A 144179-nucleotide genomic window follows, 5' to 3' on the forward strand; every position below is an offset into this window, starting at 1 on the left:
GGAAGAAGTGAGTGGGCCACTGGAAGACAGGGTGATGTCAGAAGTGGGAAGGAACTTGGGCCTCAAATGATGCTTATATGGAGCAACTGCTTTCTTTCGAGGATTTTGCCAAGGGCTCACGCCCAGAGGGAGGGAGAAGAATTTTGTTCTTCCACACTCTAGCCAGCAAGCCAGCCTTTCACAGCCACCTGGGGCTCTTGAGATGTGTGGCCAAGTGCTCTTTCTTAGGGTCAGTGCCTGTGGCTAGAGTCCAAACACCTCTGCCAAGACTGAAATGTCAGGCCAAAGTCTTTAATAGACCGCAGACCAAAAGGTGTTACCTTGCAGAGCAGCTGAACAGATGAATGCAAGGCTTTGCCTTGCTGTGAAGATTAACAAGGTTGGAAGGGAAGAAATCTCTTCTGCTATTCCAGAAGGAGTTCAAACTGGAAAAATGTGAAGTGATTCACTTTGGAGGTTTGAATTTGAAGGAAGAATAAAGGGTTAAAGGTAAGATCTTTAGCTGTGTGGAGGAACAGAGTGATCTTGGGTCCACGTCTATAGATTACTGTACAAGTTGATAGGACGGCTGAAAAGGCATATGATGGGTTGGCCTTCATTGGCCGAGGGACTGAGTTCAAGACTCGTGAGGTAATGTTGGAAGGCCTCGATAGAGTGGATGTGGAGAGGACGTTTCTATGGTAACTGTGTTGTTCTGCTGAACATTGTGGGCATGCTATGTTGGCGCCAGAATGTGTGACAACACTTGCACCTGCAGCCGGCACATCTTACGGTTGTATTGGTTGTTAACACAATGCACTTCACTGTATGTTTCCATTAGATCGGAGGACATAAGAGCAGAATTAGGCCATTTGGCCCATTTCAACATGGCTGACCCCTCAGCCCCAATCCCCTGCCTTCTCCCTGTATCCCCTCATGCCCTGACTAATCAACAATCTATCAACCTCTGCCATAAATATACCCAATGACTTGGCCTCCATGGCTGCCTGGAGCACCAAATTCCACACTCTGGCTAAAGAAATTCCTCCTTGTCGCTGTTCTAAAAGGACACCCCTCTATTCTGAGGCTGTGTGCTCTGGCCTTAGACTCCCCCACCCTGGGAAACATCCTCTCCACATCAACTCTGTCCAGGCCTTTCAACATTTGATAGGTTTCAATGAGGTCACCCCTCATTCCACTAAATTCCAGTGAACAGAGGCCCACAGCCTTCAGTTGCTGCTCCTATAGTAACCATTTCATTCCCAAAATCTTTCTCGTGAACCTCCTCCGAACCCTTTGGCAACGACTACCACAGATTCATCGCTCCCTGGCTGAAGTAATTCTTCCTTATCTCAGGTACCTGAGCAGCAGAGCAGACTTGATGGATCAAATGGCCGACGTCTTTCATTCCCAGGATCATTCTTGTGAAACCTCTGGACCCTCTCCAGGTCAGCACATCCTTCCTTGGGTATCGGGCCCAAAATGGCCAAAGAGGCAGCAGAGGAGAAGCCACAAAGAGAAAGATCTGAGGAACTCTTTGGTTAGGGAGGAGGATGAATGGGGCGGGATCACAAGCGGCAGATTTGGTTGGGGGTCTGAGGTGTCATCGGTGGAGGGTGAGGGGTCGCGTGTGATAGCTGGTGGTGTGGGTGAGAACCTACATCATGTTGCCCTACTGCCTTGAGCATATTGTAATAGGTCTGACTGGGTCTGCACGGTGCTGTGCTGGGGTTATGGGATCTGCTGGTGTTAAATCTGCTTTGTTGGTAATGATGAGGTCTGATGGGACTATTAGAGCTCTGCTGGGGATAATTGTGTTCTGTTGGGATTGATTGAGCTCCATAGATGATGCTGTTGGGGTTGATGATGCTCTTGTGCTCTTGCTGGGGTTAATAATACTCTGCTGGGGTTGATGGTGCTCTGTTGGGATTAATGGGATCTGTTGTGGTTGATGAGATCTCCTGGGTTGGCAGATCTCTGCTGATATTGATGGGATATGCTGGGGTTAATGGTGCTCTGCTGGGATGATGGTGCTCTGCTGGGATGATGGTGCTCTGCTGGGGTTGATGAGAAATGCTGGAGTTGATGGGGCTCTGCTGGGGTTTTTTTGTGCTCAGCTTGGATTAATGGACCTCTACTGGGATTAGTGGTGATCTGCTGGGGTTGGGGGGATCTGATAGGGTTGATGGAATATGTTGCTATTGATAGTTCTCTGCTCAGTTGAATAGTGCTCTGCTGGAGTTGATGGGACCTGCTGGATTCGATGGTATCTGCTGGGTAGTGAGTATTTTAAATTATCTTCTGCTCAATAAAAACAGATGAAAAAGCGAGATATAAAGTTTCAGCAGCATAAAAACTGTCATCACTGGGAGCCTCACTTTCCTCCAGTAAGGCTTTACTGAACTGTGCAAATGTTCTGAGCATATATACAGTATATAGCCAGAGTGCCTAAGACTTTTGCTCAGTACTGTAGTAAGTTTATATATCGCACTGTACTGCTGCAAAAAAAACCACCTTTCATGCCATGTGTGAGTGATGATAAACCTGATTCTGACATGGCTCTCTATTGTGGACTGAGAGTGGGAAGGGAGCAGGGAGAGGGGAATCATGGTTGGGAAAAGGGGGAGGGAGTGGGAAGCACCGGAGAGACATTCGGTAATGATCAATAAGCCAATTGTTTGGAATCAAATGAGCTTGTCTGGTGTCTCTGGGCTGGGTGTGTCTGTACCCTTGCCACCTCCTGCCCCGCAACTCCTTCTCTGCCACCTGTCCCCATACCCCTCCCATAGCGCCCCACCCTCACCATTCCCAACATCCTTTGCTCCCGCCAGATTTACAAACTCGCTCTCCGTTCCACGTTGACAGGCACAGACATATATTTATGTCAGATATTAAATCCTTACTAAAAATAAAGGGCTTCGGATTACTTTCCCCGACTGGGTATGAGGACTAATTTTCACTTAGTCCAGTGGTTTAACGGGAATGAGCCCTAGAGCAGTGGTAACTTTGTTTCACGGTTTCTGGCAAGGATTCCTCATTTCCATTCCCAATGTACGGAATCTCCCTCCGCCTGGAAGAGAGCTCTCCACCATTCACATCCCGCCCACAGCCCAGTACATTCCAAATTTAAGTTCCTATTGAAACATAGAAACATAGAAAATAGGTGCAGGAGTAGGCCATTCGGCCCTTCGAGCCTGCACCGCCATTTATTATGATCATGGCTGATCATCCAACTCAGAACCCCGCCCCAGCCTTCCCTCCATACCCCCTGATCCCCGTAGCCACAAGGGCCATATCTAACTCCCTCTTAAATATAGCCAATGAACTGGCCTCAACTGTTTCCTGTGGCAGAGAATTCCACAGATTCACCACTCTCTGTGTGAAGAAGTTTTTCCGAATCTCGGTCCTAAAAGGCTTCCCCTTTATCCTCAAACTGTGACCCCTCGTTCTGGACTTCCCCAACATTGGGAACAATCTTCATGCATCTAGCCTGTCCAATCCCTTTAGGATTTTATACGTTTCAATCAGATCCCCCCTCAATCTTCTAAATTCCAACGAGTACAAGCCCAGTTCATCCAGTCTTTCTTCAGGAATCAATCTGGTGAACTTTCTTTGTACTCCCTCTATGGCAAGGATGTCTTTCCTCAGATTAGGGGACCAAAACTGCACACAATACTCCAGGCTGAGTAATCGATTTCATGAACATCACTGAAGGATTTAACCCGTCATGTATTCATGATTTAACCCATCGTGTATTCATGTTTCCTTGTTGGCTTCTCCCCTCCTCTCATCCATAAAACCACAAGACCTAGTAGCAGAATCAGGCCATTCAGCCCATCGCGAATGCTCTGTCATTCCATCATGACTGACTTATTATCCCTCTCAACCCCATTCCTCTGCCTTATCCCTGTTACCGTTGACACCCTTACCCGTGGCACGGCATAGTAGCATAGTAGTTGACACAATGATTTACAGTACAGGAGACACGGGTTCAATACCCGCCGTTGCCTGTAAGGAGTTTGTACGTTCTCCCCGTGACCATGTGGTTTTCCTCTGGGTGCTCCCGTTTCCTCCCAAGGTCCAAAGATGCACTGGTTGGTTGGTGAATTGGTCATTGTAAATTGTCCTGTGATCAGGCTAGGGTTAAATCAGGGGATTACTGGGCGGTGTGGCTCGAAGGGCTGGCAGGGCCTGTTCTGCACTGTATCTCAATAAATAAATAAATAAGATTAAGAACCTATCAAACTCTTCTTTAAACATACAGAATGTCTTGGCCTCCACAGCCATCTGAGGCAATGAATTGCACAGATTCACCACCCTCTGATGAAAGAAATTCCTCCTCATCTCTGTCCTAATGGGACGTTCCTCTACTCTGAGACTGTCCCTCTGGTCCTATGTCCATCCACTTCACGGTTCCATGTGTCGTGCGTTCAGAGATGCTCTTCTGCACACCACTGTTGTAACAAGTGGTTATTTGAGTTACTGTCACCTTCCTGTCAGCTTGACCCAGTTTGGCCATTCTCCTCTGACCTCTCTCATTACCAAGGCAGTTTATGCCCACATAACTGCCGCTCACCGGATTTTTGTGTTTCTCGCACCATTCTCTGTAAACTCTAGAGACCGTTGTATGTGAAAATTCCGGGAATTTTCTGAGATGCTCAAACCACCCCGTCTGGCACCAACAATCATTCTACGGTCAACGTCACCTTGATCACATTTCTTCCCCCCTTCTGATGTTTGGTCTGAACACCAAGTGAACCTCTTGACCATGTCTGCATGCTTTTATGCATTGAGTTGCTGCCACATGATTGGCTGATTAGATATCTGCATTAACAGACAGGTGTACCTAATAAAGTGGCTACTGAGTGTGTGCGTCACCACATACTACCTTGAGGTGTGATTTCTTGCAAGTATTTACAAGAAAATAAAGAAATACAATAGAATTTATGTAAAACTGTGTGTCTCGCCACAGTTCAAGCAAGAGTCCTGAGGGAACCTACCAGGTTGGAAAACACGAGTAGAAGAAGAGAGGTTATGCTTGTGGGTTACCAGTACTAAACGGCAGCTTATTTTCAAGTGATTTATTGGAGCATTGTACAAAATCTGTGACATTCTTCAGGTACTATCTTTACAACTTGTAAAACACAAACTGAATTTGTTAATATTTATAACATACATCAAACTTTACTGTCTATTAAAATTACATTTTCAAATATAGATATTGCTGTATGAAACTGACAAATTAGCAATAATTAACCATTCTCAGAATTACAAGAATAAATTTTGTTCCCACAAGTTTTCAATAATTTGTCATTCAAGCCCAGAGCTACGAGTATGTGGGTTAGTTGTACTCAGAGACAAAGAACACTTCAAAGAGACGTAGAACACTTCAGCACAGAAACAGACACGTCGGCCCATCCAGCCCACGCTGGACTGTTAACCCACCTACTCCCGTTGACCTGCACTGACACCATAGCCCTACTCACTCAAAATTCTCTCAAATATTGAAATCAAACCCACATCCACCACTTGCGCCAGCTGCTCGTTCCACACTCTCACCACCCTCTGAGTGAAACAGTTCCCCCTCGGGTCCTCTGAGACACTTCACCTTGCACCTTTAACCTATGACCTCCAGATCTGGTCTCACCCCAACCTTAGCATGGAAAAAGGCCTATTTGCATTTACCCAATCTATACCTTTCGTAAATGTGTATACTTCTGTCAAATCTCCACACATCCTCCTACGCTCCAGGGAATAAAGTCCGAATTGAAAATTATGGCGAGGTTCAGGAAAAAATGGAAAACAGAACAAGGCAATAAGTTTTGAGGCTTTGTTACTTGAGGCAGAGTAGAGCATATTTGGAGTACTGGTCATCCCACTATAGGAAGGGTGTGGAGACCTCGGAGAGTGTGCTAACGAGGTTTACCAGGATGTTGCCTGGATTAGACAGTTAAAGCTACAAGGAGAGGGTAGACAGACTCTGAACTGAGGAATGGTCTGCGAGATTAAAGACAATCTCTTTGTTATTTCCATCTGCCTGTCACCCCTCCTCACTTGGGTCAACCTATTGCTTGCTGGTTCTTGCTCCACTCCTTCCCCTCACCTCTCGACAATTTTAAAAGATTAGCTTTATTTGTTACATGTACGTACATCGAAACAGCGAAGTGCTTCACATCATAAGCATGGGAAAGTCTGCAGAGGATGGAAATCCAGAGCAGCACAGACAAAATGCTGGAAGAACACAGCAGGTCAGGCAGCATCTACGGAAACGAAGAGATCGTCAATGTTTCGGGCCAAGGCCCTGCTTCAGGAATGGAAAGGAAGGGAGAAGATGCCCCAGTAAAAATGTAGGGAGAGGAGAAGGCGGCTGGCTGGAAGGCGACAGGTGAAGCCAGGTGGGTGGGAAAGGTAAAGGGCTGGAGAAGAAGGAATCTGATAGGAGAGGAGAGTGGATCACTGGAGAAAGGGAAGGAGGAGGTGATAGGCGAGTGAGAAGTGGTAGGAGGCCAGAGTGAGGAGTAGGAGAGGGGAGGGAGAGAGAAATTGCCTGAGGCTGTGCCAGAGGGCAACACACAAGTCCATGCTTCCGGTGCCAAAATATCATATTCACAACTTATTAAACCTAGCCCTTCCTTCTTCGGAATGTAGGAAGAAACTGTAGCACCTGGAAGAGACCTGCGGAGTCGCGGGGAAAACATACAAAGCCCTTACAGACATGTTGGGAATTGAACAGCAAACCCCCTGGGTAGAATTTTAAATAGAGCAGGCATATTTCCCCTGATGAAAATATCAAATACTAGAGGTAATAGCTTATGTGGAAGGGGAAAAGTTTAAGGAAGATGTGTGGGACACGTTTTCTTTTAGAGAGTGTTGGCTGCTTCAAATCCAGGAGGGATTGTTGGAATTGGTTGTTTTTATGCTTTAGTAAGGTGTAAGTTGAATTAATGATTTGTTAGCAATTCTAGTTTACTCGAAGTTCTTAACTTGTATATTTTCACAATATGTAGTTTTGCCTCCCTCTACTGGTGGCAAAGCAGTACAGCAGTCACATAACAATTTATCACCTTTTCATTTTCCATTGGCCAAGTGTTAGCATACAACTGACTGTGTATCTTTTAATTGGCCCTTTGTTCATCTCAGGAATTTGCCGTAGCTCAGTATACAAGTGGCAGTCTGCAAAAATTGGCATCTTATCTTTGTCTTTGCCTTAGGCTTTGTCTCTTCAGTCTCATGTTCTGTTCCTGGTTTTTGTTTAAACTATAAAATAGGTGACCGTGAAGCAACAAGTTTTCACTCATTCTTGAACTCTTAAAAGAACCTGGAACCCGGGGACGAAAAATTACCAGAACCCACAGGCGGTAGCAGGGTACGGTGAGACAGTTATAAGGCTTTTTGACTGGCACATCGGGTGGCATAGTGCCTCACAGTACCAGCAACCCGAATTCAATTCCCACCGCTGCCTGTAAGCAGTTTGTACGTTCTCCCCGTGACCGCATGGGTTTCCTTCGGGTGCTCCGGTTTCCTCCCACAGTCCAAAGACCTACTGGTTGGTAGGTTAATTGTAAATTGTCCTGTGATTAGGATATGATTAGATCAGGGCGTTGCTGGGCAGCATGGCTCGAGGGGCAAAAGAGCCTATTCTGCACTGAGCCTCAACAAAAATGAAATGTGCAGGGAATGGAGGGATAGGGATCTTCTGCAAGCAAAGGGGTTTAGTTTAATTAGAAGTTGTAGACCTTTCCTGTGTTGTACTGATCTGCATTCTATCGTCACCCCAGCAGTGATCTCATCATCACTGAGACCAGAGCAATGGGCCCGTAACCTGGTTACCACACTGGGACCAGACCATACCTCTCTGAGGCCTTATCTACACTGCACCCTCGAGAGTGGTAACGCTCTCAACCATCGCACGGACTGATGAAAAGTTCAGATTCAGATTTATAGCTTGCGCGTACAGTGAAGCGCGCCTTTTGTGTTAATGACCAGCACACCTAAGGATGCGTTTGGGGCAGCCCGTAAGCACCGCCACACATTCAAACGCCGGCGTCGCTGGCCCACAATACTCGGCAGAACAACAGCACCAAAACCAAATGAGACGACAACCGCAAAACAAGACATTTCCCCCCCTCCCACACCCCCCCCTCCACCCACCCATTCACTCAAACTGGCAGGCCTTCAGCTCCAGGACAAGCCGTATCTGGGCCCCTAGTCCTTTGCCCCCGAATCTCAGACTTGCAGGCATCAAGCCCCCAACTTTGGACTTCACCCCAGGACTTATCAATCACAAGTTTGACCTCTGGGTCTCGACTTCTGGACTCGCACGGACCACCGACCCCATTGACCTGGGTGGGTCACACCCTCGTGAGTCCGGGCTACACCCAGGACTCGACACTTGGGCCCTGCGGCCTGAGACCAACTTTCACTGACCTGGTCTCCTCAGCGCTGGCCAACTCAACCTCCGGGTTCGCTGATGTTCGGCCGCAGAGCACCCCATCCTGACCTCCAATTCCTGCCTAGAATCATTATTTATTGCCCTTGACCGTTATCGAACCCCATCCCTGTTCCTAAAATCCTAACCCCAAAACCATTTGAGTTCAAACTTGAGAGAGGGGCTAGTTAACAAGCTTCACACACAGTCGCCCCTCTCGTGGCTCACTGAACTATTTAATTAAGGTTGCACAGTTGACTGTGTGATCAGGAATACGAGGGAGCTCTGACAGGGTTGACAGCATCTGCTGGGGTTGATGGGATCTGCTGGGGTTGATGAGGTGACACTTTCCTCCGGAAGTCCCAACATCCGTTGGCACGTTTCTGGTTTGTGGGAGATGGTGGGAAGTTGACTTTTGTGATTCCATTGGTCTTGGAAGGAAGCAATAATCTCCGATTTGTTGGAAGTGAATGGGTTTGGCTCCTTGCTGGTAAAGAATGACCTCTGGGGTCTCACTGTTCTCCGTGTCGGTGAGAGGGGGCTGCCCTTGCTCCTTGCCCAGCAGCTTCTGACAGTCCATTTGGTGCTTGGGCAAGGAATGTCCTTCTGGAGAGTGGCTGATATCCATAGTTTGAGTCGAAGGGTGGTACCCCAGCCCCAGGTGAGAATCAGCCAGGAGGCTTTGGACTTTGAGCTCGGTGGCTGTGGGGAGTGTGGGGGCCATTTTCACGTGACTCTCTTCCCCCGGAGGACTCAGCACGTAGCCACTACAAGTTGCTGGCCAGGGTGCGGCCGTGGGATGGTCCTGTGAGGCCAGGCTTGCGTCCTGGGTGCTTTTACCCTCCCACGTTGAATCCTTGCACTCTGGCCCATGACTGGACGAGGTGACCTGCAGGCTGGCCGCGCCTGAAACTGGCCGGGAGACGCCCGTGCCTTTCACCTGAAGGTCACTGGCGGCAGCGTCCAGCACAGGCGCGCGGGCAGAGTCGGCGGGCGAGGAAAACGTGACGTAGCTGGAACCGGAGTCGTGCGGCGGCTGGACTGGTTTCTCACCGGACAGTGCCCCCGCGTCCGTGTGGAGATAATAACCTGGCGCCTTTGACACCGCGGGAGGATTCAGGACGTAAGCATTGGAAGGCACAGACGGGGTCGGCTTGGCACCACTCTGATCTGTTGCTGCTGCCCCTTCCGAGGGGAGCTTCACGTAGCCGGGAGCGTCCGGCCCTCGCCTGAAATAGTTCGCATTTTTGCTGGTCGCTGTCTTTATTTCCGTAAGAACGGTCAGGAAGGAAGAAATATCTTGACAATTGAACAAATAGGGGCCATTGTAGTTTGCTGGCTCACTCTGTGACACCTGGGGCTCAGGGTAGTCTGCTCCAGTAGTCAAAGATGTTCCCGTCTCTGGTGATAAACCCCGGTACCCTTCCTCTTGCTTGCCGCTCCGGCTTATCACGGGGGAAGAAGAATGGTCCTGTTTCTCCTCCTTCGCGGGGTATTCAGCTTTTATCCTGCAGAACAATAGGGTAGAAAACTTAGTAAATCTTTGCCACAAGTTGCCAATAATTCTGATATCTACAATTTTGTCTCTCCTGCTCGGTAACGTTATTGCAGATTGTTGGTGAGGACGCATTGTGTTCAGATTTGATCTCTCTGCTGTAGGGAAGATGCCACCAAGCTGGAACAAGAGTTCAGAGGAGATTTTTACAAGGATGTTGTCAGGCCCAGGGGGACTGAGTTATGGACAAAGGCTGAGCATATTTGGACTTTTTGTGCTGGAGCCTGGGAGAATAAGGGTGATCTAATGGAGGTATAATAAGACCACAAAGGGGGCAAAGCTAGGCTGAACGCACACAGTCTTTTTCTCAGGGTTGGAGAATCAAGAACTAGACTCTGTGGCCACTTTATTGGTTACACCGGTACACCAGCTCGTTAATGCAAATATTTAATCAGCCAATCATGTGGCAGCAACTCAATGCATAAAAACATGCAGGCTTGGTCAAGAGGTTCAGTTGTTGTTCAAATCAAGCATCAGAATGGGGAAGAAATATGACTTTGACTGTGGGATGATTGTTGGTGCCAGATGAGGTGGTTTGAGTATCTCAGAAACTGCTGATCTCCTGGGATTTTCACACACAACAGTCTCTAGAGTTCACAGAGAATGGTGCGAGAAACAAAAATAACAGCCAGTGAGCGGCAGTTCTGTGGGTGAAAATGCCTTGTTAATGAGAGAGGTCAGAGGAGAATGGCCAGAGTGGTTCAAGCTGACAGGAAGGTGACAGTAACTCAAATAACCACACGTTACAACAGTGGTGGGCAGAAGAGCATCTCTGAATGCACAACACATCAAACCTTGAAGTGGATGGGCTACAGCAGCAGAAGACCAGGAACATACACTCAGTGGCCACTTTATTAGGCCCAGGACGTACCTTTGAGTGTAGGCTGAGGACGGGGGTGGGGGGGGGGTCGGGTGGCAAATTTAATAGAAACCTGAGGGACACTTTTATCTCCTAGGGAGTGGTCATTACATGGAATGAACTTCCAGAAGTGTTTGAGACAGGTACATTAACACCATTTAAAAGGTACTTGGACAGGTCCCAGTCCTCCAGACTCAAGGGGTTCAACTCAGGGTTAGCAACCCTGACTGGCCAAACAAAACTGTTGCTGAAACAGCGATGAAGAACTTTTCTCCATCTGGCTGCACTGAAGGGTGGAGGAAACATGGCAGACCAAAGACAACTTGGCGCCGTACAGTAGAGACAGAAATGAGGACCCTGAGCCACACCCGGGACATGATAGAGGAGGTGGCCAAGGACAGACAGAGATGGACGACCTTCATTGCTGCCCTAAACGACAGTGGGGTAAGGGACAGACCACTGGCCAGGTACATAGACAGGAAAGGTAGAGAGCTCAGGTTCCCAATCCTTTACTTAATGCTATTGGCCCAGGGTACAAAAAAGTTTGGGAACCCCTGGAAGTACATTTTTCGAAAATTTTCCCTTTAGTGGAGCTCTGGTACAAAGTTTAAAACAACATGGCGGGCGTTGTCTGCCCGCTACACGGAACCTGGAGTGAATCAGGGACCTACCTTGGGATAACCTGAGTAGAGACAGTGGTCGATTCCGCGGCCACCAGTTTGCAGATGCTGCCTTCTTCCAAAGTCACCGGCTCTATGGCTGCCGGAGGTCTCAATGGGCTTGGCTGAAAGGGAAAGGATTAGACAGATGTTATCAGGCTGGTTAAAGTTGTCTTACCTGGAGGAGGTAGTGGGGATAAGCTCCCACTACCTATTAAATGCTCCCAATCGTGTGTATCTCAAACAGCCTCTGACAACCGAGTCCAGCTCCTGGCCTTCACGTGTGGCTTAGAACTGTTTCTACTGACAGGAGAAGGGGCAAAGACGGGTTACTGGTGCCTCAAAGCCAGTCACTTCGGGCAGATAGGGCTCGTCAGCCGTGGTTGGCAGCTCGTCTGGCAGAAGGAAAACGCTGATCTCAAGCCTCCTTTCCTTTGCGCCTATACCCACTCATGGGGACGGCTTTGGGAGTAAACATCAAGGAAAAATACAGAGCTAGAATCGCTAAGGCAGCCTTATGTTGAATTCAGTGCTGACCAGTAACTCCTGCAACACTGCTGGTGCCAAACTGTATCGGTCTCTGCCGTTCCTTTGGGTTCATCAGATACGTGGAGATGGGGAGCTTGCTGCATGGGCGCCAGCTTGCTCTCCGTATCGTACCGCGCTTGCTTGTGTTTCATCTGGACAGCTAGGATGCAACATCCACGGTCAACCACGGCCAATGGAGGGCCACTAACAGGCTGCACTGAGGCACAGCTGCGTGTTCCAAGAAGTGTGGGGTGGGCCGGGCAGGCGACCTCCTGATCAGTATGTTCCTGAACCTGGACACCTTCAAAGTTCAAAGTAAATTTATTATTAAAGTACATGTGTGTGTCACCATATCCTGCTCTGAGATTCATTTTCTTGCAGGCATTCACAGTATAACAGAGAGATACAATAGCATCAATGAAAGACTACACACAAATGAAGGCCGACAAGCAAATAATATGAAATAGAATACAAAAAAGACCAATGGTGGAAGCACAAGACAAACAAATAACTAATACTGAGAACGTGAGTTGTAAAGTCCTTGAAAGTGAATCTATAGGTAGCGGAATCAGTTCAGTGTTGAGATGAGTGAGTGAAGTTATCCACACCGGTTCAGGAGCCTGATGGTTGAGGGGTGGTGACTGTTCCTGAATCTGGTGGTGGTGCGGGGTCCTTGATGATGGACGCTGCTTTCCTGCGACAGCGCTCCACGCAGATGTGCTCAACTGGCGGGGAAGCCTTTGCCGCGATGGAGTGAGCTGTGTCCACCACTCTTTGTTGGCTTGCCCGCTCACGGGTACGGACAGTGGGCAGTTGGGGGCTCTGCCTGAGCCAGCTGCTTGTCTCTCTCTCCTGGGCATCCATCCATGCTGGCCTGTCCCCGGAGAGGGAGCACACATTGTCCATGGGTACGAAGGGGGCCTTCTGATGGTTGCTACAGGTGTACAAATGTATTCAAGGCTGAGTGTTTTATAGTTCGTAAGTCGTGTGAATTGTGTAGTATTTATTTATCTTACTTTCAGATACAGAACAGGCCCTTTGGCTCTTCGACTCACGCCGCTAGTAACTCACTGATTTAACTCTAACCTAACCACAGGACAATTTAACAATGACCAAATTACCTACTAACTGGTACATCTCATGACTAAACACAAAATAATCTGCAGATGCTGTTGTCAAAGGAACACTCACAATGCGCTGGAGGAACTCAGCAGGTCAGTCAGCATCAGTTGAAAAGATTAGTCGACGTTTCGGGCCGAAACCCTTCGTCAGGACTGAAGGAAGAACTTTGGGGAGGGTTTGAAGAATGCTGGTAGTTGAAAAAAACGGTGATTTGAAAGACAAAGGGATGGGGGAGGGGAAGCATGGAGGTGATTGGCAGGAGAACAATGCGCAGTAGTAGGAGGCGGAACTATGAAGGAGGTGATGTGAAATAGGGATAGAGGAAGGGAGGGGGAGGGAATTACTGGAAGTATTATCTTATGACTGTGGGAGGAAACTGGAGAACCCGGAGGAAACCTGTGCATTCCGCGGGGGGGGGGGAGGGGGGCGGACATACAGACTCCTTGCAGAGGATAACAGATTTGAATTCTGAACCCCTGACACCCCAAGCTTCAGTAGCATCGCAGTAGCATACCACTGTCATAATATGATGCTGAAATCACTAAATAAACTTCCTTTGGAAGGAGAAAAGGACTGTGGGCTCCGGGTGTTCGTGGGCTGACAAGTCACCAGGTGAGTAACCTCTCTGAGATTCCACTCTGTCACTGATAAAGCAGTGGGTGCCCGTACTCAGGTCCAAAACAGTTGGCCTCAGTCACTTCGTCATTAGACGTAGGCGAGAGAGAGGAAACGGGAGCAGATTATTGACTACAGCAGGAGGAAAACGGAGGTTCACGAGCCGTCCTAATCAGGGGATCAGAGGTGGAGAAGGTTACTGACTTCGTGTGTGTTATCACTCGGAGGACATGCCCTGGGCCCAGCACATACGGAGAAAGTGCTGCAGCACCTCTACTCCCTCAGAAGTTTGCAGAGATTCAGCACGACGTTTAAAACTTTGACAAACTTTTACAGGTGTGTAGTGGAGAGCCTATTGACAGGCTGCATCACGGCCTGAATGGAAATGCCTTTGAACAGAAAATCCTACAAAAAGTAGTGGATACGGCCCGGTCAATCACGGACGAAGCCATCCCCACCACTGAACACATCCACGTGGAGGTGGAGTGTTGTTTTAGGAAAGTAACTTCCATCCCCTCTGTCCGCCACAACAGACAGGATCTCCCGGTAGCCACCCACTTCAACTCTGCTTCCCACTCCCATTCAGATATGTCCATACATGGCCTCCTCTACTGCCACGATGAGGCTAAACTCAGGTTGGAGGAGCAACACCTCATATACCGTCTAGGTAGTCTCCAGCCCCTTGGTATGAACATAGAGTTCTCCAACTTCCAGTAATTCCCTTCCCTTCCTTCCCCCTATCCCTATGTCACTCTGCCCCCTCCCCCAGCTGCCTATCACCTTCCTCATGGTTCCGCCTCCTTCTACTACCCATTGTGTTTTCCCCTATTCCTCCTTCACCTTTCCTGCCTATCCCCTCCCTGCCTCCCCTACCCCACCCCTTTATCTTTCCCCTTACTGGTTTTTCACCTGGAACCTACCAGCCTTCTCCTTCCCACCCTCCCGCATCTTCTTTATAGGGCCTCTGCCCCTTCCCTCTTCAGTCCTGACGAAGGGTTCCGGCCCGAAACGTCGACTGATCGTTTCCACGGATGCTGCCCGACCTGCTGAGTTCCCCCAGCGTGTTGTGAGTGTTGCTTCCATCATCAGGGACCCTCCCTCCCCCACCACCACCCAGGACATGCTCTCTTCTCACTGATGCCATCAGGAAGAAGGTAACGGAGCCTCAGGACCCACACCGCCAGGCTCAGGAACAGTTATTATCCCTCAACAATCAGGCTCCTGAACCAACGGGGATAACTTCACTCAACTTCACTCAACCATCAACACAGCCTCTGGACTCACTTTCAAGGTCACTTCATCTCAAGTTCTCGATATTTATTGCTAATTTATTATTATTAATTCTTACTTTTTCTTTAGTATTTGCACAGTGTGTTGTCTTTTGTGCATTGGTTGTTTGTCTGTCCTGTAGGGTGCTGTCTTTCACTGATACTATTGCATTTCTTTGTTCTACTGTGAATGCCAGCAAGAAAATGAATCTCAGAGTGACATTTAATTTGAACCTTGAACTTTGAGTATGTCCTTGTGGCTCTTTGAGCCACACCACTCCAACAACCCCACAATGCCGATTAACCCAAGCCTAATACAGAGGAGATGTCGGGGTAAGTTTTTTTATGCAGAGCGTGGTGAGTGCGTGGAATGGGCTGCCGGCAACGGTGGTGGAGGTGGATACGATGGAGTCTTTTAAGAGACTCCTGGATAGGTACACGGAGCTTAGTAAAATAGAGGGCTACGGGTAACCCTAGGTAATTTCTAAGTAAGTACATGTTCAGCACAGCATTGTGGGCCGAAGGGCCTGTATTGTGCTGTAGGTTTTTTTCTATGTTTGTATGTTTCTATGTTTCTAATCACGGGGCAATTTACAAAGAACAATTAATCTACCCGGTGTGTCTAATTTACAAAGAACAATTAATCTGCCTGGTGTGTCTTTGGACTGTGGGAGGAACCCTGAGCACTTGGGGAAATCCCATACATTTCGAAGGGAGGATGTACGGAGACTCCCTACAGAGGGTGCGGGATTGAACTCTGATCCCCAGTGCCCCGAGCTGTAACAGTGTTGCGCCAATCACTACGCCACTGTGGCGCCTATTTATATACCGTGTATGCAACTGTATATCACATATACCATTCTGGTCACTGCTTTATAGGGAGGCTGTCGAGGATTTGGAGAGGGTGCAGAAGAGGTTTACCAGGAAGTTGCCTGGTTTAGAGAGTATGCGTTATCATGAAACGTTGGACAAACTGGGGGTTGTTTCTCTGGAGCACCGGAGGCTGAGGGGAGATCTGATAGAGGTTTATAAGATTATGAGAGGCAAAGTTAGAGTAGACAGGGAGTATCTCTTTCCCAGGTTGGGAAAACCAGAGGGCATGCTTTGATGGTGAGAGGGGGTAATTTTAAAGGAGATGTGAGAGGCAGGTTTTCTTACAGAGGGTGGCTGGAATACGCTGCCTGGAATGTGGTAGAGGCAGAAACGTTTGGGACTTTAAGCGACGTGGACTTTCCCTTGGCAGCCTGGAGTCCCCACGCTGGATAAACCATGGGGTCCCCTGGTGCTTTGCAAGACTTTTACCTGTGTTCCCAAGTGGAAGAGTTTACTCTTGGCAGGGTCCGGAATGCTTTCCAACCACAACCTCTTCTTCCTGCCGCAAAGAGAACAAAATAAAAACCATGATAAGAAGCTGGCGTTTGCAAGATCCATCACTGCAGTCCAAGGAGTTACTGACATCATCACAGACATGGGCTGCTTGGTGCACCTACTCTGTCCTGCTGCTTATAGTCCTAGTGAGCATCTTCCGTGCTTTGATTGTGTTGTAAGGACTTACTTTTATTCTCTCTCTTCACTTTTGGTACTATTTATGTATTTTATCTTCTGTGTGATGTCTACACCTATAAAGAGTCACAGACACAGGCCCTTTGGCCCATCTAGTCTGTGCCGAACTGTTATTCTGCCCAGTCCCTGCTCCTAGACCATTGCCTCCATACCCCTTCTATACATAGAACATAGAACAGTACAGCACAGTACAGGCCCTTCGGCCCACAATGTTGTGCCGACCCTCAGACCCTGCCTCCCATATAACCCCCCACCTTAAATTCCTCCATATACCTGTCTAGTAGTCTCTTAAACTTCACTAGTGTATCTGCCTCCACCACTGACTCAGGCAGTGCATTCCACGCACCAACCACTCTCTGAGTAAAAAACCTTCCTCTAATATCCCCCTTGAAATTCCCACCCCCTCCCTTAAAGCCATGTCCTCTTGTATTGAGCAGTGGTGCCCTGGGAAAGAGGCGCTGCCTATCCACTCTATCTATTCCTCTTATTATCTTGTACACCTCTATCATGTCTCCTCTCATCCTCCTCCTCTCCAAAGAGTAAAGCCCTAGCTCCCTTAATCTCTGATCATAATCCATACTCTCTAAACCAGGCAGCATCCTGACATGATGTCATTATGTTGCCTATCGTATGATGTAGGTGATCATGCTCTTTCCATAACCATGATCGTTCTTGGCAAATTTTCCTACAGAAGTAGTTTGCCATTGCCTTCTTCTGGATGTTGTCTTTACAAGACGGGTGACCCCAGCCATTAGTAACACTCTTCAGAGATTGTCTGCCTGGCATCAGTGGTCGCATAACCAGGACTTGTGATGTGCACCAGCTGCCCATACGACCATCCTCCACCTGTTCCCATGGTTTCACGTGACCCTGAATGGGGGCGGGGGGTTAAGCAGGTGCTACACCTTGTCCAAGGGTGACCTGCAGGCTAGCAGAGGGAAGGAGCACCTCACACCTCCTCCGGTAGAGACACATCTCCATCCCACCACTCTCCCATACATGTACTTATCCAAATTCTTTCAAACGTTGCAGTCAAACCCACACCCTCCAGCTGTTCCACACTAACATCAGCCTCTGAGTGAAGACACCGCCCTAAAATATTTCACCTTCCACCCTTAATCTATGACCTCTAATTCTAGTCTCACCCACCCTCAGTGGAAAAAGCCAGTTTGCATTTACCCTGTTTATAACCCTCATTTTATTGTGTGCCTCTATCAAATCTCCCCTCATTCTCCTACGCTCCAGGGAATAAAGTTCTAACCTACTCAGTCTTTCCCTATAGCTCAAGTCCTGGCAGCATCCTTGTAAATTTTCTCTGTACTCTTTCAATCTTACTGATATCTCCCCTGTAGGTAGGTGACCAAAATTGTTCAAAATGTACCAGATTTAGCTTCACCAATGTCTTATACGCTACCTTGCGAAAGTCTTGAGCACATATACATAGCTCGGGTGCCTAAGACTTTTTGCACGGTACTGTATTTGTCGACGTGGAGCAGAGAGCGAGTTTGTGAATCTGGCTGGAGCGAAAGATGTTGGGAATGGCAAGGGTAGAGTGTCGCAGAAGGGGTGTGGGGCAGGTGGCAGAGTGGGGGTGCCGGGGGCAGTGGAGGTGGCAGTGTGGCACAGTTGCAAACACACCCAGCCCCGAGACACCAGGCAAGGTCATTTTAATTCTAATGTTTTTCTGGCATTCACTCTTTGGGGTTTTTCCCTCTCTGTTTGGTGGATGTCTGCAAAGAGTAAGAATTTCAGGTTGTATACTGTATATACTCTCTGATATTAAATTGAACCCTTGAACCATTGAATTGGTTTATTGATCATTACAGAATGCCTCTTGGTGCTTCCCGCTCCCTCCCCTCTCCCTTCCCCTTTTCCCAATCATGATTTCCCCCTTCCCACTGCCAGTCCACACTAGAGACCCAGATCAGAATCAGGTTTATCATCACTCACATACGTCATGAAATTTGGTTTTTTTTTTGTGGCAGCAGTACAGTGCAATACATAAAATTACTACAGTACCGTGCAGAAGTCTTAGGCACCCTAGCTATAGATATGTGCCTAAGACTAATACACATTACTGTATAATTCCAACATAACATCTCAACTCCTGTACTCAATGTCCATCATTTATGAAGGCCAACATGTCAAGAGTTCTCTGTCTACTTGTGAAGTCTGTGAAATGCCTGTGATTGTACCTCTGCCTCACCATTACTGTCCGTACGACAACCAACTTCACTTGAATTGGTGACATTACCTTTTCACCTGCAGGAAGACGACGGGAGCAATGATGAAGAAAAGTGCTATCAGGCTGCAGGCCACAATAATGGGGATTTCCTTATCTAAGGAAACAAGGAACACATTGTTCACCACCGTGACGTTGTTAAGTAATACACAATCTGTACTGGCCAGGTGACGATAAACACAATCGTGTGGAAAAACAACGAACAATGTTTTTAATCAGGAAAACTCAGCAATGCCTCTACTTTCTGAGGGGGCTGAGAAGCTGGACTATGCACATTTATACTCACATCATTCTAAAGATGCGCTGAAGAGAACATCCTGCATCGTACTGGGAACTGCATCTACAACTCTACAACAGGTACTCAAAACTGCCCAACGTATCACCGACATCAGTCTACCCACTATCATGGACATAAATACAGAAAGCTGCTGGGAAAGGGACAGTAACATCATGAAGGATCCCACCCACCCTGCTCATGGATTGTTTGTCCCACTCCTGTCAGGGAGGAGGCTACGTAGCCTCCACGCCAGGACCACCAGACTCAAAAACAGTTACTTTCCCCAAGCAGTGAGGCTGATCAACACCTCCACCCACTAACCCACCCCTCCACACCCACCCCCACCACTACCCATTTCCTGTCAGTCACCCTATGTGCAGACACACTTGTGTCTAGTGTCACTTTATGGACATACAATCGATCAATGTGTATAATCCAGACATCCCACCTCTCCCGGAAGTTCCGGGAGTCTCCTGCATATTAATAGTGGCTCCCTGATGCCCGCAAGTTATATACAATATCACGGAAATCAATTTTTTGAGAGAGAGAGAGAGAGAGAGAGACAGACAGAGAGAGAGAGAGAGAGAGAGAGAGAGTCTGCCATGGCAGAATGTTCCAAAAAAAAGAAAATATAAAACGTACGTCACCCCAGACTACACTAAAGTGTACCCCTGCCTAATAGGGGTCAAAAATAATGACAGTGTTGCGCACTGCACTGTTTGCAACAGTGACTTTTCTATTGCCCGTGGTAAGTTAAGACTGTAAAAGACATGTTGAGGTGAGTTTAACAGTCATTCGTTCATTAGCATAGCTAACGTTATTTAAACTAGCTGGCTGGCTGCTCAGGAGCTACTCTATTGCAGACATCCCACCTCTCCCGGAAATTGATGCTGCTACCTCCCTGAAATGAGTTTTTGCAGGGTGGCATGTCTGATAACCTAATTCGGCGGTCCCCAACCACCGGGCTGCGAGGAAACGATAGGAGTCAGCTGCGCCTTTCCTCGTTCCCCGTCACGCAGTGTTGAGCCATTACGCACACAAGATCTTTACCCGAGTGTCATCCATGTCATCGCGGGAAGGAGATCAACTCCTCGAGCTTGTGACAACGGGCTGAAAAGTATGTTTGATATAACATCTCTGCCGGCATTCCGGATCAAAGTCAAGGCTAAATATCCTGAGATAGCCACGAAAGCACTGAAAACGTTGCTTCCATTTCCAACATATCTCGGCAATGAATGTAACGAAAACTAAATTGCGGAACAGACTGGACATAAGGAACCCCCTTCGAGTATCGCTGTCTCCCATCACCCCTCGACGGCACCTTGTTGCAGGAAAACAAGCCCAGGGCTCCCACTGATTCAGCGATATTGGTGTGTTGCAATGATTTTATATGTTAATACAGGGAAAATATGTGCTGTGTGTTTAATATCCAAACATTACTTAAAATGTTATGATGCTATTGACTTATAAGTGACGTATATAACCATATAACAATTACAGCACGGAAACAGACCATCTCGGCCCTTCTAGTTATACTCTATTCTTGGCTGGTGCAACTGTAACGAAACCCAATTTCCCTCGGGATCAATAAAGTATGACTATAGTCCGTGCCCAACGCTACTTCCACCTAGTCCCACTGACCTGCACTCAGCCCATAAACCTCCATCCCTTTCCTGTCCATATACCTATCCAATTTTTCTTCAAATGATAACATCGAACCTGCTTCTGCCACTTCTACTGGAAGTTCGTTCAACACTTACTTCCAGCTCCCTGGTCTTCCCCTGATAATTGACTTATCACTATATTCATGCGAGGAAAATATGCGCTGCGTGTTTAATGTTAAATTCGTTAGATAAACCCTTTTAGAAACGAAATTGAGTGTATTAGCCGTTTATCACCTATATTCCACTCGTGATTAACACCCTCCCCCCGAACAGAATCGCCAAAAACGATTTATAGACAAAAATCAGCACGTACACGCATAGCGTTACGCATGCGCACTGGTGCCCGCGCAAGGCTTCATGGCCATTGTAGTCTTATTCCGGGTAACCACAACTTATTGGACTGAAACAACAGGAATTCTGCAGATGCTGGAAATTCAAGCAACACACATCAAAGTTGCTGGTGAACGTAGCAGGCCAAGCAGCATCTCTAGGAAGAGGTGCAGTCGACGTATTTGACTGAGCCGCATCCTTCATCCTGACGAAGGGTTTCAGCCTGAAACGTCGACTGTACCTCTTCCTAGAGACGCTGCCTGGCCTGCTGCGTTCACCAGTGTTGCTTGAATTTCCAGCATCTGCAGAATTCCTGTTGTTTACGTATTTGACTGCTTCTCTTGTCCGTTAGCAACCCTACGCGCCCCCCCCCCCCACCGGGGTCAGCCAGTCCGCAAGAATATTGTCAATATTAAACCGGTCCGCAATGCAAAAAAGGTTGGGGACCCCTGACCTAATTTATGCATTTATATTTATTCTGTTTTTTATTATTGTGTTCTTTATCTTTTCTGTGTTTTTATGTGCAGCATCAGATCTGGAGTAACAATTATTTTATTCTCCTTCACAGTTGCGTACGGGAGATGGAGAGGAGAAGATGGCGGCGCGACGCAGCTCACAGCGGCCTCTTCGGTGGTGATGTCTGTTATCTGTCAAGTAGGGGACCGTGCACAATTCTGATTTGATGGAGACGGACGTGAGAGTACGGAGGAACATCTGGAAAACTTCTGGAATGCCCGCTTTGCTGCCGCTGCTACTGTGTGGTAACCGGAATCTCCGGAGCTGAAGACCCCGAAATCCTCGGCTTTGCGTGTTTCAGCGGCCGGGGCGAGGTCGAAGGTGCTCGGCAGAGGATGGCGCTCGGGAGGCTGTATCGGAGAGGCTGGTCGGAAGCTTGGAGTTTTCGGACGGATGGTCTCAGGGTCGGCTGCTTCCAAGGCATCGGCAAGTTGACGGGGAGTTTCTCCCTTTTGCCGCCTGCTATCGGGGACTCGGGAGTCAATCAACTTGGGGACTTTTGAGACTTTTTCTACAGTGCCCGTAGTTTGTTCTTCATCAAATTATGGTATTGCTTTGCACTGCTGTAACTATATGTTATAATTATGTGGTTCTGTCAGTGTTAGTCTTTGGTCTGTCCTGTTTTCTGTGATATCACTCTGGGGAAACATTGTATCATTTCTTAATGCATGTATGCATTTCTAAATGACAATAAAAAGAGGACTGAGTGTTCTCATAATCTAATCTAAAAAAAAGACATTAAACAGTCTTGTATCTTACTATTTATATGAACCCAGATCTGTAGGGCTGTTCATGGAGTTTGCCTGCCTGTAAAAAGCACTCTGTTTAAAGCTCTATCACTGGAAGAACATGCCAAGTGTGAAGAGGGAATGATCCGAAGTCTCTGCAGAAATGCCACATCCCTACTGATTCCTGGGATCCCTCACCCCATGGCCAGGCAGAGTGGGGAAGGAGACTTAGGATGGATATTCCAGCATCAAGGTCACGAGCCAGTAAGCTGCAGGACCCACCTAGGCAGTGGAATGAGTCCACCCTGTCCGAGACCACTCAGCCCATCACGCATAGCATGTCCCCTCGCTCCGTGGAAGACTCTGTGGTCCCCGTACTGTCCCCATCAACCACTTCGTAATCTGGAGACTTGGCATGGAAGCAAGTCATTCTCAGTGGCAAGGGGCAGCAGAAGGAGAAGATTGGCAACGAACATAGCCCAAGGTTGTCTATCCTACACCCTGTTATACCCTTCCCTGTCAGAACCTTATTGCATTATTAGACCATACGACACAGGAGCAGAATTAAACCATTCGACCCATTGAATCTGCTCTGCCATTCCATCATGCCTGATTTATTTTCCCTCTCAACCCCATTCTCTTGCCTTCTCCTCATAATCTTTGACGCCCTGGCTAATCAAGAACCTATCAACCTCCGCTTTAAATGTACTCAATGACTTGGGCTCCACAGCTGCCCGTGGCAATGAATTCCACAGATTCACCACCCTCTAGTTAAAGAAATTCCTCCTCATCTCTTTTCCAAAGGAACATCCTTCTATTCTGAGGCTGAACCTTCTGGTCCCAGACTCCCCCACTATAGGCAACATCCTCTTCACGTCCATTCTGTCTAGGCCTTTCAATATTCTGAAAAGACTTTGAAAGTCACTGTAGCCTGGGGAGGACTTTCGGGTCATCAAGGGAATGGCGGCGTAAGGAAAAGGTCTCTCGACAAAAAAGAAGGTAAACTGCCCCAAAATCGAATTTAGACAAATACTTAATATTGCATAACTATATTAATAAAAGGGGCAAGGATGATGTCTAAGAACAAGAATAAAAAGTCCGCTCTGAAGGCTGATAAACATAAAGAGATGCAGCAAGGCGAAGGGCCTAGCTCCCCCACGGCAAGCCAGGACGGAGATAATGAGGGGGAATCGGTGACTTTGTCTTTGATTCTCGGAGAGATTCGCGAGTTCCGACAAGATAACAGCAAACAGCTGGAAGATATTAAAGGAGAAATAGTAAAAACTAACTCGCGGATAGATGAAGCCGAAGTGAGGATTGTTGGAATTGAAGAGAAGCTACAAAATGCCGAGGAAGTGATAGCAGAAATGCTGAAGCTACAAGACCAACTCCAGTGGAAACTAATAGATCAAGAAGGCCGCTCGAGAAGGGAAAATGTGAGGATCTACGGAGTTCCCGAAGGAACCGAAGGTAAACCCGGATTGATGATTCCCTTCGTGGAGAAGCTGCTTAGAGAGAACCTTGATATACCGGCCGCAAAAGACCTACAGATAGAAAGGGCTCACCGTGCGTTGGCACCACAGTCTCCGGCAGGCACCCAGCCCAGATCGATTCTGATCAGATTTCTCAGTTACAGAACGAAGGAAGAGGTGCTTAAAAGAGCATGGCAAAAGAAAGGTTTCATGTGGAACAACTGCAAAATCAGTTTAGACCACAACTACGCACCGGGGATTCTTGCCGGACGGAAAGAATATACGGAAACACGGAGAGTCCTGAAGGAAAACAACATCAGATTCCAGACCCTGTATCGAGCTCGGCTGAGAGTCTTTTACTACGAAGGGACAAAAACTTACGCTACGGTGGAGGAGGCAACGTCGGACCTGGCGGACCGGGGACTACCTATTAAAGTTATCACCCAACCGGAGTCGCTACTGGAGAGGATTCGGCAGAAGTCGTGGCAGTTAGTGGGGCGAGGACGCTCCACTCGAACCAGTGTGTCAAACTACAAGGAAAAGCTGCAAATATTCAGACGCGAATGTACAGAGAATACGGATTAATTAAGAGAAATGACTGAAAAGAGTAAATCGGACTTAAAAGTAAAATGAAAACTGGTAACTGAAAATAATCTAGGCGGAATAACTTGAATGATAGCAATATGGTCGAGACATAAATAGGAGAAAATTCTCTATGATTACTCAAACTGCTGAGGGCCCTCTAACACAGGGTGAAGATAGAGGTTATCCCTCTGAACTGAGGCGGGTCGGTGCTCAGGCCTCACTGTGGGAAGTCGGGGAAAATTTTCAAATGTTATACGTTCAGAAATGTCTAGGGTGTGGTTATATGTCTTGGTTTACTGTTGAGAAGGGATTGCTTACTGTTTGGTTAGAAAAGGAGAGTGCTTTTTTTCTACTAGAGAAAAATGCAAACTGAATTGGTAAAAATAATTTCCAATAATGTTAATGGGGTTTTGAATCCAATTAAAAGAAATAAGATTATGTCTAAATTGAAAAAAGAGAGGGCACAAATAGCTTTCCTCCAGGAAACACATATGAGCCAATCTGAACATGGAAAATTAAAAAGAATGGGCTTTAAGCATGTATTTTATTCATCATATAAATTGAGTCACAAAAGAGGGGTAGCTACTTTAATATCAAGTACTCTTAATTATGAACATATTTCAGAGACTAGAGACAAAGAAGGACGGTTTGTAAAAATCACAGGAAGAATAGAAGGTACAGAAATAACATTGCTGAATGTTTATGCTCCTCCAGGTAGTGAATGGTCATTTTATAGACACATTTTTGACCTAATGGTCAGTTCTCGAGGGGTAGTAATTTGTGGAGGGGATTTTAATATTAGATTAAATCCTATATTAGATTCTTCAAGAATAGTTACTCAGAATAAACCTCTGACTCGGAAAGTGAATTCATTGATGGAGGAGTTGGGAATTATAGATGTCTGGAGGGAATTACACCCTACTAGTAAAGATTATACATATTACTCTTTCCCTCATTCAGCCTATTCAAGGATAGACTATTTCTTTATCTTTAATACAGATAGACTCAGGATAAAAAACTGTAATATTGCAACAATTGATCTGTCGGATCATAGCCCAGTCTCTATGTCTCTAAACCTGGAAAGGAAAATGAGGAAAACACTATGGAGGCTAAACTCACATATACTTAATAACCCAAAAGTAATGGAGAGATTAAGGGGAGAAATCAAAGAATATCTAGACCTTAATGACACGGGAGAAACATCACCAGTGATTTTATGGGATACATTGAAAGCTGTATTGAGAGGGAAAATTATTTCCATTACTACTCACATGAAAAAAATCAATGCACAAAAATTAGCAGACCTTCAAGGAAAATTAAAACAACTTCAAGTTGGAGATAGCAACAAAAGTAATTCAAATCGAAAACAGGAAATTAGGAAATTGCAAAGTGAAATTGATGATATTTATACGTTGGAAACTCAAAGAAATTTTCTTTACCTGAGACAAAAGAATTATGAAGTAGGAGGTAAATCAGCTAGATTATTAGCATATAAATTACGAAAACAACAAGCAGACAATACAATTCATAAAATAAAGAATCCAAAGACAAAGCTTGTGGAGAGTACAATAGGGAAAATTCAAGAGGGTTTTGAAACGTATTATCGAGAGCTGTACTCCCAACCCCGGGCCCCCAGTGAGCCCTATATAGACAGTGTATTGAATTTTTTAGATCTACCTAAACTTACAGATTTACAAAATGAAAGTTTATTAGAACCAGTAACTGTCAAAGAACTGAACGTGGCCATCTCTAGGTTAAAGGCTGGAAAGTCCCCGGGTTCTGATGGGTTTACCTCAGAGTGGTACAAGTCCCTGAAGACACAGTTAGCCCCATTACTACTTAACACCTTTAATTGGATCTTGCAGAGAGGAGAAACTCCACCTTCCTGGAGAGAAGCGATTATTTCAGTTATTCCTAAAGAGGGTAAAGATAAACTAGAATGTGGCAATTATCGGCCAATTAGTGTTCTTAATTTAGATTACAAACTATTTACATCTATATTAGCGCGCAGATTGGAAAAGCTTTTACCTGGCCTAATCCATTTAGACCAGACTGGATTTATTCAACAAAGACAAACACAGGACAACATAAGGAGAACTCTGCACATATTAGAACAGGTTAATAAGAACGAGACAGAGACAATGGTAGTAGGATTGGACGCTGAGAAAGCTTTTGATTCGCTTAGTTGGGCATTCCTATACAGAGTGTTAGGAAGATTCGGCTTTCAAGAAAGGTTTATTAAAGTAATTCAGACTCTGTATGACAGCCCAACAGCCCAAATTAAGATAAATGGGGACCTCTCTGACTCCTTCATTTTAGAGAGAGGCACTAGACAGGGATGCCCAATTTCTCCTCTCCTTTTTGCACTATATATTGAACCACTTGCCCAACTAATAAGACAGAGCGAAATTGTAAAAGGTATCAAGGTGGCAGGGATTGAACAGAAAGTGGCGTTATTTGCAGATGATGTTTTGGTCTATCTGAGTGAACCAGAAAAATCATTTATAGGATTGTTTACACTGTTGGATGACTTTGGAAAATATCAGGTTATAAAATAAATGTAAAGAAAACGCAGGTTATGTCCCTAAATTATACACCATCCAAAAAATTGCAGGATACATACGATCTTAAGTGGGAAGCTAAATCATTAAAATATTTAGGAATAACCCTGCCGAAGGATCTTTCAACACTGTCACAGGTAAATTATGGGCCATTAATCTCAGAGATAAAAGCAGATATGCATAGATGGAATCTTATCCCCTTTTTAAGTTTAAATTCAAGGATAAATACTATAAAAATGAATATTCTTCCTCGGTTATTATATCTTTTCCGTACTTTACCAGTGGAGGTGGATGATAATCAATTCAGGGAATGGGACAAATGGATTTCCCGCTTCATTTGGCAAGGAAGGAAACCTAGAATTCGATATAACACCTTACAGTTAGGGAAAGAAAGAGGAGGTATGGTTCTTCCTTGCCTGAGAAATTATTTTTATGCCTCATAGATAACCCCTCTGTTATATTGGTGTAATAGGGAATATAAGGCTAGATGGAAGGAAATAGAATTTGGATTAGTTGACAGTTTTCCTCTTCAGGCCTCAATAGCTGACAAAGGATTGATGGCCCAGTTGGAAAAATTTAATAATGCTTGGATAAATCTTACATTAAAAGTATGGCAGAAGGTGGTTAATTCATGTGGAATTAATAACATGCTAAAACTCTTTAGATGGTGTGCATATGATACCGAATTCTTTCCCAACAGAGGAGATAAAAGATTTGAGCTATGGATAAAGAAAGGTCTTACAACCTACCTCTCATTTATAGATAAAAGAGTATTACAAAGTTTCCAAATCCTGCAGGACAAACATGGCCTAGAACATAATGACTTTTTTAGGTACCTTCAAATACGAAACTATGTTAACCAGAGTTGTAGATATACAGACCTATCAACAGTAGAATTAAGAATTTTTCAAGATTCTGAATTTGGCTTGCAGTTTAATACCTAGTAAATCAGTTTCTCGCCTATATAATGCACTCTCCCATGCTAAAAATGTAAATACACTGTATATTAAAGAGAAGTGGGAGAAAGAAGCGGGGTTGGTACTTTCAGAGGAGGCTTGGGGGGAAATCTGCAGCTTTCAATGGTCCTCGACTAATTCTTTGACTTGGAGAGAACATTGTTGGAAAAACATTATAAGATACTTCAAGACCCCATATCAGGAAAAATATAAAGATACAAATGTGATGTGTTGGAGAAGGTGCGGCTCCAAGGAGGCAAATCATTTTCATATTTTCTGGGATTGCCCTAAATTAAGTCTATTTTGGGAAGGTATTCATAGAACATTAGTTAAGGTACTTAGGTCCCAGATACCTCTGAACTTTGAGACGCTCTATTTGGGGCATGTATTGTTCCTTGAACAGAAGGAAGATATAAAGTTGCTGCAGGCCCTCTTAGCGGCAAGTAAGAAATCAATCACTAGAAAATGGCTAAATCCAATACCACCTACATTAGAAGATTGGTACGAAATTATCTTGGAAATATTTAAAATGGAAAAGTTGACCTACTCCCTGAGAACTCAAAAAGAAACATTTTATCAAATCTGGAATAAATGGATTGAATATATAACCCCAATGCGAGCAGACTTTAGATGACTCTCCTAATGATTTATATTGCTCTTCTCATCAACACAGTAATATTGCTAACGTAAGCACCCCTAGTCTAAATGTTTGTTGTTTTTTTTGGAAAATAGAGAATTATCACAAGTAAAGGGAAAGATTTGGGAAAGGGATTAAAAAAAAATGAAAAAATTAAGTAAATAAGTACATAGGGATTGGATAATTATGTCTGCGGGCAGGAACAAGCACGAACAAATTGGGATATAAACACCTACAATGGTTGGTATATAGGCTTGTATGCAACATTTTGGACCAGTGGAAATGGTCCAGAAGGGTTGTATGGAAACTATTATTACCATTTTTCTTAACAACTAATTTCATTACTTAGCCTAATAGGTTAGATTTACTACAGTACATAATTATCTATTTAAATGTTTATTTTGCATTTATATCATCTCAATGTGTACTTAAGAATGTATAAATAATTGTAGTTTTATACATATAAAAAAATGGAAAAGGTTATATGTGTGAAAAAAGTACATGATAATTGTGAACTCCTTATCCAAATAAAAATAATATTAAAAAAAAAAGAAAGTTACTGTAGCCTCCTGGTAAGCCCCAGGCTCGCTTTCGTCTAGGGGGATCAGCCTTCGGCCCCGCCAAACTGGGTAATCAAGTTTGTGTGGATGCTGTGTGATGTACCCCACACCGCCAATTAACAGACAGCACACAATGTACGATTTACAGATTACACTTTATAGATCTTACTGGAACTATGTAATTAACAGAGATACTATATAAAAGGAAAGTAAAAGGCGCCCAACTTATCAAAGTTCAACCACTTCATGCACAACCGTTGGAGCTCACGGACTCCCTTTTGCTGATCCTCCTTCGCTAGTCACCCCCAGGGCCCCCGCCCCGAGCCCAGGCCCAGCGGGTCCGGCCACCGTCTCCTCAAAGCCACGTCTTCTCTCTTCATCCTCCTCGTACCTTCTCCCCCCGAGCCCACGAAAACTAACAGCTTTCACACAGACGGAAAGAGTAGCATCTACCCCAATTGGTTAGCAAATGAATACAATGCCCGTTATCAGTAATTATAACCCAAACTGGCTGCTACTGTTAACTCAGCAGTTAACATTACAGAGAAGCCATTTTATTAGCCTTAGCAGTAACATAAAAGAAGAAACCCCTTACATTACCAACTAACAAAGGTAAGGGTATTTAGATTGCCACTGTAATTTTTAGAAGAAATGGAGTGCTACAGCAAGGAAACAGGCCCCTTGGCCTATCCGGTCCAAGTCATTCTGATCTTCTACCTAGTCCCATCACCTTACACAAAGGTCATATCCCTCTGGACCCACGTATCCATCTAAACTTTGACGCACCTGGGCCAGTGCTGAGCTGCACAGTCGAACTCCAATCACTCCAGGGTCCCTCGTAGCAGTCACCTTCATTTGGGTTGCAGTACACCTTTGCTCGCATTCGAACTACGTACCCGCTGGACGGTTCCAGGGAGTGTTTTGGCAGGATGAATGACCCAGTGTGCTGGGGAATCTTCCTCACCTTGGAATCCTAGAAGAGGGAAATCCAATGACGTTAACCTTCACCGTGGTAGAAACAGCCCGTATAGACACATTTCATCCAAATAAATCCTCAAATCTCTGTTAGCGATCGTAACCTTCTCTTCCCTCCACTTCTTTGTCAAGGAAGACAAAACGATGAGGCAGATCAATAGGGTGAATGCATGCAGGGATTTTCCCCTCAGCTTGGCTGAATTTGGAACCAGAGGTCACAGGTTAAGGGTGAAAGGTGAAGTATTTAAAGGAACCTTTTTCTTTCAGAGGGCGGTGTGAGTGTGAGATGAGCTGCCAGCAGATGGATGTTCAGTAATAATACTTAAGAGAAGGTTGGATAGGTACATTGATGAGATGCCAATGGAGGACAGGAAGATGGGACTCAGCAGAAAGCTAGACTGACACAGGCCGGATGGGCTAAAGGGTCTCTCTTCTCTTGATCACCCAGCCTCTCCTACATCCACAAAAGTCCCCCCCTCCCCCATCACTTAGTTTCTTCCTCCTTCTCCACCCACTCCATCTGCTTGTCACCTGCACACTCTCCCCACTGGGTCCTCTCCCTTAACTATTCTCCCCTCCCCTATTTGGCTCCATTCTCCACCTGACTATCCCGTCAGATTCCACCATCTTCAGCCCTTTTTGTCAGCTCCCAGCCTCAGTCATTGTTCCCACACTCCCAAGCATCCATCCAAGGACCCACACCCTCCAGCCCATGCTCACTTCTCCCTGCTGCCATCAGGAAGGAGGCACGGGGGCCTCGGGTCCCTCATTGGCAGTTATTACCCTTCAACCATCAGGCTTTTGAACCAATGTGGAGAACTTCACTCAAACTCAACACTGAACTGTCTCCACAATCCATGGAGAGGTAATGGCAAGCAGGCAGAAGAATGGGGTTGAGGGGGGGATGGCTCTGATCCTCCTCCTGTCAATAGAGATGGTACTGCAGGGCTTAGTAGCTAAGACACACGTGAAGGCCAGGAGGTAGACTTGGCCGTCAGAGGTTATTTGAGCTCCATGCCATTGGGAACATCTAATAAGTAGTGGGAGCTTGTCCCCATTACCATCCCCTGGCTATAACAACTTTAAGGAGCCAAATAAATAAATAAACTTCACAGTTTCACCACCTTCCAGCTAAAGAAATTCCTCCTCATCTCTGTTCTAAAAGAACATCCTTCTATACTGAGGCTGCACCCCCAGGTCCTGGACTTCCCCAACAGTAGGAAACATCCTCTCCGTATCCACTCAGGCACACATGATTTCCACTACCATATGCATAAATCCACAGAGCTGCTTGCGCACGCGCACTTGCACTTGCTGATAGAGACGGGGGTGGTGGGGCACATCTGGTTTGCAGAGTGACTGGCGTCTGGTTTTAACATACCTCCCAAGATGCATCCTCCTTCTTGTAGTTGATCTCGTAGTTTAACTTGTACAGATTGGTGGTGGTGTTCCATTCCAGCTGAAATCTCCCGTCAGCCAACTCCTTTGACTTCAAATTGAAAGGGGCGATTGGTTTAACTAATAAACAAAGGATCATAAGTAAGGATTTAATCGATCCACCTATCTCCCTATCTCCTTCTTCCTTTCTTTTGATTTAGCACGGAATCGGCCCTTCACACCGCCCAACGATCCCCACAATTCAACCCTGACCAATTAATGTACCAACTGGTACGCCTTGGACTGTGGGAGGAGACTGGAGCACCCGGAGGAAACCCGGTGTCAGTTGCTGGTTGGCATGGCTCGAAGGGTCAGAAAGTCCTATTCTGTGCTGTATCACACAATAAATAAATAAACTAAAGGAAGGGTTAGGCCACCCAGCCCATCAGGCCTACCCCACCATTCAATATGATCATGGCTGACCAAAGTTCAAAGTTCAAAGTAAATTTATTATCAAAGTACATATATGTCACCTTGAGATTCATTTTCTTGCAGGAAAATAAAAAAAAATATAGAATTTTATGACTGAAGATTGAATAGGTTAAGATTTATTCCCTGGAATGTAGAAGACAGCGAGGAGATTTGATAGTGGTATACAAAATTATGAGTATAGACAGGGTAACTGCAAGAAGGTTTTTCCACTGAGGTTGGGTGGGATGACAACCAGAGGTCATGGGTTAAGGGTGAAAGGTGAAAAGTTTAAGGGGAACACGAGGGGAAACTTCACTCAGAGGCTCGTGTGGGCATGGAACGAGTTGCCAGCACAAGTGGTGGATGCGAGCTCGATTTCAATGTTTAAGAGAAGCTTGGGTAGGTACAAGGACAGTAGGGGTATGGAGGGCTATGGTCCCAGGGCAGGTCAATGTGAGTAGGCAGCTTAAAAGGTTCAGCATGGTCTAGATGGGCCAAAGGGCCTGTTTCTGTGCTGTACTTTTCTATTTCTCTCTGAGTCTACGGAGCATCCCCACTGCAACAACGTGGGAGTTGATAAATCTCTGTATTCCTTGTTCTGACCAGGAACATCTCCAGTGACTGCAAAGATAAAGATTGGCTTTATGTGTCACACGTACATTGAAAAGTACAGAGCATCAACAACCCAACACAGCCCGAGGATGAGCTGGGGGCAGCCCGCAAGGGTCTCCATGCTTCTGGCAACAATATAGCTTTCCCACAACTCACTAACACTAACCTGTCCCTTGGAATGTGCAAGGAAACCGGAGTGCCCGGAAAAATCCCGGACAGTCACAGGGAGAACGCACAGTACAAACCCCTTACAGATAGTGATGGGAATTGCGCCCCAATCTTACAGCCGGCGCATACAGCATTACGCTAAGCGTTACGTCACCCTGACAGCTTGTGAGTGAACTCACTGTTTTTATAAGGCTTGTATCTCATCGATTGCTCTTTGAGCTTCAGGAACACCTCGTATTTCTCCAAGCCCTCCTGGTTAGGCACAGCTATGTTACAACGATGAACCGTGAGGTGTGGGTAAGTGCGGACTATCTCGGATGGCTGGCATTCCTGCGTCCTGGGAAGGAAGAAAGGTTCTAATTAATGAGAAGCTCTGTGTTGTCCTTGTACACAACATGACCAAGCGGCTAAACCTTGCTGAGTTTGACATGACCAGGACAATGGATTACCAAAGTACATGAGATGACACCCTGAGATTCATTTTCTTCTGGGCATTCTCAATAAATCCATAGAATAATAACCATAAATTGGGCGTTCAGTCAATGATAAACAAATAAGCAATACACATCGAGAACATGAGATGAAAGTGAGTCCCTTGGCTGTGCGAACAGTTCAGTGATGGGGCAAGTGAAGTTGAGTGAAGTTATCCCCTCTGGTTTGAGAGCCTGATGATTGAGGGGTGATAGCTGTTCTTGAACCTGGTGGTGTGAGTCCTGAGGTTCCTGTACCACCTTCCTGATGGCAGCAGTGAGAGGAGAGCACGACCTGGATGGTGGGGATTCCTGACGATGGATACTGCTTTCCTGCGACAGTGTTTCATGTAGATGTGCTCAACGGTGGGAGGGCTCTACCCGTGATGAGCTGGGCCCCGTCCACTACTTTTTGTACAATTTTCCATTCAAGGGCATTGGTGTTTCCATAGCAGGCTGTGATGCAGCCAGTCAGTTTACTCTCCACTGCACAACTATGGAAGTTTGTTAAAGTTTTAAATGTCATGCTGGATCTTCGCAAACTCCTAAGGAAGTAGAAGTGCTACTGTACTTCCTTCGTAATTGCACTTACAGACTATGCCAGGACCGGTCCTGTGAAATAATAACAAGGAGAAGTTTAAAGTTGCTGAGCCTCTCCACCTCTGATTCCCTGAAGAGGAGTGGCTCACGGACCTCCGCCTTCCTTCTCCTGAAGTCCATCAGCTCCTTGGTCTTGCTGACATTGGGCAGGAGGTGGTTGTTGTGGCAGTGCTCGGCCGGATTTCCCACCTCCCTCCTGTATGCTGATTCGTCACCACCTTTGATCCGGCCAACGACGGTGGTGTGGTCAGCAAACCTGAACATGGCACTGGAGCTGTGCTTAGCCGCGCAGCGTGAAGTGAGCAGAGCCGTAGCAGAGCTAAGCACACAGCCTTGTGGTGCACCAGATCCCCCGTCTTTCTACGTGTGATGATTCAAGTGCTTGTATATGGTAAATGTTGTGGGCGCACCTGCCGCCACCCTCTCAGGCAGTACTACGATATCCCGAGGAACTTCACAGAAACATCAAACAGTATCAAAGAAAGGCTACAGACCGGTGTAGATGACCGAAAGGCAGCTTTTGAGGATCTTCTAAAAAAGAAGATAGGAGAGAGGAACTGGTGATGTTTAGAGATTGAATTCCAGGGCTGTGAGCCCGGGCGGCTGAAGGCAAGGCTACCAGAAGAAGGAATTAAATGCTGGAATATTCAGGAGGCCAGATTCGAAGGCATGCTCCGATTTCCTCCCACATCCCAAAGATGCACCGGTTTGTATGTAAATCTGTCCCGTGGATGTAATCGGGTGGCGCAGGCTCGTTGGGCCAGAAGGGCCCCTTACCGTGCTGTATCTCTATAAAAAACAAAATTAAATGAAATCATAGAGTCTTTCAGTGCAGGAACTGTCCCTTCAGCCGAACTGCTCCTTGCTGACCCAGATGGCCTTCCAAGCTGGTCCCACTTGCCTGTGTTTGGCCAATTCCCTTCCCATGGAGCTATGGTCTTTTGGTGGAAGCAGATAGTAAGAGGTATTTAGGCAGGGGATGGGGAGATTGGGATCGTATGCAGACACATGGGATTGGAATCAGGATCAGCAAGACATGACGGGCTGAACGGCCTGTTCTTGTGTTCTGCAATTCGGGATCCTTTACTCCCGGTTGAAGAAAGGTCAGTGAGCCCCCTGTTGGGTAAAGGTAACACCAACATCAGCCTGGAAAAATCCAACAAAACTGGGAAGAGGCAGCTGATGCCCCTGGAGGAAACCCTGTTCAAGAGGGAGCTGAGCTACATGAGGGCGACGTCCGCTGGGCCACAGAGAACAAGCGGCGGCTGCGAAAGGGGAGACTGAGCAATCACAATCACCAATCACAGCCGCCACTTACTCTAGCTCGCACTGCATCAGAACACGTGGAACCCAGGTTGGCCTCTACGGCCACCAATAGACAGCCCCTTATGAGAACATCACCCTCGACTCGAGTGATTTCATTACCACTACATTCCAAGCATCTCAACCAGCACTGGATACAGTCATACCTCTGGAACTTTTTCAAGAGCAGGGAGGCAATGGTTGATGGGGAAAGGCGAGCTGAATCACCTGCCCCCACTCTGGATGGTCTCTGATCTTGTATGATGAAGGACGTTTGGGGAGGGGGGTGGGGGTCGTGACCAAATTCGGAGCCAATGTACTTACTCGTTGGCCTTTCCGTAGTGGAGACTGAAGGCGAAATATTTACTGGACTCCTTCAACACCTCCCAAGTGCATTCAATCTGCTGGATCCCGTCGTAGGAACACTGCAGATTTCGTGGCATTATCTTGGCTTCCTCTGTGGAAGGGAGAGGGCAGGTTGTTAGCATCAGATCGCGGGGCAAAGTCTCATTTTGAAACCTGCTCACTGAGGTGGCTTTCCGTCTCCGCAGCGCAGATTTAACCTTCGGCCAGCAGGGGGCAGAGCAGGCCCTCTCTCCCTCACATTGTTTCCCAGCTAAAGATTCACTTTATTTGTCACACGTACGTCGAAACATTGAAACATACACTGAAGTGCATCACTTGCGTGAGCGACCAACACAGCTGAAGGATGTGCTGGGGTAGCCTGCAAGCGTCGCCAGGCTTCCGACACCAACATAGCATGTCCACAATTTACTAACCCGAACCCGTAAACCTTTGGAATGTGGGAGGAAACCAGAGGACTCAGAAGAAACCCCAGCGGTCACTGAGAGAACGTAGAAACTCCTTACAGTCAGAGGTGGGATTTGAACCCTGATCTGCCGATCTCAGGTGACATAGTGTGTTAACGCTAACCGCTAAGCTATTGTGCCCTAGTCCGCTATAGCTTTCAGATTACAGGGCAGATGGGATTGATGAAAAAGCATTGATGGGATGGGCCCACCGGCCTCCTATCATGTTGTAAGAGAATATGAAATTCCCCTTGAATCAGGGGATCCTAACCTGGGATCCACGAACCCCTCAGTTAATGGAAGGGGTCATGGCATGAACAAGACTGGGACCTCCTGCGTTAAATGGACCTTCACATATTATTTATTTACTTGGAGATACAATGCAGCACAGCCCATTCCAGTCCTTTGAGCCATGTTGTTCAGCAATCCCCTCGAAACCCCCATTTAACCCTAACCTAATCACAGGACAATTTACAACCACCAATTGACCTACCTGCTACCTTTTTTAAGACCATAAGATAAAGAAGAAGAATTAGGCTATTTGACCCATCGTGTCTGCTCCACCATTTCCCTCTCAGCCCCAATCTCCTGCCTTCCCCCCCAATATACCTTCATGCCCCAACTAATCAATAATCTATCAACCTCTGCCTTAAATATACATAAAGACTTTGCCTCCACAGCCACCTGTGGCAATGAATTCCACTGATTCACCACTCTCTGGCTAAAAAAATTCCTCCTCATCTTCATTCTAAATGGATGCCCCTCTATTCTAAGGCTGTGGCCTCAAGTCTTAGACTCGCCACCACAGGAAACATCCTCTCCACATCCACTTTCACTATTCGATAGGTTTCAATAAGATCCCCCTTCATTCTTCTGAATTCCAGTGAGTAGAGGCCCAGAGCCATCAGACACTCGTCATGCGATATGCCTTTCGATCCCGGAATCATTTTCGTAAACCTCCTTTGAACCCTCTTCAATGTAAACATATCCTTTCTTAGATTAGGGGCCCAAAACTGCACACAATATTCCAAGTGAGGCCTCACTTTTGAAGAATGGGAGAAAGACCCACCCATTCCTCAGGGAGTATGTTCAGAAGATGCTAGGGTTGAACTCTGAACCCCAACGCCCTGAGCTGTAACAGCGTCACGCTAACCACAACACTACCGTGACGTCCTATAGGAGCAAGTTCCGCAACCTCACCAAACTCAAGGATGTGAACGGTCAGTGGCCCAGGATAACCTGAGGCCAGAGCAGGGCTGAAACGAAGGAGGGATCTCACCTGGCTTAGGGATATTTGTCAGCCACTTGATGGTGAATACCTGTTGGGGTCTGAGATGCTGGATCTAGGCTCAAGAGATAAACTGCTCAGAAATGACACTGTGATGTGAAAAACAAAAAGCATCCAGTGCTCGGCAGCTCTGCGGGTGAAAACGCCTCATTAATGAGAGAGGTCAGAGGAGAATGGCCAGAGTGGTTCAAACTGACAGGAAGGTGACAGTCACTCAAATAACCACGTGTTACAACAGTGGTGTGCAGAAGAGCATCTCTGAATGTGCTACAGCAGCAGGGACAGTGACAGACTTTTACCAGAAAGGAGATGGGACGGAGAACTTGGAACCCTGACATGAATGTCCAAAAGTTTATTTATGAGATACAGCACCGAATAGACCCTTCCAGCTCTTCAAACCAGGCCGCCCAGCAACCCCGACTTAACCCAAGCCTAATCACGGGACAATTTCTGATGACCAATTAACCTACCAGCTGGTACGCCTTTGGACTGTGGGAGGAAACCGGAGCACCCGGAGGAAACCCACAGGGAGAACACACAAACTCCTTACAGGCAGCAGCAGGACATGAAGCGTCACCCACGTCGCCTGTACTGTAAAGTGTTGTGCTAACTACTACGCTACCGTGCCACCCCCTGTGTGTTGCAGATCAAACAACAACCTGCTGGGGAACTCAGCAGGTCAGGGTGCATTGATGGGGAGGGGAAAGCTATTGTGGAGGAAAGCTATCCTTCGTAATGTCCTGGTGCAGGGTTTCAACCCAGAGCACAACTTGTCTCTCCACAGGTGCTGCTTGACCTCCTGAGTTCCTCCAGCAGATCCTGGTTCCAGCATCTGCTGTCTCCTGCATTGACATCCTCTACAAACAGAAGTCACAGCCTCAAAAGCGGGGCTGGATAATTGAAATAGATTGGTTTCGACCATCCTCAAACACAGATAACTTCTCACCTCAAAGCTGACCGACTCCACAACCTATAGACACTCAAAAACTCATGTTCTCAGGATTATATATTTACTAAAGTGCTGACCATTTAATTGAACAGTGAAATAACCACAAAGGGGCCAGATTCTAGAAATAATTGCATTTAAACACACTCAGTGGCCACTTTATTGGGTACACCTGTACACCTGCTCGCTAATACAAGTATCTAATCAGCCAATCACGTGGGAGCAATTCAATGAATAAAAGCATGCAGACATGGCCAAAAGGTTCAGTTGTTGTTCAGACCAAACATCAGAATGGGGAAGAATTGTGATCTAAGTGACCTTGACTGTGGAATAATTGTTGGTGCCAGATGGGGTGGTGTGAGTATCTCAGAAAATGCCGATCTCCTGGGACTTTCACACACAACAGTCTCTAGAGTTTACAGAGAATGGTGTGAAAAACAAATAAAAAATCCAGAAAGTGGCAGTTCTATGCAAGAAAACACCTTGTTAATGACAGAGGTCAGAGGTGAAAGGTCAGACTGGTTCAAGCTGACGGGAAGGCGACAGTAACTCAAATAACCACGTGTTACAACAGTAGTGTGCAGAAGAGCATCTCTGAATGCACACCATGTCGAACCTTGAAGTGGATGGGCTACAGCAGTCTGAACACCAGGCACATATACTCTGTGTCCACTTTATTAGGTACAGCCAGCGTTCAATAAAGTGGCCACGGAGTGTATATTAAACTCTTTCGAAGAAGTCGAGGGTGAAGTCTGGAAGACCAACATCTATTACCCATCCTCAATGCCCTTCAGGAGGTGAGGCCAAGCCACTGGTGTGACCTCCAGGAACTTGTTCCAGTCACGGGAATGGACCAGCAAATCCTTTCCAGGTCAGACTGTTGCTCAGATTTTGATTGGCTGCTCAAATAGCGCTTTGTGGAGTTTGGTACTAAGTTTGGTCTGTTAATCTTGAACTTCCCCCTCCCCCCCACTTTCCTTCCTTTCGCTCTTTTCCTCCTGTCTTTTCTCATTCCTCATTCTTGTTACCCTTTTCCTCCCTCCTCATGATCTACCATCACCTCCACCTGGTTCCCCTCCTCCTTCCCTTTCTTCCATGGTCCACTCTCCTTCCCCCATTAGATGCCTTCTTCTCCTTCAGCCCTTGCCCTCTTCCACCTATCACCTCCCAGTTTCTCACTTCATCCCCCTCCGCACCCACCCGCCTTCCCCCTCACCTCTCTCTTGCCAGGAATGACTTCCTATGACGCTCTGTGCTGCATCTCGGTGGAATGAGTCTCTGGCTGAATGTACTCCTGTGCCCAACCAGCACATTATGTAGTGGATGGGAGACATTGTCCAAGATGACATGCAACTTAGACAGCATCCTCTTTTCAGACACCACCATCAGAGAGTCCAGTTCCATCCCCACAACATCACTGGCCTTACGAATATGCATGGCTCAAGATTTCCACCATCTGCAGAACGTTTGTGTCAAGCGTCTTGCTATATTTGCCCGTTCTGGTTAACGCTATGCCCTTTCCCCACAGACCTTTCTCCAGACTTCCCCTGGTAGTCACCTGCTTGAGGCTCCACCTCAGTTCTCATCACATCCCATTGGACAGGCGAGCTCCACACACTCCAGCGGCCTCCATAGTTGGAGTCTAGCTGCCTCACCCGTACGCGAGCAATGTAGGTATCGTCAGAGATCAGGGCTGTGCTCTTGATTTCAAGTTGACTGTTGTCCCCTGCGATGGTTTCGCTCACTGAATTCTGCAGAAGGCAAAAGGGAGAGGTCATTCATTTTCTTTTTGGGGATTGTCACGAGAAAGACAGACATTTCCCAAATCTTCTAGCTTAGATCTTCACACCTCCAGAGATAAGATCGCTACCTAGTTTAGAGCGATCTGAAGGTCAATTCCTCAGTTCTGGTGGCATTCACTTCCCTGAACCCACTTCATCTTCATCCAACCTGAGCTAGCGTTGTACCACTGATGTCACTGTGAGGTCCCTTACCTGGTCCCCAACATCCAACCTGCTTGGCCAGACCAATTTGTTCATCTCCAGCACATTCACACAGTCCTTACCTCCCAGGACTCCCAAGTCCGCTTGTAGCTGACTTCATACTGTAACATTCCCAAGCGTATACTGGAGGAATCCCCAGCATAAATTGTTTCCCAGGACAGTAGGTAGTCCCCTGACAGCGTGTCAGCAACAGTCAGATTGTACGGAGGTTGCAGCTTGACTGAAGGTTGAAAGAGTCAAAAATATTAGTCCTGGAGGACGAGCCTTGACTGTTGTTTTACAAAGTTCAAATCTAAAAGTAAATTAATATCAAAGTACATCTACAGTATTGTGGTAAACCACATATTTATGTTGTAACTGGGTTACCTGTCTGGACACACCCCTCTGCTGACTGCCCCTGTGGCTCCTCCCACAGAGTCCTGTATAAAGGTGTTTGCCTTGCCCCTCCCCCTCAGTCCGGGGGCAGACACTCACTGTGGAGGTCGTATTGTACAGCGAATAAAAGCATTTCAGTATTTTACCAAACCTCAGTCTTTTGGAGTAATTGAAGGTGCTTCAAGTATGTCATCATATACTTGCCTGAGATTCCTTTTCTTGCATGCATTCACATTAGAACAACAAAAAACTACACACAGTCTGACAAACAACCAATGTGTAAAAGAACACTAACTGTGCAAATACAAAGTAATAACCACGTGGCCGAGTGGTTAAGACGTTGGACTAGTGATTTGAAGGTCGTGAGTTCGAGCCTTGGCTGAGGGAACGTGTTGTGTCCTTGAGCAAGGCACTTAACCACACATGGCTCTGCGACGACACCGGTGCCAAGCTGTATCGGCCCTTGCCCTTCCCTTGGACAACATTGGTGTCGTGGAGAGGGGTGACTTGCAGCATGGGCAACTGCTGGTCTTCCATACAACCTTGCCCAGGCCTGCGCCCTGGAGAGTGAAGACTTTCCCAGGCGCAGATCCATGGTCTCGCAAGACTAACGGATGCCTTTATTTATTTAATCATGTATACTATTATTTGGGTGGCACAGTAGCATGGTGGTTAGCACAATGCTATAAAGCACCTAAACACGAGAAAATCTACAGATGCTGGAATTTCAAGCAACGCATATAAAAATTGCTGGTGAGCACAGCAGGCCAGGCAGCATCTATAGGAAGCGGTACAGTCGACGTTTCGGGCCGAGACCCTTCGTCAGGACTAACTGAAGGAAGAGCTAGTAAGAGATTTGAAAGTGGGACGGGGAGGGGGAGATCCAAAATGATAGGAGAAGACAGGAGGGGGAGGGATGGAGCCAAGAGCTGGACAGGTGATTGGCAAAAGGGATACGAGAGGATCATGGGACAAGAGGCCCGGGGAGAAAGAAAAGGGGGAGGGGGGAAGCCCAGAGGATGGGCAAGGGGTATAGTGAGAGGGACAGAGGGAGAAAAAGGAGAGAGAGAAAAAAAATTAACAATGATAAGGAATAAATAAATAACGGATGGGGTATGAAGGGGAGGTGGGACATTAACAGAAGTTAGAGAAGTCGATGCTCATGCCAACAGGTTGGAGGCTACCCAGACGACTTCTGCCACCTTCAACGGGATCCCACCACTAAGCATATCCTTCCCTCCTCCCCTCTCTCTGCTTTCCACAGCGATCGCTCCTTATGCGACTCCCTTGTCCATTCATCCCCTCATCCTTTCCCACTGATCTCCCTCCCAGCACTTATCCTTGTAAGTGGAACAAATGCTACACATACCCTTACACTTCCTCCCTTACCACCATTCAGGGCCCCAGACAGTCCTTCCAGGTGAGGCATCACTTCACCTGTGAGTCGGCTGGGGTGATATACTGCGTCCAGTGCTCCCAATGTGGCCTTCTATATATTGGCGAGACCTGACACAGACTGGGAGATCGTTTTGCTGAACACCTACGCTCTGTCCGCCAGAGAAAGCAGGATCTCCCAGTGGCCACACATTTTAATTCCACATCCCATTCCCATTCTGACATGTCTATCCACGGCCTCCTCTACTGTAAAGATGAAGCCACACTCAGGTTGGAGGAACAACATCTTATATTCCGTCTGGGTAGCCTCCAACCTGATGGCATGAACATTGACTTCTCGAACTTCCGCTAATGCCCCACCTCCCCCTCGTACCCCATCCGTTATTTATTTATATACACACATTCTTTCTCTCTCTCTCCTTTTTCTCCCTCTGTCCCTCTGACTATACCCCTTGCCCATCCTCTGGGCTTCCCCCCTCCCCCTTTCTTTCTCCCTGGGCCTCCTGTCCCATGATCCTCTCATATCCCTTTTGCCAATCACCCGTCCAGCTCTTGGCTCCATCCCTCCCCCTCCTGTCTTCTCCTATCACTTCTGATCTCTCCCTCCCCCTCCCACTTTCAAATCTCTTCTTTCAGTTAGTCCTGACGAAGGGTCTCGGCCCAAAACGTCGACTGTACCTCTTCCTATAGATGCTGCCTGGCCTGCTGCGTTCACCAGCAATTTTTATGTGTGCTGCTTTAAAGTACCGGTGACCCAGGTTCAATTCCCACCACTGCCTGTGAGGAGTTTGTACGTTCTCCATGTGACCGTGTGGGTTTCCTCAAGGTGCTCCAGTTTCCTCCCACAGTCCAAAGGCGTACCAGTCAGTAGGTTAATTGGTCATTGTAAATTGACCTGTGATTAGGTTAGGGGCAAATCGGGGGATTGCTGGGCAGGGTAAACGAAGGGCTGGAAAGTCTGTATCTCAATAAACAAATAAATCAATTTCTGGACAAATAAGTAAATAGATAGATAAGTGAATGAATAAATAGATAAATAACACCGGTTAATGTGGCACTATTACAGCTTGGGGCGTTAGAGTTCAGAGTTCAATTCCAGCTCCTCTGCAAGGAGTCTGTTTACATCCTCCCTGTGCAATGCATGGGTGTTCCTCGGGTGCTCTGCTTTCCTCCCACAGTCCAAAGACGTACTGGGCAGGCGAGCTGGACATTGTAAATTATTCCGCGACCAGGTTAGGGTTAAACTGGGGCTGGGCTGGGCTGGCTCGAAAGGCCGGAAGGGTCACAAAATAAATAAATAATCCCAAGCACACGAATTGCAGAATCGTTGAACGTGGGTCTGAAGGTTGGAATCGAGTGACAAGGATAAACCGAAACAAAACAAACACTCTCAAGACCAACTTACTGTTTTCCATCAATTGGAAGGATTTTTTGAGGTCTACAGGTTTCTTCGGTTTAAAAGTGAAAATATATTCAATTCCGATACCAAAATACTTTTCCTTTATGCTGCAGTGGCCCACAGTGCCAGAGATTCCCCTGGATGTCTCCGTCTTGTTGCACAAAAACAGGCTGAAAGGAGAAGAGAAAAATAAGGTGTTTTACTAGAAGTATTTCAACCCACTTCATGACAACAAATTCAACATAACCCAGTTACCTGGGGATACGAATTGACAATAAACTGGACTGGTCAAAGAACACTGAGGCTGTCTACAAAAAGGGTCAGAGCCGTCTCTATTTCCTGAGGAGACTGAGGTCCTTTAACATCTACCGGACGATGCTGAGGATGTTCTACGAGTCTGTGGTGGCCAGTGCGATCATGTTTGCTGTTGTGTGCTGGGGCAGCAGGCTGAGGGTAGCAGACACCAACAGAATCAACAAACTCATTCGTAAGGCCAGTGATGTTGTGGGGATGGAACAGGACTCTCTCACGGTGGTGTCTGAAAAGAGGATGCTGTCTAAGTTGCATGCCATCTTGGACAATGTCTCCCATCCACTACATAATGTACTGGGTGGGCACAGGAGTACATTCAGCCAGAGACTCATTCCACCGAGATGCAGCACAGAGCGTCATAGGAAGTCATTCCTGCCTGTGGCCATCAAACCTTACAACTCCTCACTTGGAGGGTCAGACACCCTGAGCCAATAGACTGGTCCTGGACTTATTTCCTGGCATAATTTACATATTACTATTTAACTATTTATGGTGCAACTGTAATGAAAACCAATTTCCCCTGGGATCAATAAAGTATGACTATGACTATGACTATGACTATGACTATGGTTATGGTACAGAGCATCTCCAGTGGCTTTACCCTGAGGGTGCAGTTTCCAATCAGGACACCAGAGGGAGGGAGAGAGCAGTCAAGCCATGTAGAGGGAGGGAGAGGACGCCTTGGGGCATAGAGGAAGAGAGAGAACAGCCTTGGAGCAAAGAGGGAGGGAGGGAAGGGTCTAGGAGCATAGAGAGAGTGTGAGATGGGTCTAAAAGTGCAGAGGGGGAGAAGGAAGGGACTAGGAGTGTAGAGGGAGAGAGTGAAAGTCTAGTAGTGTAGAGGTAGAGTGAGACAGGTCTAGGAGTGCAGAGGGGGAGAGGGAAGGGACTAGGAGTGTAGAGGAAGAAAGAGGTCTAGGAGTGTAGATGGAGAGAGGGAAGGGTCTAGAGTGCTGAGGGAGAGAGAGAGAGGGTCGAGGAATGTAGAGGAATGAAGAGAAGGGTCTATGAGTGTACAGGGACACTGAGAAGTACCTGGTGAGATCTGTAGGATCAGGATTGCAGAGGGAAGGGCAGAGGGGTCTGGGAGGGAGGGGTCGGAGAGTGTTGGGTGGGTGTTCCATGGTATGTGAGCTATTGATTCCCGAGTGGATGAAGTGACCCTCCTATGCTGCGAGTCAGCAGGCTGCCAACACTGAGCAGGACCTGAGGGGCAGGGGAAGAGGGTGAGCACGAGTAAAGAGTGAAAGAGTGACGGAATCCCCCACCCGAGGGAGTGCGGGGACCAAGTGGGGAAGGTAAGGTGAGGTAGAACGAGTAAGGTTAGAGATAGAGACTGAGTGTGTGTGTGATGTGTGTATGTGTGTGTGTGGAGTGTGTGTGTGTGTATGTGTGTGTGTAGAGTGTGAGTGTGTGTGTGTGTGTGATGTGTGTGTTTGTGTGTGTGTGTGTGGAGTGTGTGTGTGTGTGTGTGTGTGTGTAGAGTGTGAGTGTGTGTGTGTGTGTGATGTGTGTGTTTGTGTGTGTGTGTGTGGAGTGTGTGTGTGTGTGTGTGTGTGTGTGTGTGTGAGTGTGTGTGTGTGTAGAGTGTGAGTGTGTGTGTGTGTGTGTGATGTGTGTGTGATGTGTGTGTGTGTGTGTGGAGTGTGTGTGTGTGTATGTGTGTGTGTAGAGTGTGAGTGTGTGTGTGTGTGTGTGTGTTGTGTGTGTGTGTGTGTGTGTGTGTGTGTGTGGAGTGTGTGTGGAGTGTGTGTGTGTGTGTGTGTGTGTGCGTGTGCGTGCGATGCCTGTGTGTGTCTGACTGTATGAGTGTGTGTGTCTGAACACCTTTGAAGATGGCTGCCAGTGACCAGTGGATTTCCATAGGGGTCAGTGTTGGGACCACAAATTTTCCCTTTATACATTAATGATGTGGAAGGCTTTGTCGCCAAGTCTGCAGACAATACGCAGATAGGTAGAGGAACGTAGTGGTGCAGACACTCAGCACAAGACAGGCAACAACACAGTAATTCATCTTGAAGCATACGAACCAGGGCTTGCACAGAATTGAAAGTCTCTGATAGTATAGGTCCATTGGGATGGAATGGTTTGCTGTTGTGTCTTCCATCCACTGGCAGTCGATCTTGTTCATATAGTCGGTGTAACACTTTAAGCTGTTTATGTTTTGTCCTAGGGTGACAGGGAAAAGTAGGGATCAAAAATAGGCACTGCAAAACTCTTCAAATGCCATAAGACATAGGAGCAGAATTAATCCATTTGGACCATCGAACCTGCTCTACTATTCGATCAGGGCTGATTTATTTTCCCCTCTCAAACCCGTTCTCCTGCCTCCTCTCCATAACCTGTGACACCCTTTCTAATCAAGAACCTATCAACCACTTTGAATGTACCCAATGACTCATCCTTCACAGCTGTCTGTGACAATGAACTGCACAGAATCACCACCCTCTGGCTAAAGAAATTTCTCCTCATCTCCGACCTAAAGTGATGTCTCCTTTTCTAAGGCTGTCCCCTCTGGTCCTAGATTCCCCCACTATAGGAAACGTCCTCTCCACACCCACTCTATCTGTGCCCTCTGGTCCTAGACTCCCCCACTATAGGAAACATCCTCTCCACACCCACTCTATCTGTGCCCTCTGGTCCTAGACTCCCTCATCATAGGAAACATCTCTCCACACCCACTCTGTCAAGGCCTTTCACCGTTCAATAGGTTTCAATGAGATCCCGCCTCATTCTTCTAAACTGCAGTGAGTACAGGCCCAGAGCCATCAAATGCCCCTCGTACATTAACCCTTCCATTCCGGGGATCATTCTTGTGAACCTCTTCTGGATCCTCTCCAATGCCAGCACATCCTTTCTTAGATAAGGAGCCAAAACTGCTCACAATACTCCAAGAGAAAAGATTCTGGAATCTGGGGACAACCGATGCTGCCTGACCTACTAAGTCCCTCCAGCATTTTGTGTGTGTTCCTTTCAATATTCGAAAGGTTTCAAAGAGAGTACCTTCCACACCTCCTCCACCATTTCTGAATATTTGCTTGCCTTTCTTGTCTGATTAGATGATTTAAAGGGAAAGTAATTTAGTTTGGAAGCTCATTTTCAGCTATGCTTTGGACAGTTTCACTTTGCCTCTGTTCCGCTGAGGACAGTGTAAACCCCTAGTGGGAGACACTGTAGATTCTGATTTCAAAAATAAACTTAACTTACAACAAAATTTATATACAAAAAGGAACAACAGACTGTAAAAGTCTTTACATTTTTAGTGTCAGTTGGTCAATATACTGTATTCAATAATGGTAGTCAAAAGGGATTTCCCGATGGCCAAACTTTTTAATTTCCATTCCCATTCCCATTCCCCTTCCAACAGGTTGATCCATGGCCTCCTCTATAAGCAACACTGGGCAGCCTCCGGCCTGATGCCAGTTCAAAGCATCACCAAGAGAGGGAGCTCTGCATTGGCCTGATCTTCCTGAGGAGGACCTGAATTTGTACAGCACAATCAGATACCTGGAAAAAAAACAGTGACAGAGTTCTAAAGTGTAGACGATGTCATCATATTGTCATGTCACCCTTACTTCCTTAGGAGTCTGTGGAGATTTGGCATGTCATCTAAAACTTTGACAAACTTCTATAGATGTGCAGTGGAAAGTGTATTGACTGGCTGCATCGCGGCCTGGTATGGAAACAGCAATGCCCTTGAATGGAGAATCCTACAAAAGGTAGTGGATTCATCCCAGTACGTCATGGGTAAAACCCACCCAACCATTGAACACATCTACATGAAACACTATCGTAGGAAAGCAGCGTACATCATTAGGGACCACATCACCCAGGCCATGATCTCTTCTCGCTGCTGCCATCACGTAGAAGGTACAAGAGCCTCAGGACTCACACCACCAGGTTCAAGAACAGTTATTACCCCTTAACCATCAGGCTGTTGAACAAAAGGGAATAACTACACTCACTTGCCCCATCATTGAAATGTTCCCACAACCAGTGATCTTACTTTAAGGGCTCTTTATCTCATTATCTCATGTTCTTGTTATTTATTTACACTTGCATTTACACACTTTGTTGTCTTCTGCACTCTGGTTGATCTTTCATTGATCCTGTTATTCTATAGTCTTGCTGAGTGTGCCCACAGGAAAATGAATCTCAGGGTTGTATATGGTGATCTATATGTACTTTGATAATAAAATTTACTTCGAACTTTGAACTTTGACTCTGCAATAGCCAAGCAAGATCCCACACACACAATGGAATGCTGTTTGAGGGATGTTGATTCAGAAATTACAACTCCAGTCATCTTCAAACTCACCTGGGAATGCAGACACCTCGCGACTGCATCTTGTCAGATGCAAATTATTTTATTTAGAGATACAGCACAGTACCAAGCTCTTTTGGCCCAATGAACTTGCGGTGCCCAATTACGCCCATGTGAACAATTAACCTACTAACCCATACATCTTGGGATGTGGGAAGAAACTGGAGCTCCCGGAGGAAGTACAGGTACTCACGGGCTGAACGTACAAACTCCTTACAGAACTGAACTGCGATCACTGGCATTAGGGCATTTTCTGGAATTGGGGTATAAAGCAAATACTGCCTTTAGACCTGGATGTGGATTGTAGATTGAATTTGAAGTGTAGCCCCGAACAATAGTTTCTTGGAGTTGTGGACATAAGTTAACTGAAAACTGGACAATGCTGATTAATATTCACTTTGGGTGTCCGTAGTGTAGGTGTGAAGAAGGAGGTGTGAAAATTGTATGTAATTCAAAGGAAGCATTGTAGATACGTTGTAACTATAGAATAGTCCTTGGAGCCTTAGCATATAAAATGTCATGTAATATTGGGTCAAAGAGGCCTCTTCCTCCGATAGTGTCTCATTTTGTTGAATGAAACACTCCTGGATCCACTAGCTTCAGTGTCCCTCTGGTGACTTTGCTCAAGCTACAACAGCAGGCACTGTAAAGCGTTATACTCTCCACTACGCTGTCCAGCAGAGCTGTGACAAGTCTGCGCTCTGCAAGTTAACACTATGTGGATTCTTGGAGATATCCATGAAAGGAGAGGAGTTGCTTACCCTCGGTCACCTTTTGGCCAAGGACAAAGACCAGTGAGAATAGTGTCCACACAAAGATGGGTCGTCCTCTACCGAACATCTTGAAAATCCTTGTTACTTCCTTTTCTCTAATGTTTCTTCTGAGGGAACCGCAGCTTCGTCTCTGTGTCACTGGCGGCAAAGAGCAGAAAGTTCCATTAGCTCAACAACAAACTGAGTGATTCTATATAACTGTGACTCAAAAGACAGCAAACAGTGGAAATCTGAAATAACAAAGGGCAAACGCTGGAAACACTCATCAGGTTAGGCAGCATCTGTGGAGGGAGAAACTTAATGCTTCATAGAGACACATGTGGATGCTAGAATCTACAGCAACACACAAAATACTGGAGGAATTCAGCTGGTCAGGCAGCATCTGTGGAGGGAAATGGGCAGTCGATGTCCTAATGAAGGTTTTCAACCTGAAACGGAGACAAAGGGCTTCCAGTCTAAAATATTAACCATGTCTCTCTCTCCACAGATGCTGCCTGACCCCGGCTGAGTGCTTTCAGTGTTTTCCCTTTCAGTCTGTGTATGAGCATGTGTGTGAGAGAGACAGAGGAATGGAGAGAGACCAGCAGAGATGGAGTAGGAGTAGAAGTGAGAAAGACTGGAGGAGAGAGATGTGAGTGTGTGTGTGAGAGAGAGGGAGAATGTGAGAGTGAGTGTGTGAGTGAGAGTGAGAAGGGAAGACAGAGAGAGGGAATGTGGGAGTGTGTGTGAGAGAGTAAATGTGAGTGTGTAAGAGGGGGAATGTGAAAGTGAGTATGTGTAAGAGAGAGAGAGGGAAGAGAGAGAGAGTGGGAATATGACAGTGTGTGTCTGAGGGAGAGACAGGGCATGTGAGAGTGAGTGTGTGAGAGAGAGAGAGACAGAGAGAGAGAGACAGAGATGAAGTAAAGGTGAAAAGACTGAAGGAGAAAGAGGTCTGTGTATGTGTGTGTGTGTGTACATGTGTGTGTACGTGTGTGTAAATGTGTGTGTAGTGTGTGTGTACATGCATGTATGTGTATCAGTGTGTAAGTGTGTGTGTGTACGTGTGTACACATGTGTGTGTACATGTGTGTATGTGTGTGTGTACGTGTGTGTGTGTGCGTGTGTGTGTATGAGAGAGCGGGCGGGAGGGAGTGAGTGAGTGAGTGTGTATACATGAATCAACAGTACATGAATGTGTTTAGGCATGTGTAAGGGAGCACACATTATATGAGTCTGCTGTGGAAAGCGTGGACCCCCGGCCTCATGTCCAACTACGGTATATTTCAGTATGCTTACTCATTCTTTGCATAGTCATTTATTTACATATTGTATGTTCCTATCCTTGTGGACAAGAAGGGAATTATCTGGATACGAATGCGGATAAAACTGGGGCTTACGATTACAGCAATCAACGGAATAAAGATATTGAAAACTGTCAAACAAAGAGCTGTGTTTGTACTGTCAGGAGAGCAATAGGCATTGTTCAAATTGGCGCTGTTATATTTATAGTTCTGAGAGCAGATTGAGCAGCAGATAAGTTTCTGTGGGCAGGGACGATATCCAGGCAAAGGCAAAGAACCGGACAGAGAGAGAGTTGAAGAGTCACAGTGGTTCTATTTCTTCAGTATCTTAAAATCTCTGTGAGGCTGTAAGTTTCCTGATAGTGGGTAAAGTTACAAGAAAGATAAGATGCGGTTTCACAACTGTAAAGCTCCCTCCTTGTTCCTTTACAACCAGACTCAAGAAACAGCCTGAGGAAATGGGCCAGGCACTTCTGCCCTTCAAGTCTCTCCTATCACTGGTGAAGCACAAAGGCAACAATTGCGTCATGACAGCCTCCAAGCAGGTTACGCTCAATTTGATCCCTTTAACCATTCGATCCTTGAACCGTCTGCTACAAGATTCAAGACTGTTTAATGTCATTTCCAGTACACAAGAGTAAAGGAGATCAAAATTATTGCTACTCCGGATCCGATGCAGCACAAAAAAATGATAAACAACACAATATATACATAAGATAGATTAAGCAGTAATGTGCAAAAGTTTAGGCGCACACTCACACACACACGCACACGCACACACACGCACACACACACTCACAAACACGCACACGCACACACACACACACACACGCACACACACGCACACACACACTCACACACACTCACGCACACGCACACGCGCACACACACTCACACGCGCACGCACACACACACGCACACACACACGCACACACACACACACACGCACACACACACACGCACACACGCACACACACACACGCGCACACACACACGCACGCACACACACGCACGCACACACACACACACACACACACTCATATATAGCTAGGGTGCCCAAGTTATTTGTACAGTACTGTATCTATACACTGATCATATATCTTTACAGTGTATATACCGTACATTCCTTTCAGATTTTATATACATACAAAAGACACAACGCTAAATTGAAATCAATTGAACTGAAACAAAAAAACTGAACACTCCCAGACTGTTTCAAGGACTCTGTGGTTTGATGTTGTAAATTCTGTGTGTTTTCTCACTCATTTTTTTTGCCCATTTGCACAATTTGTTCACTTTTTTGCACATTGGATGTACGATGTTTTCTTTGAACAGGTCCCACGGTGTTTCACTGTTTCGTGGCTGTCTGTGGGAAGGTGAATCTCAGGGTTTTATACTGCACACGTATTTTGATAATAAATGTACTTTGAATCTTTGAATCAAAGATTCCGTGGCCTTCTTCTCTGGGCCAGAAGTAGTACCCATCCTTTCTCTCATCGTCGGTCTCCGGACAATGGCTGGGTGCCACCGTAGTGTAGTCCCAGGTCATCTCTGCCCACGAGCTGAGACTGGAGTCAAAGATTTCCTGGGACTTAGGTGGACTGGCATTTATAGGATTCCCTGTGAATGCGGAGCAGTGTATATCGGCCAGAGGGGGGAGACGGAGGAAACCTGCATCAAGGAGCACAGGAGATCTATGTGTTTGTGTCACCCCGAGAAATCGGCTGTAGCAGGACACTGCGTTCGTGATGGCTATAAGATTAACTTCAACAGCACAGAACTACTGTGTCACACAAATGGCTTTTGGGACCGCCTAGTAAAGGAAGCCGTTCAAATAAAACTGGAGGAAAAGAATTTTAACAAGACGAAAGGTCTCACTCTAATTAAGAATTGGAATTTGACAATAGACAATAGACAATAGGTGCAGGAGTAGGCCATTTGGCTCTTCGAGCCAGCACCGCCATTCACTGTGATCATGGCTGATCATCCACAATCAGTATCCAGTTCCTGCCTTATCCCCATAGCTTTTGATTCCGCTATCTTTAAGAGCTCTATCCATCTCTTTCTTGAAAGCATCCAGAAACTTGGCCTCCACAGCCTTCTGGGGCAGAGCATTCCATATATCCACCACTCTCTGGGTGAAAAAGTTTTTCATCAACTCTGTTCTAAATGGCCTACCCCTAATTCTTAAACTGTGACCTCTGGTTCTGGACTCACCCATCAGCAGGAACATCCTTCCTGCCTCCAGCGTGTCCAATCCCTTAATAATCTTATATGTTTCAATAAGATCCCCTCTCAGCCTTCTAAATTCCAGAGTATACAAGCCCAGTCGCTCCAATCTTTCGACATATGACAGTCCCACCATCCTGGGAATTAACCTTGTGAACCTACGTTGCACTCTCTCAATAGCAAGAATGTCCTTCGTCAAATTTGGAGAGCAAAACTGCACACAGTACTCCAGGTGTGATCTCACCAGGGCCCTGTACAACTGCAGAAGGACCTCTTTGCTCTTATACTAAATTCCCCTTGTTATGAAGGCCAGCATGTCATTAGCTTTCTTCACTGCCTGCTGTACTTGCATGCTTGCTTTCAGTGACTGATGAACAAGAACACCTAGATCTCGTTGTACTTACTCTTTTCTTAACTTGACTCCATTTAGATAATAATCTGCCTTCCTGTTCTTACCACCTAAGTGGATAACCTCACATTTATCCACATTAAACTGCATCTGCCCACTCACCCAGCCTGTCCAAGTCACCCTGCATCCTCATAACATCCTCCTCACATTTGATTGTAAACAAATTGGGACAGCGGAAACCTGATTGGACGAGAGCTAACCTGTCGGGAAGAATCGATTACAGGACTAGACATGCCAGGCACATTATCCTTGAAGAAAATGTTAGAGATTGTCATCAAAATGTTGGTTGTAATCGATACCTGAACTGCTGGAAGCCCAAGAGTTTATTCATCATATACACTGGAAAGCACTAGATCTCTTTTTTTACTTCAAAGCAATTTCGGCTATTTTGCTCTTAAACCTAATCTGTCATTCGATACCTTTATATGATAAAGATCTAGACCTGAAATTCACAATCATATGGCTTCCTCAAGCACCTTTGTTCTGCCTTTCACTAAAGGTGGGATTTCCTGGTGGCCAGCCAGCTTAATTCCACTCCCCATTCCAATTCCGACAGGTTGATCCATGGCCTCCTTTGTGATCATAATGAGATATCTCTCAGGTTGGAGGAGCAGCACCTCACATTCTGTCTGGGTAGCTTCTAACCTGATGGCATAAATATCAATTTCTCTATCTTCTGGTCATTTACCCCGCTTCCCCTTTCTCCCTTTTTCCCAATCTGGCTCCCCTCTTGCCCCCTCTCTTCTCCTTCTGGAGTGACTCCTCCTTCTCTTTCTCCCATGATTCACTGCCCTCTCCTCGATCAGATTCCTTTTCCTCCAATCCTTTACCCCTTCCACCAATCACCTCCCAGCTTCGTACTTCATCCCCCCTCTCACACCCACCCACCTTCCCCCTCACCTGCCACTCCCCCTACTTCTGACTTCTTCCCCCTTTCTTTCCAGTCTTTATAAAATGCCTCAGCCCCAAAGCATCTTACTCCCCTCCACTGATGCTGCCTGATCTGCTGATTTCCTCCAGCATTTTGTGTGTGTTACTCATCGCCAACCTTGTCAACTGGAGTGTGAGGGAGAGGGTTTAGAGAGGGCCCAGAGAAGGTTCACGAGAATGATCCTGGGAGTGAAAGGGTTAATGTATGAGGGGCATTTGATGGTGCTGGGCCTGTACTCACTGGAGTTTAGAAGAATGAGGGGAGATCTCAGTGAAACCTATTGAATATTGAAAGATCTGGATAGAGTGGATGTGGAGAGGATGTTTCCTCTCGTGGGGGAGTCCAAGACCAGAGAGCACAGGCTCAGAATAGGGAGATATTCTTTTAGAACAGAGATGAGGGGGAATTTCTTTAGCCAGAGGATGGTGAACCTGTGGAATTTATTGCCACAGACAGCTGTGGAGGGCAAGTCACTGGGTATATTTGAAGCAGAAGTTGATAGGTTCTAGATTAGTCAGGGTGCTACAGGTTACAGGGAGAAGCCAGGAGAATGGGGTTGAGAGGGATAATAAATTTGCTATGATGGAACCGTGGAACAGACTTGATGGGCTGAATGGCCTAATTCTGCTCCTATATCTGAGGGTCTGTGAAGATTTTTGCTGTGATACCTGTTTCTCCCCATCACCCTAGGGCCAAATGTAAACAGCTTGAGGTGTTACAATATGCCGACTATATCTCCAAGATCGACTGCCAGTGGATTGAAGATACGACAGCAAACTGTTACCTCCCAATGGATCTGCACTATCAGAAACTAGTAAGAGCATCAAACAAGAGAAGGAGCCGAGGGGGATAATAAATCAGCCAGGATAGAACTGTAAAGCAGACTGGAAGGGAATTCTGTTCTTTTGGTCTTATAGTTTGCAGTGGAAGGTGATGTCCAGTACAAAAGTGGGACAAGTGAAGCCTCTTTGAACTCCAGCCTACAAGTAGGCTACAATTGGATTTCTTGAGGATGCAGTGTCCTTTCGATGGTTAAAAGGTTAAATGTCATGCAAAATAGGGGTAAGCAGTGTGAATACTGTAAACTGAATCATCAGTATCACAAGATCCTCCCACCACTACCTCATCTGTTGGCCCAGTCAGTTTCATTTTAGAATTAATACATTGTCCAGAAGAGGCTTTCTTTTTTTTACCCAAGAGCTTTCATAATCAGAGAATACAAAGAAGAAAACTTTTCCACTTCTCTACTACAAACTTTTTTTTCCCCACAGAAATCAGGTTATTTTAGATCTTATTTTTCCAGTTAAGAGTTCGATGTATTATTGCATCATATGTCACAGAAAGGCAGAGAAATGCTAAAGAGGAACTCAGAAGTTGCTTGGAAATGATTTTGTGCTGATTTGTGCTGGAAGGGCCAGAAAGCAGTCTGAGTAAAGTTGGAGGTGGACTCAGATGCCCGCACACCAGCTGTAGCAGGGTTTGCAGGCCATTACGTCCACAGAAGGCATGCCAGTGGCTATAGTTCATCAGGAGCTTGAGGAGATTTGGTACGCCACCAGAGACTCTAGTGAAATTCTGCCCATGTAGCATGGAGAGCAGTCTGACTCGCTACATCACCATCCCGTACGGAGGGGCCACTGCACAGGATCGGAAAAAGCTGCAGAGGACTGTAAACTCAGACAGCTCCATCACGGGTATTAGGCTCTCCAGCATCAAGAACATTTTCAAGAGGTGGGGGCTCAAGCAGGTGGCACCCTTGTGTTACGAGAATACACATAAAATTAAGATGTTTGCTGGCCTGGGCTAGCATCAGTGGCATCAGCAGTTGGTCTGCCACCTGCCCTCAGGGGAAGGAGAGATAAGGAACAATGGAGCAGCGTCTGGAGATGTGTAATGAAGGGATGTGGGAGGAAGAGCTGTCTGGAGCGGCTCCCCCCTTTGAACCCTGAACTGTTTGAAGTGATGGACAGGCGATACCCCAGCAGGGGGATAAAAAGGGACAGGTTCGCTAAGGCAGACACACACGCCACCCGAGGTAACGAGACCCTGGAAGCGGTACGCTTCTCACGAGTGGGTGAGAAGTCCCAGACAACGCACAGGGTGGAAAGGTACGATCAGCGGGAACCCGGTGTGTGTCCGCCCTTGCCTGGGTGCCGGGTTCACTGCAGAGGATCGACCGCATCTGGAGGAGGGGTCACAGTCGGTGACCTCAGGTGACATCACCAAGGACCCGCCCAAAAAGCTGTTTGTGAGCCATCTCGCTGGTCTGTGAGTGAAGCTGTGCTGAATGATCAGTTGTTCCTATTCTGTCTCTCTTCCCCCACCTTGTCCATCGCCATGGCAACGATTACTGCGAACTGAACTACTAACTGGACTGAACTTTGAGTCATTTTGAAATTGGTCATTTACCCCTAGACAACGATAGAGCTTGATTGATGCTGTTATCTTAATTCTGTGCACATGTGTGGTTATCATTGTTGAATTGTTGCATTTATTATCCTTTCGATTACTGTGTTGCTTGTTTCTTTAATAAAACTTTCTTAGTTCTAGTACTCCAGACTCCAACTGAGTGATCCATTTCTGCTGGTTTGGCAACCCAGTTACGGGGTACGTAACACTTGCCATCTGGCACATGCCCCTTTCTCATCACTGCCATCAGGGAGGAGGTAAAGGAGACAGAAGACAAACACTCAACGTTTTAGGAACAGTTTCTTCCCTTCTGCCATCAGATATCCGAATGAACAATAAACCCACGAACACTACCACACCAATTTGTTCTCTTTTTGTATTGTTTTTAAAAATGTTTCTCATTGTAACTTCAATGAGATTCTTTTTCTTTGCAAACATCCATGAGAACACAGGCGTGCCCCAGGAATGAGTGACATTTAAATGTTAAAACTTCAAAGGACTCCATCCCCAGCTCCCGCCTCCCACATGCAAGCAGCAACAAGGCAATGACCCACCCTCCCAACCCCCCACCAGTAAAAAAAGCATCAACACTCCCCGCCGAGCATTCAAGCGTGCAACTAAACATCACTAAAGGCACAGATTTGCAGTACCCCAAAGACTACTTGTTCACCCGGTAATTCAACATTCCACAGGCTCTCCCTCTTCCTAATAAGGAAAGAAGAGCTGTTGCTGTTTCACTTATAATTACAAATGCCTATGACTTATAATTAGGTGCCTGTACTGCTGCCATGGAGCAACAAAATTTAACAACATTCGGTAGTGAGAATAAATCTGATTCTGGTTCTGAAGGGGTGCAGACATGATGAGGTAGTTTCATCAACATCCTCTTCCCAAATACTGCCACTCCAATCTCTGTTATCCCCCTCTTCAGTCCAATCTGGAACATTGCCCAATCTTACACTTCAACCACCAATCAGGGAAGTGGATGGCACTGCCTTGCATGTAGAAACTTCCCTGGTCTCTACCCTAATCCTCTTCTCTGTCTTGTTTCCATGGTTACTTACTCTTCAATCGCCACTGGTTGGAAGAACCTTGCTTTCATCAAACCTGCTCCATCCCAAAGCAGGTTATAATCTTCAGATGAAGGGTCTCGGCTTGAAATGTTGACTGTTCGTTCCCATCCATAGGTGCTGCCTGACCTGCTGAGCTCCTCCAGCACATTGTGTGTATTGCTCTAGATTCCCAGCACCTGCAGTGCCTCTTGTGTCTATAAGGCTCCGGTTCAATTCTGTCCTCACCAAACCTCTCTTTGGATACACTCTTACTGGATATCACCTTCTCTTTGATCCCTGATGCTCTCCACTCACAGGCCAAAGATCTTAACACTTTATTAATAACGATTGACACTAACAATGCTAACAATGGAGAGGCGAGCAAAGAGTGTTCGAGGAAAGCAGAGGCAGAGGTGAGACATGGTCATAGCAAGTGGAGATGAGCGATGGCGGAGGCTCAGGGAAGGCCTAGAGTGAGAAGCTGGCTCAGGTGGTGATGGAGGCTCAGGGAAGGCCTGGTTGTGGGAAGCCAAGACAAGTGGTGATGGAGGCTCAGGGAAGGCCTGGTTGTGGGAAGCTGAGATAAGCTGTGGCAGAGGAACAGGGAAGGACTGATTGTGGGAAGCAGAGTCGGGGCATCCCTGAAAATGAGGGAAGTCCTGATGTCTGATCAATTTAAGCACTGGGCTGAACTGGAAAGGTTGGACACGGACCGAATCATGGTGGTGTGGTCCAGGCCCCAGAATGGTCTGACAGCGTGGAACGACCCGATGTCTGGACGATTCAAGTGCTGGGCCGGATTAAAAAGGCCGGGGCGTTGGGACCAGAGGCAAGGCGAGGGCCGGTTCTGCTCACTGATCCGTGACGTTTACTCAGCTCTACGCTGAAATGCAGTGCCGGCTGCAGTGATGCCCAGCTTTATGTCTGTGTCTCACAACGTTTACTGGGCTTTGCAATGAACTGATGCTGCTGCAGTGACGTCTGGCTTCCTGTCTTTCATAAAAATTCCGAAGCTATTTGCTTACTTTTATTATTTGCATGATCTCTCTCTCTCTCTCTCTCTCTCTCTCTCTCTCTCTCTCCCTCTCCCTCTCCCTCTCCCTCTCTGTGCATTGGGTGTTCAATGGTCTTTTTTTAATGGACTCTTTTCGGCTCTCTTTGTTTTGTGGCTGCCTTACTGTAAGGGGACGAATCTCAAGGTTGTATAATGCATACATACCTTGGTAACAAATGCACTTTGAACTTTGAACTTCGTAGCAGCAGCAGAAGAACCAGAAAGACAGCTGATGGGCCCGTGAGAGAGAGAATAAGTTACAGGGTCACGGCGAACTAGAATGGGAGAAGAGGACTAATGGGGTTTTGCCTGTGGAGAGCTAGTACAGACACAATGGACAGAATGTCCTCTTTCTGTGTCATAATAAATGAGTAGATAATCGTGGAGAATCTGTGCTCTGTCTTCTCTAAAGAGGGGCAGTGGTAGAGACAGATACCAGAGGGATATTTAAGAAACTCTTAGTTAGGGCACACGGATGCTAGAAAAATGGAGGGCTATGGAGCAGGGAAGGGTTAGATTGATCTTAGAGAAGGCGAAAGGGTCAGCACAACAATGTGGGCTGAAGGGCCTGTAGTGTGCTGTAATGTTCTATGTTCTATGTGGCTTCAAGTCCACAGTGATTGATCCAGGGACTTTACCTACTGAGGACCACAGGAAGGTACACAGCATCCATGGAGGGGAATAAACAGTCAATATTTCAGGCCGAGACCCTTCACGAGGACTGGAAACGAGGGGCAAAAGCTGGAATAAGACCGTGGAGAGAGGGATATGAGTACAAGCTGGCAGGTGATAGGTGACGCCAGGTGAGGGGGAAGGTGGGTATCTGGGGCAGGGGGGAATGAGGTCAGAGGTAAAGGGCTGAAAAAGAAGGAATCTGATTGGAGAAGACAGCAGACTATGGCAGAAACAGAAGGCAGAAGGGAACCAGATGGAGATGATGGGCAGGTGAGAAGAAGAGGAGGTCTGAAAGGATAGACAGAGTGATAATAAACGAAAAGAAAGTGGAGGGGGCTGGGAGGAGGGGAAGATATTACCGGAAGTTAGAGAAGCTGATGTTCATGCATTCAGATTGGAGATTACCCAGACGGGATATGAAGTGGGGCTCCTCCAACCTGAGTATGGCCTCATCACGGCAGTAAAGGAGGCCATGGACCGACATGTCCGAATGGGAATGGGAAGTCGAATGCAAATGGATAAACACCAGGAGTTTCTGCCTTTTGCACAGACAGAGTAAAAGTGCTCCACAAAGTGGTCCCCCAACCAGCACCAGGTCTCACCAATGTAGAGGAAGTCCCAACAGGAGCATCAGATACAGTAGATGGTCCCGTCAGCCTCGCAGTGGAAGCATGACCTTACCTAGAAGGAGTACTCGAGGCCCTGAATGGTGGTGAGGGAGTGGTTGGAGGGGCAGGTGTATTTGCAGGGATAAGTACCAGAGTGCTCCTTAACCAGCTGATCACCCACAAAGTCAATGGGTTTGACAGAAAGTGATCACATATAGAGCAACACTCACAGAATACTGGAGGAACTCAGCAGGTCAGGCAGCGTCTATGGAGAGAAATAAGCAGACAACATTTCGGGCTGAGACCCTTCATCAGGACTGGAAAGGAGGAGAGAAGAATCTAGCATAACAGTAATTTGGCATATTATCTTGGTCCAAAACCGATCTGGAAAATTTACAAAGAACTGAAATGATAAATTTCAGAAAACATTATGCGCACTCAACCACGTTGAACACTACCTAGGACAGAAGGGGGAAGACGAATAACAGACATTAAAAATTTACACAACAGTCAGATAAGACTTCCAAGGATATAGTTTCATCAGTGAAAACAGGAATCAGCATATCACGCGAGAACATGCAATTCTGATAAGAAATACCCATCACTAAACTCAAATGAAAGTACAACCCAGAGAAATGAAGTAATTATCACTACTGCTGAAGGAAGAGTAATCCAATAGAAGAGTGTGACCCTTCGTGGAAGACATACCCACAACCTGAGCAGACTAGGTGTCGACAAGAAAGTGTCAGACGCCTGACTCAGAGTTGGAGACCTCTTCCCAGAAACAGAGGGTTCCTTGTGGCAATACAGGACCAGGTGGCTAACACGCACACAAAAATCAAAAATACACAATAAAAGACCAACAAATTCAAGGTGATAAATGCAGAAAATGCCAGAGAAACCAGAAACAATCCAACACATTACAGGATCCTGTAGCAGCTTCACTCAATCTGATTACGTACACAGGCACAATCAAGTGGCAAGCATCGTTCAGCAAAATCTCGGTTAAATACAAGCTCATAAAAGACTCCATACCTTACTATAAATACAAGCCTGATCCAGTTTTAGAGTCAGAGTTCCACAAATTATATTACGACTGATCCTTCATTGCAGATCAGACAATCCATAATAACCATCTGGATATAATAATACAGGATAAACAAGCAAGAACAACAGATATAGCCATTCCAAACCCACGTAACATACAGAATTCACTGATTGAAAGACATCAGAAATGTGCTGAATTAAAAGAGGAAATTGAAAGACTATGGAACATGAACAGGGTGTACATTGTCCCAATAGTAATATCTACAACTGGTATCATCCCGAAGTCACAACACAATAGCCTTAAGTAATTAGATAGATGGCTAGACAGATGCTTTATTGATACCACAGGAAATTACAGTGTCACAGTAGTATTACAAGTTCAAAGGTATATTTAATGTCAGAGAAATGTATACAATATACATGCTGAAATTTTTTTTTCTTCGCAACCATCCACGAAAACAGAGGAGTACCCCAAAGAATGAATGACAGTTAAATGTTAGAACCCCAAAGACACCCCCCAGCTCCCCCTCCCACACGTAAGCAGCAGCAAAGCAACGACCCCCACCCTCCCCACCAGCAAAAAAAAGCATCGGCACCCTCTACCGAGCACTCAAGCGTGCAGCAAAGCACCAATAATGTGCACAGTGCACAGATATACAAATATACAAATATTAAAAGAGAAGTAAGAAAGAATAAAAAAGAAGTTACTTCAAACAAACAAACAGGAAGGAGTCATCACTTCCCAGCTATAGGTTGACTCATTATAGAGCCTGATGGCCGAGGGTAAGAATGACCTCATATAACGCTCTTTGGACCAGCGCAGTTGTCTTAAGTCTATTACTAAAAATGCTCCTCTGTTCAGTCAAGCTGGCATGCAGAGGTTGAGAAACATTGTCCAGAATTGCCGGGGTTTTCCGCAGGGTCCTTTGTACTACCACGATCTCCAGTGTGTCCAGATTGGCTCCTATAACAGAGCCAGGCTTTCTAATCAGTTTATTGTGCCTGTTGGCATCACCCATGTTGATGCCATTGCCCCAGCACACCACCGCAAAAACAGACTGAAGGAACATGTGAAGGAGAGGCCTGAATGATCTAAAGGATCTCAGTCTCCTCAGGAAGTAGAGGCAACTTTGGCCCTTCTTGTACACAGCCTCTGTGTTGGTCATCCAGGTGCACCCCCAGGCACTTGTAGGTCCTCACCATGTCCACCTCCTCACCATCAATAGTAACAGGGACCCATGCAGGCTGAGTCGTCCTAAAGTCCATCACCAACTCCTTTGTCTTACTGATGCTGAGCTGCAGATGATTCAGCTTGCACCATTTGACAAAGTCCTCCACCAGGGTCCTGTAATCATCCTCCCGTCCTCCCTTTATCCCTCCAACTACTGCTGAGTCATCAGAGAATTTCTGCATATGACCTGACTCAGTGATGTACCTAAAGTAAAGAGGAGGGGAGCCAATATAGTCCCCTGTGGGGCCTCAGTGCTGCTTATAACCATGTCTGACACACAGCTCTGAAACTTCTCAAACTGTGGTCTGCCACTCAGGTAGTCCATTATCCAGGATACAATGGAGGTGCCAACCTTTGATAAATCAAAAACCATGATGCTCAAGGTGCTGCCCTGCTTATGCAAATGGGAGTAGGCTCTGCTCAGCGGGCAGATGACAGCGTCGTCGACTCCCATGTGCTTCTGGTGGACAAACTGCAAGGGGTCGGAGGCGAGCCAGGATCAGCCTCTCTAGAACTTCGTGACGTGTGAGGTCAGGGCCATTGGATGGCAGTCAATCAAGACTTTCAGTTGGCCCTCCTTTGGTGCAGGGGCCACACACAATGTTTTCCACGCAGTCCAGACCATTTCCAGATTGAAAACGTGCTGGAGAACTCCACACAGCTTGCTCAGAACACTTCTCAGGACCTTGGGGTTCACAGCACCCGGTCCCAATGCTTTGCCATGTCTGAGTTTCCTCAGAGCCCTTCTCACCGGCTCAGTAGTGAAGGTGAGTCCATGATGACGGGGGAGTTGGTGGAAGGTGGGGCTGGGGGAGATGAAGGTCAGGATGATAGCAAGTTGGTGTGTGGAGGTGTGGATGGCAGGTGCAGGGCAAGGAGGGGAGGTAGACAGTTGTAGTCTGTGTTGTTCATCCACGTGTTGAATTGGAGGGGGAGGAGGAGGGAGGGGAGGTGTTGGTGCTGAGGGAGCATTGGGTGCCTCGGCACCTGGACTGGTGTGCTGAGGGGATTGTGAACAGGCGGGCAATTGTCAAACCTATTGAGGAATTGTTTTAACTCATTAGCCCATTCACAGCTGAATTCCAAGGCTCTACAGCGAGGCTGATTGAAGCCAGTTATGCTCTTCATGTCTCTCCACACCTCCCGTAGGTTAATTTGCCCAAGCTGTTTCTCCAGCTCTCTCCTGTATTCCTCTTTAGTCACACAATTAGGCCTACACAGTAATATCTATGTAAATCTCCAAAAAGGTGAGAAGAGAAGAGGCAAGAGGGAATCCAGATTTGGGAATGGGAGAAGACGGAAAGAGGTGGAAGAGCAACTACTCTAAGTTAGAGAAATTGATGTTCATGCCACCAGGTTGGAGGATACCAAGATGGAGTCTGAAGTGTTGTTCCTTTAACATGAGAGAGGCATCATCATGGCAGCAGAGGAGACCATGGATCGCCATGTCAGAATGGGAATGGGAATTGGAATTAAAATGGTTGGTCACCAGGAAATCCTTCTTGTTTCGAGCTGGAAGAAAGTTATGAATGTGAAGGTTGGGTGTGGGCCTTGGATAGGTGAAAGATGGATGGAATATCCCCTTGTAGATTGTTTCCTAACTTGTCGACTTTCATGATTAACGGGCTGAGAGTTCTTTGTCATTGACTTAGCTCAGTAAGCATGCTCCAGGCAGCTGGAAACCTGATGGTTTTACTGAACAATTTTATGTTGGAGCATCTTCGGAGATCCTCTGGGGGTTTGCTGTTGTGGTGTTTGCCGAACTTGGCAATGAGCTTACAGACATTTCATCACCAGTCGAGGTGGCGTCCTCGTTGTGCAGCTGTTGGTGTTTCTCTCTGGGAGTGCTCGTGTTTATATAGACCCCTGTTTGCTTGCCTCGCTCCTGATGGCTAGCCCTTCAGTTGACCTTTGAATTCTATTGGTTCGTATTATTTCATCATGTCTGTTTATGGAGTTATCAGAAGAGGGGCACACCTGTAAAAATTCATGTACCTGCCTCGTGTTTGCCTGCGCCAAAACCTCCGTGGTGTCCTTCTTGGCCTTCTCGTACTGAGATCACGTTTCCATACCACCAGTTTGTGGTTCCGTAAACGAGATCCTCTACAGTCTTTCAATGGATCAGTTCTCATCACCTCTGTTGCATCAAGGTGTAGAATTGTTATTGTTCTTGTAGTTTAATGTTCCTCTGTTTGCTTAAATCACCCATGTACATATAACTGTTCCACAAATTTTCCGGTAATTATGGTACAGTTGCTTCTGTACTTTTCTAGAAACTTCTTAGTTTTCAGTAGGAGGTGCCTCATTACTTGAATCTGGCGATTTTGTTGGTTAATTGTTACCATTGGAATTTCTGTTATCCCAAGTCAGGTATGTGACGACCATGACTACTTTTTAGTCTGCTCTCCCGTGATTTCTCGGTACTCAGTGTCAAGGAAGATTAAAATCATGGAGGACAAGAGCAGGTAGGTGTTCAGCGCCGTCTACCAGCCTCTCACATGCTGCTGCCAGATGAAAGGTGTCTGTTGGCGATGGTCCCTCCCTCTCGCTCTCTCTCTTACGGGCTGCTCCCGGAGGAGGGTCCCAAGCCAAGTTTGTCTTTATTAAGAAAAAAACGTTACAGCCATATACAACCCCCCACCACCCCATGATTCTCTGCATATTCCGGTCTCTCCACTTGAACTGGAAAACTGTGGAGGTTCTGATGCAGGCACACATGAAGCACGAAAAGTTTTAGAAGCGTGGTTCTGTTCCAATAACTCTGTAGGCAAACAGATCGAAAGAGACGCCACCGACAAACACCTAAGAGCCAAAGAAACATGAGCCAGTAGAATTCAAAGGTCAACAGAAGGGTGGCCAGTCAGGACCTAGGCAAGGGAACAGAGGCCTATGTAAATGCGAGCAATCCCAGAGAGAAACACAAATATCTGCGCACTGAGGATGTCACCTCGACTGGTGATGAGATGTCTGCAATCTAATTGCCAAGTTCAGTGAACGCCACAATGTCAAATGCCTTAACCCAAGCTACCAATACTCACCATCATCCCTGTCTGCCTTGCAACTAAATTCCCACAGCCGCCTTGGAAAAGAATTCCCCATATTCACAATCCTCTGGGGAAGACATTTCTTGAACAGATGACCTTCAGACTTGGCGACTGCGGCCCAGATTCCGTGAATACAAAAGCACACAAGTACGTCAAAATCACAGTCAAAATAAATTCGTTATCAAATTACGTATATGTCACTATATACTACCCTCAGATTCATTTTCTTGTGGGTATTTTTCCCTGTATTCCTTCATGTCTTGACCAATCAAGAATCTATCAATCTCTGCCTTCAATACATATAAAGTGTAAAGATTTGGCCTCCACAGCTGCCTTTGGTAAAGGATTCCACAAATACATCACTCTCTGGCTAAAGAAATTCCTCCTCATCTCCATTCTAAAAGGACACTTCTTTATTCTGAGGCTGTGTCCTCTGGTCTTGGACTCTCCCACCATTGGAAACATCCTCTCCACATCCACTTTACGAAAGCCTTTCACCATTCAGTAGGTTTCAATGACGTCACCCCTCATTCTTCTGAATTCCAGTGAATACAGGCCCAGAGCCATCAAATGCTCTTCATATGACAAGCCATTCAATCCTGGAACTATTTTCATGAAGCTCCTTTCAACTCTGTCCAGTTTCAGCACATCCTTTCCAAGATAAAGGGCCCAAAATTGCTCACAATATTCCAAGTGAGGGCTCACTAGTGCTTTATAAAGCCTCAACATTACATCCTTGCTTTTATATTCTAGTCCTCTTGAAATGAATGATAACATTGCTTTTGCCTTCCTCACCACAGACTCAACTTGCAAAGTCCCTTTGTACCTCAATATACTATATTCTCTCCATTTAGAAAATAGTTAGCCCTTTTATTTCTTCTACCAAAGTGCATGACCACATACTTCCTGACACTGTATTCCATCTGCCATTTCTTTGCCCATTCTCTTTGTCCTTTGATAGCCTCTCTATTTCCTCAAAACTATCTGCCCCTCCACCTATCTTTATATTGTCTGTAAACTTTGCAACAAAGCCATCAATTCCATCATCCAAATCATTGACATATAATGTAAAAAGAATTAGTCCCAACACAGACACCCTGTGGAACACCACTAGTCACCAGCAGCCAAACAGAAAAGGCTCCTTTTATTCCCAATCTTTGCCTCCTGTCAATCAGCCACTGCTTTATCCATGCTAGAGTCTTTCCTGTAATAACATAAGCTCATAGCTTGTTAAGCAGCCTCATGTGAGGAACCTTGTCAAAGGCCTTCTGAAAATCCAAATACACAACATCAACCAATTCTCCTTTGTCCATCCTGCTTGTTATTTCTTCAAAGAATTCCAACAGATTTGTCAGACAAGACTTTCTCTTGAGGAAACCATGCTGACTGTGGCTTATTTTATCATGTACCTCCAAATACCCCGAGACACCATCCTTAATATCTTCCTAACCACGGAGGTCAGACTAACTGGCCTATACTTTCCTTTCATCTGCCTTTCTCCCTTCTTGAAGAGCGGTGTAACATTTGAACTTGTACTATATAACTTACGAGAAACGATGAAACAAAGACTGATAACAACCAGAGTTCAAGTTAGATGCCAAGTTTAACGTTCAAAGTAAATTTATTCTCAAAGTACATATATGATACCATATTCAATTCTGAGATTCGTTTTCTGGCAAGCATTCAAAGTTCAAAGTACATTCTATTATCAAAGTATGCATACTTCGTACAACCTTCAGATTTGTCTCCTTGTAGGCAGCCACAAAACAGAGAAACACAAAAGAACCTGCTAAAAACAATAGGAGACTGCCAAACGCCTAGTGTGCAGAGAGAGAGAAAAGAAGAAACAAATCATGCAAACAATAAAAGCAAGAAAACGGCATTCAGAACTGACGTTCAGAAAGCCAGGCATCACTGCAACCAATCCAGACCATCCCTGGCCATTCACAGTAGAACAAAGAAATACAATACAATCAATAAAAAATTCACACGAAGACTGGCAAGCAACCAATATGTAAAAGAAGATAAAGGTGTACAAATATATTAAAAAATAATACTGCTTGTCATATTTTTCAACTTCAAGACATTAAATTAATTGAAAGAAAACATGAGAGTTTGAAATACGGGTGTAACTTCGAGTTTACCTTAAGTGAGGCACGCACGTGTCACATGATAGAGTGATGGCGTAGGCAACTTATGTATTTTTACATATAACTAATCATGAATTATTTAAATAAATAGGAAAGCTTAATCAAACTATATATATATTTGAGTTATCTTGTACAAGATAACTCAAATATTACTTAAGTATCCTGCTGCTGCTTGTAAGGAGTTTGTACGTTCTCCCCGTGACTGCGTGGGTTTCCTCCGGGTTTGGGTTTGGGTATTTGATCCTCCACAATATTCCACATGGGTATTTAAACTGGAGGAGGCAGCGTTTTTTTTACGATGTCGAGTTGCGAGCTCGACATCAACCCGGCGCGGATGGAGAGCGCGCTCGGGAGTGGTCTGTCACTGGATCGAACTCGGGAACGTCCGTTCTCGAGCCCAGCGCTGATCTCACTGCGCCACCAGCTGACCTAGTTCCCTGGTTCTCTAGAAACCAGGGTTCTCTGATTTCCCCCCAGAGTCCAAAGACATACTGGTTGGAAGGCTAATTGGTCACTGTAAATTGTCCCATGACTAGGCTGGGATTAAGTTGGGAGATTGCTAAACAGAGTGGCTGGAAGGGCCGGAAGCACCTACTCTGCACTGTAGATCAATAAAAAGTAAAAATTAGAGCAGGGATGGCCAACCTGTGGCACATTGCACCCCAGTGACAAAAATAAAAAAGTAAGCCTACTCATGCAAAAAGTATTAACCAAAAACCGATTCGTAGAAAAAAAATCTATAACAGGAATTCAAGTAGCTTAGAGCTAGAAATGGGGTTTACTGAGAATAAGTCTAAAACTTAGCAATTATTTTTAGCGATTTTATTATTTTGTGCACATCTTTTGGTGAATGTTATCTTCTTTCACATTAATCTGTTTTCAATTTTAAAAAATGTTTAATGAGTCAAACCAGGAAAGAAGAACTCTTCTTCAGTCATTCTATAACTGTTCAATACACACTTGATATTTGTTTGATCCTGAGGCGCCAGGCGTCTGCACCAGCGGTGCGTCGCAGGTTTTTGCCAGCCAGTTTACAACTGACACTAATGCACTACGGAGTCGTGCTTTGTTCGCCCTTTGTGAACATTTGCAGTTTTGCACTTTTTCAAAGATTAAGCCTTGTTTTTACATTCAGTGACCCATCACAGTGCAAAAGAAAGGCAGAAAGTGATAGTAAGCATGAATTCAATGAACAGAGGGAAAATGAGCTCTTATTTATAGCGGATCCGGCAGGAAAACAGTTGTGCATTGTCGGTGAAAACACTTTCTCACATAATAGAAGACATGATCTTAATAGAACACAACATCAGACTGAAATAGAAGGAAAACTGAAGCTAGTGCTTGGGTCTGAGTTACGGCAAGAATATGTGATTAAGAAAAAGGAAGAAATCAAAAGAAGACAAAATATATTTGTTAAAAGTCTCATTAAGGTAAGTAATGTTTATCTTGTTTTTATATTAAATCAATATATCATGTAAAAATGCTAGATATGTCTATATTAACATATTTTTACAAGAATTGAACGGGGGTACAAGAGTTGTATGACGCATCTGAACTCGTGCGTGTAAAAATTGACGCACGGAATGTAAAAGGTTGGCCGCCCCTGAATTAGAGTATTGAAGTGCACAACTCTACTGAGAACACAAGCTGTAGAGTCTTTGAAAGTGAGCCTATAGGTTCTGTACAGTGATCAGCTCAGTGCAGAGACGAGTGAAAGACTGACAAGCAACCAATGTGAAGAAGAAGGCAAAATATGCAATTCTTTTTTAGAAATACCAAGAATAAGGGTTGTAGAGTGTTTGAAAGGCGTGGAGTTAGCTCAGCACTGAGGCGAGATATTATCAGCAACCAATTTATTTCAGTATTTCTACCCTGCTCTTGCTGGCTGACCCCTGATTCAGACTGTGAACTCTGTTTCTAGAAGATGTTAACACAAGGGACAGCAGATGTTGGAACCTGGAACACCAAATAATCTGCTGGAGGAGCCCAGGGGGTCGAACAGCATCTGTGAGGGGGTGAGGAAGGAATTAATTCTGTCCTGATGCAGGGCTTTGAATGCAACTGGCAACCATTCCTTTCCTCTTCATAGGACCCAGCACATACAGTAAATGTAATCACAAAGAAAGCTCAACCATGCCTTTACTTCCTTAGGAGTCTGCGGAGCTTCCGTACGATAACCACAACCTTGACAAACTTCTATAGATGTGTGGTGGAGAGTGTATTGACTGGCTGCATCACAGCCTGGTATGGAAACACCAATGCCTTCGAACGGAAAATCCTACAAAAGGCAGTGGATTTGGCCCAGTACATCACAGGTAAAGCCCACCCAACCATTGGGCACATCTACATGAAACGCTGTCGTAGGAAAGCAGCATCCATCATCAGAGATTCTCACCACCCAGGCCATGCTCTTTTCTCACTGCTGCCATGAAGTAGAAGGTACAAGAGTCTCAGGACTCACACCACCAAGTTCAAGAACAGTTACTACCCCTCAGCCACCAGGCTCTTGAACAAAAGGGGATAACTTCACTCAACTACTGAGACGTTCCCACAACCGATGATCTCACTTGAAGAATTTATTATTTGTTATTTCATGTTCTCGTTATTTATTGCTATTTACTTATAGTTTCATTTCAACAGTTTTCTGTCTTGTATGCACTTGATCTTTCATTGATCTTGTTTACAGATACTATTCTATAGATTTGCTGAGTATTCCCGCAGGAAAAAGAATCTCAGAGTTGTATGTGGTGACATATATGTACCCTGATGATAAATTTTACTTTGAAACTTTAAAACTTTGAGGTGCTGCTTGACCCATTGATACCCTTCCAGTCCTGTAATTTGTTGATTTGATTTCCTTGACACACCAGCCAAGGGAAACATTCTTCTAGTATGTATGAAATATACATATTTCACAACACAGGAAGGATTACAACATATTACTGTTCCAGAGAGTTTCCACCAGTCTCATTCCCTCACTTATTTTCCTTTAATCATTGTTGAGACTGTGAACAAAGTCACTGGAGAGACACTGGTTTATACAAGTCTTTATTTGGCCAAGCAAGCAGGAAACATATGGGAGACACTCTTGGAAGAAGAGGCCTGCCTAACCCAGTAATACATGACATTTCTATATGCTAAAGGTCAAAGGTCCTTAGCAGGACAATCTATAGTTACAGTGTATCTACAATGCTTCCTTTGAATTACATAGAGTTTTCACACACCTCCTTCTTTGCTCACACACTCCTGACACCCAAAATGAAAGTCAATTCCCACTGATTCTGGGCTGCATTCATGCATATGCAGATATCTCAGGTCAATGAGTGTTTGTTTGTTTGCAATTGGCCCCAAAATGCAGCTCCAGGAACACCATTGTTCTGGGTGTATATTTATTTATTTACTGAGGTACAGTGCAGACTGGGCTGTTCCAGCCATTTGATTCACTCCGCCCAGCAATCCCCCGATTTAATCTGAGCCTGATCACAGGACAATTTACAATGACCAACTAACCTACCAATCGGCGTGTCTTTGGACTGTGTGAGGAAACTGGAGCACCCACAGGAAACCCACGCAGTCATGGGGAGATCGTACCAACTCCTCACAGGCAGTGGCAGGAATTGAATCCCGGTCACGGGTACTGTAAAGCAGGTGGCCTAACCACTACACCTCTGTGCCACCTCAAACTCGATCTACAATCCACATTCAGGTATGAAGACTGGTTGCTGTTGAAATTAGTATTTGCTATGTACCATAACTTCAGAATATGCCCTAACAACAGGAATTCCATATTTATTTAGCCAGTTCGATATAAATCCCTCAGTTCCCATGGCAGAATCTGGATCACTAATCCAATAACATACCCACAGCACCATTGACCTGCGTCTAGCGAGTATGTCACTGGATTAATCCGAACCTACTCAGCCCCAAGCCATCAGGATTTCCGATCAGCCCTATCAATCGCTACTCACATCGCAGTCACAGACAATCCAGGGTAATTCCACACTTCCCCATTCACAGGAGCTGACATTCACATGTTGGCAGGCAACCATCAGCTGCAGGGGAACTCGCTGTGACGAGACAGGACACGATTCCTCGCAGCAAGGATCTCCAGCAGAGCTGGCACTTTCCCCCCTGACAGAATCACTCTGATAAATTCATTGATGTCAACGTTTCTTTAGAGCTCTCTTCCTCTTTCCCCGTTGCATTCTCCGTCTGTTCTGACTTCTCTCTGGCTCTCTCTGTGCCTTTTCTCGTGTTTAACAAGTCCTGCTATTGTGATTTCCTGGAAAGACCCAATGCACTTTTTGCCAACGTCACTAAATACACCCTGAGTCATAACTTCTCTGCAAGAGAAGCTCTGGGTATGGGAGGGACAAGAAAACAAGAATTACAACTCTCTCCCACTTGTAAACGGGGACACTTCAAGCCAGCTCTCCCTCCTCTCTCTCTCGCTCTCTCTCTCCTCTCTCTCTCTCCAGCTCTCTCTCTGTTTCTTTCTCTCTCTGTCTCTGTCTCTCTGACTCTGCCTCTCTTTCTCTCTCCCCCTCTGACTAGTTCTCTCTCCCCTCTCTCTCTTTTTCCTCTCTCCCTTTCTCTGTCTGTCTCTCTGACTATCTCTCTTTCTGTCTCTCTCTCTGACTCTCTCCCTTTCTCTCTCTAGCTCTCTCTTCCTCTTTCTCTCTGACTCTCTCTCCCTCTGTCTCTGTCTCCCTGACTTTCCTGTTCTCTCTTTCTCCATCTCTATCTCTCTCTCCTTCTCTCTCTCTGTCTTCCTCTAGCTCTCTCTTTCTCACTGTCTGTTTCTCTGACTTTCTCTCTCTCACACACATATTCTCTCCCTCTCCCTATTTTCTCTCTCCCCCCTCTCTCCATTGCCTTATCTATCTGTCCGACTGTTCCCCGCCTCTCTGTTTACCTTCTTTTGCCGTTAACAGTTCCTGCTGCAGTAAGCATAACCCCAGGTTTTCTTCAATGGCACCTACGCCCAACCTCTCTTCCTCCCTCATTGATCTCCCCTGCCTTCAATATTCCCGGTCTTCTCAGAGGGCCACCCTCATTCAACCATTAAAGCAAGGGGTAGAAGCGAATTGCGATCACAAATTGTGACCATCTAACCTGGCCCACACCGTGGTGGAGAGCTGGGCTCCTGTGGTCTCCAGAACATTGTTTCACCCTTGCACTCGGCTTCCCACCAACTGGGATCCAAGAACTTTACACCTTGTGGCAACATTGCTGGAACAAACGTGGTGCTCGCAAATGACTCTGGCATTTCATAAGTCTACAACTTTTAATAAACATCCCCCTTAATATTCCTCCCCTTTCGGGAGGAATTTCTTTAGCCAGAGGGTGGTGAATCTGTGGAATTCATTGCCACAGACACCTGTGGATGATAAGTCATTGGGTATATTTAAAGTGGAGGTTGATAGGGTCTTGATTAGTAAGGATGTCAAAGATTACAGGGAGAAGGCAGGAAAGTGGGGTTGAGAGGGATAATAATTTGGCTATGTTGTCCTAATTCTGCTCCAATGTCTTATAGTCTTTTGGTCTACCACCTCAGCCATTTAGTGTCCCGACAAAGGCGCAACAGAACATTCCTCGAGGTATTCTGGTTTCTTCCCACATTCTAAAGATGTAGAGGCTGGGTGAGTGAGCTGTGGGCACGCTATCTTGCTGCCAGAAGCGAGCTCCCCCAGCACATCCTCAGACAGTGTTGGCTGTTGATGTAAACAGTGCATTTCACTTTGTGTAATTACTGGAAAATTCACTGAACAATGACATGCATACTCAGAGGCCACGGCCACTTCAGTAAGTACACCTGCTCGTTAATGTAAATCTCCGTCCAGCCAATCATGTGGCAGCAGCTCAACGCATAAAAGCATGCAGACATGGTCAAGACACTCAGATCAAATATCAGAGTGGGGAAGAAATGTGATCCAAGTGACTTTGACGGGCTGGTTTGAGTATCTCAGAAACTGCTGATTTCCTGGGATTTTCACGCACAACAGTCTCCAGAGTTTACAGAGAATAGCGTGAGAAACAAATAAAAATCCAGTGAACTGCACTTCTGTGGGTGAAAATGCCTTGTTAGTGAGAGAGTTCAGAGATGAATGGCCAGATTGATTCAAGCTGACAGGAAAGTGACTGTAACTCAAATAAACACACGTTACAACAGTTAGGTGTAGAAGAGCATTCCTGAACGTAAAGCACATCGGATATTGAAGCATGGGCTACAGTCGGAGCAGACCACAAACATACACTCAGTACTGTATTAGAAGGTACCTAATAAAGTGGCCACTCAGTGCATATACAGCGCCTATAAAAGGTATTCACACCCTTGGAAGTTTTCATGTTTTGTTGTTTTACAACATTGAATCACAGTGGGTTTAATTTGTTTTTTTTTTGACACTGCTCAACAGAAAAGACTTTTTCATGTCGTAGTGAAAACAGACCTCTACAAATAGTTCTAAATTAATTACAAATATAAAACACAAAATAATTGATGACAAAAGCATTCATCACCTCTAATATGACTGGTGCAGCCAATTGGCTTCAGGAGTCACATAATTAGTTAAATGGAGATCACCGTGTGCAGTTAAGGGGCTTTCAATTGATTGGAGTAAAAGTACACCCGGAAGGTGCAACAGCTGGCAGGTCAGTATCCCGGCAAAAACTACACCATGAAGACAAAAGAACACTCCAAGCAACTCCTTGAAAAGGTTATTGAAAAGCACAAGTCAGGAGATGGATACAAGAAAATTTCCAAGTCACTGACTATCCCTTGGAGTACAGTTGAGTTAATCATCAAGAAATGGAAAGAATATGGCGCAGCTGTAAATCTGCCTAGAACAGGCAGTCTACAAAAACTGAGTGACCGTGCAAGAAGGGGACTAGTGAGGGAAGCCACAAAGAGACCTATGACAACTCTGGAGGAGTTACAAGCTTCAGTGGTTGAGATGGGAGAGGCTGCGCATACAATTGTTGCCCGAGTGTTTCACCTGTCACAGCTTTTTGGAAGAGTGGCAAAGAGAAAGCCACTGTGGAAAAAAACTCATGAAATCTCAGCTAGAGTTTGCCACAGAGCATGTGGGAGACTCTGAAGTCAGCTGGAAGAAGGTTCTATGGTCTGATGAAATCAAAGTTGAGCTTTTTGGCCGTCAGACTAAACACTATGTTTGGCATGAGCCAAACACCACACAAAAACACACCATCCCTACCATGAAGCATGGTGGTAGCTGTTGTGGGGATGATTCACTGCAGCAGGCCCTGGAAGGCTTGTGCAGGTGGAGAGTAAAATGAATGCAGCAAAATACAGGGAAATCCGGGAGGAAAACCTGATGCAGTCTGCAAGAGAACTGCGACTTGGGAGAAGATTTGTTTTCCAGCAAGACAATGACACTACACATAAAGCCAAAGCTACACAGGAATGGTTTAAAAACTTCAAAGTTAATATCCTGGAGTGGCCACGTCAGAGTCCAGGCCTCAATCCAACTGATAATTTGTGACTGGACTTGAAAAGGGCTGTTCACTCACTATCCCCATGCAATCTGATAGAGCTTGAACAGTTTTGTAAAGAAAAATGGGGAAAAATTGCAGTGTCCAGATGTGCAAAGCTGATAGCTGTCCACGCAGACGCAAGGCTGTAATTGCTGCCAAAGGTGTATCTACTAAATACTGACTTGAAGCAGGTGGGTACTTATACAATAAAATATTTTGTGTTTTATATTTGTAATTAATTTAGATCACTGTATAAAGATTTGTTTTCACTTTGACACAAACGAGTCTTTTTCTGTTGATCAGTGTCCAAAAAAAAGTCAAATTAAATCCACTGCGATTCAACGCTGTAAAACAATAAAACATGAAAACTTCCAAGCGGAGTGAATGCCTTTTATAGGCATTGCGTGTCATTATATAAAAATACAAGCAAGCGTACAAAAATAAAAGCACAAGAAAAGTCATGATTCTACAACCCAATCCAACAATGATTTCCCTGAGGGCATTTGTGAGGGCGAGGCAGAGGGATCTCTTTGAGCTGTGACTTTCCCAGTGGACCTCTTGTCCTGCTGGAGCTGGATTACTGGGTCACTGTGGTGCTTCCTAAGTAGAGAGCAGCCCTATGCTGCAGGGTGCATCAAGGCAAGAAATGCAATGCCTGGTGTACCAGGTAAGATCTGAGGATCTTACCTGGTCTCTGAACTCCTCCATCCTGATCAAAAAGGCACAACAGCGCCTTCATTTCCTGCAGAGAATGAAGAAAGCTCACCTCTGTCCCAGGATACTGACGGACTTTTACCACTGTACCATTGAGAGCATACTCACCAACTGCATCTCAGTGTGGTATGGCAATTGTCCCATATCAGACCGCAAAGCACTCCAGCGTGTGGTGAAAACTGCCCAGCGGATTATCGGCACCCAGTTGCCCACTATTGAGAACATCTACCATAAACGCTGCCTGGGCAGGGCGAAAAGCATTATCAAGGATGCATCTCATCCTAACCATGGACTTTTTACTCTCCTCCCATCCGGTAGGCGCTACAGGAGCCTCCGCTCCCGCACCAGCAGGCACAGGAAGAGCTTCTTCCCTGAGGCTGTGACCCTGCTGAACCTCTCATCACAGCGCTAAGCAGTATTGCACCCATATTGTACTGTCTCAGTACTTTTATATTTGTGTGCTGTAGCATTTACTTTACTCACAGTTATTTTGTAGATAACACTATTCTTTGCATTTCTGGTCAGATGCTAAATGCATTTCATTGGCTTTGTATCTGTACTCAGCACAATGACAATAAAGTTGAATCTAATCTAATCTAATCTAATTACCGAGGCTTTATAAGGCACTGGTCGGGCAGCAGTTGGAGTTTTGAGCTCCTTATCTAAGAAAGGATACGCTATCATTGGAAATGGTCCAGAGGAGGTTCACAAGAAAGATCCCAGGAAAGACATGGTTAAGGTATGAGGAGCATTTGATGGCTCCTGGTCTCTACCCTCTGGTGTTTAGAAGATTGAGGGGTATCTCATTGAAACCTAAACATTGAAAGGGCTAGACAAAGTAGATGTGGAGAGGAAGTTTCCTCTAGTGTGAGAGTCGAGGAACAAAGAGCACAGCCTCAGAATAGAAGGACGTCCCTTTAGAACAGAGATGAGGAGGAATTTCTTTAGCCAGTGGGTGGTGAATCTGTGGAATTCATTGCCACAGAATGCTGTGGAGGCCAAGTCACTGGTTGTATTTAAAGCGCAGGTTGAAAGGTTCTTAATTAGTAAGTGTGTCAAATGTTACACGGAGAAGTCAGGAGAACGTGGTTGAGAGGGATTATAAATCTGTTGTTATGGAATGGCAGAGCAGACTTGATGGGCTAAATGGCCTAATTCTGCTCCTACATCTGATGATCTTATAGTCTTTCAGCTCTGTGGCTCCCAGGCAGATCCACTTTTCCCATGAGTTTAGCTCCAAGCTTCTGGAGCTGCGCTGCAGTTGAATTTAACCTTCTGAGGAAGATCTAAACAGCCCTCAAACAATGGGAAGGTGTGGCTGAGTACAGGTCTCCAAGATGATAAGAGGCATACATAGAATGCACAGTCCAGGACAGGTATTACCTCAGGGCAGAAATGCCTAGTTTGAGGCACCACAATTTTTCAAGTGAATAAAGGGAGGATGTCAAAGGTAGTTTTTTTGACACAGAGAGTGGAGGGTAGCTGAACGCACTGCCAGGGGTGGTGGTAGAGGCAGAGACATTAAGGACATTTGAGAGACTGATTGGCACTTGAATGAAAGAAAAATGGAAGGCTATGTGCAAGGGAAGGGTTAGATTGACCTTGGAGTAGGTTCAAAGGTTGGCACAGCATCCCGGGCCCCGAACAGCCCGTACTGTGCCCTAGTGTTCTATATTTTATATGGAAGGGTTATCTTGATCTTGATGTAGGTTTAAGGTTGGCACAGTATTGTGCTGCAGTGTTTCATGCTCTCCACCACTCCATCCAGCACACTCCTTTCCAACCTCACAGGAACACAATAAGCTCCTCAAACTCAAGTAGCGTCCATCATCAGGAAACCCTTCCATCATCATCCATCATCAGGAACACCCACCATCATCATCAAACATCCGGAAACCCCTCCATCATTATCAGTCATCAGGAAGCCCATCCACCATCAGGAAACCCTTCCATCATCATCATCTATCATCAGGAAACCCTTCCATCATCATCATATATCATCAGGAAACCCCTCCATCATCATCAATCATCAGGAAACCCTTCCATCATCTTCTATCATCAGGAAACCCCACCATCATTATCCATCATCAGGAAACCCCTCCATCATCAATCATCATCATCAAACCCCTCCATCATCATCCATCATTAAGGACCCCTCACCAGCCAGGGCAATCTCGTTGCTGTCATCAGGGAGAAGGTGCAGGAGCTCCAGGACCCACACCACCAGATTCAGTAACAGTTATTAACCCTCAACCATCATATCTTCGAACCAGAGAAGATAATTTCACTCACCCCATCACTGAACTGTTCCCACAACCTATGGACTCACTTTCAAAGACTCTTCATCTCATGTTCTCGAAATGTGTTGCATTTTGCACATGGGTCGTTTGTCTGCCCTGTTGGGGCAGTCTTTCACTGATTCTATTGTGCTTTTTTTTCCAGGACTGTAAAGGACGGAGTCCTCCAACCAGATCTCCTCAGATGTCACATTCTATGTGCTCCTTAGCCTGCCAGTTGTAAATCCTGTTCCCGTCAATCTTCTCTCAACCAACCCCCTTGTTTGCAAACCCACATTTTAATCTCTCTGGGTAGTGGTTAGCACAATGCTTTACAGTACCAGCAACCCAGGTCCAGTTCCCACTGCTGCCCGTAACGAGTTAGTATGTTCTCCCCGTGACAGTGTGGGTTTCCTCCCACAGTTCAAAGGTGTACTGGTTGATAGATTAATTCAACATTGTAAATGAGGCCAGGGTTAAATCGGGGATTGCTAGGTGGTGTGGCTCGAAGGACCAGGCATGCCAGTGTGGACAGATAATCAACATGGTGCCCAAGGACTGGGTGGAATTGTTAATTTGGGAAAGTATTAGAGCCATTGCCTGCCTTTATTGTTGAAAATTTTGGTTGTTAATAAGTTTTAACTCTTGACCAAGGGTTGAGAGTAAACGCATGATTTACTGTAAACATCTTTCATTTGTAAATGAACAGAGAGTCAACGAAAAATTTTATTGTTAATAACTGTATTGAATAAGGACTTACAGTCAACGAATGGTTTTCTTTTCTTGTATGTAATTATTTTTATTTTGTAATATTTCTGAATAAAGTATTTTTGGAAAAAAAAGGACCAGGCATGCCTAATCCACGCTGTATCCCAATAAATAAAACAAGCTTCTCCAAAGTTCCTTACTGAATTGGTGGGAAGGGATTCTGCAGATGCTGGAAATGTGGAGTTAACTCACTCACACAGAATGCTGCAGGAACTCAGCATCTCTGGAGATGAGTAAAGAGTGACGTTTCAGCCCAAGGCCCTTCGCCAGGACGGGAAAGGAAGGAGGGTGTGCGGGGGAGAGGAGCACCAGCGGGCAGGTGACAGGTGAGACCGGGCAGGAAGAGGGTGGAGTATTTGCGGCCACGTAACTGGCTGAAGATAAGAACGGCCAGACTGGTTCAAGCTGACAGGAAGGTGACAGTAACTCAGATAACCTCGTGTTACAACAGCGGTGGGCAGAAGAACATCTCTGAACAAACAACACGTTGAACATAGAAGTGAATTTATAGGCTACGCGGCAGAAGACCGCTAGCATACACTCAGTGGCCACTTTATTAAGTACAAGAGAAATCTACCAATTTACTGCGTGCGTACACACGCAACTTAAAGTGATGGTTAAAGCCACACTGCTAACTTCTCATTTTAACAGTTAACTGGAAACTCTTTTACGCACATCTCTACTTCAGACGCGGAAATCACCCCGATTGAGTAAAGCAAGTGCTTTAATGTTAAACGAGCGAGAGCTTACCAAGTCTTCAGCGTGCATTTCCCAGTGAGACAGCCAACTCTGACGCGGGCGTTTGGCGTCCTTGTTCCCTGCCTTTGCCAGCTTCCAGGTCGGCGTGGACGCGGCCCTCGCTGCCGAGTAGAAAAGGGAGGTTTTAACCCCCACCTCGCCGGGCTGATGAGAATTTCCTGCATTCACACGGCAGCTGTAACATTCTCTTCAGCAGGGTCGGCAGGAGCAAGCATTGCCGATCTACACGTCTCGCCTCGACTGGGACTTTTTTCTCGCTCTGTGAGAAGTTGGGAATTTCCAAGGAAAGTGAATCAGTTTCGTCCGAATGCAGCAATCACAACAGGGTAGTCGGGCCCGAGAGAGAACTCCCAGGAGAGGAAACACTAGAGACAGATTAGGAAAACATGCAGTACCTCCCAACACGCTGACACAGATTCAGTCTCTATTCACGTGTACATACAGTAACAGGTTTTTTTTCGCGCTGCATCGGATCGGGAGTTACAATCACATCGTTCTCCTTTACTCGCGTGTACTGGACATGGCTTTACACAGTCCTGACTCTTGAATCTTGTAATGCGTCGTTTGCGTTAACAACCAACCCGATTTACGGTTGTGCTGAGGGGCAGCCCGCAAGCGTCTCCACACAGCCCCGTGTAAACATCGCGTGTCCCCCCACATGCTCAGCAGGACGACACGGACAGCTACAACAATACCGACAAAACACCCCCCCCCACCCCTTTTCCACCCTCACACAGGCTCCTACCCATAAGACCATAAGATATAGGAACAGAATTAGGCCATTTGGCCCATCAAATCAACTCTGCTATTTTACCATGGTTGATCCATTTCCCTCTCAGCCCCAATCTCCTGCCTTCACCCTGTATCCCTTCATGCCCTGACTAATCACAAACCTATAGTCATATACATACCCGGGGAAATTAGTTTTCATTACAGTTGCACCATAAATAATATAGTAATAAAACCATAAATAGTTAAATAGTGATATGTAAATTATGCCAGGAAATTATGAAATAAGTCCAGGACCAGCCTATTGGCTCAGGGTGTCTGACCCTCCAAGGGAGGAGTTGTAAAGTTTGATGGCCACGGGCAGGAATGACTTCCTATGACGCTCTGTGCTGCATCTCGGAGGAATGAGTCTCTGGCTGAATGTACTCCTGTGCCCACCCAGTCCATTATGTAGTGGATGGGAGACATTGACCAAGATGGCATGCAACTTAGACAGCATCCTCTTTTCAGACACCACCGTCAGAGAGTCCAGTTCCATCCCCACAACATCACTGGCCTTACGAATGAGTTTGTTGATTCTGTTGGTGTCTGCTACCCTCAGCCTGCTGCCTCAGCACACAACAGCAAACATGATAGCACTGGCCACCACAGACTCGTACAACATCCTCAGCACCGTCCAGCAGATGTTAAAGGACCTCAGTCTCCTCAGGAAACAGAGACGGCTCTGACCCTTCTTGTAGACAGCCTCAGTGTTCTTTGACCAGTCCAGTTTATTGTCAATTCGTATCCCCAGGTACTTGTAAACCTCCACCATGTCCACACTGACCCCCTGGATGGAATCAGGGGTCACCGGTGCCTTAGCTCTCCTCAGGTCTACCACCAGCTCCTTAGTCTTTTTCACATCAACCTCTGCCTTAAATATATCCATGACCTGGCCTCCACAGCACAGATTCACCAGCCTCTGGCTATAGAAATTCCCCCTCATCTCCGTTCTAAATGGACTTCCCTCTATTCTGAAGCCATGTCTTCTGGTCTTAGACTTCCCGCACCATAGGAAACATCCTCTCCAAGTCCACTCCATCGAGGTCTTTCAACATCCAGTAGGTTTAAATGAGGTCACCCCTCATTCTTCTGAATTCCAGACAGCAGAGGCCCAGAGCCAACAAAAGTTCCTCATATGACAAGCCTTTCAATTTCAGAATCACTTTTGTGAACCTCCTTTGTACTCTCTCCAATGTCAGCACATCCCTTCTCAGATAGCGGGCCTAAGTCTGCTCACAATACTTCAAGTGAAGCCTCACCGGTATTTCATAAAGCCTCAACATTATATCTTTGCTTTTATATTCTACCCCAGTATGGGCCTCAGAAGAGCTGCCATCTCACAGATGCAAGGGCCAAAGGCTTGATCCTGACTTCTGGTGCTTTCTGTGTGGAGTTTGCAGGCTCTCTCTGTGACCACAGGACCAACTTTTATCCCACATCCCAAAGACATGTGGACTGGTTAGTTGGTTGGTTGTCCGCTGTAAATTGCCTCTAGTATGGAGGTGAGAGGTTGAATCAGGAGAGGGGATGGATGCTGATGGGAATGTACAGACAATAAAATGGGACTAGTGTTGATTTGAAGTAAGTGGGGGCTTGCTGAAAGATGCGGACTTACTGGGTTGAGATGTTGTGACTTCCTGTTCTATTCCCAGCTCCAGTTTCCTGGTCAGCTGTATTCGTCATCTCATTGGATAAACTATCGGATACCACTGGATTCTGGAACACCCACTCCCAGCTCTCCCTGTCCCTCCGAACGAGCCTTATCATTGCTAATATATATTGTGAAACCCATTGTTTTGTTGCTGCAGTATGGGGTGATATATAAAATACTATAAATTACAGCAATATATATATATAAATGGATTAAGTAAGTGGAGCAAAAAGACAGCAAAAATAGTGAGGTAGTGTCCATACATTCATGGACCATTCAGAAATCTGATGGTGGAGGGGAAGAAGAATTGAGTGTACGTCTTCAGGCTCCTGTGCCTCCTCCTAGTGTAGCAATGAGAGGAGGGCATGTCTGGGGGTCCTGAGTGAAAGATGCTAACTTCTTCAAGCATTGCCTCCTCATGCTGGGGAGGCTGGTGCCCATGATAGAGTTGGCTGAGTTCACAGTCCCCTGCAGCTTTGTCTGATCCCCCATACCACCATGGGCTCCTGTGAAATGCACTGGACACTACGAGATGCTGATCCTGCTGTCGACCAAGGAACTGATTGCAGACTTCAGCAGAGGGAAACCAGATGTCCATAAGCCATCTTACCCTTGGGTAAGAGTGACCATAATATGGTGGAATTCTTCATTAATATGGAGAGTGACATAGTTAATTCAGAAACAAAGGTTCTGAACTTAAAGAGGGGTAACTTTGAAGGTATGAGACGTGAATTAGCTAAGATAGACTGGCAAATGACACTTAAAGGATTGACGGTGGATATGCAATGGCAAGCATTTAAAGGTTGCATGGATGAACTACAACAATTGTTCATCCCAGTTTGGCAAAAGAATAAATCAAGGAAGGTAGTGCACCCGTGGCTGACAAGAGAAATTAGGGATAGTATCAATTCCAAAGAAGTAGCATACAAATTAGCCAGAGAAAGTGGCTCACCTGAGGACTGGGAGAAATTCAGAGTTCAGCAGTGGAGGACAAAGGGCTTAATTAGGAAGGGGAAAAAAGATTATGAGAGAAAACTGGCGGGGAACATAAAAACGGACTGTAAAAGCTTTTATAGATATGTAAAAAGGAAAAGACTGGTAAAGACAAATGTAGGTCCCCTGCAGACAGAAACAGGTGAATTGATTATGGGGAGCAAGGACATGGCAGACCAATTGAATAATTACTTTGGTTCTGTCTTCACTAAGGAGGACATAAATAATCTTCCAGAAATAGTAAGGGACAGAGGGTCCAGTGAGATGGAGGAACTGAGTGAAATACATGTTAGTAGGGAAGTGGTGTTAGGTAAATTGAAGGGATTGAAGGCAGATAAATCCCCAGGGCCAGATGGTCTGCATCCCAGAGTGCTTAAGGAAGTAGCCCAAGAAATAGTGGATGCATTAGTGATAATTTTTCAAAACTCGTTACATTCTGGACTAGTTCCTGAGGATTGGAGGGTGGCTAATGTAACCCCACTTTTTAAAAAAGGAGGGAGAGAGAAACCGGGGAATTATAGACCGGTTAGCCTAACGTCGGTGGTGGGGAAACTGCTGGAGTCAGTTATCAAGGATGTGATAACAGCACATTTGGAAAGCGGTGAAATGATCGGACAAAGTCAGCATGGATTTGTGAAAGGAAAATCATGTCTGACGAATCTCATAGAATTTTTTGAGGATGTAACTAGTAGAGTGGATAGGGGAGAACCAGTGGATGTGGTATATTTGGATTTTCAAAAGGCTTTTGACAAGGTCCCACACAGGAGATTAGTGTGCAAACTTAAAGCACACGGTATTGGGGTAAGGTATTGGTGTGGGTGGAGAATTGGTTAGCAGACAGGAAGCAAAGAGTGGGAATAAACGGGACCTTTTCAGAATGGCAGGCGGTGACTAGTGGGGTACCGCAAGGCTCAGTGCTGGGACCCCAGTTGTTTACAATATATATTAATGACTTGGATGAGGGAATTAAATGCAGCATCTCCAAGTTTGCGGATGACACGAAGCTGGGTGGCAGTGTTAGCAGTGAGGAGGATGCTAAGAGGATGCAGGGTGACTTGGATAGGTTGGGTGAGTGGGCAAACTCATGGCAGATGCAATTTAACGTGGATAAATGTGAAGTTATCCACTTTGGTGGCAAAAATAGGAAAACAGATTATTATCTGAATGGTGGCCGATTAGGAAAAGGGGAGGTGCAACGAGACCTGGGTGTCATTATACACCAGTCATTGAAAGTGGGCATGCAGGTACAGCAGGCGGTGAAAAAGGCGAATGGTATGCTGGCATTTATAGCGAGAGGATTCGAGTACAGGAGCAGGGAGGTACTACTGCAGTTGTACAAGGCCTTGGTGAGACCACACCTGGAGTATTGTGTGCAGTTTTGGTCCCCTAATCTGAGGAAAGACATCTTTGCCATAGAGGGAGTACAAAGAAGGTTCACCAGATTGATTCCTGGGATGGCAGGACTTTCATATGAAGAAAGACTGGATGAACTGGGCTTGTACTCGTTGGAATTTAGAAGATTGAGGGGGGATCTGATTGAAACGTATAAGATCCTAAAGGGATTGGACAGGCTAGATGCAGGAAGATTGTTCCCGATGTTGGGGAAGTCCAGAACGAGGGGTCACAGTTTGAGGATAGAGGGGAAGCCCTTTAGGACCGAGATTAGGAAAAACTTCTTCACACAGAGAGTGGTGAATCTGTGGAATTCTCTGCCACAGGAAACAGTTGAGGCCAGTTCATTGGCTATACTTAAGAGGGAGTTAGATATGGCCCTTGTGGCTACAGGGGTCAGGGGGTATGGAGGGAAGGCTGGGGTGGGGTTCTGAGTTGGATGATCAGCCATGATCATAATAAATGGCGGTGCAGGCTCGAAGGGCCGAATGGCCTACTCCTGCACCTATTTTCTATGTTTCTATGTTTAAGCCTGTACTCATCGGAGGATCAGAGGTAGGGAGAGTCTGTAACTTTAAATTCCTGGGTGTAGCTATCTCAGAGGACCTGTCCTGGACACATCATATAGATATGATTGCAAAGAAAGCACGACAGTGCCTCTACTTCCTCAGGAGTCTGCGGGATTCAGTATGTCATCAAAAACTTTGGCAAACTTCTATAAATGTGTGGTGGAAATTGCATTGACCGGCTGTGTTTTGGCCTGGTATGAAAACACCAATGCCTTCGAGAGGGAAATCCTACAAAAGGTAGTGGCTTCAGCTCAGTACATCACGGGTAAAGCCCTCCCAACTATTGAGCATAACCACATGAAACGTTGCCATAGAAAAGCAGCATCCATCATCAAAGATCGTCACCACCCAGGCCATGCTCTTTCCTCACCGCTGCCATCAGGTAGAAGGTACAAGATCCTCAGGATTCGCACCACCAGGTTCAGGAACAGTTCCTACCCCTCAACCATCAGGCTCCTGAACAAAAGGGGATAACTATACCCATTCTATTTCTGGTGTTCCCACAACCAATGGTCTCACTTTAAGGACTCTTTGTCTTGTTATTTCATGCTCTCATTACTTATTGACACTTATTTATATCTGGATTTTCACAGTTTGTTGTTCATTGATCCTGTTTACAGTTACTGTTCTATTTGCTAAATATACTCATCTATTGAGATGTTCCCACAACCAATGATTAGGCCATCAAGTCTGCTCCGCTATTTGATCAAAGCCAATTTATTTTGCCTCTCAACCCCATTCTCGTGCCTCCTCTCATGTAACTTTTTACACCCCTAATAATCAAAAATCTATCAACCTTCATCTTAAGTATAGCCAGTAACTTAGCCTCCACAACCATCTGGCTAAGCAAGTTCCTCCTCATCTCTGTTCCGAAGGGATGAGGAATTCCTTTCACTCTGAGGCTGTTCCCTCTGTTCCTGGACTCTCCCACTATTGGAAACATCATAGAAACATAGAAAATAGGTGCAGGAATAGGTCATTCGGCCCTTCGAGCCTGCACCGCCATTCAGTATGATCATGTCTGATTATCCAACTCAGAACCCCGCCCCAGCCTTCCCTCCATACCCCCTGACCCCCGTAGCCACAAGGGCCATATTTAACTCCCTCTTAAATATAGCCAATGAACTGGCTTCAACTGTTTCCTGTGGCAGAGAATTCCACAGATTCACCACTCTCTGTGTGAAGAAGTTTTTCCTCATCTCGGTCCTAAAAGGCTTCCCCTTTATCCTCAAACTGTGACCCCTCGTTCTGGACTTTCCCCAACATTGGGACCAATCTTCCTGCATCTAGCCTGTCCAATCCCTTTAGGATTTTATACGTTTCAATCAGATCCCCCCTCAATCTTCTAAATTCCAATGAGTACAAGCCCAGTTCATCCAGTCTTTCTTCATATGAAAGTCCTGCCATCCCAGGAATCAGTCTGGTGAACCTGAAACATCGTCTCCACATCCACTCTATCTAGGCCCTTCTGTGATGCATCTGTAAAAATTGATAAGGATTATCTCCATCGGAACTCCAGGCTGCAGTTTGTATCTTAACCAGAGCAACCCCAGCATGTGCCATCTTCAGGCCAGCTCGGGTTCTGAATAAACCACTCAGGGTCAGCTCAGACCGGTCTCCCGAGAAGGCAACAGCTATCATAAAGGACCCTCTGGTACGGAGAGTGCTCGCAGGCTGGACCCAGGTGCAGAGGAATGGCAGTCTCCCTCTGTCACGGTGGGCCCTGGCATCGCCTCAGCCTGGGAGTGGTGGACGACAGGCTCACACCTTACCCCAAGAGCGGAGAAATGGCAGACGACCCACGAAGAGGCAGAAACAAGGGGGTTAGGCACAGGTACACCAACAGAGCCCCAGACAGATGACTGAGCGACACTGCGAGACAATTCATCCTCTGTAACGCAGTTGGACCCCACTAAAGAGCCAACTAGAGACCTCTTTAAATAATTATAGAATGAGGAAAGCCCATGCCAGTCACCATTAACTTGACAAGTTTAAACCGAAAGCACAAGGGTTTAATAATTCTGGTTAAGATAACAACTAGTAAATATAGGTGCTCTCGAAACCTGGAAGGTTAAAGTTGTACAGCAAGCCCGCGAGGTTCATGACACCCTCACTGTCTAGGACATGCCCTCTTCTCGTTACTGCAATCAGGGAGGAGGTGCAGGAACCTGCAAACACAGGTCTTCTAGGAAGAGCTTCTTCCCTTTTGCCATCAGATTTCTGAGTGGTCCATGAACCCAAGAACACTGCCTCACTGCTCTTCCTTTGCACCACTTAGAGTACAGCACTCTGCAGGCCTTTTAATCCCCTCTAAGGTTAACCAAACCCTTCCCTCGTACGTAGCTATCCGTTTTTCTATCATCGGCTTTTTAAATGTCGTAATGTATCTGCTTCTACCGTCATTTCTGGCAGGACGTTCCAAGCATCCACCACCGACTGTGGGATAAAAAACTACCTGTGACATTCCCCCCCCCCACCACCATACTTTCCTCCAGTCACCTGAAAATTATGCCCCCTTGTTGATATGGCTCGACTGCATCAGCTTCTGGGGATTAGACGCTCCAACTCTCCGGAACACCGATAGCAGGCGAGGTCTCTCCTCTAACTTGTCGCCGTTTTCAGGCACTAGGATTTTAATATTTAAAGAGCACCTGAAATGAGGTCCAGTGCTCCACTGTCAGCTCACTGTCTCGTATCTTGTTCAGGACCCTGTCTTTGTTTCAGATCTGTATCATGTCTCAATTCTAGTCTCAGACACTCCAGCACTTGGCTCCTATCTATCCTCACCTAGATTCTGAACCAGGCTGTCTGACCTCCGAACCTTATGCATGTCCGGATAACTGGCTGCATATCTCCTTCTGTCCTCTGTTCCCGATTTATACCAGGATTAGGAGGATTGCATTATAAGGAAGATCTAGACAGGCCAGGCTTGTAGAGTGACAGGGGACATATAAGGTCCTGAGAGTCAACTGTCTAACTGTAGAGAGAATGTTTCTCTGTGTGGGAGAACCTGGAACCATTGATCACTAAATAAATATTTATTTCTTTGTTTATTGATTGATTGAGAGAGATACAGCCTGGAATAGGTCCTTCCAGCCCCCGGAGCCGCACGCTCCTAGTTAACCCTGGCCTCGTCACGGGACAAGTTACAATGACCAATTAACCTCCCAACCGGTACGGCTTTAGATTGTGCGAGAAAACTGGAACACCCAGAAGAAACCCACACAGTTCACGGGGAGAATGTGCAAACTTTCTTACAAACAACGGTGGGAATTGAACCTCGGTCACTGGTACTGTAAAGTGTTGTGCTAACCACTACGTTACCGTGCCACCCCAATAGCAAATATATATAAAAATAAAGGGCCACTAATCGAAAACCTGGATGAGAAGAACTTTTTTTAGAGTTATAGAGATATACAACACAGAAAGAGGCTTTTTGGCCCAACTTGTGCATGCCAGCCAAGATGCCTTCCTGAGCTAGTCCAATTTGCTTGCCCGTATCCTTCGAGACCTTTCCGATCATTTTTCCCTCAGAGGGTCACAAATGTTTGGAACCCTCTTCCTCAAAGCTGTTTCTTTGAGTATTGTTAAGGTAAAATTAGTGAGTTACTTGAGAGATACAAAGGGGTGAAAGGTGATCAGGATTAGACAGGGATGTTCAGTTAACTTTGATCCCGTGATCTAATTAAACAGTGAGGCAGGCTTGAGGCCTACCTCTGCTCCTAGTTTTTATATTTGTAAATATCTGTGGTCCATACCAATAAATGCCATGGTAGTGTGGCATTTAGCGCGATGCCATCGGAGTTCGGAGTCAGTTCATTTTCCCTGTGACTGCATGGGTTTCCTCTGGGTGCTCCAGTTTCCTCCCACAATCCAAAGACCTACCGGTTGGTAGGTTAATTGGTCATTGTATATAAAAGTTGCTGGTGGAACGGAGCAGGCCAGGCAGCATCTCCAGGAAGAGGTACAGTGGATGTTTCAGGCCGAGACCCTTCGTCAGGACTAACTGAAAGAAGAGATAGTAAGAGATTTGAAAGTGGGAGGGCGAGGGGGAGCCATCCCTCCCCCTCCTGTCTTCTCCTATCATTTCAGATCTCCCCCTCCCCCTCCCACTATTTCGGGGTAACATGAGGGGGAAGTTCTTCACTCAGAGAGTGGTAGCTGTGTGGAATGAGCTTCCAGCAGAAGTGGTTGAGGAAGGTTCGATGTTGTCATTTAAAGTTAAATTGGATAGATATATGGACAGGAAAGGAATGGAGGGTTATGGGCTGAGTGCAGGTCGATGGGACTAGGTGAGAGTAAGAGTTCGGCACGGACTAGAAGGGCTGAGATGGCCTGTTTCCGTGCTGTAATTGTTATATGGTTATATTAGACTGGGGGGTGGTGAGGCCTGGGCCGGACGTCCCGTTCACCCAGGGAAAGTGAACGCACAATACATCGCCTCTCCTTTCCCGGTGTAGTGATCGCCGCATGGTCACCGTCTGGCCTGCTAGGCCTCTCCTACATTACTGTGTCCGTAGCAACACCTTCTCGTCGGTGCCCCCCGTTTCCACCGAGCTTGCTACGTCATGGCGTGACCGAGTGTCCGGCGGTATAACTGGATGGGCAGGCTGGGCTCGTTAGCCTTGGTTGGAATTGGCAGCCAGCCTAAGAGAAGGACCGCTCTGAATCCAAATCCGGGCAGGTGGGGCTCGTTAGCCTTGTCAGGCTGCCCACCGCGGAGAAGGACACTCCGACGTAAATCCTACGACCCGAGGACCTCGTTGTCACCGTCCCAGCTTGCTGGGCTATTGCAGACGAACTCTGGGTGTAAAGGATGGGGCCAGTACCGCGCACACTGCACTCCACCTAAAATACCATCGCGCAGGCCGAAGGACACGCCCGCACCTACGACCATCCTCCCCGACACAGCCGCTGAGGCCAGGCCTGCCTGTCCCGCATTTGCCTCGTCAGCCACCAGCGAGCCTGCAGAAGGCGTGGGCAGCCCCCTTCCTGAATCTTCATTCGCGAAGCCAAGCCATGGTGATGATGATGATGAGCCTAGGGTTAAATCAGGGGTTGTTGGTGGTGCAGCTCGAAAAGTCAGAAGTGCCTGCTTCATGATGTATCTCTGGGTGAAAAGCAAAGAAAAGGTAATCATGGTTGTCTCATACACAGACGAAAGAGACAACAAAGAATTCCAGTGATAACAATTAACCTATAAAATCGATTCAAGTAATATGATATCTGCTCCTGAATACTAAGAAGTTTCTAGAGAAATACTGAAGCAACTGTAACGTAATTACTAGAAAAATCACTGAACATGTGATGATAAAAAAATTCAACAGGCTTAGAAAAGTTAGGCTACAAGGAAACTATCAGTTCCACACCCCCAAAAAAGCCATCCTGTTTACGTAATTTATACAGAAAGCCTAATGATGGCCATTAACTGCCTTATCTGGATGGGCTTCGATACTGTCTCGCAATAGTGTAACGCCTTTACCAAAACGTGGAGATTATTCTCATCATAGGTCCCAGGTTCTGCTGTGACACAGTCCCTCAGGCAAAGTGACATTGTGGGTGCTGATCCTGAAAACCTGAAATAAATTCTGAGAAGCCAGGAAGCATTCAACGTCGGTGGCATCTGTGGGGTGAACGTTTCCAGCGAAGACCTTCAAACTGACATCTGAACTCTTTCAGATTCATACAGCCATAGAGTCATGGAGCACAGAGGCTCTTCGGCCCATCTAGTTGTTCTGTGTGGGCGTGCCTTATTCTGAGTGTCAAAAGTTGCTTCCGTTGTGATTGGTTAGTTTAGAAACTGCAGCTGCTTTTCCTGCTGGTGTCCAGTTTCAAGAATCCTGGGTATATAAAATAGAACGTGGAAGGGACTTGCTCTCATCTTCCTTTGCTTAAGGTAAGGATGCACAAGATGATTGGGAAGGTAGGCTCCATGCGCACTTTTAAATAAGTATGCTCAATAAATGTAAGTATGTTTGTTGAGTATTCAGCTTTGTAGTGTCTGTAACTTGGGGAACATGAAAGCTTAGTCAAATTTTTATTGTTTTTAAATAAGTGGCTTACAAACCCATTTGAAGTCAGTGCATTTCCTGTCTCACTTGCCAGACCCGCGAATCCGATTCAACATTACCCTAGTCCATGCCAAGCTATTTCTTTGCTAGTCCCATTACCCCACACCAGGACCACATCCCTTCAAACCTCTTCAATCCATGTACTTATCCAAACTTCTCTTAAATGTTGAGAGTGAACCCCCTCGCTCAGAGAAAGCAGCACTGCAGGGGTTAATGCTGCCACGTACCCCCCACTGTCCAGTCGAATGAGAACTGCTGGGAAAAGCCACCCACTAGACTTCTTCGAAAATGACTCAGTATTAATAATCACAGTAAAATTTATGGGCCTGGTGTTAACATAGTCAGCTCCACTGCCAAACATCTTGTCCCTCGATGCACTTCCACTGAAAGCTGGCTGCAGGAGGTTCTTGGTGAAAGCAGCTGAATATTCTGAAGCAGCAAGGTTTCCAGCAACTCCAGCAGATGTCAACTATCCAGGGAGGCATGAGTTTAAAAGCCGATGCTGGACATCTGACAGAGAGCGAAGCAGAAATGATGTCTAACCTCGGGAGTTCACTTCCTTCCCAAAGTTCAAAGGTCAAAGTAGATTTATTATCAAAGCCCACATTTATATCTTCCTGATAGGCTGAATGACGTTTACGCTCAATTTAATGCACAGAACAATGTGCCAGTGAGGAAAGCCCCCCATCCCCCTGAAGAGCAGGCACTTTGTCTGACCCCAGCAGATGCTGTGGTAGCAAACCTTTCTACTAGGATATTAGTCCCTCTCCCGTTCAGGTGCAAACGTTCTCTTCTGTACAGGTCCCAAAGAGCCCTCCTTCCCACACCAACTCCTTAGCCACATGTTAAACTGTAAGATCTTCCTCTCTCTGGCCTCACTAACCCTTGGCACGGGTAGCAATCCTGAGATCACAACCCTGTAGGTCCTGTCCTCTAACCTAGCACCAACCTCCCCGAGCTCCCTTTGCAGAACCTTGCACCTCTTCCTGCCGAGATGGACCACAACCTCCGACTGCTTACCCTCCCGCTTAAGAACGCCAAGGACTCGATCCGAGATATCCTGGATTGGGGCATCTGCGGGGCGACATGTCATCCAGGAATCTCGTTCTCGCCCATACAACTTCCTTTCTGTTCCCCTAACTAACAAATCCTCGATCACCCCAGCCCATCTCCTCTCTCCACTTGCCTTCTGGGTCACAGACAGACACCGTGCCAGAGACCTGACCACTGTGACTTTCCTCTGCCAGGTCATCCTCCCCCCACCCCCCCAACAGTATCTACCTGTTATTGAGAGGGATAGACAACATCAGTGTCACAGAGAGGGGTGACTTGCAGCATGGGCAACTACTGGTCTTCCATACAACCTTGCCCAGGCCTGGTCATATCTTCTATCAAGCATTAGGGTAAAAAAAATATGGACAGCCTAATTATGCCACGTGGAAAGAGAAGGGGAATATTATGGTTAAGAGATGATGCCGTCTTGCTACGCCTCTTTCTTCTTTAATAAACTGAGTTTTTCTTCTTTGATTTCCAAAGCACATCACATCAGACTGTGCTACCTTTCTTTCAAAGGGTGCCCCAATGGTCACCGGGTTGTCTAATATATATTTTTAAAAAAGGCATCCGTTCGTCTTGCAAGACCATGGAAAGTCTTCACTCTCCAGGGCGCAGGCCTGGGCAAGGTTGTATGGAAGACCAGCAGTTGCCCATGCTGCAAGTCTCCCCTCTCCACGACACCGACATTGTCCAAGGGAAGGGCATTAGGACCCATACAGCTTGGCACCAGTGTCGTCGCAGAGCACTGTGTGGTTAAGTGCCTTGCTCAAGGACACAACACGTTCCCTCGGCTGGGGCTCGAACTCATGACCTTCAGATCGCTAGTCCAATGCCTTAACCACTTGGCCACGTGCCCACTAATATATATTTGTATATGAAATAGCTAAGGTTTCTGTACCTCCTTCCCGACAGTAGCAATGAGAGCAAGGCATGACCTGGGTGATGGGGGTCCGTAATGATGGATGCCGCCTTCCTGATGCATTGCTTCTTGAAGGTGGCTTGGGGACTACAGAGGCTAGTGCTCATGATGGAGATGACTACTTTTATAACTTTCTGTAACGACTTCAATTCTGTGCAGTAGCCTCCCCGCACCAGACGGTGATGCAGCCAGCCAGAATGTTCTCCATGGTACATCAGTAGAAGTTTTCGAGTGTTTTAGCGACAAACCAAATCCCCTCAAACTCCTAAAGAAATATAGCCACTGTCTTGCCTTCTCTGTGGCTGCATCAAAATGTCACAGATTAGATCCTCAGCGATGTTGACACCCAGGTACTTGAAATTGCTCACCCTCTCCACTTCTGATCCCCCGATGAGGATTGGTTTGTGTTTCCTCATTCTGCCCTTTCTGAAGTTCACAATCAGCTCTTTGGTCCTACTGATGTTGAGTGCAAGGTTGTGGTTGTGACACCTCTCAGATAGCTGGCATATCTCGCTCTCTCATCACCATCCGAGATTCTGCCAACTATGGTTGTATCATCAGCAAGTTTATAGATGGCATTTGAGCTGTGCCTAGGTGTAGAGAAAGTAGCGTGGTGGGCTAAGCACACACCGCGGTGGTGGGCCAGAGTTGATCGTCAGCGAGGTAGAGATACTGTTTCCAATCCACACAGATTATGGTCTTCCAGTAGAAACTCCAGTTGCAGAGGGAGAGACAGAGGCCCAAGTTCTGTAACCTTTTTGATCAGGACTGTAGAAATGCTGGTGTTAACCATGAGCAATAGTCAATAAACAGCATCTAGACATTGTTGAACACCTACACTCTGTCCACCAGGGAAAGCAGGATCTCCCAGTGGCCACACATTTTAATTCCACATCCCGTTCCCATTCTGATATGTCTATCCATGGCTTCCTCTACTCTAAAGATGAAGCCACACTCAGGCTGGAGGAACAACACCTTATATTCTGTCTGGGTAGCCTCCAACCAGATGGCATGAACATTGACTTCTCTAACTTCCGCTAATGCCCCACCTCCCCCTCGTACCCCATCCGTTATTTATTTTTATACACACATTCTTTCTCTCTCTCTCCTTTTTCTCCCTCTGTCCCTCTGACTATGCCCCTTGCCCATCCTCTGGGCTTCCCCCCTCCCCCTTTTCCTTCTTCCTGGGCCTCCTGTCCCATGATACTCTCATATCCCTTTTGCTAATCACCTGTCCAGCTCTTGGCTCCATCCCTCCCCCTCCTGTCTTCTCCGATCATTTTGGATCTCCCCCTCCCCCTCCCACTTTCAAATCTCTTACTAGCTCTTCCTTCAGTTAGTCCTGACGAAGGGTCTGGGCCCGAAACGTCGACTGTACCTCTTCCCAGAGATGCTGCCTGGCCTGCTGCGTTCACCAGCAACTTTGATGTGTGTTCCAGACATTGTTATTTGTATTGTCCAGGTGACCCAAGGCTGTGTGAAGAGCCACTGAGGTCGCGTCTGTCGTCGACCTATTGTGACGATAGGCAAGTTGTCGTGAATCCAGGTCCTTCCTGAGACAGGAGTTGATTCTAGCCATGACCAATCTCTCAAAGCACGTCATCGTCGTAGATGTGAGTACTACCAGTCAATAGTCATTAAGGCAGCTCACACTGCTTTTCCTGGACACTGGTATAATTGTTGCCCTTTTGAAGCAGGTACAGGGGAGGCTGCTGCCCGTGACAGCGCTGGCTGAGTTTACAGCTTACTGCAGCTTTTTCCGATCCTGTGCAGTGGCCCCTCCGTACCAGATGGTGATGCAACCAGTTAGAATGCTCTCCACACTACAATAAGAAAGACTCTAGACACCTTTTTATCTATCTGCAGTGCACTTTCTCTGGAACTGTAGCACTTTATTCTGCATTCAGTTATCATTCGACCTCAGTGCACTGAGTAGTGATCTGATCTGTTTGAACAGTATGCAAGTTAAGCTCTTCACTGTATCTCAGTACATGTGACAGTAGTAAACCAATATCAATACCGATACTCTGAATGGTTCCCCTCTCCCCACGTTCATATTTGGTTCACAGCCCACCTATCATCTTGCACTCACTCTCCCTCCAGCCGGTATGTGATGGCAGGGAGAGAGACAGGCAGACAGATAGCATCCAAGAAGGTTTAAACCAATTGATTCGTTGTTTCAGACCAACCCTTCAATATAACATCCCAACTTCTGTCCTCAATACTGTGATTTATGAAGACCATAACTCTCTTTATGACCCTATCTACCTGTGACTCCACTTTCAGGGAGTTGTGGATCCCTATTCCCAGATCCCTCTGTTCTAGTTCACTCCTCATGTTCTACTGTTCATGGTGTAAGTCCTACCCTGGTTTGTCCTCCCAAAGTGCAACACTTCGCAACTGCCTGAATTAAATTCCATCTGCCATTTTTTGTTCGCCCATCGAAAGCCTGGTGAGACTTTGATTTCCCCCTGGTCTGTTGCAAGGACGTGGCTGGGGGTGAACCCAAGTGCAGGACATAGATGCTAAGACAGAGTCGTAGGTGCTAGCACCACCGCGAATGGGGAGCCGGTATCCGGGAGACGATGCGAAGCTTAGAACTAACAGTTCTCAGGAATAGGAGACAAGGTTTACTCTCACAAGAGTCGACCAACGAACTGGCAGCTTATTGCTGTGGTCACAGGGTTTTTATCCTGCCATTTCTCATGGGAAGCAGGTGCGTGTAGTTAGTGGAACCTGGGAATGACTGGAATCTAAATGAGGTGATTGAGGCCCAATTCTTGAGGCAAATGCCAAGGTGGGGGATTGCCAGAAGGAACCGTGACATGGTCTGGCCAGAGCTTCCAGTCTGGGGCCTGTAAGGTGCCCACAACAGCATATATCTTCATACCATGCTCTGATTGTTCTGCTTCAGGTTAGACCCACACCTGAAGATCAGGTGGCAACTGCCCCAGGCAGGGATGAATTTGCCCTTCATGACTAGACGATGGCCCTCAGCGTGGAGTTTGTGCAGACGGGTGTCTGATGGCTGCTAGAATGTTCTGTCACTTCCTCTTTTGCCCGGTTGGAAGTGAGCCGGTGTTGGACTTCAGCAAGCTTAGCAGATCTATCACTGCACATGGCACTAGTCGACTTGCAAATCCCTAAGTAAGTTTCACCTCTGAGGACAAACAGCTTGTGGGGATGTAACAAGTTCAAGCTGAGAAACCTCAGCTTCCTTTTTTTTATTTTTTAACTTGTCACTGTTCCACTGAACTTTCACAGTTCCTTCCTCTTTTTTTGTTTGGTTAAAAGAAAATTAAGAGCATGAAGGAAATATATGTCCCCGGTGAAGAAAGAGTTCTTGGAATTATTCAATAAGACCACAGGACCATAAGATATAAGAGCAGAATGAGGCCATTTGGCCCATCGAGTCTGCTGACATTGCCAGGTGGCAGACCCATTTCCCTCTCATCCCCAGTCTTCTGCCCACTCTTAATATCCCTTCATGCCCTGACTAACTACAAACCTATCAACCTCTGGCTTAAATGTACCCAATGACCTGGCCTCCACAATCACCTGTGGCAACGAATTCCATAGATTCACCCCTCTCTGGCTAAAGAAATTCCCCCTCATCTCCATTCTAGGAGGATGCCCATGTATTCTGAAGCCATGTCCTCTGGTCTTAGACTCCACCGGCACATAGTCCAGAAATTGCTTCCTTGTTGGGCCATAAATGTATTTGTCAAGACAGTCGCCCTGAATATCAGAATCAGGTTTAATATCACCAGCATATGTTGTGAAATTTGTTGTTATGTGACAGCAGTACATTGCAATACATAATAATGAAAACTGTAAATTACATTAAGAGTTATATATATATCTAAAAAGTAAAATTAAATGAGTAGTGCAAAAACGCATTGAGGTAGTGTTCATGGATTCAATGTCCATTCAGAAATTGGATGGCAGAGGGGAAGAAGCTGTTCCTGAATCGTTGAGTGTGTGCTGTCAGGCTCCTGTACCTCCTCCCTGATGATAGCAATGAGAAGAGGGCACATCCTGGGCGATGGGGGGGGGCCTTAATGATGAATGCCACCTTTTTGAGGCTTTGCTCCTTCAAGATGTCCTGGATGCAGGGAAGGCTAATGCCCATGATGGAACTGAGTTTACAACTCTTTGCAGCTTATTTCAATCCTGTGCAGAGCACCCCTCCCCACCGCAGACGGTGATGCAGCCAGTTGGAATGCTCTCCATTGTACTTCTGTGGAAATAGGGGCTGTTCTGTGCCATTTCAGGCAGGACAGTAGCATGGTTGTAAGCACAACGCTTTACAGTCCCAGTGATCGGGGTTCAATTCCCGCTGCTGCCTGTAAGGGCTCCTTACGTCATCCCCGTGACCGCATGGATTTCCTCCAGGGACACTGGTTTCCTCCCACAGTCCAAAGATTTACTGGTTGGTAGGTTAATTGCTCGTTGTAAATTGTCCTGTGATTGGGCTAGCGTTAAATCAGGGGTTGCTGGCAGCGTAGCTCGAAGGATGGGAGAGACTATTACGCACTTTATCTCAATAAATTAATATCAAGGTATAGTGAGAAGCTTGTATTGCATTCTCATACAGATCATTATAGAGGTATAGCAAGGTACGATCACAACAGAATACAGAATAAAATGTAACAGCTACAGAGAAAGTTCAAAGTTCAAAACTCAAAGTAAATTTATTATCAGTGTACATACAGTATATGTCTCTATAATCTACCCTCATATTTCACAGAAAATACAAATAAATACACCAGGATCAATGAAAAAACACACAACAAAATGGACGAACAACCAACATGCAAAAGACAACAAACTGTGAAAATACAAAAAAGAAAAATAAATAAATGCTATCGCGAATATGAGATGAAGAGTCCTTGAAAGTGAGTCCAGAGCGTTGGCAGAAAGAACGACAGTCTACAAATCAGTGAATGCGAATGAATCAAGGATGGTTTAAGCAGACACTCTAATTGTCTTTGTTCTTGCCGCGTGTTTGGGGATGGAGGCCGCCATTTTGTGAAGAAACTCTGTTCTCCAATTTGTGAGCTTGAATTTTTTTCTCTTGATTGATATTTTAAAGTAGGCGCAATGATGCTCCCAGTGATCTGCCGGACTAGAGATCGTTTCCAAATGAGAAGTTATTTGTGAAATGTTCTTTGTTTGGATATAACGTACAGGATTGCTGGGTTGGTGCTGGGCTGGAGTGATTCGAGCTCATTGCTGGTTGAGAACAAAGAGCCATAAATTATCGACAGTCACTTGCCGGGAGGAGGGCAATAAATGGATGCTGGCTTGGAGCAGGGCCAGTAACAAGGTGGTAAAGGTCAGACACATGACCTGTTGCCAATGGCACTGGAATGCGATATTTGAATTGATAAGGAATAGATGTAAAAGTGGATGCTTTGTGTGTGCTGGCAGTGGTAACTTCGAAGGGTAACCATCACAGATACAAGAACACATGGAGAGTCAATCAGAACTATGAAAAATGCCTGGCCAGTGTAGACCCCTTTGCCCGGGTAATAACTTCGCTATTCTTTGACTAGTTCTCTGAGGAGAGCTAAGGCACCGGTGACCCCTGTTTCCATCCAGGAGGTCAGTGTGGACATGGTGGAGGATTACAAATACCCGGGGATATGAATTGACAATAAACTGGACTGGTCAAAGAACACTGAGGCTGTCTACAAGAAGGGCCAGAGCCGTCTCTATTTCCTGAGGAGACTGAGGTCCTTTAACATCTGTCAGACGACGCTGAGGATGTTCTACAAGTCTGTGGTGGCCGGTACAATCATGTTTGCTGTTGTGTGCTGGGGCAGCAGGCTGAGGGTAGCAGACACCAACAGAATCAACAAACTCATTCGTAAGGCCAGTGATGTTGTGGGGATGAAACTGGACTCTCTCACGGTGGTGTCTGAAAAGAGGATGCTGTCCAAGTTGCATGCCATCTTGGTCAATGTCTCCCATCCACTACATAATGTACTGGCTGGGCACAGGAGTACATTCAGCCAGAGATTCATTCCACCGAGATGCAGCACAGAGCGTCATAGGAAGTCATTCCTGCCTGTGGCCATCAAACTTTACAACTCCTCCCTTGGAGGGTCAGACACCCTGAGCCAATAGGCTGGTCCTGGACTTATTTCCTGGCATAATTTACATATTACTATTTAATTATTTATGGTGCAACTGTAACGAAAACCAATTTCCCCCGGGATCAATAAAGTATGACTCTAACTATGACTATGACTACTCAGGAGAGTCAGGGAAACTTAGAGGATATGCACAAAAGGTATTTAATGTTTGAATTCACATCTTGTTAGTTTAAACAATAAAGGTACTTGTCAGTAAGTACAGATTCTCTCTCTCTGCCTCACTGACCATTGATACAAGGGGTGATTCTTATAAAAATATGTTGTGGGAACAGTTCATTGCTGGGTTGAGTTGAGTAATCTCCTCTGGTTGAACATCCTGATGGTTGAGGAGTAGTAACTGTTCCTGAACCTGGTGGTGCGAGTCCTGAGACCCCTGTACCTTCTACCTGATGGCAGCAGCGAGAAGAGGGCATGGGCTGGGTGTGGGGGTCCTTGTTGGTGGATAGATGGATGGTATGAAGTGCAGGTTCAAGATCTTAACAAGGTAGAACTGTGAGGTCGGGAGGATGTCGACTAAGCGGTCTCCTTCCGTTCTGTAACCAGAGAAAAAGATTAAGATTAGATTTACTTGTCACATGTACATCAAAACCTTGAAACACACAGTCAAATGTGTTGCATTCGTCAACGACCAACACAGTCCGAGTATCTGCTGGGGCCAGCTCACAGTGTCGCCATACAGCATGCCCACAACTCAGCAGCCCTACCCTATACATCTTTGGACTGTGGGGGAAAACTAGAGCAGCCGGAGGAGACCCGCACGGTCACGGGGAGAACGTACAAACTCCTTACAGACAGCACTGGGAATTGCCGTGCTAACATTCTACGCTAACCGCTAAGCTACCGTGCCACCCCGCGTCATTCTGTGAACTTTCTGTGTGTAAATGACTGATAGATTTAATGAGTTTATCTCCATTTTAAATAGGAAGCAGTGTTTCTATATCCAAGGGCAGGTATAAGATCTGAGCAAATTGAATAGAAGGTACAAGAGCCTCAGGACTCGCACCACCAGGTTCTAGAACAGTTACTACCCCTCAACCACCAGGCTCTTAAACAAAAGAGGATAATTACACTCATCTAACTCTGATGTTCCCACAATTGATAATCTCACTTTAAGGACTCTCTATCTTGTTATTTCACACTCTTGTTATTTATTGCTATTTATTTATATTTGCATTTGCGCAGTTTGTGGTTCAGTGATCCTGCTTACAGTTACTATTCTATAGATTTGCTGAGTATGCCTGCAGGAAAAAGAATTTCAGGATTGTGTGTGGTGACATGTATGTACTCTGATAATCGATTTTACTTTGACCTTTGTATAGAGTGTCATAGTTGAACTAAAGTGCACAAATATAATCAAATTTGTTTTTAGTTGTAACTCTTATCACACCCTACCTCATTAACATCTGGCGGCTGTTTTGGAACAGCTGACCTCTTATTTATAGACTGTTTTGGTAAATTTTCTGAAAGGCTTAATGTTCCCATGAGACTGTGCAACTGAGCTCTCACGCACATCAAGCTGTCATACGACGGCCTCAGTCCAATGTTGCCTTTTCAGGCCTTTTTTTTTACCAAAACAAGATATATTTCTTATCATCTGTCTATAGCAAAAATCTTTGGATTTTAGACAGGAAATGGCATCTTTCAGAGACATTTTCACCCTCTCCCCCCCGTTCCTCTATTCCCCACTCTGTCCTCTTACCTCCTCTCACCTGCCTATCACCTTCCCCGGTGCCCCTCCTCCTTCCCTGTACCCCATGGTCCACTCTCCTCTCCTATCAGATTCCTTCCTCCCCTGACCTTGACCTTTCCACCCGCCTTGACCTATCACCTTCCAGCTGGCCTCCTTCTCCACCCCCCCACCTTTTTATTCTGGCATCTTCCCCCTCCTTTTCCAGTCCCGAAGAAGGATCTCAGCCTGAAACATTGGCTACGTACTCATTTCCATAGATGCTACCGGACTTGCTGACATCCTCCTGCATTTTGTGTATGCTGCTCCGGATTTACAGTGTCTGCAGACTTCCTGATGTTTATCTTTTCAGAGGAGATGTTTGTCATTCATCCCCTCAAAACTAATCAATAAGCTTCAAGACCTTAGCCTCAATAACTCCTTATGCAATTGGATCATTGATTTTCGTAGTTGCAGACCCCAGTCAGTTCAGATTGGCAACATCTCCTCCACAATCTCCAGCAGCACTGGTGCACCACAGGCCTGTGTGCTTAGCCCACTGCTCTACTCACGTTACACTTATGACTGAGTGGCGAAGGACGGCTCCAATGCCATATTCAAGGTGGTGACAAATCAGCATATAGGAGGGAGATTGAAAATCTGGCTGAGTAGTGCCACAACAACAACCTCTCACTCAATGTCAGGAGGGGAGGAGAAGATGGCGGCACGACGCAGCGCGCGTGGCCGCTCCGAATTGATATTGTATTTGTTAAATAGGGGCCGTGCACAATCCTGATTTGATGGAGACAGATGTGAAGAAGCACGGAGGAACACCTGGATTAACTTCTGAAATGCCCGCTTCGCTGCCGCTGCTACTGTGCAATCGAGAATCTCCTGAGGGGAAGGCCCCAAATCCTCGGCTTTGCCTATTGCCTGTTGCCGGGGCCGGGGTCGAAGCGCTCGGCAGAGATGGTGCTCGGTGCTCGGTGTCGGAGAGCCGGTCGGAGGCTCGAAGTTTTCGGATGGACTTGGAGTCGGACTGTGATCGGGTGCTTCCAGGGTGCTGCATCGGCAAGTTTGCGGCGCTGGAAGCTCATGGCAGGGAGAGTTTCTCCCTTCTACCATCTGTGTGAGGTGAAGGGACTTTGGAGAGACTTTGAGACTTTTTTTTACCATGCCCATGGTCTGTTCTTCATCAAATTATGGTATTGCTTTGCACTGTTGTAACCATATGTTATAATTATGTGGTTTTTGTCAGTTTTTTTTAGTCTTGGTTTGTCTTATGTTTATCATTCTGGAGGAACAAATTGTATTATTTCTTAATGCATGCATTACTAAATGACAATAAAAGAGGACTTCATGTCCTCATAATCTAATGTCAGCAAGACCAGGAAGCTGATTATTGACTTTAGGAGGAGGAAACTAGAGGTCCATGAGCCAGTCCTCTTTAGGGGGATCAGAGGTGGAGAGGCTCAGCAATTTTACTTCCTTAGGAGTTTACAAAGACTCTGCATGACACCCAGAGAAACTTCTATAGATGTTTGACAAACTTCTATAGATGTGTAATGGAGAGTATGTTGACTGGCTGCATCATAGCCTGGTATTGAAGCAGCAACACCCTTGGACAGAATATCTTACAAAATGTAGTGGGTATGGCCCAGTCTATCGCAGGTAAAGCCCTCCCAGCCGTTGAGCACATCTACATGAAACACTGCCGTAGGAAAGCAGCCTCCATCATCAGGGACCCCCACCACTAATGACACGCTCTCTTCTCACTCTGCCATCAGGAAGAAGGCACAGGAGTCTTCGATCCCACAGCACCAGCCTCAGGAACAGTTATTACCCCTCAACCATCAGGCTCTTGAACCAGTGGGGATGACTTGCCCCATCACTGAGCTGTTCCCACAACCAGCGGACTCACTTTCAAGGACTCTTCATCTCGTTCTTGATATTCATTGCTTATTTATTTATCATTATTATTTCTTATTGTATTTGTACTATTTGTTGTCTTCTGCATATTGTTTGTCTGCCCTGTTGGTATGGCCTTTCATTGATTCTATTATAGTTATGGGATTTATTGAGTATTCCCGGAAGGAAATGAACTTCAGGGTTGAAATATGGTGACATACAAGTACTTTGATAATAAAGTCATTTTGAACTTTGAACTTTCCCCATTCCATCGTGGTTGATTTATTATCCTGTTCAACCCCATTCTCCTGCCTTCTCCCTGTAACCTTTGACACCCTGACTAATCAAGAAACTATCTACCTCTTCTTTAAAAATACTCAATGATCTGACCTTCACAGCTGTCTGTGGCAATGAATTCTGTAGATTCACTACCCTCTGGTTAAAGAAATCCCTCATCATCTCCATTCTAAGTGGATGTCCGTCTGGTCCTAGAAATAGCCAGCTGGTGTGATAGTGGCATCAGCACTGGACCTGGAGGCGAATGGTCCCAGGTTCGAATCCGGCCGGCTCCCGGCACGCTTTCGATCCACGCTGGGTCGAGCGCCGAACTAGCAACTCAGCCTCGTAAAAAACAGACCGAGTGCGAAAGAGACGGCGAGGTTACCACCTGGTGCGTCACAAAGCGTGGAGGTGAATACCAATAACTATAGGAAACAATCTCTCCACATCAATTGTACCTCGGCCTTCCAATAGATCTCCCCATAGGTTTCAGTGGGATCTCCCCATCTTGATTCCAATTTATAGTCACTGCTCTTCTCCTGTGAATCACCACATTTCTACTTTCACTTCTTATTTTTGTGTCTATCTAAAAACTTTTTCAACACCACTGCTACCCCTGATAACCCACTACAGGTTACTACATGCTTCCAGCTACTCTATCTGTAAAAAACCTGTCTCTCACATCGCTTCTACACTCGCCTCCTTTCAAATGTAGAATCATGTCCTCTGGTGTTAGACATTTCCACCCCACCTCCCCGGAGAATGATTCTCACTGTCTACCTTATCTATGCCTCACAGATTTTTGAGAACCTCTCTCAGGTCTCCCCCCAGCCTCCAATGCTGTAGGGAAGAACAACATAAGTTTGTTCAGCCTTATAATTCATTTCCTCTTATCCTGGCTGCATCCCGGTAAAGCGTCCTTTCCACAGTCTCCATCTTTGACCTGTAATTGTGATTGTGACTCCCTCCGTTGGCCAGTGTCGACCCCGGATGTTGTGTCCCAGCCGTCTACGTGACACGCAAGCCCGGACAGTATGATATGGGGAGCAAGCTGTTGCCCATGCAGTAGGCTCCTCCTCTCCATGCAGCTGATGAATCCAAATCAATGGCACAGACTGATACAGTTTGGCACCAAGCGGTGTCGCAGGAGTTGCCAGTTAACATTGAACTCAAGGAGCCTTGGTCACTTCAGCTCCAGATTTTTCCATTGGGGTTTACTCCCAAAGCCTTCCCCATGAGTGGGTGTAGCCACAAGGCAGCGGAGGTTTGAGGTCAGAGTTTTCCTTCTCCTAGATGAGCTGCCAACCACAGGCCAGTCCAATCTGCCTGAAGCAACTGGTTGGTAACTGGGCAGGGATTTCTTCAAACAAGCCTCATTGAAATCCCCAACCATGACATGAAATCCCGGGATGGGCTGTTTCTAGTTTGGTGACAGCATCATGCAGTATCTCAAGCGCTTGATTATAGTCAGCCGATGGTGAGATGTAACCTGCGGTTATGATCACAGATGGGAATTCCCTTGGTAAATAGAACAGATGGCATTTGATCGTTAGGTGTTAGTAAAGCTGACTCGATGGACTGAATGGCCTAATTCTGCTCCTATGCCTTATAGTTCAATAGTTCCATTTATTATCAGAGAATATAGATAATATGCAACCTGAAATTCTTACCCTCCACAGACATCCTCGAAACAGAAGAAAACCCCCAAAGAATGAGTGACAGAAAAAAAACATAAGAACCCCAAAGCTCCCACCCCCTCCCATGCACAAGCAGCAGCAATCCCCCTCCCCACCACCCACCATGAAAATAACAGCAAAGCCCCCAAAGAGAGACCATGGCCTACCGTGCATCAAAAACCAGCTGGTCATTCCAACTTTTCAACATCCAGCAGGCCCTCCCTCTGACTAACAAGGGACAAATATCAGTCGCTATTTCGATGTTACAGTCAGTCTGAAGTATTGCTTTTTACTTCGAGCCACCTGACTCAAGAACTGACAGTAAACTCGAGAGAGAGAAATCGATTGTTCACCCAGTGCAGAGCCCTTCTGACAGCCACTCTAGCTGTCTTTGATGTTCCGGCTCCCACTACACTTCGGCTCGTAACACCAGCAAGATCCGTGTCCACAGGGCCGCGCAGGGCCCCGAAGGCACCCGACTTCAACTCGAACCTGGACATACGCAAAAACCGCTGACTGGCTAAGATTTGCACAATGCGATGGGCTGAATGGCCAGTCCAGTGTTGCACCATTCCATGTTTGACGTTCAGTGTTATCCTGCTTTTGCAAACAACAACAGAGAGATCACATGGTTTGTCACAGACTAGATGGGCTGAAGGTCCTATTTCTGTGCTGTACTTTTTTATGATTTTAAGACAAATACTGCAACACCAGCAGAATTTATTTTAAACTATGAGCAGCCCCCTCAATAAACAAGCTCTTTGCTTCTCTCCTTATCGTCCTAAATTTGGAAAGTCAAATTAGCATACAGAAGTGTTTTTTCACTTATTTGCACAGTTGTTTAAGCTGTATGGCACTTGGCACTTTGCATTTGGGCCTCCGTCCAACCCAACAGTCCGTCAGCCCAAGGAGACAAACCTTCCTTTCTCAGAAATGCTGCTCCCTTGCCTCCGACATACTGAGAAATCAAGTTCAGATTTGAAATGATGACTTGTAAAATTGATCTCATCTTGCTAGTGTGCTCCTCTCCTTCAAGTCTACCCAGAACCTTCGACTCGCTCTATAAGTTGTCGAACATGCCATGTACTATGAAGAAAACTTCACAGAATTTCATAAGTATTCATAGTTTTAAAAATTTCCAACAATATTTCAGTAACTTCACGTTTTTTTCTAAATCTTCCCACAGCTTACTGAAATTTATACATCAGTAATATTCTATAGCTCATGAGGAAGAGAAACAGAGTTAATATCTCAGCCAGTAGACTTTGTATTCGATTTTGCTAAAGTTTGATCCAATTCAGAATCAAGTTTAATATCACCAGCATAAGTTCTAAAATGTTTTGTACGATGGCAGCCATATAGTTCAATACATAAGAACGTCTGGTGACAGCGTGGAGAGACAGCGGACAGCCAGGAAAGACTGCCACGGGGGGTGTCGGGATTGGCAGTCTGGGCACCAGCTCAGAAGAGCACCCACCTCTCGAAGCTTCTAGTTTACACGGAGAAACATACCCCTCGGGGTCCTCTGAGAGGGAGGGAGAATGATGGACCCAATCGGACGGATATAGTTAATTACAGGGAACGACTATGACCAAGAGCTAGGATAAGAGGCTCTGAGTGTCCAGTGTGTTGGTGTGGGAGAGCGTTTTCCAGCATTAAGGGTTTATGAGTCCACCAAGCAAAGTTGAGGTGCTATTCCATCCCAGTGGATGAAGATGAGATTACTTCACCAAGCACAGATGATGTGGTCTTCTCAACCACTGATTCACAAGCCACAGCGATTCGCTCTGGAGAGAGTCATAGTCATAGTCATACTTTATTGATCCCGGGGGAAACTGGTTTTTGTTACAGTTGCACCATAAATAATTAAATAGTAATAATAAAACCATAAATAGTGAAATAGTAATATGTAAATTATGCCAGTTGGAAGTAAGTCCAGGACCAGCCTATTGGCTCAGGGTGTCTGACCCTCCAAGGGAGGAGTTGTAAAGTTTGATGGCCACAGGCAGGAATGACTTCCTATGACGCTCTGTGTTGCATCTCGGTGGAATGAGTCTCTGGCTGAATGTACTCCTGTGCCCACCCAGTCCATTATGTAGTGAATGGGAGACATTGTCCAAGATGGCATGCAACTTAGACAGCATCCTCTTTTCAGACACCACCGTCAGAGAGTCCAGTTCCATCCCCACATCACTGGCCTTACGAATGAGTTTGTTGATTCTGTTGGTGTCTGCTACCCTCAGCCTGCTGCCCCAGCACACAACAGCAAACATGATAGCACTGGCCACCACAGACTCGTAGAACATCCTCAGCATCGTCTGGCAGATGTTAAAGGACCTCAGTCTCCTCAGGAAATACTCCATCACACTCCAGGTCAGACAAGAGATAACCCAGGTCAGGTTTCAGACCACAGTACCCAGGTAGATCCTTCGCATGATGGCGGTGGTGAGGAGGTAGAGAAGAAGAGGAAGGTCAAGTGGACAGCAATGGCAGATGAGAAGGCTTGGCGTGTGTTTGATGAGGATATCAGTATGATGTTGGAGAACACTCTCAGGGGAACGTCAAAGAGAAAGTTGGAAGTGATGGGTGATATGATTTACGATGTTGGAAAGTACAGGTTTGGTTTGGTTGAGCTGAAGAAAGCAAAGCCTACACAGTAACCAAGCAGGCGCCAGAAGGAGATTAGTAGGTTGAGGAGAGATCGTTGAGACAGAGGTGGAAGGTAGCAGCTGAGGGTGACAAGCCAGGGCTTACTGATCTCTGAGAGCATTTTCGAATAAAGTTAACATCACTCCGTCGTGCAGAGTCACAACGTAAAAAGAGAAAGAAGAGAGAGAAGGCAAGAAAGTCGTTCTTTGAGAACCCTCATGGGTTCACAAAGAAACTGTTTGAACAAAGTAAGAGCGGGCAGCTTAACATCTCTCAACAAGAACTTGAGGATCACCTGGCAAGCACTTACTCTAACGAACAACGGGAGGCTCCTTTGCTTGACATTTCAGGGCTTGTGAAGCCTACCAAGCCAGGAGTGAAGTTCAATCTGTCAGAACCCAAACCGGCAGAAGTCGAACGGTTCATCAGAAAGGCAAGGTCAGGCTCAGTGCCAGGACCTAATGGAGTGCCGTATAACGCGTTCAGGAAGTGTGAACAGCTGAGGAAATACTTGTGGAGATTGTTGAAGGTGGTGTGGAGACAAGGTGTTGTTCCTTTGTCATGGAGTGAGGCTGAAGGAGTATACATCCCGAAGGAAGAGAATTCTTCTACATTGAATCAGTTCCGACCAATTTTACTCCTGAATGTAGAGGGGAAGATTATGTTTGGCATTCTGGCAGAAAGAATATCTTCATTTGTGATTGAGAATGGATTAGTAAATACATCTGTGCAGAAGGCAGGAGTACCAGGCTTCCCAGGATGCCTTGAACATTCTAGTATGATATGGCATACCATCCAGGAGTCAAAAAGGTTGAGAAGAAATCTGGCTGTAGTTTGGCTTGATCTGGCAAATGCGTGTGGTTCTGTTCCCCATGTCCTGATTGAGTTTGCGATGGAATTCCTATGGATTCCTGCTAAGGTGAGGAACTTTGTTACAACGATTTCCAGATGACATTTTCCACTCAGCAGTTTACAACTAGGTGCAAGAGATTGGATGTTGGAATCCCAATGGGATGTGCAATTTCACCCATCCTTTTTGTGTTAGCCATAGAGGTCATTGTGAGGGCTGCAGAATCAGTGGGACTAGGTGAGGAGTTACCACCAATACGAGCGTTCATGGATGACCTTACCCTTTTGGGTCCCAGCATGGAGGTAGTGGAAAATGTACTATCTAGACTCAAGAAGCTGATGGATTGGGGAAGAATGAAGTTCAAGATCAAGAAGTCAAGGAGCCTTGTTCTTAGGAGAGGAAAGCTGGTTGACTTTCACTTCACCCTTTGTGGAGAGGAGATTCCATCCATTCAGGACCAACCAGTTAAGAGCCTTGGGCGATGGTACACAGAGGAGCTGAGAGACACCAAGAGGGTTCAAGAGACAGGAGAACAGATCAGCAGAGGTCTGATGTCTGTTGACAAGTGTGGCTTGCCTGGCAAGTTGAAGTTGTGGTGCTTGCAGTATGGACTGATGCCACGGATAATGTGGCCACTAACTGTCTATGAAGTGACAATGTCCCATGTTGAGGCAATGGAATGGAAGATCAACAAGTATGTGAAGAAGTGGCTTGGAGTACCGAGCAGCCTCACCAATGTTGCAATCCACAGTAGCCAGACAAAGCTTACCATCCCAGTGCAATCCCTTGTTGAAGAGGTCAAGGTAGCCAAAGTAAGATCATTCTTTTCAGGCCGAGACCCTTCGACAGAGTCCTGACGAAGGGTCTCGGCCTGAAACGTCGACTGTACCTCTTCCTAGAGATGCAGCCTGACCTGCTGCGTTCACCAGCAACTTTGATGTGTGTTGCTTGAATTTCCAGCATCTTCAGAATTCCTGTTGTTTGTGTAAGATCATTCTTGATGCTTCGAGACTCAAAAGACCCTGTCATCAAGAACACCCAGCTGGATGTGAGATCAGGCAGGAAGTGGTCAGCCCGTGTAGCAGTTGATGAATCAGAGTCTAGATTGAAGCACAAGGAGATGGTTGGGGCTACCCAGCTAGGCCGCCAGGGACTTGGATGGACAACCCACTCGTGGTGGTCATCTTCTACAGGTAAGGAGCGCCGTGAGCTTGTGACACAAGAAGTACGAGAGGTAGAAGAGGAGAAGAGGTTAGCTAAAACAGCTGGCCTGGCCAAACAAGGGGCTTGGACCTGGTGGGAAAGTGTTGAACAACAACATCTATCTTGGAATGTTCTGTGGCAGATGGAACTGCTCCACATTTCTTTTCTATGCAGAGCAGCACACGATCTGCTCCCAACACCTGCCAACCTCAGCACCTGGTATGAAGATAAGACGGACAGATGTGCTGCTTGTGGCGAGGAGGGAACACTTCAACATAACTTGAGTGCATGCAGAGTCAATCTTTCTAGCGGCATGTACATTTGGAGATATAACAATGTTCTCAAAGTTGTAACGGAAGCGGCTGAGCAGAGAGTACTGCAGCACAACTTATCTCATGCCCCATGCTGCACAGAACATCGTATATCATTTGTGAAAGAAGGCTCCAAGTCAAGGGTGTACAGAACAGGCTCACGATCAAGCATACTTTCTTCAGCAAATGATTGGTGTGTCAAGGCCGACCTGGACGGGAAAAGCAGTTTCCTGGAGCAAATAGTTTTCACCACATTGCGTCCAGATATAATCGTATGGTCTGACACCAGTAGAGAAGTGGTTATTGGTGAACTCACAGTCCCCTGGGAAGACAACATCGATGAAACCCATGAGCGCAAGTTAACCAAGTATGCAGAGTTGAGATCAGAGTGCAGAGACAGAGGGTGGAAGGTCTCATGCTATCCATTCGAAGTAGGCTGCCGTGGGTTTATTGCGTCACTCTCCAGAAGTGGCTGCGTGACCTTGGCTTCACTAGAAGAGAGATCAAGTCAACCAGCAGGGCTGTAGCTGAGGCAGCAGAGACAGGATCAGCATGGGTGTGGACCAAGTATGTCCAGAGGGGCAGATAGTCAGACAGTGTATACATGTCATGCAAACCCTTCAGTAGTTGCATAGACACCTGAAGAACAGACTATCTGTTGGAGGGAAGTGACCAACAACTCTGATAGAGGCAGATGCCAAGTTTTTAAGCTCACCAGTGGGAGGTGGTGCTTTAGCACTGCTGGCCCACCACCTTGAGGGAGTCTTGATCATAAGCGGCCGACTCTCCTGAAGACAGGTGACAGATCAACTGATGATCTCACTGGTGATAGCACAGGACAGTCAACATCTTAGTCCACATGTATTTTTTAACTCTAATAAACACTGTGAATTGTAGTAATAAATAAATAAATAAATAAATTATATATATATATATAAATGTATATGCATACGTAAAATTAAAAAAGTAGTGAGGTAGTGTTCATGGGTTCAATGTCCATTCAGACGAGGATGAAGCTGTTCCTGAATCGTTGAGTGTCACTGAGTGTGTTCTAACAGTTAGCTAAAGTTTTTAGGAGAATTTAGAGTTCTGAACATTCACACCCTTAGACCCCTCAAAGTTTCCTCGCGATATGATGGGGTTGCTAAGAAGGCATATGCTATGTTTACCTTCCTCAGGTGGTTGATTGGGTGCATGAGCCGTGAGGTAATGTTTCTGCTGTATAAAACCTGGTTCGACCGCAGTTGGAATATTGTGCTCAGTTCTGGTCACATCATTGTAGAAGGATTTACCAGCATGCTGCCTGGATTAGAGATCATGTCCCGTTCCTTCCTCCCATAGTACACATATACACAGTCTCCCAGCCGCAAGGCAGGCCACCTTCGGCTTCCAGTGGACTTGGACTCGCAGATATTAGGCTTTTTTCTTTGGAATAAAAGAAGTTGAAAAATGAATTGATAGAGGTGTACAAGATAATAAGAGGTATTGATCGCATGGACAGCCAGAGACTTTTTCCCAGGGTGGAAACGGCTAATATGAGGGCATAATTTTAAGGTGATTGGAGGAAAGTACGGTGGTGGGGAGACTGATGCTTGTTGTGTATTTAATATTTCAGTTAGATTTGAGCAATATTGTAAATGTATTGCTTGATCAAGAGTACTTTGTTGTTTGCATAATGCGTTGTGAATTATATGTAGAAGTACATGAATGGCATACGTCATCATGTCACCACATCTTATGTTTGCACCTCACTTAAAAGTAGAGAATGAAACGAGAGTACACATTTATCCCAGTCTTCCCATGTTTTTCTCTCAATTAATTTCTGGAGTTACAAAATATAATAGTGGTGACAAGGTATTTTTAAAATGAACCTGAGATGAATACCTACCTGTTGAAGTGCAGTGAGACGTTTGAGTTTAAAAAATCAGTGCAGCACATGTCTCTTCATAAGGGAGAGAGAGAGAGAGAGAGAGAGGACAATTGAGCTAAAAGAAAGGCAGAAAATGGGTGAAATTCATAGGTTTATTATCAGTGATAATAATAATAAAGAAAAAAAAGAAGCAGAAATGGCTGGCTATATCAGAAAAATAGATGCACTCAATTGCACAAGACAACTGGATATTGTGTACTGAGCCAATTGAACAGTATTGTAAAGCAAATGGAATAACCAATGAGAATTAAGTGCCAGTTTTGTTGAGTGCTATAAGTAGAAGAGCATATAGTTTGCTTAGAAGCTTAATTGCTCCAATCAAACCAGCGAAATAAGTTTTGCTGATATTGTGAAAGTAATGCAGGAACATTTATAACAGAAACATTTATTGATTGCAGAATGCTTCGGGTTTGATAAGTGGAATCAAAAGGAAGGAGAGTCCTTTTGTCCTTTTAAATGTTATGTCGCTGAATTGAAGAGATTTTCTGAGCACTGTCAGTTCAGTGATGGGCTTTATTACGCACTGAAAGATCACTTAGTTTGTGGAATCTTACAAGAAAACATTCAAAAATAGCTCCTAAACTGAAGCACAATCACATTTAAAAGAGCAGTTGAAATTGCTGTATCAATGGAAACAGCAGATTGACACAATTGAGTTGCAGTCAGGAATGAAAGTGAGCATGAACAGAATTGCAATTTCTAAGACTGGGTACACATAAGCTGAATCAAGGCGGTAGGGCATTGGCCCAAGAACATGTCGAACCAGCAGGGCACAGGTCTGAGGGCAGGGAATCATCTGAGGTTTGGATGCCTGGCCTTGTGTCTGTAGACTCACTTTCACAAACTTCAGTTCTGAATGCTATTTGTTGTATAAAGTATAATAACTTTGATAATAAGTATACTTTGAACTTTGAACTTTAAACAGAAACCAGCCTGGCTGAACAAATTGTGCTACCATTGTGGTAGGGATTTACATACACCAGACCAATGCAGGTTTAAAGGTGAAATTTGTAGAAAATGCAACAAAGTAGGACACTTACAAAGAGCATGTTGGGCAACACACATCAAACTTGCTGGTGAACGCAGCAGGATAGGCAGTATCTCTAGGAAGAGGTACAGTCGACGTTTCCAGCCGAGACCTTTCGTCTCTTCTCTCTCGAAGGGTCTCGGCCCGAAACATCGACTGTACCTCTTCCTAGAGATGCTGCCTGGCCTGCTGCGTTCACCAGCAACTTCGATGTGTGTTGCTTGAATTTCCAGCATCTGCAGAATTCCTCATGTTTACATGTCGGGCAAACCTTTTCTCTGCCACAGGTAACAGTTGAGGCCAGTTCATTGGCTATATTTAAGAGGGAGTTAGATATGGCCCTTGTGGCTAAAGGGATCAGGGGGTATGGAGGGAAGGCAGGTACAGGATTCTGAGTTGGATGATCAGCCATGATCATACTGAACGGCGGTGCAGGCTCGAAGGGCCGAATGGCCTACTCCTGCATCTATTTTCTATGTTTCTATGTTTCTATGTAAACAAAAACAAATGGATTGCACAGGGAAGAGAAAAGGATGAAAAGTCAAGTGGCAGTTTCAAAAAGAGCACTAACCTGTGTGCCGTTGAAATATCTGAGAGCGATACAGGACTGCGTAGCCTTGAGATTTAAAATTTGAAAACTAACAATAGACAAGCAATATGAATTACTCCAGCAGTAAACAGGAAATTAGTTAAAATGGAATTGGACACTAAGGCAGCTATCTCAGACATTCCACAAAATGAGTTTGAATGATATTTCAAAGGTATTAAATCAAAGCCTGTGGATATCAATTAAGAACTCATAGTGGAGAAAAAATAACTCCTGTGGGAATGAGCCTTGTAAGAGTGAAATGCAACAACCAAGAAGCCACATTGGGCTTGCACATGTGATAAAAAGAGGAAGGGCAGCATTGTGGGGTTATGAGTGGCAGAGACAATACAATCTGATTAGAGGTTCATCCACCATTTGCATTCCAACATCCCCTGTAAAAAAAAATCAACGGAAAGTGAGTTAAGAAAGATACTGGATGATGCCACAGCAGTGTTCAAGGACTGCATTGGAAAACTCAAACATATCAAGGGTAAATCAGCGTTAAATGAAAATGCCACACCCAAGTTTTACAAAGCCCACTCGGTTCCTTACACCACCTGTAACTTCCCATTGAAATTGGAGGCAATTCGGTGTGGCGGAGCCGAGGCAAAATCTATGACAAAATCTCAAAACATTGTTAAAAAGGGGGTGGGGGGGGCTAAGCAGGTGCTACATCTTGCCCGAGGGTGACCTCCAGGCTAGAGGAGGGAAGGAGCACCTTACACCTCCTTTGGTGGAGACGTACCTCCACCCTGCCACCCAATATATACAGTGTACTATATGGTACAGCTACCATATAGACATCACAGCATCGTAAATTTTAAATTGTCCTGTTCAGGCCTAAAGATGAAAATCCACATATAAAGGAAGTCTGAGAAATTGTGGAAAAACAAAAAGAAACAAGTAATAATATAAACAAATAAATGATACTGTGAGCATGAGATAAAGACTCCTTGAAAGTGTGTCCATCGGTTGTGGAATCAGTTCAGATTTGAGGTTACTCACGCCGGTTCGGGAGCCTGAAGAGAGCACGGCCTGGGTCACGGGGGTCCTCAACGGTAGATGCTGCTTTCCTGTGGCCGTGCTCCGTGGGGAGACATGCTCAGTGCTGGAGCGAACTTTGTCTCTGCTGGACTGGGCCACCCACGCTTCTTTTTGTTGGCTCCTCTGTTCTTGGCCGTTGGTGTTTTCATACCAGGCCATGATGCAAACAGTCAGGATACTGTCCACTGTGCATCTATAGAAGTTGTCAGATTTTTAGATGATGTGCCAAATCTGTGCAAACTTCCAAGAAACTAGAAGCACTGTAGTTCTTTCTTTGAAATGACAGTTATATTTTGGTCCCAGGATAGATCCCCTGGTATGACAATGCCCAAGAATTTAAAGTTACTGACCCTCTCCACTCCCCATCCCCTAAGATGCCCAGTTTCGTCCACGTGTAGTTAATTAGCTCTTTGGCTTTGCCGATGTTGAGTGAGAGGCTGTTGTTGAGGATCCACTCAACCAATCTCCCACCTACAGTACACGGCGATTTGTCACCGCCTTTGATTCAGCCAACAACAGTGGTGTCGTCAGTGAGCTCAAATATGGCATTAGAGCTGTGCTTAGCCTCACAGCCACAAGGGTGAAGTGAGTAGAGCAGGGGGCTAAGCACACAGCCCTGTGGTGCGACCGTGCTGATGGAGGTTGTGGAGGAGATGTTGTGGCCAATCCGAACTGACTGGGGTCTGCAAGTGAGCAAATCCAGGATCCAGTTACACAAGGAGGTATCAAGGTCTAGATCTTAGAACTTCTTGATTAGTTTTGAGGGGATGATAGTGTTAAATGCTGAGCTGTAGTCAATGAAGAGCATACTGATGCATGCATCTTAGAGCAACATTGTAAAATGCATACGTCATTCACCTTACTCTGTTGGGTGGCAGCAACACTGACGAATACGGGCATATCCCAACAATTCCTTGCCCAACAGAGGTAAGCAACTTTGGCAGGGATTAAGATGCAACCATAAAGGTATTTGAGAACCAGTTTATTTTTCCCACTGTATTCATGTGCAGCTAGACAAATACAGAAGGAAGGCTGCAGATTCTGGAAGTAAGGAGCAACATGCACAAATTGCCAGGGGAACTCAAGGTTCAAGATTCAGATTTATTTGTCACATGTCCAGTGACATATACAGTGAAAAGAGGCATTCATGCACAACTAGCATAGCCGAGGATGCACTGGGGCCAGCGTGCAAGTGTCACCACACATTCTGGTGCCAACATAACATGCCCACAGTGGTCAGCAGAACAACATGGTGCACAATAAAAGCAACCGAACCACGGGGAATCGAGCTCTGAAAGAAGATGGCACCAATGATCGACACAACCAAGAGTGACATCCTCCAGAAGGTTCACAAAATTACTTCTTTCATTTCTTTTATGTCTTCTTTTTCTTTCAAATGTGGTTCTGCTGCTGTTGGGGTCTGTGGTCTACATTTTGGTGGTACGTTTTTGTGTCGATTGATCGATCTGGTGCTTTCCTGTCTCTGAGGGCGTTCGGTGAGGATTCAAGCGAAGCGCGTGGCCTCGAGTCCAAGGAGCATGGACAGAAGACATGATCGACTCCATTTCTCTCTGTTTAAAGTGTCGAGTAAGATTGAAATCATCGAGGCGACAGTGGAAGGCAAGCAGGTGGTCAACGCCATCTGCGAGCCTCTGCCGCCGGAGGAAGGTGTCTGCGTGTGGTGGTCTCTCACTCCCTCCCTCTTGCTCACTGTCACCAGAGGAAGGTCCCTGTGTTCTATGGTTTCTCTTTCTCTCTCTCTTTTGTGGTTTGGTCTTTTAAATTCTGTGTTTCTCGCTCATTTTTTCCCTTGATGTTGCATAATTTGTTTTTTTGCGAGTGGGGAAAGAGTGGGTGGGGTGATATTTTTCTTTGAACAGGTTCCATGGTTTCTCTTTGTATTATAGCTGCCTGTGGGAAGATGAATCCCAGGGTCGTATACTGCATACGTACTTTGATAATAAATATACTTCGAATCTTTGAACTTTGACCTGCAGATTTGTTCTAGTAGTTCATTTTCTAGCTCCACATCCCAGAATCTACAGTTTCTTGTGTCTCCATGAGGAGGAGCACCTTCTGTCAGAAAATAATCTACCCTGAGAGAACTGTGGAGATGGAATTGTTGAAGAGCAGAGATCGATAGACATTTTAATTATGCGGGATGAAAACTGATCATATCCCTGCAAGAAATCCAGACACTCTGAATCTACTAACTGCCAGGGTTTACAATGGTGTCAAAGGGGTCTGCCTGGACAGCCGTGTCATGCACCATTCAGCTAGCACACAGCAAAAAAACTACAACAAATTCAGAGTGGACCAAATTTTAAGCATGCTTGTTATTTTACTTGCAAAGGAAGTTCTATCTCAAGATGAGTCAAGGTCTGGAAATAGCTTCAATCTGATAGCTCAAAGCAAACCACTTTCATATGTACATTTTACAGAGGACAATAAATAAGTTGCACAACATTCCTCCATTATCTTATTCTGACATTTGATCTTTGATTTATCTTTAGAAGCTATGTCCTGTTTCCCTCTGTTGTCGAAACATCCCCACAGCCATAAAACTCATCTCCTCTCAAAAAACACACACCAGTTCCTATAAGCCTCCATCCAAACCAGCAGGGATTTCTTAGGTTCCATTTTGTCACATTATATTTTACAAAAATTTCAAATTCATAAAAGACTTCAGGGTTACAGATATATTTCCACAGAAGGAAAGAAGTGCTTAAACAACTGGATGGTGGAGCTGGTCTGATGTTCCAACAGGTCTTTGCTTTTTTTCTCTTGAATTCGATGTTCTCTGGCTGACGTTGACTGTCCTAAAATGTGTGGGTGCATGGCCAGACAGTAACTGAAATGTTCCCATGCACGTAGCCTTTGTTGCCCTGCAGCTGGAATTTTATTTTATATAATGTTTTATTAAAGTGATGTGTAGTTTTCAGGCCATGTAACAATTTCCTGCTCAGAGTAATGGTAAGCCCAAGCAGCCGTAAAAAAAATAAAGGGAACATCATCCATATTGTTCTTTGTCAGGCCACAAAGTGTGACCATGTTAGGAATCCAAAATTAATTGTCTCAGTTTTCAGAGCCAATGATAAGTTGCCTTGGATGAACTAATGTATAAAGAGCAAAGAGAACCAGTTGACCCAGAACATCTCAGAAACTTGAACTTGAATATGTATTCTATTCCAGAACATCTCTAATGGGAATTATAGATTCCTTGACTTCATCTGGAATTCAGTCAAAGAATTTGTTAATCCTGGAGGATATATCTGGAATTAAATGCAAGAACATTTTTAAATTTCAACGTTTTTTTTCAAGATTTTGGAAGAACAAGCTGTAGAGAGTTGTAAACTCAGCCAGCTCCATCATTGGTATTAGCTCCCATAGTATCCAGGACATCTTCAAGGAGCAATGCCATAAAAAGACAGCATCCATCAATAAGGACCCCTATCACCCAGGTCATGACCTGTTCTCATCGCTACCATCAGGGAGGAGGTACAGGAGTCTGAAGGCACACACTCAGCGATTCAGGAACAGCTTCTTCCCCTCTGACATCCGATTTCTGAATGGACATCAAACTCATGGACACAGCCTCGTTAATTTTAATCTTTTTGCACTACTTATTTAATATCACTGTTTTATATATATTATATATACTTACTGTACTGTAATTCCATTTTTTCTCTGTTAATATTTATTGCATTGTACTGCTGCTGCAAAGACAACAAATTTCACAGCACGTTAAACCTGATTCAGATTTTGATTCCTGAAGTTAGTTAAAGAATGAAGAAATTGGGAAAGGTCAGTCAAAAGCGGGGCCGAATATTTTTTTAATTTAGAGCTACAGCACATTTGTGCCCTCCTGGCCCAACAAACCGTATCACCCAATTACACCCACGTGACCAATTAACCTACTAGCTAGTACATCTTTGGACTGTGGGAGGAAACATGAGCACCTGGAGGAAACCCAGGCAGTCATGTGGAGAACATACAAACTTCTTAAAGACAATGGTGGCAACTGAACCTGGGTCACTGGAGCTGTAATAGCATTACACCAGCCACTGTGATACCAGGCTGAGTGATGAGAAATTACCATAGCTGTCTGTGATACTGGTCTTACAATAATTATAAGGAAGATCTTGGAGACCATATCTAGAATATTATCTCAATATGTTGACATTAATATTCTTGATATTTATTTCTCATAATTTCTTTTCTTTCAATTTGTATTTGCAGTTTGTTGCCATTTGCATTTAGTTGCTTGTCTATCCTGTTGGGCGCGGTCTCTCATTAATTCTATTGTGTTTCTTTTATTTACTGTGAATGCCTTCCAAGAAAATGAATTTCAGGGTTGTATATGATGGCATATATATATATACTTTAAAAATAAATTTACTTTGTACTTTGAAGTTTCATCCTCCAAAGACAGCTGTGTTTGTCTTAGAGGGAGCTCTTGACTGTATGGGAAGGTTTGTAAAGCAGGACTGAGTAAAACCAGCTCTGTGTGTGTTAGAGTAGAAACAAGATGGCGGATGGAAGAAGCCACTGGGCCAGGCATCAACTGTGGAGAAAAGTGGACAGTGAATATTCAAAGATCAATGTAAATTTATTATCAAAGTATATACAGCATATGTCACCATATACGACCCTGAGATTCATTTTGTTGCAAGGCATTCACATTAAATACAAGAAGCACAATAGAATTAATGAAAGACCAGACCCAACAGGATGAGCAAACAACCAGTGTGGAAAAGACAACAAACTGCGCAAATAGAAAAAAAATGAAGAATAAAAGGAAAAATACATAAATAAATGACTGAACATATAGACAGATAGACAGACAGATAAACAGATAGATAGACAGATAAACACAGACAGATAGACAGATAGATGGATAAATAGATAGACAGATAAACAAATAGACAGATAGATAGATAGATAGATAGACAGATAAACACAGACAGATGGATAGATAGATAGACAGCTAGATAGACAGACAGATAGACAGATAAGCAGATAGATAGATAGATAGACAGATGGACAGATGGGGAGATAGAAGGATAGACAGACAGGCAGAAAGATAAGTAATAAATATTGAGAACATGTGATGAAAAGTCCTTGAAAGTGAGTCTATAGGTTATGGGAAGAATTCCATGATGTTTTAGGTTGTGTCCAGATGAAGAAAGAAAGATTGATAATTCCATTTTTTTTCTTGTAACCTTTGTGACACCCAGTTTAACTCTTGGCTGTGGCATGGGCAAGTGTTGTGTGGCTGGTGTGTTTACCAATTCGCAGTGCTGTTTTCATGGGTAAACGACAGATTCATTGTGAGCTATTTAAAATTTTCACAACTCTGTTTCCCCTGTACTGAGGCATATACCCCACCCACCCTGTTGGTTGGGCTTGAATATGAATACTGCATCCTAACAGTCTGCGTCTGACACACGAGCCAGTACACGAGCAGGCCAGTGCCACGTGGAGAGCACGCTGCAGCAGGTACCCCTTCTCCACACAGCAGCGCCGCAGGACCTGCCAGTCAACGTTGACCTCAACGTATGACTGTCTTAGGGCAGTTATTGATTTTCCCTTGGGATTTGCTTCAGGGCCTTCCCCATGAGTGGGTATAGCCGCAAGGCAGTGCAGGTTTGAGATCAGAGTTTATCTCCTTGATGAGCTGCCAACCACGGCTGACGAACCCTATCTGCCCAAATTCCCATGTAGGTGTGTGTGATAAAGCAATCAGGCCTGTTTGCCATACAGGTGCAAGAACCATTTCCCTGTGGAGCCAAGGTTCTTGACAAGGGACCCAAAATACTGGATAGTATAACTTTCCCTCAAGTTATTGCGGTTACTGATCATTTTTACCACTGTCTTCAGCGGTTACAATTTGTATTTACACTCAGCGGCCACTTTATTAGATACCTCCTTTACCTGTTCGTGGTCTCCAGCCCGTCCACTTCGAGATTAACGTGTTGTGCATTCAGAGATGCTCTTCTGCACACCACTGTTGTAACGTGTGATTACTTGAGTTACTGTCGCCTTCCTGTCAGCTTGAATCAGTCTGGCCATTCTCCTCTGACGTCTCTCATTAACAAGGCGTTTTCACCCACAGAACTTACGCTCACTGTATGCTTTTTTTTTTGTTTTCTGGACCATTTTCCACAAACTCTAGAGATTGCTGTGAGTGAAAATAGTAGGAGATCAGCAATTTCTGAGATACTCAAACCACCCCTTCAGGCGACAACAATTCTTCCACAGCCAAACATACTAATATCACATTTCTTCCCCATTCCGATGTTTGGTCTGATTCCCAAATGAACTTTTTGACCATGTCCACATGCTTTTATGCATTGAGTTGCTGCACCTGATTGGCTGATTAGATATTTGCCTTAAAGCGCAAGTGTACAGGAAGTCCATAATACAGAGGTTGCTGAATGTGTTTTCCTCATAAAATGGACAATTTCACATTTTCCCTCATTATACTCCACTTATTCAGAAAGTTAGAAGGCATGGGATCCAGGGAAGTTTGGCCAGGTGGATTCAGAATTGGCTTGCCTGCAGAAGGCAGAGGGTGGTGGTGGAGGGAGTACATTCAGGTTGGAGGATTGTGACTAGTTGTGTCGCACAAGGATTGGTTCTGGGACCTCTACTTTTCGTGATTTTTATTAACGACCTGGATGTGGGGCTAGAAGGGTGGGTTGGCAAGTTTGCAAACGACACAAAGGTTGGTGGTGTTGTAGATGGTGTAGAGGATTGTCAAAGATTGCAGAGAGACATTGATAGGCTGCAGAAGTGGGCTGAGAAGTGGCAGATGGAGTTCAACCCGGAGAAGTGTGAGGTGGTACACTTTGGAAGGACAAACTCCAAGGCAGAGTACAAAGTAAATGGCAGGATACTTGGTAGTGTGGAGGAGCAGAGGGATCTCGGGGTACATGTCCACAGATCCCTGAAAGTTGCCTCACAGGTGGATAGGGTAGTTAAGAAAGCTTATGGGGTGTTAGCTTTCATAAGTCGAGGGATAGAGTTTAAGAGTCACGATGTAATGATGCAGCTCTATAAAACTCTGGTTAGGCCACACTTGGAGTATTGTGTCCAGTTCTGGTCACCTCACTATAGGAAGGATGTGGAAGCATTGGAAAGGGTACAGAGGAGATTTACCAGGATGCTGCCTGGTTTAGAAAGTATGCATTATGATCAGAGATTAAGGGAGCTAGGGCTTTACTCTTTGGAGAGAAGGAGGATGAGAGGAGACATGATAGAGGTGTACAAGATAATAAGAATAGATAGAGTGGATAGCCAGTGCCTCTTCCCCAGGGCACCACTGCTCAATACAAGAGGACATGGCTTTAAGGTAAGGGGTGGGAAGTTCAAGGGGGATATTAGAGGAAGATTTTTTACTCAGAGAGTGGCTGGTGCGTGGAATGCACTGCCTGAGTCAGTGGTGGAGGCAGATACACTAGTGAAGTTTAAGAGACTACTAGACAGGTATATGCAGGAATCTAAGTTGGGGGCTTATATGGGAGGCAGGGTTTGAGGGTCGGCACAACATTGTGGGCCGAAGGGCCTGTACTGTGCTGTACTATTCTATGTTCTATGTTTGTCAGACCTTTACCCTCACACTGAACCTGTATATATCCCTCTTACTCTCCTATTCTTTTGTACATACGTAGTAAAAAGTCAAAATCTCTGCAATACACCACTTATTGTATCTTGGCAGACATTAAAAAACAATTTGGTTACTTTCTGTGTCCTGTTTGCCAGTAAATCTTCTATCCAGGCCAGTATGTTATATCTCATATCAACAACTGTCATTTTCCATTGTATGTGGCACCTTACCAAAACCCTTCTGGAGATCTGGGTATAAAATAATCCTGTTCATCCACTCAGCATCATCATCATCACCATCAGGTGCCGTGCCCAGTTTGAGCTTTGACTGTCATGGCCCACACACTCCTGTTTCGGGTCAAGTGGATCAATTCACTGGTATTCATTTCCAGTTCTCTGGCTGCTGTCTCCATCATCATTTCTCTTTGTCTTCCTCTTCCCTTCAATCTTTCCCATAACTACCGCATATTCTTACTCCTCTTTCCTGATCAGATGTCCCATGAAGTTACGTTGCCTTTTCATGATCTCATACATTGTTTCTCTTTTTGCATTTGCTCTGTTCATGACATCCTCATTAGATATTCATTTCGTCCACGATATTCTTTGCATCCTCCTCAAAAACCACATCTCTGCTGCTTCAATTCGTTTCTTCATGTTACTAGATATTGTCCAACATTCTGAGCCATATAACATAACTGTCTTGAAGGCAGGAGGAGAAGATGGTGGCTCAGTGCAGCTCGCAGCAGCCACTCCGGTGGTGATTTGTCTCTGTTATCTGTCAAGTAGGGTGCCGTGCACAATCCTGATTTGATAGAGACGGACGTGAGAGCACGGAGGAACATCTGGTGAAACTTCTGAAATGCCTGCTTCGCTGCTGCTGCTGTGTGGTCCAGAATCTCTGGAGGGGAAGGCCCCAAGTCCTCGGCTTTGCCTGTGGCTCGGCGGCTGGGCCGGGGTCGAAGTGCTCGGCAGAGGATGGAGCTCGGTGCTTGGTTTCGAAGGGCTGGTCAGAGGCTCAAAGTTTTTGGACGGACTCAGAGTCTGCTGCGGTCGGGTGCTTCCAACGGTGCTGCATCGGCAAGTTGGCGGCGCTTGGAGGTTCATGGCGGGGAGAGTTCCTCCCTTCTGCCGTCTGCGTGAGGTGATGGGGCTATCGGGACTTTGAGACTTTCTTTTACCGTGCCCATGGTCTGCTCTTTATCAAATTACGATATTGCTTTGCACAGTTGTAACTATATGTTACAATTATGTGGTTTTGTCAGTTTTAGTCTTGGTTTGTCCTGTGTTCTCTTGTGATATCATTCTGGAGGAACGTTGTATCATTTTTAATGCATGCATTTCTAAATGACAATAAATGAGGACTGAGTGTCCTCATAATTTAATCTAATTCAATCTAATTGTCTTGACGCTGTTGTTGTGTGATACATTTTGTGGTTTTCTTAACAAATAGATTCAAGGAAACCTAGTATCTATCAACAGTGGTTTGCTATTTCTTTAAGGACTAACAATAACTTGGTCACGCATAGGCTGCCTTTCACAAAATCATTTTGATATGTCTAATTATCTGTAATTTTAATGCTTTGGCCTAGTTTCTAACACTTTCCCTTTGGCAAATATTATGAGGCAATGCTTCACCTGTGAATCTGTTGGGGTTGTCCACTGTATCTGGTGCTCCCAATGTGATCTCCTCTACATTGGGGAAAGGCCACGTAGACTTCACTTTATGTTTCGATGTACATGTGATAAATAAGAAGTAATTTTTTAAATCCAGAAGTCACCAATAGCAAAATCAGAGCCCTTAACTACAGAGGCTTAGTAAATAACATGCACAATATGATGGAGGAATTCAGCAGGTCAGGCATCATCCATGAAAATGAATGAACAGTGGATGTTTCAGGCTGAGACCCTTCATCAGGACTGGAAAGGAAGGGAAAAGATGCCAGAATAAGAATAAGAAGATTGGCAGAGAGGAAGGAGGACAAATTAGAATGTGATAGTGAAACCAGGTGGGTGGGAAAGGTAAAGGGCTGGAGAAGAAGGAATCTGACATGAGGGGAGAGAGGACCATGGGAGAAAGAGAAGGAAGAGGGGCACCTGGAGGAGGTGAGAGGCAAGTGAGGAGAAGAGGTGAGAATTTGTGGTTGGACTTGAAAAGGGCTGTTCACTCACAATCCCCATGCAATCTGACAGAGCTTGAGCAGGTTTGTAAAAAAGAATGGGGGAAAATTGCAGTGTCCAGATATGCAAAGCTGATACAGACTTATCCACACAGACTTGAGGCTGTAATTGCTACCAAAGTTGCACCTACTAAATACTGACTTGAAGGAGGTGACTAATTATAAAATCCATTATTTTGTGTTTACTAATTGTAATACATTTAGAAGAATTTATAGAAATTTGTTTTCAGTTTGACAGGAAAGAGTATTTTCTGTTGATCAGTGTCAAAAAAAAAGCCAAATTAACTCCACTGTGATTCAGTGTTGTAAGACAATAAAACATGAAAACTTCTAAGGGGGCATGAATACTTTTTATAGGCACTGTCAATGTACTTTAAATCTTTGGATCTTTTCCACCCACAGATGCTGCTCAATCTGCAGAGTTCCTCTACCAGATTCTTTGTTGCCCCGTATTCCAGCATCTGTATTTTCTTTGAGTCACAGTACAGCCACAGCCAGGCCTTTCAGCCCATCCAGTCTGTGCTAACTATTACTATGCCTAGTCCCAGCAACCCTTTACCATAGAATCATCGGAGTACTTGTGCCTCCTTTGTATTTCTCTGTTTTTGTTTCCCTTGAATTTTTGAATAAATGAGTTAATCTTTTTTTAATCTAATGGAGACTTCTCCAAATATGGGCAGTTTTAGAAAATTAAGACCAGTCCATCAGCTATCACACTGGCCATATGATACAACACAGAACATCAGAATCAGGTTGGATATCACTGGCATATGTTGTGTAATTTGTCTTTGCAGCAGCAGTACAATGCCATACATAATAATAGAGAAAAAAATAAGCAGAGTGAAAAATAGAATTTTAAAAAAGTAGTGAGGTAGTGTTCATGGGTTCATTGTCCATCCAGAAATAGGATGGCAGAGGGGAAGAAGCTGTTCCTGAATTGTTGAGTGTGGCTGCAGGCTCCTGTACCTCCTCCCTGATGGTAGCAGTGAGAACAGGGCATGACCTGGGTGATGGGGGTCCCTTATGACGGATGCCGCACTGTTCCTTGAAGACGTGCTGGATATTACAGAGCCTAGTGCCCATGATGGAGCTGACTGAGTTTACAACTCTCTGCAGCTTATTTCGATCCTGTGCAGTTGACTCCCCAACCCATATCAGATGGTGATGCAACCAGTCTCCATGGTACATCTGTAGAAACTTTCCAGTGTGTTTGGAGACATAGCAAATCTTCTCAAACTCCTAATGAAATATACTCGCTGTCGTGCCTTCTTGGTAGCTGCATCGATATGTTGGGCCCAGGATAGAACATAAATCATACAACATAGAACATAAAGCCATAGACCATATCAGAAACTGAATTAGGCCATTCAGCCCATTGAGTCTGCTCTACCATTCTATCATGGCTGATTTATTATCCCTCTCAACTCCATTCCCCTCCCTTCACCCCCACTAATCTTTGATACCCTTACTAATCAAGAACCTATCAACCTCAACTTTGAATAGGAGGCAGCGAGTGGGAATAAAAGGATCCTTTTCTGGTTGGCTCCCAGTGACTAGTTGTGTTCCGCAGGGGTCAGTGCTGGGACCACTTCTTTTTATGCTGTATATCAATGATTTAAATGATCAAATAGATGGCTTTGTTACTAAGTTTGTAGATGATACGAAGATTGGTGGAGGGGCAGGTAGTGTTGAGGGAACAGGTAGGATGCAGAAGGATTTAGACAGATTAGGAGAATTGGCAAGAAAGTGGCAAATGAAATACAATGTTGGAAAATGCATGGTCATGCTCTTTGGTAGAAGAAATAAATGTGCAGGCTATTTTCTAAACAGGGAGAAAATCCAGGAATCTGAGATGTAAAGGGACTTGGGAGTCCTTGTGCAGAACATCCTGAAGTTGAGTCCGGTGTGCATTCATTTCAAGAGGTCTAGAATACAAGAGCAAGGATGCGATGCTGAGGCTTTATAAGGCACTGGTGAGGCCTCACCTCGAGTATTGTGAACAGTTTTGAGCCCCTCATCTAAGAAAAGATGTGCTAGCTTTGGAGAGGGTCCAGAGGAGGTTCACAAGGATGATTCCAGGAATGAAAGGGTTATCATACAAGGAACGTTTGATGGCTTTGGGTCTGTACTCACTGGAATTTAGAAGGATGGGGAGGGATCTCATTGAAACCTTTCAAATGTTGAAAGGCCTAGACAGAGTAGATGTGGAAAGGATGTTTCCCATGGTGGGAGAGTCTAGGACAAGAGGGCACAGCCTCAGGATAGAGGGGCCCCATTTCAAAACAGAGATGCAAAGAAATTTCTTTAGCCAAAGGGTGGTGAATTTGTGGAATTTGTTACCACATGCAGCTGTGGAGGCCATGTTGCTGGGTGTACTTAAGGCAGAGGTTGATAGGTTCTTGATTGGACATGGCATCACAGGGAGAAGGCCGAGAACTGGGGTTGAGAGGATAAATAAAAGGGACCAGCCATGATTGAATGGCAGAGCAGACTCGATGGGCCTGATGGCCTAATTCTTCTTCCCTGTCTTATGGTCTTATGGTCTAAATATACCCAATGACTTGGCCACCACTGCCACTGAATTCCAGATTTGCCAACCTCTGGTTAAAATAAATTCCCCTTAACTCTGTTCTAAAGGGATGTTCCTCCATTCTGAGGCTGTACCCTCTGGCCCTAGACTTCCTCACTATAGTAAATGTCTTCTCTAGGTCCACTCTATCTAGGCCTTTCCATATTCGATAGGTTTCAATAAGGTTCCCCCCCCCCACCTTCTAAGCTCCAGCAAGTACAGCCCCAGAGCCATCAAACACTCCTCATATGTTAATCCTTCCATTCCTAGAATAATTCTTGTGAATCTTTATTCCCTTTCCAACTGGAAGATACAAAAGCTTGAGAAAAAAGCCACCATGACAGCTGTTAGAAGACTTTTGAATGGACCTCTTATAACACAGAACATTACAGTACAAACTCTTCAGCCCAGAATGTTGTACTGACCTTTTAACCTATTCCAAGATCCATCTAACCCTTCTCTCCTACATAGCCCTCCATTTTTCTATCATCATGTACTATTCTCAGAGCTTCTTAAATCTCCCAATTGTACCTGCCTCTACTTCCACCTATGGCATCCCCTTCCGACATCCCCCTTATACTTTCCTCCAATCTCCTTAAAATTATAAACACAAGAGATTCTGCAGATGCTGGAAACCCAAAGCAATGCACAGAAAATTCTGGAGCAACTCAGCAGGTCATGCATAGATAGTCAACATTTTGTGTGAGGCCCTTCTTCAGGACTGAGAAGGAAAGGGAAAGATGCCAGAATAAAAAGGATGTGGGGGGAGAGAAAAGGTGCTAGCTATGATAGGTGAAGCCAGGTGGGTGGGAAAGGTCAAGAGCTGGAGAGGTGGAGGAAGGGGAGGAGAGTGAGCCATAGCAGAAAGGGAAGGAGGAAGGCACCCAGGGGAAGGTGACAGGGGAGGTGAGAAGTAAAAGGTCAGAGTGAGGAATAGAGAAATTTGTTTACCAAAAGGAGAAACCAATATTCATACTATCAGCTTGGAAGGCATTGCTCCTCCACCCTGAAGGTGGCCTCATCTTGGCACGAGGAGGCCGTGGGCTGACTCTTCTCAACTGCCTAATACTTCCCCCAGGTCGCAACATGTTGAAGTTTTGAAAGAATGTGAAAGAACAAGATCATCCAGGCCACGCTCTCCATTAGGAAGGAGGTATAGGAGCCTTAGGGCTCATACCAGCAGGTCCAGGGAAGTTATTACCCTGTAACCATCCGGGTCCTGAACCGGTGTGGATAACTTCACTCACCTCAACACTGAACTGATTCCACTACTGACAGACTCACTTTCAAGGACTCTACAACTCATGTTCTCAGCATTATTTATTAAACATTATAATTTGTTTGTATTTGTACTGTTTGCCTTTTTCACATTGGTTGCATTACATTTTATTTTTGCGTGTTTTTTTTATTCTATTGTATTTCTTTGCTCTACTGTGAAAGCTCGCAAGAAATTGAATCCAGGGCAGGGCGAGACATTTCAGCCTCTTGGACATGGTCTGCCAATCAATATGATTAGAGTCATAGAATCATAGAACAGTACAGCATAGAAACAGGCCTTTGGCCCATCTAGTCCATGCCAACCCATTTCCTGCCCAGTCCACTGCAGTAGGCCATAGCCCTCCAAGCCCCTCTCATCCATGCACCATAAGACATAGGAGCAGAATTAGATTATTTGGCCCATTGGGCCTGTTCTATTTCATCATGTCTGATCCTATTTTCCTCTCAGCCCCAATCTCCTGCCTTCTCCCCGTATCCCTTCATGCCCTGACCAATCAGGAATCTATCAACCTTACACATACATGAAGACTCGGCCTCCACAGCTGCTTGTGGCAAAGAATTCCACAGATTCACCACTCTCTGGCTGAAGAAATTCCTTCTCATCTCCGGTCTAAAATGACGCCCATCTAATCTGAATCTGTGTCTTCTGGTCTTAGACTTTCCCACCATAGGAAACATCCTCTCCACATCCACTCTATCAAGATCTTTCACCATTCGATAAGTTTCAATGAGGTCACCCCTCATTCTTCTGAATTCTATTGAACACTTAGAGCCATCAGATGCTTTTCATATGACAAGCCATTCAATCTGGAATTATTCTCATGAGCCTCCTTTGAACCCTCTCCAGTTTCAGCACATCCTTTCTAAGATAAGGAGCCTAAAACTGTTCACAATACTCCAGGAGAGGCCTCACCAGTGCTTTATAAACTTTCAACATTACATCCTTGCCTTTATGTTCTAGTCCTCTTGAAATGAATGCTAACTATGCATTTGCCTGCCTCACCATAGATTCAACCTGCAAATTAATCTTCAGGGAATCCTGCAGAAGGACTCCCAAGTCCCTTACACTTCCTCCCTGACCACCATTCAAGGCCCCAGACAGTCCTTCCAGGTGAGGCGACACTTCACCTGTAAATCGATAGGAACATTGCGAATTGCTTTAGCTGCAAGAGAAAGTTGAGGCATTGGTGAGCTTTCTTGACTGTGACAGAAGTGTGGTTGGACTGGGGGACAGGCTACTGGCGAAGTTCACATATACCCACCTGAATCTCTGAGCCCTCTCAACAGCAGCATTGAGGTAGACAGAAGCATGTGTACTTCTCCCACTTCTGAAGTCAACGACCAGCTCTTGTGTTTTATTGACCTCCAGGGAAAGGTTGTTGTCATGACAACATGTGACCAGGCTCTCCATCTCCTCCAACACACATAAAAAATACTGGTGAACGCAGCAGGCCAGGTAGCACCTATAGGAAGAGGTACAGCTGACGTTTCGGGCCGAGACCTTTCGTCAGGACTAACTGAAAGAAGAGATAAAGCGACACTTCACCTGTGAGTTGGCTGGGGTGATATACTGCGTCCGGTTCTCCCAATGTGGCCTTCTATATATTGGAGGAACAACACCTTATATTCCACCTGGGTAGCCTCTAACCTGATGGCATGAACATTGACTCCTCTAACTTCCATTAATGCCCCTCCTCCCCCTTGTACCCCATCCGTTATTTATTTATTTATTTATTATTGTTGTTAGGTTTTTTTTCTCTCTCTCTCCTTTTTCTCCCTCTGTCACTCTCACTATACCCCTTGCCCATCCTCTGGGCTTCCCCCCTCCCCCTTTTCCTTCTCCCTGGGCCTCCCATCCCATGATCCTCTCATATCCCTTTTGCCAATCACCTGTCCAGCTCTTGGCTCCATCCCTCCCCCTCCCGTCTTCTCCTATCATTTCGGATCTCCCCCTCCCCCTTCCACTTTCAAATCTCTTACTAGCTCTTCCTTCAGTTAGTCCTGACGAAGGGTCTCGGCCCAAAACGTCAAGTGTACCTCTTCCTAGAGATGTTCCCTGGCCTGCTGCGTTCACCAGCATTTTTTGTGTGTGTTGCTTGAAATTCCAGCATCTGCAGATTTCCTCCTGTTTGTGCTCTCTATCTCCTTCCTGTACTGACTCACTGTAATTTGAGATACCACCCACTACAGTGATATCATTTACAAACTCGTAGATGGAGTTGGAGCGGGATCTGGACGCACAACCTTGAGTGTACAGGGAGTAGAGGAGGGAGCTGAGGACTCAATCCTTGTGGAGGACCAGTGTTTAGAATAATTGTGGCGGACGTGTTTCTGTCTGTTTTTAGCGATTGCGGACTGTTGGTCAGGAAGTCCAGGGTCCAGTTGCAGAGGGAGACGTTAACTCCCGGGGTCTGGAGTTTGCTGATGAGTTTGTTTGGAATAACAGTATTGAAGGTGGAGCTGTAGTCAATAAGCAAGTCTGATGTAGATGTCTTGACTGCCCAGACCCTCCAGAGATGAGTGCAGGGCCAGGGAAAATGTGTCCACAGCAGACCGGTATCGGTGGTAGGCAAATTGCATTGGGCTGAGGTCGTCTGGAAAGTTGGAGATCATGCGTGCATTCTGCATTGTTACTGATTTACTTTGTTCTTGTCATGAGGCCTGCAGCCTCTGCGGCTTCCAGGATTTGTGAACACCTGTATTTACTAATCATTATCTTAACTAGGGTCATTAAGCCCTTGTAATTTCAGTTTAATCCGGTCAAATTAATTGCAACTGGCGCCGGTTTCCTGCATTATTTGAGTATTTATAGGATTAGTGCAGTCATTGTGTTAGAGAGCAACACACATCAAAGTTGCTGGTGAATGCAGCAGGCCAGGCAGCATCTATAGGAAGAGGCGCAGTCGACGTTTCAGGCCGAGACCCTTCGTCAGGACTAACTGAAGGAAGAAGGAATTAGAGAGAATGGTTTGTTGTGTGGTGTTACTCATTGTCCCCGAGGCTCTGTTGGTATTCCCCTTGTTTGAATTTGAATTTCTATTTATTTATTTTAATCTTACATCTGTCCTACAATGTATGAGAGTAAAAATCTTTGTGTTATAACTCTGTCACAATGTACAGACAGGTGAATTTTTGTAGTAAGACCTGTTGGTCCTGGCTTTAATGCTGCGGTACCGTTTGCCAGATGGAAGCAGCTGAGACAGTTTATGGTTGGGGTGACTGGTGTCCCCGATAATCTTCCAGACCTTCTTTCTGCACCTGCTGCTACAAATGTCCTCAATGAAGGGAAGTTCACATCCACGGATGAATGGTGCCCCTGTAGAAGGTCTTGAGGTCTGGGGGCAGGGGTGGTCATGCTGAACTTCTTCAGTTGTCTGAGGTGGAAGAGACGCTGTTGTGTTTTTTTTTGCCGCACTGCTGGTGGGTACAATCCAGGTGAGATCTTCAGTGATGTGTATACTGAGGAACCTGAAACTATTCACCCTTTCAACTGCAGACCCATTGATGTTGATCGGGGCGAGCCTGTCTCCGTTCCTCCTGTAATCCATGATCAGCTGTTTTGTTTTTTGGATATTGAGGGAGAGGTTGTTATTTTGGCATCACTGTGTCAGAGTGTCAACCTCTCCTCTGTAGGCTGTCTCGTCATGGCTGGAAATAAGGCTGATCAAAGTTGTGCCATCTGTGAATTTGATCAGCAGATTGGAGCTGTGTGAGGCAGCACAGTCATGGGTGTAAAGGGAGAAGAGGAGGGGACTCAGGACACAACCCTGGGGGCACCTGTGAGGAGCAGAGGTGGGGGAGCCCATCCTCGCCACCTGAAGGTAATCTGATGGGAAGTCTTGGATCCAGCTGCATGACGCGGGGTGCAGGCTGAGGTCTCTGAGCTTCCTGTCGAGTCTGGAATTGTAATGTTGAATGCTGAACTGTAGTCCAGGAAAGCGTTCCAACGTAAGCATCCCTCTTCTCCAGGTGAGTGAGGACGGTGTGTAGTGCTGTGGCTATGGCGTCATCGGTAGGCGAATTGTTGGGGATCCAGTGTGGGGGATAGCATGCTGCAGATGTAGTCTTTAACCAGCCTCTTAAAGCATAGGCTTATAATTGAGTTAAGTGCGACAGGTCGCCAATCGTTCAGGCATGCTGCCTTGGTTTCTGTGTCTTCATTCTTCTGCTCCCGGGATCAAATCATTGTCAGCACTTCCCACGACAGGGAAAGCGGGCTGTTCCCACACCCTTGGTTCCAGCCCGTCCTCCGAGAGCACACTGACAGTTCTACTTCAAAGCACAGAGTGATAATCTTATCTGCATGAGCAGCATGCAAGGCAAGCTTTTCACTGTGTCTCAGTACCTGCAATCCAATTCCAATTCCAGTGGCTTTGCCTCCACGTTCCCCTATGGCGATGAAGTCCAGCAATTCTCCACCCTCTGTGGTCAATCTGTGAACTCAGCTAAGCTAATAACTACCTCATAGCGCAAGAACCTGTCAACTTGTAAAACTTATAAATTGTTATAACAATTTCTAATTTTGCTCATGCAAAAACAAACAGTTCGAGGATAAAGGGGAAGCCTTTTAGGACCGAGATGAGGAAAAACTTCTTCACACAGAGAGTGGTGAATCTGTGGAATTCTCTGCCACAGGAAACAGTTAAGGCCAGTTCATTGGCTATATTTAAGAGGGAGTTAGATATGGCCCTTGTGGCTACGGGGATCAGGGGGTATGGAGGGAAGGCTGGTACAGGGTTCTGAGTTGGATGATCAGCCATGATCATACTGAATGGCGGTGCAGGCTCGAAGGGCCGAATGGCCTACTCCTGCACCTATTTTCTACGTTTCTAAGAAATGAAGATTGATTCAGGCAATAATTGTGACCCTGAAGTAGTGGATATGACCCAGTCTGTCACAGGAAAAGCTCGCCCCACCATTGAGCACTATCACAAGAAGGTTTTTGTTTGTGAGAGAGTGTCTGAACTGAGGCGACCTCAGACGAAGATTCACTCTCTATAGGCATGCAGTGGAGCGCATCCTGACTGATTGCATCACGGCCTGGTATGGAAATGCAAAGGAACAGAAGACTCTGCAGGAAGGGGTGGATACAATCCAGCCCATCACGGGTAAAGCTCTCCTCACCACTGAGAACATCCACACGGCGCATTGTCATAGGAAAGCAGCATCCATCGGCAAGGACCCCTCTATCCCGTCCATGCTCTTTTCTCACTGCTGCCATTGGGAAGCAGGTCCGGGAGCCTCAGGGCTCAGACAACCAGGCTCAGGAGTAATTATTACCCCGAACCATCAGACTCCTGAATTAGCATGGATAACTTCACTCACCCCAACTCTGAACTGATTCCACAACCTAAGTAAAGTAAAGGCATCCGTTCGTCTTGTGAGACCATGGATCTGCACCTGGAAAGTCTTCACTCTCCAGGGCGCAGGCCTGGGCAAGGTTGTATGGAAGACCAGCAGTTGCCCATGCTGCAAGTCTCCCCTCTCCATGCCACTGATGTTGTCCAAGGGAAGCATTAGGGCCCATACAGCTTGGCACCGGTGTCGTCACAGAGCACTGTGTGATTAAGTGCCTTGCTCAAGGACACAACATGTTGCCTTGGCTGGGGCTCGAACTCACGACCTTCAGGTTGGTAGTCCAATGCCTTAACCACTTGGCCACGTGCCCACACAACCTATAAACTCACTTTCAAGGACTCTACAACTCGTCTTTGCGATATTATTTATTTATTGTTTTGTATTTGCACTATTTGACTTTTTTACCTGTTGGTAGTTTGCCAGACACAAACGAGAGCAAGTCTGTTGGTGCTGGATTTCCAGAGTAACACAGACAAAACACTAGAGGAACTCAGCAGGTCAGGCAGCATCGCTGGAAATGAATAAAATGTCAACGTTTTGGACCGAGACTGTTCTTCAGGACTGAGAAGGAAGGGGGAAGATGCCAGAATAGCTCGTTTGTTTGTGTGTAGTTTTTCATTGATTCTATTGTGTTTCATTGTTTGGCTGTGAATGCCTGCAAGAAAATGCATCTTGGGGTAGTACATGGTGCCATATATGTATATACTTTGATAATAACTTTGAACTTTGATTCTGGCGACAATTGCGAGTTTAGGGGTCGCGTCACATGACTGACTGCCCTTCAGATGGAAACGATGTGCCTGTGAATTTCAGAAGCCATTCTGCAGAATGCCTTGGGTTCCTTGTGTCTCACGCACACCAGTCTGAGATTACATCTCACTGGACACTGTATACATTTGTCGTTCATTTGTTTTCCCTCTTGTGCCCTTCCCTAGACCTCCTCTCCATTCCTTTCAATCCCTCTGCATCTCGAGACTTGCTTGTAACTATGCCAGCTAGGAGCAGCGTGAGAAAAGTTTATCAAGAGGCGAGCAGAACAAGAGGGTCACCCAGCAAAACAACAGGAGATTGTTTCATACTTATATAAAAAAAACAACTTCTTCCCCACAACCATTAGATTTCTGAACTTTATAACCCTTCCTGTTTATCAGAATCAGGTTTAATATCACTGACCTATGTCATGAAATTTGTTGTTCTGTGGTAACAGTAGGTTTTATTTATTTTATATTTAACGATACTGTGAGGAATAGGCCCTTCTGGTGCTCTGAGCCACAGTAACGCCACAAGCTCTGACTAATCCTAACCTAATCACAGGACAATTTACAATGCCATTTAACAGCTCTGGACTGTGGGAGGAAACTGGAACATCCAGGGAAAACTTATGCATTACTCAGGAAAAACGTACAGGGACTCCTCACAGAATGGCGCCGGAATTGAACTCTGAACTCTGGAGCACCCTAGCTGTAATAGCGTCATGGTAACCACTACATCACCCGAGACGGCCAACACCATTGCAATAGATAATAATCAAAATTACAGTAAGTATATATGTGTGCATACGTATGTAAGTACTGAGAAAAGAGAAGTAGTGTTGATGCATTCATTATTGTTGTCACACATCCTGAGTTGCAATAAAAAACTTTTGTTTACGAACCACCCAGGCAGATCATTTCAAACATAAGTACATTACAGCAGCAAAATGTCCATAGATCCCTCTAAGTTGCCACATTCTCCCCGTGGCCACCTGGGTTTCCTCCAGCAGTCCAAAGGCATACTAGTTGGTAAGTTAATTGGTCATTGTAACTTGTCCTGTAGCATTGGGACATAAATTGAGAGATAAACTCAGGACATACCTAATAAAGTGGCAACTGAGTACATTCATGGTTTTCTGCTGCTGTAGCCCATCAATGCCAGGTTCAACGTGTTGTGTGTTCAGCGATACTCTTCTGCACACCACTGTTGTAACAGTGGTTATATGAGTTACTTTCGCCTTCCCGTCAACTTGAACCAGTCTGGCCATTGTCCTTTGACCTCTCTCATTAACGAGGCATTTTCACCCACAGACCTGCCACTCACTGAGTGATTTGTTTTTGTTTCTCGCACTATTCTCTGTAAACGTTAGAGACTGTTGTGTGTGAAAATCCCAGGAGATCAGCAGTTCCTGAGATACTCAAACCACCCCATCTGGCACCAACAATCATTCCACGGTCAAAATCATTTAGATCACACTTCTTCCCCATTCTGATGTTTGGCCTGAACAACAACTGAACCTCTTGACCACATCTACATGCTTTTATGCATTGCGTTGCCACCACATGATTGGCTGATTAGATAGTGGCATTAACGAGCAGCTGTACCTAATAAAGTGGCCACTGAGTGTGTGTTACATTAATATTGAATGACACTATACTTCAGAAATAATGCACATGTTAACTGGTGCGTTTACCATATCTGATTAAAGACTCAGTTCTGTCCAGTAGAAACAGTAAATTGGTATATTAGTTTACTGGTGTCACATGTACACCAGTCAACTGAGAAACACTGTTTTGCAAATCATCCACACAGATCATTTCATCACACCAGCGCTTCATGGTACTACAAGAGAAAAATAAGCAGAATGCAGAATAAAGACCATAAGATTACTCACTGCCTGTTACATCGCTGGCGTTTAGGGCAGCAATGAAGGTCCTCCATCTCTGGCGATGTTCCATGCTTCCTTCATCGTGTCAGTCATTTCCTCTCAGTTTTCACTACTGTCAGTCATGCAAGTCCCGGGTGGAGACTCAGGAATACCGTCACACTCAGATGTAGGAGGATTCTTCATTGCTGTTTTTGTAACAATTTTGTTTTACCAGTCAGGGGTGTTATTCTTGAACTGAACTTCTCTTGGTCTGGCCTCTACCCTTTGACCTGCTGGCATGGGTGACCCCACCAAGAACCCTTACTCCAGCCAACATTGCTTCCTAGGTCTTTGAGGAAGACAAGGTTGTGGTCTTCTTGGAGGAAGACCATAAGATATAGGAGAAGAATTAGGCCCTTTGGCGCTATGCCTCTGCTCCACCATTTCATCATGGCCGATCTATTTCTCTCTCATGCCCATATCTCTTACCAGGTGGGGAAGGCCCAACAGAGGTTCTACTTCCTAAGGAAGCTAAAGCACGCTCTCCTCCCTCATCACCTGCTGATCAACTTCTATCGGACAACTATAGAGAGCCTCCTGACATATTGCTGTGCAGTGTGGTTTGCCAGCTGCACAGAACAGAACAGGAAGGACTTGCAGCAGGTGGTGAGGGTAGCAGAGCGGGTTATTGGTACAACATTACCCTCCCTCAGAGACATTTATACTGGCAGACTTCAAAAGAAGGCTACTTGTATTTCAAAGGATCCCACTCATCCTGGACATCACCTGTTTTCCCCTCTACCTTCTGGGAAGAGATACAGAGCATTAAGAACAAAAACAAAGAGACTCCTTAACAGCTTCTACCCACAAGCAGTGAAATGTATAACACCCCCTTCCCTTCTCCTGCCCCCCTCCTAAGACGGCGGCAGCTAAATGCATCACACTTCCAGGAATGACAGGTGTGCAATAGTCCTACCCCCCCCACCCATATATTATTAATTTTGGACTGCACTCCTGATGTTTTAGAGTTTATTTTATGTATATATTCTTTGTCATGCTGCAAAACGTTGAGATGCTAAACCGTGTTTCATTGCTCCACAACAATGACAATAAAGATATTCTATTCTATTCTATCTCCTGCCTTCTCCCCATATCCCTTCATGCCCTGACTAATCAAAAATCTATCAACCTCTTCCTGACATATACCCAATGACTTGGCCTCCATACCCAACTGTGGCAATGGATTTCACAGATTCACAACCATCTGGCTGCAGAAATTCCTCCTTATCTCCGTTCTAAATGGATGTGCCTCTATTCCTCTCTATCCCTCTATATACTAAAGAGTTACAGTTACAAAGAAAGAGCAGCGCAGACGATAAGGTGCAAGGCCATGATGAAGTAGACTGTGAGGTCAAGACTCCATCCGATTGTACTAGGCTCCATTCAATAGTCTTATAACAGTGAGACTGAACTTGACTCTGAGCCTGGCCCACAAGCTTTCAGGCTTTTGTATCTTGTGCCTGATGATGGTGGGGAAAGGAGAGAATGTCCGGAGTGGAAGGGCCATCACGGCAGTGTGATGGCTAGCGTGATGCTTTTCAGTGCCACCACGACCTGGGTTCAATTCCCACCACTCTCTGTAAGGAGTTAGTACTTTTCTCCCCATGACCACTTGGTTTTGGAAGAATGGGCAAAGAAGCGGCAAATGAAGTACAATGTTGGAAAGTGTATGGTTCTGCACTTTGGCAGAAGAAATAAACGGGCAGACTATTATTTAAATGGGGAAAGAATTCAAAGTTCTGAGATGCAAAGGGACTTGGGAGTCCTCGTGCAGGATACCCTTAAGGTTAACTTCCAGGTTGAGTCGGTGGTGAAGAAGGTGAATGCAATGTTGGCATTCATTTCTAGAGGAATAGAGTATAGGAGCAGGGATGTGATGTGGAGTCTCTATAAGGCGCTGGTGAGACCTCACTTGGAGTACTGTGGGCAGTTTTGGTCTCCCTATTTAAGAAAGGATGTGCTGACGTTGGAGAGGTTACAGAGAAGATTCACTAGAATGATTCCGGGAATGAGAGGGTTAACATATGAAGAACGTTTGTCCGTTCTTGGACTGTATTCCTTGGAGTTTAGAAGAATGAGGGGAGACCTCATAGAAACATTTCGAATGTTGAAAGGCATGGACAGAGTGGATGTGGCAAAGTCGTTTCCCATGATGGGGGAGTCTAGTACGAGAGGACATGACTTAAGGATTGAAGGGCGCCCATTCAGAACAGAGATGTGAAGATGTGGGGGGGGTTGATGCTTGTGTTGCCGTTCTTTTTCTTGTGCAGGGGCTGGGTTTTCTGCTTCTCTTTGAACTGACTTCCATGGCTTTCTTTGTTTTGTGGCTAACTGGAGATGAAGAACTTCAGAGTTGTATACTTCGATAAGAGTACCAACAATTGTATACTGGCTCTATTGTAGGAGAAAATAGCTAACACTGTTAAAGCTCAGACAATTTCCCTCTCTCAGTTATATGTTCAGTTTCATTTTTTTGTGTGGGGCATTTCACATCGCAGTCCCTCGCTCTGTGAAGACAGTGTGAATGTTTTTTTACCACCCCCAAACTCCGTTTCCAAACATCAAAGTTCTGCTTGTCCAGGCTTTGTCAGCAGTCCCTTCTCACACTTGTTCATGTCCAGGAATTTTAGTTGCTGTTGCCAGTGTGAATCATCCCAAAATTACCAAACATTAAAAAGCATTACGTCAATACATTATTTATAACAGTATATTTTCAAAATTTTGTCATTCAGCACTTTTGTATCAGGAAGTTCGTTGAAACGAGTCCAAGAATCTACACAGGTCAGTTTCTCGTTGATGGGTGGAAAGCTTTGTAGAAGTTCTTTGTACTCTATTGATATCTCTGTCTCTCCCCCCCCTCTTCCCCCTCCCTCTCTCCCTCTCTCCCTCTCTCCCTCTCCCCCCACCCGCACCCCCCCCCCCAGCTCTCTCCCTGTCTTGGAGAAGCAATGCAAAAGATTGTAACATCAGAATAGCCAAGTTCTGGTCTGCCCTTTCACTGTTGCAGGAGTGACCTCTCTCTCCCTCACTAGAGAGAGAGCCTACCGGAGATTCAGACCATGCTGGGTTATGCGCTGTGGTTTTGTTGGACTCTGGATCGAGGGCTTTTTGGTGCTTCTGCTTATACGAGTGGGGGTGGGGGAGGGAGGGCAGGTTTCAGGGCTTCGATGTTCTATTGCTCAATCTATGGGGTTTCTCGTCTCAGGATGTCTGTGAAGAGTACGAGTTTCAGGTTGTTTACTGTATAGATTCTCTGATACTAAGTTAACTTAAATGAAATGAAATAAGAAACGTTGATCTGGGATGCAGTTAATGGTCTGCTGGAGGGAAATGGATTAAATGTGACAAATTTACATGGTTTGATTCAATTTCTGTTTAACCAACTTGGCGGAGTTTTTTTGATGAGGTAACGTTGAATGGAAGAGGAATACATGAAGGACTTGCAGAAGGCTTTTGATAAACTTGCACACAGCAGGCTTTTGAGCAAAGGGGGAAGATTGACAGCGTGTATAAGAAGCTGGCTAATCAGCAGGCCACTGGGCTCTGTGGTGAGCAGTTCCTTCTCTGACTGTGGGAAAGTGAGTTGTCAAACTGCCCAGAGATCACTGAGGGGTATGGTCTACACTTGTGGGGTGCAAGCCTCCACGTCTAAATTTGTGGAAGTTGGAAGACTTGGCAGTACTGGGAATTGCGAGGAGGCAGAGAAAACCAGACTGCTAGAATAGGCAGACAAAGTGAGAAGGCAAAGAATAAAAGATTATAGATTTCCTTTATTCATCACACAGAGAGAAATGCCTCATTTGTGTCAAGTGAAATCAGTGAGGGTCGTGCTGGGGGCAGCCCGCAAGTGTTACCACACTTCCGGCTCCAACAGAGCACGTCCACAACTCACTAACCCTCACCTGTCCATCTTTGGACTGTGGGAGGACACCGGAGCATCAGGAGGTCAGGGAGGGAATGTACAGATGGTGGCAGGAACTGAACGCTGTTGGCGCTGTAAAGCGCCACGCTAACTACAATGTGACAGTGCTAAGGAAACTTGAGGTGATGCAACTAAGCAACAATATAAAATAAAGGGTAATGTTTTTAAAAGGGTGCAGAAGCTGACAGCCACAAAGGTGTGGTTACACAGAGTACTGAAAGTGCCAGAGTAGCTGAGAATTTCACTAATAAGGCGTACACAATTTTGTGCGTACAGGTATAGTGAGGTAGAGCATTAAATCAGAGAATAATGCTGAATATGAATAAAACGTGGGTATGGCCTCATCCAGAGTATTGTGTTCAATGCTAGCTTCCTCATTACAGAAGGGATGTGGAGATATAGAGAGGGTTCAGTGGAGATTCACCAGGACGTGGGTCGGGATACTTACAAGGGGTCTTTTCGAGAGATTCCTTAAGGTTATCATAGCCGGGGCTGATGGTGGGGTTCAGCTCCCACTATTTAATGCTCCCAATAGCGTGTGCCTCAACTAGTCTCTAACAACCAAGTTCAGTTTCTGGCCTTCACGTGTGGCTCAGCTCCTAAGTCCAGCAGAACTTTTTCTACTGACAGGAGAAAGAACAAAGGTGGATTATTGGCGCCTTAAAACCAGTCGCTTTCGGCAGATAGGGCTCGTCAGCTGTGGTTGGCAGCTCATCTAGGAGAAGGAGATCTCTGATCTCAAACCTCCGCTGCTTTGTGGCCATACCCACTCACGGGGAAGACTTCAGGAGTAAACCCAGAGGGCAAATCTGCAGCTGGACTCCCTAAGGCAGTCCTGTGTTGCGTTCAACTGTTGCGTGAATCTCCTGGATTCATCATCTGTGTGAAGGGCAGAGGCTTGTTCTCCATATCGTCCTGTCCTGGCTCGCGGATCACAGCTGGGACAAACATCCATGATGGACCCCAACCAACAGAGGACGTCATTTGGAGTTTTCTTTGGAGAAGAGAAGATTGAGGGGAGATCCAATAGAAGTATATAAAACAATTAGGCATCTAAGTAGTGAGCACCATAAGACCATGAAATATAGGAGCAGATCAGGCCATTCGGCCCATTGAGTCTGCTCCACTATTCAATCATGCCTGATCTTTTTTTCAACCCCATTCTCCTGCCTTCATGGGACCCTGGAAGCCTGTCCCTATTGGTGGAGGGATTGGGGTCACAGGCAGAGAATTAAGAATGATATGGGAGAAAAAATACTTCCCCAGAAATGTGTGATTGGAATTTGCAATCCACAGCCCACAGATATGTTGGAAATATTTTCAACCCTAGCCTTCAAGAGGGATTTGGATAACTATATGGTGGAAAATGATTTGTAAGGCTACAATGACAACGCCATGGTGTAGGGGTCATAATTAGCCGTGGTAGGGGGCTGGCCTGGAGAGGGTGGGCCAAATGCTTCTACGTGGCGATGTGTTATGGAGATGATGGGCTGCGTTCCTGCACTTTCCAGAAGCAGATTTATGATTACAGGTACAGTGAGATGCATTGTTTTTAACAGCCAGCACACTCAAGGGTGTGCTGGGCAGGCAGCCCACAAATGCTGCCACACATCCTGGTGCCAACATAGATTGCCCACCATGTTCACACAACAACAAGACGAAACAAGCACCTGTCCCGTCCCTCCTACCCTCCACCCAACATAGCACAAAGCTGCCGGCTTATGATGGCACCATGGAAGAGGGGTGACAACTTACTGGTGGTTCCCAAAGCAAGGAATACAACTGCATACTGTATTAGTAACACTGTTTCTGTACAACATTATGGCAAACAATCATCGTGAGCAATGACGAGACACGCAGAGACCAGACCGGGTCAAGCATATGGATGCAAGGCGGAGTTGGAGAAAGGTCGGAGCGTGTTTGAGGAGGAGACGGAGCAAGGTGGAGGCATATTCAAGATGGAGTAGGAGCACTGCTGAGGCATGTTCAGGACTTGAGTTGGGCGTACGAAGCAGAGATAAAGCTGGAGCGGAGGGAACCGGGGGGGGGGGCGGGCATTGGGTAAGGGCCAGAATGTGGAAGCGGGGCTTGGGTTCAGAGCGTATCGAAGCGATAGGGTCCAGGTCTCAGAGTGAGGGGGTGACCCAATGTTTGGATGATTTAAACACCAGGCCAGATGGATTGAAAAGGCCGGGTGTCGGGATCGGGGTGAGGGTCAATGAGAGCAGATTTTATTCTATATCTCAAATTCTTTGGAAGAGGTATGTTAATTCTGTGAGGGCAAAGTTGTTAGGCCGGCACAAGCAGGCTCCTCCCTGTTTCCATTCAGCTAATAGGAATCACCTGCCACTCGCTTCCAACTCATCACCTGCAGCCTATTTAAACCAGCTCTCAGCCACAGGCCTTGTTCACTCATTGAACCAGCCAGCCTCAACCAGTTGGTCCCAGCCTTCAGTTGCCTTGATGCATCAAGTATCTGTTTTGGTTTGTGGCCCCCTCATAGCTTGTTATTTTGCAGTTTATTAGTAAAATATCATGCACTGTTGAATTGTCTCTGCTGCTCTGCTTTTGAGCTAAAGTTTGATGATCTGGACAGCTGCAATGTGACTGTATTCCTTCACTGGGGTTTTGAGTGTGCCATTGGGCTACTGTGTTTTGCAGATTGGCCTCAAAGGAACAATGTTTTGTTTAGCTGTATACACGTATATGGTTGCATAGTGATAAACTTGAACTAGACTGAACAGAAGCTTGATGAGGCCCTTCTAATAAGGCTGGTGACTCCTTCACAAGGCTGTGGTATGCCTAGTCAGAGGACAGAGTCTCTGAATAGAGGGATGTCCACTTAGAACAGAAATGAGGAGAAATTTCTCTAGCCAGTGTGCCGTGGATCTATGGAATGTGTTGCCACAGACAGCTGTGGAGGCCAATTCATTGAATGTATCTAAAGTGGAGATTGCAAGGTTCATGATTAGTCAGCGTGTCAAAGGTTACGGGGAGAAGGTAGGAGAATGCGATTCAGAAGGATAATAAATCGGCCATGATGGAATGGCAGAGCAGACTCAATGATGGGATGCACTGCCTGAGTCAGTGGTGCAGGCAGATACATTCGTGAAGTTTAAGAGACTACTAGACAGGTATATGGAGGGATTTAAGATGGGAGGCAGGGTTTGAGGGTCGGCACAACATTGTGGGCCGAAGGGCCTGTACTGTGCTGTACTATTCTATGTTCTATGGACGAATGCCCTGCATGTCTTCTGGAGTAATGGACTTAAGATGACAGTGTAACAGTAAGTAATCCTCTTTGTCATTTTTCTTGTGATGGCAAGACCCTGTTGGACATTGTTAGTGTGAAATGCTGCAAGACCGATTCCCTGATTGATTGGTGGATGGCGGAGGGCGCGTGGCCTGGGTCGTGGCAAGGCCTAGGCCTCAGGCTGTGCTGTCACCTGTTTACAGCCGATCAGGAGAGAGCCGCCAGAGTCACTGTGCTCCACCGGAGGCAGTGTGGCACAGCACCCGAGCTGGAGTCAGTGCGGCCCTCCACTGTTCGCGCAACAGAAGACAAGCTGTATTGTGTTTTTAATTGCAGACTGCTGCAACGTTCATGGACACAGGGTCTTGGATTACAATATTCTTTGTGTGACTGTATTCTACTGATATCGTGTATGTGCTTACATTCCTATATGTGCTCGTGCTGTCTATGACTATCAGTACTGTGTTTAGCACCTTGGCACTGGAATAACGCTGTTTCATTTCACTGTATTCATGTATGGTCGAATGACAATTAAGCTTGAACTTCAACTCGAGGGCACAGTTCTTCCAGTTTCTGTTGAAAGTTAGAATCTGAGATCAGAGAGTTTTCATTCTCTCTCTCTCTTCCAGTGGCTATATTATTCGGTATCAGATGTCGACAAGGAAGGTACTAGTGAGGGGAATGTGTGTGCTGTGGTGGACTGTCAGTGAGTTCGAAGGAGAATGGGTACAGTTCCAGCAGTTGTCACACACATTTCAGAAAGAGAAGGAAGACTGGAGACTCCTTGCTAGTGGTACTCGGGTTGTTGAGACAGTCAGTGAACCAGAACCTGGCTGACTCCCACTCCTTCTACACCAGGGTCTGGAATATGCTCGCTCATGCAAATATCTAATCAGCCAATCATGTGGGAGCAGCTCAGTGCATAAGAGCACGCAGACGTGGTCAAGAGGTTCACTTGTTGTTCGGAATGCTTGTTGGTGCTAGATGGGGTGGTTTGAGTATCTCAGAAACTGCTGATCTCCTGGGGTTTTCATGCACAAGAGTCTCTGGAGTTTACAGAGAATGGTATGAAAAACAGAAAAAACATCCAGTGTACAGCAGTTTTGTGGGTGAAAACGTCTTGTTAATGAGAGAGGTCAGAGGAGAATGGCCAGACTGGTTCAAGCTGACAGGAATGCGACAGTAACTCACATAACCATCCATTACAACAGTGGTGTGCAGAAGAGCATCTCTGAATGCACAACACCTCAAAATTTGAAACGGATGGGCTACAGCATACACTCAGTGGCTGCTTGAGATACCTAATAAAGCGGCTACTGTGTGTAATCTTTCGTCTCCTATCTTTGTCTTTGTTTAAACCCTATATAAGCTGTCTGACTTCTCCCCATTGTGATGAATGGCAATAGACTTAAATTGTTAACTCTCTTTCCTTCAAGGTAGCCTTTATTTCCAGAACCATTCTCCACCACATTTCCTTACATTCCCCCAAACCGAAGAAAAATAATCAGTAAATTGGCTGCTCATTGTCACAAGTACTGAAGCCCAGCGGCTATCCTGGGCCCAGCGTATTGGCTTATTACTGGCTCTTATTGTCACAAGTACTGGCGATCTATCCTGGGCCCAACATATCGATGCAGTTACAAAGGAGGCAAGACTGCGGGTATATTTCATTCGGAGTTTGAGGAGATTTGGTATGTCACCAAAGACGCTCTCAAATTTCCACAGATGTTGAGATTAGAGCCTTGGTAAACTGTTGAATCAGAAGACAAGATACATCATCTAA

General features: G+C 45.7%; 1 protein-coding gene and 1 long non-coding RNA gene across 2 annotated transcripts; one reads left to right on the forward strand and one right to left on the reverse strand.

Moving 5' to 3' along the window:
• The first annotated feature begins 314 nt into the window (after positions 1–314).
• On the forward strand, positions 315–24136 carry LOC134354134 (uncharacterized). Its single transcript, XR_010019727.1, has 5 exons — positions 315–489; positions 1336–1427; positions 2200–2259; positions 18845–19175; positions 21658–24136. It is a non-coding gene; the product is annotated as an uncharacterized LOC134354134 (long non-coding RNA).
• Positions 8144–79363, reverse strand: LOC134354132 (interleukin-3 receptor class 2 subunit beta-like). Its single transcript, XM_063062931.1, is given in 15 exon segments — positions 8144–8840; positions 8843–9915; positions 11493–11605; positions 16316–16385; positions 18831–18915; positions 29891–30077; positions 31461–31597; positions 32887–33044; positions 35404–35536; positions 39681–39873; positions 40188–40345; positions 43301–43464; positions 45637–45775; positions 48692–48841; positions 78828–79363. Coding segments are annotated over 14 exon segments (2856 nt in total). The 5' UTR covers positions 48771–48841; positions 78828–79363; the 3' UTR covers positions 8144–8673.
• Positions 79364–144179: the final 64816 nt, after the last annotated feature.

The sequence above is a fragment of the Mobula hypostoma genome, chromosome 11 (assembly GCF_963921235.1).
Source record: "Mobula hypostoma chromosome 11, sMobHyp1.1, whole genome shotgun sequence".
Lineage (NCBI taxonomy): Eukaryota > Metazoa > Chordata > Chondrichthyes > Myliobatiformes > Myliobatidae > Mobula > Mobula hypostoma.